Raw genomic sequence first — 144,179 nt, 5'->3', positions numbered from 1 at the left:
CCCCCGAACCCCACCCCTCCGACCCCACCCTCTCCTCTCATTCAGCAGCTAATCTTGTCCTCCTCCTTGTTTCTTTGCCACCGGCTGCTCGTCTCAGACGGGGAAATCCTTTGTCCTCAAACAAAGACTCACCACATGCACTAATCAGGTCTGGAGCTAGACCTGTCTGTGTGTGTGTGTGTGTGTGTGTGTGTGTGTGTGTGTGTGTGTGTGTGTGATAATGTGTGCATATGACACATAGGATTCAGGAAGTGAGTATGACTTATCATGGAATTTATTGTGTGAGAACGACAGAGAGACAGACAGAGGCAGACAATGAGAGAGTGTCTGCACACATCACTGCGTTGCAAAATCCTAAAGTTAGCACATGATGCACAGGAAGTGTGTTTGTGTTTGTGCTTGAAAGAGGATCTGGGTGTTTAGCAAGAGCAGTGAAAGACACCACGAGAAGAGACACACAAAGAAACAAAAGAAAAGAAAATATTCCAAATATCTCACCATTAAGTTATTATATTCGCCAGTCACACCTGATGTGTATGTGGATCGTCTGGATAGAGAGGAAGACGTGTCAGTGCAGGTGCGCGCCGAAAGCAATGCAATCAGAACGCTGCCAGATCAGCTAAACCACATACTTTATTTATCCCAAGCTGGGAAACTGCAGTGCAGCAGCAGCTTTACACACAGTGAAATAAGTGAAAATTTGTGAATAGGACTATAAAGAACAAACTATACATAATAAAATATCAAAAATAGCAAACAGTAGTATTGTACAAAAAAGAGTATACACAGCAAATGGCAGTGTGTAGAAAATAAAATGTACCGTGACTGTAAATTAACACCTGAGATTTTTTTTTGTGTGTGTGATCGGATCGACATGTGCAGAGTTTGACCACATTCTGACGGGGAAAAAATCTGCCAAATAGGTTAGAGGTCAGCTAACTCTGCCGTTTTCCGCTAGCTCCACCTACCCAGCAAAAAGCCACCGCGAGTCTATACTCATGCTCCCCTCGACCCTCCACTTTTCTTGAAAAGTCAGCCAGTTCTACCTAATTTGCATATTCAGATTACAGGACATGTCATTATCCAGGTAACAAGTACAGTTTAAACGATTACTGATACATTAGCATGGCAAATGCTGTTGACCATTTTAGCTTATTAAAGACAAATGTATGGGTTCCTTATGGAAAATTTTCTTATTTGTGGTCAAAAATAAAAACTGGCTGATATCCATCCATCCATTATCTATACACCGCTGAATCCTTTGCAGGGCCACGGGGGGGCTGGAGCCTATCCCAGCCGGCTCTTCGGCGAAGGCAGGGGACACCCTGGGCAGGTCGCCAGCCTACCACAGGGCTACACATATAGACAGACAACCAAGCTCACCACTCATTCACACCTACGGACAATTTAGAATCATCAATTAACCTCAGCATGTTTTTGGACTGTGGGAGGAAGCCGGAGAACCCGGTGAAAACCCACGCTGCACAGGGAGAACATGCAAACTCCACACAGAAAGATCCCAGGCGGGAAATATCAACATACGACGCTCAAAAATCCAGTGTCACTCAAACTCTAAACCAGATACAGATTGTGTGCTAATATCCGGTGTAAGCGAAGTCTAGATGCATCACAATCCACATCACGGAGAGATGAGAGGAAGTTGCATCTAGTTCTTATTCTACAATAAACAGAAGTCTGTTTTGGTAAATTTTCTGTGTGTGTGTGCTGTGTGACGGTGAACATGTGCGTCAGCACTCAAGAGCTGAACTTCTTCTGATGTTGATCTTCAGAGGCGTTCGCTGGTGTGTGACGCAACGCGATGCAAAAGCGGCACAAACACAGCAGCGCAATGCGAAAGCCGAACAACGCGCGGCGACAAAGCAGAAAGGCCGTGCATCGTGACGACGAGGAGACGCCGGCGATGAAGGAGGACTCCGTCTGAGATTAGCAGAGGCTAAACAGGAAGCGCTGCCAGGCTCCCGCTCACAGATAACAACCACATGCTTCTTTCTCTTATCACACTGATTCTATCTGTACGGGGGCAAGAACGCTCAGCAGAGCAACACCCACACAAACGCTCGCAGGTGAACAGCACGCAATGCCTTTGAGGACTCATTCTGTGCAGGCTGTTTTCTTGGAAACACTGTCTGCTGGTTTTCTGTGGGGCTGTTATGAAGGCTTTCGGTTTTGGGGGGCTGACTCCGTCACAGAAAGCTATGGATTAAAGCTGCCCAAGTGTTAATTTAAGTATTGCCTGTAAAATGGACGACTCTTGCATAAGACAAGACGAGGGCTCTTGTTGTCCTTTATAACTTACTGTTGTCAGACTATGATGTTTGACACATGGAACCAACGAATCGGGAACCAGAACTGGAGGTTCCTAGGGTCAAAATGCAGGTAAGTGTTCCTAAAGAGGTTCCCATAAAAAAAAAAAACAAAACGTGGAATGGAAAGGAGCCATAACTGTGTAGAGTATGTCTCTAATCCAGCCACAGCTGCAGGAATCATGGCGGGTGTATGACATGATGGCGCCACGCCAATGACGCCACGCTACCTGACACACAGTGTCTGTTGACCCCTGAGATGATTCGACCAAGTTCACTGCAGGTCACAATTCACCCATCCATACAGCCTCACTCCCCCCAAAGTGGTTCGGTGCAAACTGCCAGCGAGGAAGAGGAAAATAAGGAGCACTGCTGGGTAAAAGACAAGCCTTTAGCACACGAGTGAGGCGGAGATTCTGACCTTTTCGGCCCACAGCGAGATCTCGTCTCTGCTGCCCTGTCAGCTGCCGTCTCCTCCACCCGTCCACAGACTATTCATGTGTTAATCAAAGGCCCATTTACACCTACATCACCTCAGGGATGCAGAGCACATGAGGTGACACACACACACACTCACAAACACACAGACGCCGACAAGTAGGCGTACATGTTTCCTGTGTTGTGCAAACTTGTCTCGTTCTTACACACACACACAAACACACACACATTTCCTGTGCTGTGAAGGGCAGTTGCTGTGTGTCTACGTAATGTAGCAAACTGTATGTTTTAAATGAAATAATGTACTATTTTCATGTCAGAGGGTTTATCACTGACTATGCTGCAGGTTTACTACAAATGTTTTCTTGTGTTGTTAATTCTAAAGTTTTTAGTTTTAATATTATTTGTAATATGCGTAACATGCGTGTTTTGAAACTGAAAAGCACACACACACTTCGATTTCCAGGGAGGTCCCTTCCAGCTGTGTCGTGACAGCCCCCAGACACACACACACACACACACACCCTGCTCGGAGCTCTGTGAAGACAATGGCGGCTCCAGTGTTATCAGCAGCTCCATCACTCTGTCTCTGCTCTGCATCGCCTCACTGCTGTCCTGCCTCTGTATCTGTGAGTGTTACAGCAGACGTGAGGGGCAGGGGATTGTGTAGAGGGCTTGGTCAGCTTCAATGAAGTGTGTGTGTGTGTGTGTAAGACCCACAGACTGGATTTCCCCTTCACTGGGTGTCCTCTTCCCTCTGCCTTTAGCCCATTTCTGTCTGTCACTCTGCCTTCACATGTTCAGATACAAACAGGCCTCTTTCCTCTCACTCTGGAGCTTCCAGGCGTGTTTAGCTCTCATCATGTCATTTACATATCAGCTCAGTTATTTGATGAGGCTGCCTCTATGAGAAAGTGAGTCGGCCAATCACATTGTTGGGTGGCATCTGACAAATCAAATGTGTTTTGCAGAAAATGTTGCATTACAGTATTCTTTACCTTGCAAGATTGTTTTGGAAATATGCCCAGGCTGACTGGATCGAGCATCAGTGGTATTGCGTTTTCTTATCAGCTGCAGCCTTCAACCATGTTTATGACTCTTTGTGCCACAGTCAGGAATTTCTAAATTGAAATGGAAAGAAACAAAAGAGCAGAACTGGAGAGAGAAAATATAATCACATCGTCTGCATACATAATGATTTCTAATGAGAGCACCAATTGCAATTGCAATTGCAATTTCCCAGCTTGGGATAAATAAAGTATATCTATCTATCTAAACATTACCTGTTTTAGGCCAAACTTCATAAATGAGGAGCTACAGTATCATGTATACACTGAAACTAGTTCACTATACAGTGCATTGTACATTTGATGAGCATTACCTGAATTTGCTGGTGTAGTTATACAAAGAGAAGCACCTGTAGCTTGGTCTGGAGTTTTCACTGGTGTTTTCAGGTGACCTTTATACTTGACGTTAGAGAAAGGTTTCATCAGCACTTCTGTTCCCAGAAAAAAACAAGTGACTTACTGTCATAGAATGACTGATAGTGTGCATTAAAGCAGGCAACTTCCCTAAAAGAAGAAGTAAGTGATAGCGGCGATTTAACTGGTTCTGGAGGTTTTGGTTTTCAGCATACTGTTTTAAAAATTAGATGCAAATGAACTGAGCGTAGCTGTTAGCTCCACATTTCACTTTAAATTCTCTGTTCATGCAAAAATTAGATAGAAACAAACATTCCATAAATGCATTTTGAATTAATGCCTGAGTTGTGGTATTTTTGAACTGTTCAACTGTATTTATAACAGTATCAAACATATTCCAGATTAATGCCAATTTCAGCCCACTACACTGGCTGTTGTCCAAAAGCAAAAAAAAATCAACTGGTGCCCAGATGCAGCTAATTTTGGCAACTTGAGCTCATCTGCTGTTGCAGTCAGTGGGTTTTAATGAAAAACAGAGACGTGCGTATTATGTAATATCACCAGTCTGTTCGTGACCTCTGAGGAGTGAAATCAGCTTCACTTGGGCAAAAATTTAGATGGTGAATTTGTTGCCTCAGTTGGGATGGGACACTCCTTTTCATTGAGGCCAACAGTCAAGACTTACAGCAAGAAGACTTGATGCTTGCTGGATGCAACTTTCAAGAAATGTCTTTACACTGCTACCGCCACTCCGTGTGCGCTGTTGTGTTTTCCATGAGCAGGTAATGGAAAGGTCAAGGTGTTTTGCTGCTGGTTCCAGTGGACAGAAATTCCTGCTGCCCTGCACTTTCGACTTCTGTGGTTTAGTGAAAACAGGAAGCGTCCGACTGAAGGGCGTCCTTTGAGAGCTGGTCGGCAAACAAACAGACGAGAACAAGCATGAAGAAAACAGGAAACACTAATGGGGAGGGGATGGAGAGAGTTTCGCAATGTTTAGCTGTGAAAGAGTGTGCGTCCGTGTTGTGCTGTATGTGTGTGGTTGGGTGTGTGAGCTTTTGGTGGTATTTCTACTCATTTTTGTGAGTCTATTTCAAGTGGATGTGTTAATAAGAAAGGCAGACAAAAGAAGAGGGGAAAGGCCGTCAGAGAGCGACGCGAGAGAAACCTTCATATGGGGTTAGGTAACAGTTTGTCCAAAAAAGGTCATCTCTCTCTCTCTGTCTCATGGATCCACTTTTATTCTCTTAGCAAAACATCCCTGACATTCCTTGTCAGGTCACTGGAAAGAGTGGGCGTCTTTCAATTTCCAAACAGCTGTACAGACATTTATAGACGTCAGCCTTTGGACTCAATGTACAGGCAGCCGTCAAAACGAGACTGGACATGTGCACACTAGCTGTGGATGTCCAGTGTCTGGCTGATACTGGCTTTGCTTCGTACATTCAAAAACCGGATTTGGAAAATGGTCTGACTTGACTTCGGGGTCATCAAGGACTTGTGTCAGTTCTCAAGTATTTGTCTCAAAAGCAGAGATAACCAGACTCATATTAGAGACAGGCCCTTATTCCTAATTATCCCATAATTTGCATTCAATTCTATGACATCTTTGTGAGCCACTCTGTTTTGATCTGCTTCCATTTTAATTTGTGGTTAATTCAATCTGGGCACGTCTTCCTGTTGACTCGATACAGTCAAGATAATTTGCACAGCTTCATCTGCATCAGTACAACAACATGATCTCACCAGTTTGTTGCTCTGTGTTTCTGTTCTCAATTGAAATACTGTCTTCACTCGCTAATTGATTGCTGATGGTTTCACATTAAAAGCCTTCCAGCAGCTCAGTGAGTGTAATTTCTTCCTTTCCTGGGAGGCTTTAATGTGAAACGGCTCCAGGAAGTGTTCAGTTCCAGTGAGAGTAGAACAGACAGTATAACAAATTACTGTAATTTGTACTGGCCACTGTTATTTGTTGTCAACTACTATTTGTAGACCAGCTTTTCTGGTGAATTTATGAAATTTTCCAATGGTGAGAGCATTGGTCAAAAAGTGAAAAAAACAACAACATGTAGACACACACCTCATTTCTTAAAGGGTTCGTCATGTACTTTCACTATCTTGCTTCTGCTAGTGTTTATCTGACAAGGCGTCCTTGGTTTCTTCTGATAATGTCAGCTTGAAGTGAACTACTCAGCATTCTGCACATGAGTCCACTGGGTTATTTTGTCACATAATGAAGCCTTCTGCAACTAATCAACAAACGCTGGCCAGCAGCTGCCACTGAGACAACAAGTGGAACTTTGCAGATTCGGATGCATTACAGCCAGACAGCAGGGATGTGTCTACTCTTACGTGTTCACCAACACAACGGGTCATTGTGTCAATGTAATCCAAACTGCAGCATAAACAAGGTAGACGGAGCAACACTTGGCGTCTTCCATCCTCAACCACACTGTGATGCAACTGAATTTGCCTCATCGCTTCCTGCAAAACATCCAGGAAAATTAAACACAAGAAGGTTGGAGTGGCACCAGGGCGTCCTCCCTGTGTTTTTCTAATTATTGTGCATCATCTTTTAGAGATTTTATGACTTCCTGTTTATGTTTTATTGCTAAAAAAAAAAAAAAAAACTAATTGGACCTAAAACAAAATTCCAATTACACATATTGTTGTAAAATTTTTTTGTTCTTGCACATTTTTTGAGCTCGGAGAGTCCTCTTTTTACCTGTCTTTGCATGTAGCAGGAGCAGGTCAAAGCCTTATGGGAGTCACAGCTGTGTTATGCTAACAATATAATCACTCTTTTATCTTTGTCCAAATGATGAGGTGTCCAAATTTGACCCAGGAACATGTTTCAGCGTTTTTTTTTGTATGAGAAAATACATGTAGGAGTCGAAGCTTTGAGACAGTGAGGCAGGACTCTGATCATTACACAACACCTGACAACATCTGTATTTTTCAAAGCAACTCAGTAACATTTTCACTGAGCTACCGTTTAAAGCTTCGTTACAGTTTATGTCTAGCTCAAAGTGATGTCCGTAGGTAACTCTATTAGTACAAGTATGTGCCTGTATTGAGAAAAACAAAACCCAACAAACTCCACATGATAGCAAATTATGAAGTCTGAGCTTGTTGCATTCCGGCGCCGCGTGGCTTCCCTCGGCCTCCATAACATCCCAGCAATCTCCCTCAAAGAAAACAGCAACCACACGTCAGGAAATGAGTCGTGTCATACAAGTTCAGGCAAAGCCCCTCGCTCCTCGACAGCTGTTTCAGTCCCACATGCACACATAGACGCGCTGAACATCCTAGCATGGTCTGGAGCTTCCCATGCAAGTAAGGCTGAAGTATGGGAGGAATGCAGTAAACACTGGGAAAGGAAGGAGGCCCTGAAGCAGCGTGGGTAATGACCCCCCAGTGCAGGGGATGATGGGATGGCGAGCAGGATGAGGGCCATTATGTGGTTGTTTGTTGCTGATTTGCTGGTTGTTGTGTGACCCTAAGTGAGGTGGCCCCTGTAATTAGGCCGCTGTTGCAGTTATTACTATGAGCATCTGGCAAGTGGGACAAACCAGAGGAGGGAAACCTGCATAGGGACTGAGTGTAATTGGAACTGGATGTGTGTGCATGCAAGTCTACATTTCTTTCAAATGCTTGAAATACAAATCCTATTTTTAATTCTGTTTTAATTATCCAAAACATTGATGTGTAGATACGTTTGGCGAACTTGGTGTGATGAATAATCAGGCTTGTTCTAAATCAGCCTTAAAGCCCTGAAACGATGGGATGTTGAAATGACTGCACAAATACTATGATTACACTGCACACTGGCCAGCACTGGTGTGGAAAAACAGACCCATGACCTCAACCCTAAGCGTCACCTTTGGGATGAACTAGAATGCATGAACAGCAGCCAGGCCTTACCACCCAACATCAGTGGCTTGCCTCGCTAATGCTCTTATGGCTGAACAGGAGCAAATCCCTGCAGCCAGGTTTCAAAAATCAGGTGTAAGGCCTTCCCAGAAGAGTGGAGGTTGTTACGGCGACATATTACTGCCAATGGTTTTAAAGTGAGATGTTCAATGATCACAAATGGGTGTAATATTCAGGGGTCCACATACTTTTGGCCATGTAGTGTATGTAGAGAGTGGATTTGAGTAAAAAGCCGTCTTATAATGACTGACTTTGATTCCACAATGAAGTCTGTCAAAGATGGATAATGTCAGCAATGTTTGCTGCAGCGTGGCTTTAGCAGTGTTTTTAGCTATCGCGCTAGCCTTGGGATTTTTTACTGGTGAAGTCATTTATTGAATAGTAAAAAAAAGTTCCTCCTCTGACATTTCATCAGCTTATATCATTTATTGGTAGCTTGATCTGAGTTAATATAGGTCTGGTGTTTCTCTTGAGCCTTTTGGAGGAACAACCAAGCTAATAGAGCCTTTGTGAAAAGGCCTGAAGCCACAGCACAAGCTAATGAACGCTAAAAGACTGGAAGCCTGGATATGCTGATTGGCTAACTTTTTTGCTATGTTAGCCAACGGGAGCTGTGATCACATTATGATTACACTGAAAACAATTGCTATGTAGGGGCGGGAGCAGCTAGCTAGCACCCAGCAGGACTAACTTAACTACAAGCTAGCCACCTCAACATAAAAACTAGCTAGATTTTATTTATAATTATATATTATTATACACTATATATTATAATTACAGTCAGCAGTTTAATTACTGATCTAAGTAATAGCTCTTTTCTATGAAAGGTGTGTTATTTCACACAGTTTAGCAGGCACAGGCTAATCCTGGATATGCTGGTTGGGTAACATTTAGCTATTTGGCAGCTTATCTGACATGTTATCTGTTTGCCAACCAACGCATGTTCCCAACGTTATCTCTGTGAGTATTTATCTTCTTCTTTGTTAAGTGTCCATGTTCATAATAAGCTCTGATACAGGAAATTAATCTTGTGTTGTGGAAATCTTTGCATCTGTCTTGCCAATTATTGTCCTTTATCTTTACACCTTATTACTGTTGTAGCTGCATTCACTCACTGAGCGACTGTTTTAACCATGTTTAGAGTTCTAAGACTGATGATACTGCCAGTTAATGTGATTTCTGTCTTGTTTCTTATGATACAGATGAAAGCTAAGCAAACCTTTGACTACTACATCTAATATTCTTGCCCTCTTTTCCTGTTGAGTTTGAACATATTAAGTAAGATGCATCCTCATGAAGTTTGTCTTCATGTGTTCAAAGAAATTTAGCAATAGAAACATAATAGAAATCCTAATCTCAGACTTTAAATCAAAGACAAATTTAACTAAGACTGAATGAGAGTCTCTGGTATACACTGTATGTCCCATGTATATTTGATTTACATCAGGACTCCCTTCCAGTCTCAGTCAGTGAGCCCTTGACACGACTCTCCGGAGGGTTTTGGGTGCTCTGCAAATGTTAGCAAAAGGTAGGAGGTCTGTTCTATACAGCACAACAAGAACCAGCTCTGCTTGACCCGACCCCACTACTACCCGATGTAGTGTAGCTGTGGGCCACCCAGGCTGTCACTCACTCACACACAGTGGGTCGCCATTGTTCAGATGTCTGGACTGGAGTCAGTCCAGGAGAGCAGGCCTCTCTACACTCCATCCCCTTTGGAACAATTAGCACAAGGGATGACCTTTGACCGAGTGAGCGGCGGGGAAGAAATGAGCTTCAAGGAACTGCGGAGGGCACAAAGCCAGGAGTCTTACACGCCTCTGGAGATAAACAATAACTGGGGGTTTTGGAGAGAGTGGTTAATTTGCTTCAGCTAAGAGGATGTGGTCTCCGTTTAACTGCTCCAGAGTTTAGACCAAACACAAAAAGGTAATCCAACATTTGCAGTCAGAGCCGCTGAACTTTGGAACAACGTGCTTGAGGAAATCCTGCTCCAAAAGATTCTTCTGAACACTCGTTTTATAAACTTTAACCGTAACCTGCTCTTTATTAGGAGTTTACATCCAAACGTATCACGAATTCTCACAGAATTTTATGTCATCAGTTGTCATGCGATTGTTAGGAGAATCGGAAAAACCATTATGCCATTGCAGGAAAATAAAGGTAAACAAGATGAGTGATTAAAAAAGCTCCGTCAAACACGATGGAAATATGACATTTCTGTTCGTTTCATGTGGTAATGTGAGGAAGGTTACATCGGATCTGTGTGGAGCGATGAGGAGATAGTTTAATCTGCCGAAACAGCTTCTTCTTCTTCACTCGGAGCGGAAACAGCTGATCAGTCATGAGAGTTAAATGTTCACTATGTCAGATCTTATTCGAAAAAGGTGTTTCCATCTCCCATTAAGCGAGTCAGAACAGTTTTTTCTCATTTTGCTGCAGTTGTATTGTTACTTTGCTTGTTGAGCGTTTGTTAACTTTTGGCCTTTTAACTTTGTTGCCATACAGGCATTAGTAGAACCAGCAGCTACACTTATTTTCACTATACTACATCTGACTGATCTTTGCACTCCTCTGCATTCTTCTTGGAGTTAAAGTTTGAATATGAACATTAGAACGTGGATCCTTGAAAGTCCACATTACACTGGAAGTCACAAAATGTGGTCTTGGTATTAAACAGTGCCATTGAACATACTGATCATTCATCATATCAGAATCCTCATATGAAAAATAAGTGGAAACGATGCTGGTTGTTGATTGTCCTGGTGGCTCAGTCAGTTCTTGCGCACAGATGGTGTAATTGTGTGATCTAACCATACAACACAGCCCCGATGTTGGTGAAAAGCAGACAGTTTTAATTGTGTTGTTATTGTGTGTTTCAGTTTCTTTAAAGGCTTTTTTCTAAACATTCATGAAACAGATCTAAGCTGCACTAAACTGGCACAAAACCATATAAACCTGCAATCAGGCGCACTAAACAACCTAATGTCTCGTGTTGAAGTCACCTGACCACAAAATAATCCTGCTTTGTGTCACTTTAATCAATCGAGGCCTGCAGTGCACGTTGCCCTGCAAAGAGTGTTTGAATCCACCGAGAGCAGATTTCCATTCAGCGCTCCAGCAGCTGTGACAGTGACACACAGCGACAGCGAGCAGACGGGCGCTTTTACGCTGAGAGTCGACAGCCGTTAGCCAAATGCCCGAGATGCAGCGATTACCGCTGTCGCTGCTCGGCAACCTGGGCGACCAACTGTCATCACGCTGAGCCACATCACTCGCGGCACGTGGGCGCGCGCACACACAGACACACCATTGCATGTGTACAGTCAAATAAACCAGCCGCCGTTGTCGTTGCGCGCACTTAGCTCATAATGGACTCAAGCATTCATTCCACTCCGTAAACGACCCCGTTTATAGACATTCAGTCGACATAATCATCAATCCAAGGACACACGTGCATTCCCCTCCCTCCACACTCTTCAAACACACACATATTTCCATTCCCGCTGTGGCTGAGAACCCTAATCCTCGGCATTGGTGCGCCATGCCCACCCCCCACCCCTGCACCAGTTGTATTGGGGATCTGAACAAGGCCAGAGTTGGCGGTGCTGGCATACCAAGTCCTGCCTTCCTCACCTCACCCTCCCCTTCTCTTATCCCCGTCCAGCCTAGCTCCCAGCGTAGCCAGCATGCCCTGGCTCCTTCAATCCCGCCAGCCCTGCACGGGGCCAGCTGCCCACGGGTCTCGTGCGTAGCTGCTGCGTCTTAACGGCTCTTCCTGCCTCTAATGCCACTTAGGCACAAAGCGCTTCAGCCGAGGAAGGCTCAGAGCTGACGGTGCTTCCCTGAAGATCAAACGTCACCGTCGCACGACCGGCTGCTCGCCGGCTGGCGCTCCGCCCGCTCGCCACACTGCAGCAAGCTGCCGGGACAGGAGGGATGGGGGTTACTGTACCACAGCCAGAGGTGGCTGTATGGGCTATAGGAGGCTGCCAGGATGAAGGAGAGCCAAGCAACACAGAGGGCTGATGGGATGCCATTCAGAGGAGACCAGAGCCTGCCTGTGTGCGTTTTTATATACTTTTTTTGGCCTCTGTAAAATTCTTAAGGTCAAAAAGAGTTAATTGTTATTAGATCCCTGTTCCAACTTTAGAGGAAGCAGCACAACAGACATCCCTGTTTGTTTCAGAGCTGAATGAACTGATGTTTCTCTCCAGAGATGTAATCCAAAGACAAATGAATGCATTCACACATTTACTGTACCTTCACATTTGTACAGACACACATAGATACATTAAGATAACAGTCGGGCCTCTTTATATTTTTAGAATATAAAACATCTTGCCCCTGGGTTGCAGGACCAAGCCAGACGGGGACTGAACCCTGGTCTTGGTAGCGGATGAGTGTTCCCCACTTTTCTCTGGGTTGTATTTGGTGTCTTTATTTCTTTACTTAACTCCAGCACTGAGTCAATGACGTAACTTTCATGATAAAGTTTTGGGCCTGGCTGGGGGACTCATAGCGCCCGCAGCCCATCAAAACTGCTGCGTGCTCACTGCTTCATGCTTATCATCATTATTTTGCATGTCTATGTGCTTCATGTGAACAAACAGTTCTGCGTCTCGCTTGAAAGTGCTGAATATTTAGTGTTTACGTGAAAAATGGACTTCCTGCCTTCCTGGCGCCTGATCATGACTTAGCCACAACACGGGCCTCTTTCCCATTTCCCCCCTCGGTTCAGGAAGACCGGCTGCGAGGTCATGAGGTTACAGCCTGTTTAGTAAAGAGGGACAGACACCGAAGGGACCGAAGGGCCCTGATAGAAAATATGAAGCAGCTCATGAGGCTTTCATTCGATACAAGGAGGAACATACAAGGGGTCTGTGGTAAAGTTTAATCCACCATGACTGGCGACAGTGTTTCCATCCACCGTCAAGCGAATTTTAAGCACATGTGAATTAGGTGCATTTCTGGTTTGGTGGCATAAGCTACGCTACACATGAACTAATAGACAAAGAAGAAGAAGAAGGTTTAAAACCGGAAACAACACGAGCTGCTTCAGCCATCTGAGAGAAAAATGGAGAGAGGGCTGCAGGGATTTGTTTGTTGTTGTTGTTTCATGCTGTCTGGAGATGAGATGGTGAAGATGAAGAGCCGTTCAGCGACGGCAGAAACAGCTTCTTCTTCGTCTTCCTTGGGTTTTGGGAAACAGCTGATCAGTCATGTGAGCTTTGCTCGCTACGCCAGGACTTATTCGACAAAGGTGTTTCCACCTCCTATTTAGCACATTGACACTTTTTTCAAAAAAGCAAAAACCACCTCAAGCGAGTGTAAAAACTTTTCCATCAAACTTTTCAGATGCGATAATTCAAAACAAAACATGGCTCATGTCGCTTTGAGTTCTATCTTTTTGCTGCCATTACAACAAGATATCTAGAAGAGCAGAATGATCTGGAAACCTCAGAGGGCTCGGTAAAAAAAATCTCCACGTGTGACCAGTGAAAGCAGAGGAGAGGAAGAGAACTAATCAAATCAATCAATTCGCTGAAGAGGGATTCCCCCCTGTTTGGTCACGGTATTGATGGATTTCCAAACGGGTGGAATCCACTTTGTGCTACCGATCGCTGATTGATCTCTGATCCAGTGGGAGCTCTTTGATGTGAAGAACAAAGGGTTGCTATTGGGTTACACAGGTCAGGATTGATGATGCGTGAAATCAAGGCCTCAGAGGGGGAACGCAGGAGAAGACACTCTTATCTTCCCATGGGAAGATCACAGTTTCTCTAAAATCGGTAAAAGCTCTTTGGAAAACTGTTTATGCCTCTGACGGCTGGCGAGCCATCAGATGAAAGTGAACTTCAAAGCCGGACTCGAGGTTCAGGGTCTTCGGTTGTTGGCAAAGAAGGGACCAAGGTGATTGGGTCCTTTCCTGATCTCAAGTCACCTGACACGGGGCGTACACTTCCTGAGCGAATAAAAATTCCTGTTTATCATACGAGGGAGAAGAGAGGAGCCGTTTCTGACAGGGAGCGCCGTCTCACCGGCGCTCTTTGGCTGCTCCTCTCGTTTTCTGTCGTCCGTCGTCTCCTTCCTCCCTCCCCTCCCTTTCTCCAGTCTGGGGATCGGCGTGCTGACAGATGGACCCGGGACATCCGGACCCAGGAGCGAGGAGGAGGCTGGGAGGAGCGCAGAGAACGGGGAGAGGAGGGCGAGAGGGGTGAACCTGGGGGGGAGAGACGCCAGAGGAGAGGGAATAACAACAGCGGCTGCCAGATACAAAGTGTTTCTCCTCGTGGGTGAAGGAGAGATGTCTGATTCCGGGAATGGGGGGGTGATGAAGTGGTGGAGGGAGGGCGGAGGGGGGGGGGGGCAGTGTGTCGGCTTGAGTTCACCAACACCTGGTGGGGATTATAGGGGAGGAGAATGGGTGGGAGTCGGGGGGCACTGTTGTGTTGTGGAGGAAAGACTTCTTTTTTCTCTTTTGGCAAATCGCTCGATTAGAGGCTTGGAGTGAGGAAGTAGGGCTTTTCCAAAACACTCGCACACACACAAACAAACACATCAGGGTTATTACAGGCGATCTATCGCAGTGGAAGGTTATTGTTTTTCAGGGTTTGATTGTAAACAGTCATTAAAAGATGAAGCTGGCGTGATTCTGTATTTTTCTTGTCAATAAATCCCATCAAAAGCCCAAAACCAAAGATGTGTGCGCCCGTCTCGCAATACTTTCTGCGTGTGGCGCCTCCCAGCAGGACGAGAATGGCTCCCAATTATATTGTTCGGTTTTTTTTAAAGGTTCGGCAGTTTCCTGAAATGGCTGCAAACTGTTGTTTTTAGCAAACGTAACACAAACGGGAGCAAACAGTGCAGTTGTTGGGGACTGCTTTCAGTGGTTTAACACACATTCGGTGCTGTCGAGAGTATTTCTGCAACAGGATGGTGTACGTGGGATTGAATCAAAATTAACTGCAGTGTGTGTGTGTGTGTGTGTGTGTGTGTGTGTGTGTGTGTGTGTTCATGGTAATGAGGCAACATGTCACCCTGAACAACAGTGTGGCACAATGGGGCTCTGTGGCGCAGAGGAAGAAGATATCAAGCAGACGTGTATGTGTTAATAGGATCAAGTCTTTGTCGGTTTAGGTCTGTTTATGTGGTTTGCTGATAATAAGAAGAATGACAAATACTGCCAGCCTGTCACTTAAAGGGTCCGTAAAGTTTGGGGATTTTTGAGTATTTTTTTCATTTATTTAAATTTTTTTCTGTTGATTTTCTATTTTTAGATTTGCTACAGAATAAATTTACACAAGCAAATGTAATGGACTGCTATCTTTGCCTAATGGACGATGCCTGTTATCAGCACTGTGGAGCAAATGATGAATAACATCTGATGGTTCTGCTGGGATTCTGGTCATGGAGTTCCTCCATGGAATTACGGTCTTCCTGTCCGATTTAGCTTTCACCGATTCACAGATGAGCACAGCATACGACATCGCTACATATTAGCGTGGATTCGATCGTCGTTTTCAGAAAAATTGGCTTTGCAAATGTTTTATGAGAAATGCATTCAGCCTATTTGATCCCCACACGTTGTTGGTGAGCAACCACCCGTTTGTTCAAAACTTCAGGAGTGCATTTATTGAACATGCTCATTTAGCGCTGGCTGTAACGGTTGCTGCGCACTTTCGCTCAACATGTGGAGCAAATGAAGGTTCTGTGTCTAATTTTAGCGAAACCGCGGACGCTGGCAGGAGCTCGATGTTCCTCAGAGCAGATGAGGTTATTTAGGTGGAAGAGACTTTGCAGGTTACAGCAGAAGATTGGGAGTGACTCTGCTGCCCTGACATTCAGCGGAAAGGTCAACAAACCGTTCGGGAGACAGGAAGAAGCGAGCTGTGGCCCTGACACCAAAGCCTCGCTTATTAAAATCTTTCCCTTGAGCACGAAACTCTGTCATTTTGCATCAAGCTAAAGCAGAACGTGGACAGTTTCTGGTTTCAGACACACAGCTCTGGTTTCTGTGGTTGGTTTGTGTTTTTTTTTTTAATATTTTGGTGACTTGCTGCGTGATGCAAAGGGAAATAAAGGCGTAGCCTGACAATCAAGAGGACCGAGGCAGTTCTGGAGATTTACTGCGTTTCACACAGTCCACAAACAGCCTGCATGGAACAACTCAACACGGTACGCCATATTTTCCCTTCCTTTTATCACTTTCATTGGATGATTCACACCCACTTCAAAAACACATCTAATTGCACAGGAGACGTGACAGCTGTATTCTTTGTTATGGCAGTGATGCACAGTGGAGTTGTTGATGAATGTAAACCCACAAAACAAACACTTCCACTTTCACATTTAGGTTAACCCAAATTCATGCCGCTACATTCATACCTCTCGCAGCAAGTTGCAAAGTGCCGAAAATAAGACGGATGTGCTCTAACAGAGTTTCTGCAGCGGAAACACAGTGGTCTGTACCTTGTGTTTACAGAACCACATCACTACAGTGAAAGGAGGAGTGTGATAAGAGGACACGAAGCGAAATACGAGGACAGAAGAAGAAGTGAAGAGCAGGGAAGGACAGCAGCGAAAGCAGGCAGGTGTCCTGTCAATCCAATCAGTGAAGGTAAAGAGGATGGAGGGATAAGAGAGGCTGAAGGAAACGAGGGATCAGGCCAGTCTGGTGACAGGAGACTCGGCTGTCACACACCGGGAAGTGGCCTTCACCAGAGGTGCATTGTGGGAGCTGACCCAGAGGCCCAAAAACGCTGAAGAGAGGACTTTAGCTTTGTGCGTGAAGCGCAGCATCCATTCAGAAATATCAGCAGCTGCCGACTTGGTGTAAAATGCTCGTGTGTATTTTAAGTGTTCACATTCATGGTGAATGTTCATGATTTCTATAGAATTAATGCTCATTTCTAAATACGATGACTGTTTCCTGTAAAATGTGTCTATATTGAATCCAAAGGGCTCAAAGATACAATCGCTTTGACATTTTTGATTCTATTAGGAGAGGAAATCTTCATTCACAGTTAGAAGAAGCTCGTGAGATTTCACTGTTCAGTTGCAAATCTGAATATTTCTCCTTAATATTCATGTACATGTCTGAAAAGATATTCTTATGTTGGAGCATTTTCCTTGTTTCAAGCTTTTTTTTTGTCCTTAATTAATGAGAAACTTCTAACTGAGATTTTATTACTGGTTCTGAGTAACTTCAAGCTTAAAAACTTTTTTCTTTTGCAACTTATAAAGATCAACACTGACAAGTACAAAACTTCTTTGTTAATGTCAGATTTCTTTATATCCAGAGAAATGTGTGTGTTTTTAGTCTGGCTGCAGACTTTAAGATAACTGTGGGTTCTTTGAGGCTACATATTTTAGCTTGTTTAAAAAAAATCGGTGTCTGTTCTTTCCAAACTGATCTGTTGGCAGATAATTTTGCTTATTTGAACTAATATTTCCTCCGTTTTATTGCTTTATTTCTTGTTCTGCAAGCTGTTCTGATTCATCGACACGCAGGTGAAGCCGTGGGCTGTGCAGTGAAAAATGTCCTCGCCCCCAGAGGAGGGGACCGCTCAGGGACAGGCTGCGACAGCAGGCTTAGAGAAAAACCTTTAACCGGGAGAAGATCCTCGAGTCTGCAGCCAAACACATGACTGAGCAGACACATGGAGGCCTGATGAGAGAGTGAGGAAGAGGCGGTCCAAGCGACACACTTCCTCACATGAAGAGAGAGAGTATCACTCCTTCAGGATCTCTTAGACTGTCTGCCAATGACATGGGAGGGGTCTGCTGCTGACGTCCAGATATGAGCCGGTTTAGATCGTTCATCACATCATCAGCCAGGTTAGAAATGTTGTAGCGTTTATTAAATCTACGTCTCCTTTCAGACTAAAAACAAACCAGCATTCTGCTCTGCTTCTGGCGCTGGGCCCACACGTACCAGCATGCACTGTGTCTGAGATTATCAATGAAAAGCCGGTGAGCGTGTTTACCTGACGGGTTAAGCTTCTTATCACATCTGCCAACTGAAAGAAAGCATTCCTGGAAATTTGTGATTTACTCATTTAGGGCTGCAGCTACTGATTGTTTTCATTATTTTCAGCTCTACATCACTTTTTTTTATTAAATGATTGATCAATTAGTACAGGAAATATCAGAAAATAGTAAAAACTGACCATCACAGTGACCCAAAGCCCAAAGTGACACCTTCAGGTTCTTGTTTCGTCTCAACAACAGTCCCAAAGATATTCAATTTACAAAGCAGCACATCCTCATATTTAGGAATGCTGACAAATTATTTCAACTATTTAACACTTTTTACATTTTAAAAGTCAAAGTAAAACCTTACAAACTAAAGAAATTACGCAGTTTCAGAGAAAGTTCAAGATTACTCAAAGCTGCTGCTACCTGTAATAGATGCATCTGCATTTTCTCCATCTTTACCACACACACGCCACAACACAGAGGCGGAAAACGCTGCCGTGTGTGAACGCAAAGCCAGAACAAGACAGGAAAGAAAGAGGAAAATGAAACTGACCTCGGCCGAACTCTTCACTCGCTTCCTCTGTCATCCACTGACGTCAGAAGAAGACTTCATGCTGGAAGTAAACTGGCCGGGCCAGTTGGCTACAGAAAATACTGGCAGATATTAGAGACGAGCTCCCTGTGACTAATACGGAGAAACAACACTGAAGTTTGACAGTGTCCATTTAAGGTAAAATTCTCAGTCAAGACTTTGCTTCTTCTAGTTTTGCATCAGATTTTGGATCAGTCTACGTATGTGCAGTATTGGCAAGATTATTGTGCACATGAAGGTATCAAATGACAGTCTGAGCCCACGTCAGCAAACAAAATACTAAAGCAAAAAATAATAAGTTGTATAAACTAAAGAGAACATTATTAATGAAGAAAATAACATAAAGCAGCAGTGATGAGTGCTATGTTGACTGTGTGTGTGTGTGCGTGTGTGTGTGTGTGTGTGTGTGTGTGTGTGTGTGTGTGTGTGTGTGTGTGTGTGTGAAGGGCAAACAGAATATGCCAGTCAGAGCTGCCACCACAACCCAGATGGCACGTCCTGCGAATCTGTGTTCCTCAGAATCCACTGAGGCCAAAACACACACACACACACACACACACACACACACATACACTTACTTTCTGGGGCAGCTGGTTGAGGTTGAGTTGATCCAAAGTCACTGCTGAAGTTTCTGGAGCTGCAGTTCCTCTAATGGCCACTAGATGCTTTCTCCAAGAAAACCTGACATAACTGAAGCACATTCCAGCTTAACTGCAGAAATACAAAGTGAAAAACATACAAAATGATGTGTTTTTATCATTAAGTCAAATTCTTAAATTAGTGGGGCTTTAAAAAAAAAAATATTGAAGACACAGGGTAAATAAATAAATAAACTCACACAGGAGGCCGTGACAGGAGTCCCTCTCACCGAACGGCCAGGAAGGAAGGATGTGTGATCCACTAGAGTGACCTTCGACCTGCATGGCTCTGGACCAATAATACGCCAAGATGCCAGGAAGTCCAGCACTTCCTTATCTGAGGGATGGAGACTGTTCCCACGTTTGGTCGCTTATTCCAGAGAAAAAGGAACCAGATAAAACAACTGAAAGCTGAGCCACGTCGGAAGGCCGGCAGCAGTAGGGAAGGGAAGGGAGTTGGAGGGAAGTGCGATTACTTTTTTTTTTTTTTTTTTAGTTTTCTGGGAATGAGTCAAAAAGTGAGCTGAAGTGACTGAGCTGCAAGCCACATGCAAGTCCAACTGCATTTCAGGTGTCTGAATGTAGATCATTAAACTGGCATTGAAACATTTTCCTTCATCGGTGTCTTAATGCTGCCTTTACACAACCAAGACGAGTCCTTGAAATGCATATGCATGATAAATATTCAAAGTGTGCAGCTGTGCAAGTCCCAGCAGGTTCTGAGTTCCCTTTTGCAGGGTTTTACTCGGTCAAAACTTGAGGCTTGAGTGTTTTTGCTTCCAGGTATCAAAAAAGAAGTGCTTGAAATGCTCTTTTTTGGAACTAAAGTCTGATTTATGTCACAATTCTGAGTCTGGTACTTTGTTTAATGGCTCCAATCCAGTGGATGCTAATAAAAATGTAAATGTTTAATCACTCGCTATCCAGCCGCTTCCTGCAGCCTGGTTATTGTCGGTACTACAGCTTCCCCTGAAGTTTGCTGTTGTTGATTTGAAACTAACTTGTGGAATTTTATTTTGAAGGTGTACTCTCAAAGCTTCAAAGAGAGCGAGCAGTTTATGTATGCCTCTATATCCGAATCTCCACTTCTCTTCACAAAAACGAGCAAAACTGGAAATACAATCGCGATGTGAGTCCGTGTGCACGTTCATGTTCTCATTCCTCCATCATGCCCAAATCTTCATTTGAATAGCTATTATGTGCAATAAACATCCAAATCCACTACTGCAGGGAAAAGGTCACTTAAACTTTTACAGTGTGTGTTCTGAGGAGCTTCTGTATGAGTGAATTTCTCCATTGTGAGATCAATAAAGTCTAATTTTCTTCTTCTTCTGAACCCCATCACATGCCATTTCTACTCAGTAAGAGTCGTTCCAAGACCGTATCATGTCAAAAGACCTCAAGGTACAACATGGCTAAGTTTGAAAGTGAACGTTTTTGGCACAATGGCCATTTCAACCAAACGCGGCCAGCTTAAATAGAATTTGACCCGATTTTACCAAATCAGCGCTCACTGGGTCTCTTCTCCGGCTGATGCAAATCAAGCACTCAGACGTATTTAAGGTAGCTGTTTGCTCTCTGTAGTGGCACAAACTGTTTGCATACAGAAAACATCCCATGGTCACTGAACACGTTATGTAAATATCTTAAACAAATGTAGGAAAAGGCATCCAGAGCTTAACAGTGAGTTTTTCCTAGAAAATGACCAAGGATTGGCGTTAGTAAAAAGCTCTCTCTGTCGCCTTTTAGGGCTTATTGGACTGTAAGACGGTTATGAACTTTAGCGGGTTACATGTCGTGGATGTAAAACTATTTAGGGTTCAGCACACTGTGTGTCCAGGATGCAGGAAGTTTGAGAAGAGACAAATAACATTTTATTGGGCCACAAAGGAAGGGAAAAGGGTGAACCTGCTGCCAGAGGCCTTGTGTACATGCATCCCTCTGTTTCCTGTGAGTGAAAGAGAGGAACAGGAAGGCCGAAAGAGAGAGAGAGAGACAGAAAATCAACTCGGGGATCAAATGACAACAAACAGATCACGCAGGAGCGGAGGTCCCTTTGAACCTTCCCCGTGCGGAAGTCAGCTTTTTTTTTTTTCCTGTGCTCGCTCTCTCTTTCCCCTCACTTTTTTTTTTTTAATCCACCGCTCCCCCCTTTTCACCGGAGATAAGCTTTCAACACGCTAAGCCCTGTAAAAACAGGCCACGAGTGTTTAAGCTGAAACCAGTCTGCAAAGATGTCCCAGCATGCTTCGCTGCACCAGGCTGCTGCTGCTCGGTCTCGCTTTGTCTTCACTGTCATTGCAGCGATTATTATGGTGGAAACGCAGCAGATAACTAACGAAGGGGCCGGCAGCCGTTTCTGCTAGAGGCGGACTACTTTCAGCCACAATCAGTTTTTTAAATGTTCTGGCAAAAGAACAATAAGTGTCAACAAGCGGCCGTAGCCTTTAGCAAACAAAGACCGGTGTGGTGATAGTACGTCTGTCGGGGGAACACGTTCTCGTGTCAGTTCATGCAAATGTAAAGCTGGAGCTTCCTGGTTTGTTCAAGTGATTCCACTGAATTCCACTATTCAATACAAACACTGTATGAATGTAGGATGATGTAGGACGTGAGCCAAATGTGCAGACCTGTTGTCTACTCCCGACGCCAGTTAACAGGATATGAAAGCAGAAAAAAAAAAAAATTAACTCTGTATGTTTATGCCTGTTTCTTGTCTTTTCTCTTGTGCATGAATGGACCGACTGAATTCACCTGAATTTTACCCCCCTAAGCCACACCAAGACAGGTTCAAGTTTCATTATTATTAATAAATAATGTGATATTAGAGCAACAGCTCTCAAGTTCAACTGATACATCAGTGTTTTCAAAGCTAACTGTAATGCCGGTTTCTTGCATTGACGCTTCCAGTAGCTGACAATGTGGTGCATTCAATATCCTCGAGTTTGTCATCACATTTTAAAGCCAAAACAGTGTCAATGACTCAGCGGCTCCCTGGTGTGAATCTGTGCTAGTGTGACAGCGTGCCGGCCTGAGAATGGAAAAAAAACACGAGGGTTAGTTAGCTGACGGCTTCCTAAGCCTGCTGAAATAATGTAATAACCACGTGAAGTTATATTACCAAGGATACGGATGCAGCGTGGCAGCTGAATGTCTTACTGTTGCTGTCGTTTACCTTTTAAGTGTCAATCATTCCCTCAACCTGTCCTGCATAGTTCATAGATTTCCCAGGACGCTATTCCTGAAGTCCTCGACTCAGGAATTGGGCTTTAACATATGCACACCACCAAACGCACTTTAAGGTTTTGGGGTGCAGTTTTCCAGTAAATGTGATGAGATTTGTTTGCACAGTGGGTCAAATCCAGCTGCATTTTGTAAAAATGCTGCGTTTCAGCCGTTCCAACTCGCAAGACAGGCTCTCTCCTGTGCATAAAAAAAACAAAAAAAACGGATTTTATTTGACCAGATCAGCAGTGAGAGCTTTAACTGCCAGTCATGGCGAAAGGTGAAAACCTGTTTGTTTTGCTTTGTTTTCTTATGAGCGAGGCGACGGAAGCAGGTTGTTAAACCATGCTGGCAAACAGGCGCCTTTTCTCCGGCCGAGGGAAAGTCCAAACAGAGACAGAAAAAACAAGCAGAGGAGCCACGAGTCGAAGAGCGTGCAGGCCGCTCTGTTTACCTGCCCCCTTCTGCACCTGTTTGAACAGGTGTCACCGCGTGGGTGTGAATAGGTGTGCACATTAGATAAAGTCCAGTCAATTATTGCTGAGGCCATATCCTGAGTTCAGAATGACACTGACTGTAACTCAATAGGCGTGGGTGCAGGGTCTTCCTCTCCTCCTGCCTGTCTTCCTCCTCTTTTTCTTTCTCTTTCCACTCCCTCCTGCTTTGTCCTTGGCTTCTGTTTATCGCCTCGTCCCCTGAAGGGGGTTAAGTGGGAATTTCCTTGAAGATAATCCTCCTGTTTTTCAGGGGAAGGCAGGAAGCGGCGGGAAAAAGATGAGGAGGAAGATGAGGAGATGAAGACGGTCTGCTGATTTAGTTGAGAGAAAAAGATAATGTTCACCTTCTGTGTAGAGCCTGCTCTGAGCCAACCATGTGGGCTAAAATGATGGTATACACGGAGGTTGTGGCCAATTAGAGAGAAAGATTTTGCACAGAAGCAGTCAGAAGTCAGAATTTGCTTCTTGTGAGTTTGGAAAAACCTCTGAAACAGAATCCAGAACCGGGGGGCACGAACACTTTCCCCCGAAAGGCCGACTAATTCTTCTAGAATTACAAGCTCTTTAAAAGGAGGGTGACTTATCTGACCTATTACACAGCAGGGGAAATTTTAAACCTACCCTAGACATTGTTGAACAGTTAAAGGGCCGGTTCACCAAAGTCACAGCCCGGTTTTGACTGTGCACAGTTTCATTTTATTTGCTAAAAACCAGTTCAGATGTTGTTTTTAACGAAAATGCCTCTGGTAATTTGCATGAACTGGCCCTTTAAAACGAACATGTCGGAAAGAGCTGAAGATTTCTGTGCTTACTGTAAGTTTAACTTGCATTTTCAAGAACATTCACCACGTCAGCAGCAGGTATCTGACGAAAGGTCGATATCAGCTTGATAAGTGGGCGTAACGCTGAGCGATATCAGGACACTGCTTCACAAACACATCCACAAGTCGAGGACAACAGTTTCAGCAGTAAACTGTGAGCACGCGTTCGCCCGGAGGCAAGTCAACAACACCCGGCTGTTAGAGCTCCTCAGTATCAACAGGAACCTCCTCCTCCTCCAGGAAGCTATTAACAGGTTATGTGATCATGCATGTTCACAAGACACACACACACACACACACACAAGGGTTAACGTGTGCACTATAAAACAAGGCCTGCTGCACTTAATGAGATCGAAGTGGAAGTGAAGGTGGAAATTGGTCGTTAAACGTTTGCTTGTGACTTTCTCTCCTGCTTTTATACACACACACACACACACACACATGCTGACAGACAGCTGAGTTTGTTTGTGTGTTGTTGTGCTTCCACTGGTATGGAAACAGTCCGAGGCCTTCAGGACACATTTCTGCACCGTGAGGTCATTTTGGCTCATTCACATTTCTTCACGGAGTCACTTCGGGTTCAGTGAAGTGTTACGAGGACGATCCACATGCCGTCTTAGACGTGAGAAATTCATGGCGTTCAGCGCATTTAAAAAATTTAAATGCGTCTCATTCTTCTGAGCACTTTAAGGACTTTTCGCTCATGTTAAAGACGAGTTCGATGTCGGAAACAGTCGCTGACAAAACAACCTGTGATGCAGTCAAAAGCTCGAGTCAGTGAAGCTCGAGTCAAGCGCAATTCTAAAACCATCATGCAGTCATTTCTCTTTGCCAGAATACTTGCAAAAAAAACGCTATAAAGAAAATCATCTGACTCTAAACAAATGAGCTACTTCAGTTTGTTTAGTTTTGTTCTACACAAGTGAAGAGTTTAGTGTCTTATAACACGTAACAGCAAAACACGAGTACTTGAAATGGAAATCAACTCATTTTATGTGATTTCAAATAAACTCATATATATATAGCTATTTAAATTTCTATAAAATATTCTTAATATAAACCAACTGTGTAGATAGTTCTTTCTTTAGAAATGAATGTTTCTGTTTTTGTGCTTGACCCTTTTTCACCCTTCATATTTTTATTTTGTCCAACAGAACTGGTCCCATCTCTCAGCAGGACGCGTCGCTTTATGTAACTGTGAGGGAGGAAAAAAAGCAGGAGGAGGAAAGCCAGAGAGGAAGCTCAGGATGTGGCGAGGAGGGCAAACAACAGCCAGCGGAGAGCTCCCCCTTTATGTGGCTTTTTTACTGCTTCCTCCTGACCCGGCCGCATCGTTCACCACATCTCCGCCGCTGGAAAAACACAAACAGCTAAAGTCTCCGCGCTGAGCGACAGCGAGTCAAAACTCTTCACAGCCGCTGGTGGAGACGAGAGGCACCGTGACACGTATCGCACCAACGAGCTTCACCACACGACACGGCCGCATGGAAGCCAGCAAAACAAAACGACACATGGTTAGTTAGGGTCACATACTGAGTCAAACCTTTAGATAATAAACTACACTGTTACCCTGACTGAGCTGAAAATTATAAGCTTGATTTACCAAGTCAAACTACTGAGAAACTAAGGAAATCTTGACACTGAGTCATAATGTTGCCATAAGAATATTTCATGAGATAAATCCAATTACAATCTCTTAATTCTTATTGACATATAACATTCTGACATAGCATCATATTTAGAATTCCTGTTGAATCTCAAATGTTGATGTAATTTTCTGGTTCATATGCAAAAACTAGTTAAATTTTCCCTTTTTCCTGCCAGCACTGAAATTCCTTACACTGACCTGCATATGTGTGTAAGAGTGTTGGGGTGTCTGGACAGAGATACTGACAAAACTAATAACATTAGTGCAACACAATATTTTATTTATTCATATAAAATAGATTTATATTTGAGGCAATATGCACTTAGTTTTAAAGCGAGATGGCATTATTTAAGGGTGCACAAGATTACAATGAAAAATGTTACTGCGGAAGCAACTGACTGCTAAAACATGTGCTGATACACAAACGTACATATGTAAACACACACACACACACACACACACACACACACACACACAGGTCATACAGCAGACAAGTGGCGTCTGTTTTCATAGCTGCAGCTGTCTCGATTGGATATAACACACACACACGCACACGCGCACACGCACACAGACATACAGACACACACACACAGTGGAATGTCCCAGCCAGACTCTGCTTGGCTGTACAGCTGGATATCCTTAAGAGGTGAAGAAAGACATGAAGAAAATATGTTGCTATAACACACACACACACACACACACACACACACACACACAAAAACGATCCCAGCCCAAATCCTGATTAACCCACTGACCCCTGAGAGAGACCACCGGGGTGGACATTTAGAAACACACAGACACACATACATAAGCAGACACACACACACACTCGTGTCGAGCAGCCTTGGGGTTAAGCAACACAGCTCGGTGTGTGTGTGTGTGTGTGTGTGTGTGTGTGTGTGCTGCAGTCTGAGGGAGGGTGAGCTCGTCCTCAAGTGAAATGAACAGGTGATCCATCCGTCTCCTCGCTCCCCGTCCTTCGCCTCCCTCCTGAAGACTGCACCTCCTTCAGAATGTGGGACTGGTGGAGGAGGCACTCCTTCAGCTTGTCCTCAGTCAGGGTGAGGCGCTCCTCCAGCACTGAGACAGTCTGTGTGTTGGAGGAGGTGGGGCGGGAGGGGGGGTAGAATCGTTTTAACGCAGTGATAGAATAGTTACAGAAGCAGAAAAGCAGAAGAGCAGAGATCAGTGCCTGGAAATCAGCCCTGTCGCCGCTAAAGAGAGTGAAGAGGCGTCTTCTTACGACACATCACAGTGTTTTTTCATAAAGATTTGGGCCTTCATTTTTTCATTTCTCATGAATAATCATCATCTTCTCAAAGATGGGAAACCCCAAATAGTTACAGTCATCCACTTTCTCAAATACAAAATAAAACTGGTGTCATCGTTCATTTACTGGAGATCCTTTCTGGGATAAATGCAAAGCAAACTCTAACTGGCTTAATCATTTTTTGATGGCTTTTCATTTACAAGCACACATCTTGTGTTGTTGATGAATATATAAGACATGAAATGGGAAAAAATTATGACAGAGCATTTGCACTTTTTAGGTACATGTCAAACTCAATGCTACGATAGCTGATTTGCACTGCTGCTCTGTAAACAAGATACTTTGAATTGTTTACTCATTCATCATTTTTTCAACTCAGTTCATGATTTGCTGTCCGCCTCTAAAGCAAAAGAATAAAAAGAAAGAACCCAGAGTTACTAAATTATCACTAAAAATAAAATATATAAAACAGAAACCCTCCCGTCACAAGGAAGCTAGATCATTAGCCTACTGTGTCTCTCACTGTTCATCTACTACAGTCACCTGTTCAAACAGGTGCAGGGGGGGGGCAGGTAACCTACCTGGACTGGCATCTGTGTTTGTTTTTTATGTCTTTATTTGACTTGGCCTCAGCTGCTGTGGGTTTGAGGGAGGGGATTAATAACCAGCTCCAACCAGCTTTCTCATTAAGAAAAATATATTGCCGTAGAACACGTATGTCAAAGTCAAGGCCCGCGGTCCGGATGCGGCACGCAAATGATTTATATGCGGCCCCCCGGATGATATTTGATTAGTATTAGAACTGGCCACAGCCGCCCGCTGGTGTTTTGAACGCACCAATACTACATTCCCCACAATGCAACGGTAGCCCGCGAACTCACTGCAGCGCGGCAAACGGGCCTCGGCTTCATTATTGATCAGCAGCCAGAACAGATAACTAACTTTCAGTTACCCACTCCCCAAAAAGGAAAGTATTGTTTTGTCTGTGTCCTATAGATTTTTGTATTTTTATTTATTTTATTTATTTAGATTTATTTTTCAGTTGAACTCAACTTGCCTGTTGAAACGTGTTTACACTTGAAATTACTGACAGAGCCATAAAAAAATATTAGATTGTTCATTTAATCATTAAATAATATACATTGTGTTAGATCTTAGTTTAATAGGCTATGTGCAATCATTAAAATATGTTTTAATAAACATTGAACCAGTCCGGCCCTCGGCTGGTAGCAAATCTGTTTCTTTGGCCCTCGGTGTATTTTGACTTTGACATCCCTGCCGTAGATTACTGCAGTATATTGGAATCGAGACGTTTCGACTGGTAAATGCGACCTGACACTGGGAGGATTATGAACTTTCAACAGTAACCTGCCGGCCCGCCTCACACACCTTCATATCTATTTCTTTTGAAAGTGTTTCCGGAGACGTCGCACCCCGACACCGTCTGAAGCTGACGGTCTGGTTTAACTGACCTGCGTGAGAATATCCAGCTGCTGAACAATGTGCCGCAGGGTAGACTCCAGACATGATGGATGGCCGGAGAGAACTTCTAGTGGGTGCGTCTGTCCTCTCTCCTCTTCCTCTCTCCTTCCTCTTCCTCCTCTGCTGGCCTCAGTCTGGCTCCTGGCAGTCGCACCTGCCCTACCGGCACTCTCGTCTCCTATCCATCCTTCCCCTCTCGAACCGCCCGTGTGATGCGGGCGCAAACCGTTGGAGTGGTGACCGTTGTCGGCGGCCGGCGTGGGCGTCAAGTGTGTCCGACCGTTTAAGAGCTGGAGATGAAAGCAAAAGAGAAAGAAAGGCTAGTCCTCGGCTGATTGGTTTTCAGTGCGTTGTGCTCTCTATTTGCAGGTGTTTTCTTTGACATAAGTGCCGTGCTCAGGTCCGCCATGAATTCTGCCCTCATCAAATGCTTTGTATTCCAGAAGAAACCCTAAATCAAATCGCCATAAAAACAATGGGCTATCAAAATAAAAGCCCGTTAAAGGTGTTGAACCTGCTTCAACAGGACACAAACAGTGTGAGAGGACGACATTTCAAACAGCTCGAATGTAGAAAACGTTGATTCTTTGGAGCTTTTGAAATGATTGACAGCTGAAGTTGAAGGGACTGATGTGGGAACTGAAGCTGGAGCACCTAAAGGAGACGGAGAGACTCCTACAGTCAAAATGCTGAATGTGATTTAAGTTTTAGCTGAAGCACAAGTGCTGAAAGGAGCTGAAGAGTCACTCTGGGATTAAGTTCTAGGAGTCTGACATGCAAGTTGAAGTGTAAGTGCTAAAATGAGCCGAAGTATCAGCTGAAGTAACTGCTGAAAAGAAAAGAGTGTCTGAGAGGACTTGAAGTGTCTGTTAATCTAATCTCCTTAAACAGACAAATGCACATGAATGCTGAGAAGATTTTCAGTTTGTAGTATTGACCAACCAGGTTTGAGCGGGCTTTGGTTGCATGCAGGCCGTTTGGAGAGCAAAATGGTCCGACGGGCCAAAATGCAATCTGAGAACCTATCCGCTATCGTGATGACAATTTATCTGCATTCATGTGTTTGTAGAGATCAGCTCAAATGTCAAGTTGTTGTAGAGTTTGAAAGTAAAGTTGCTAATCGGACTGTAAACAATGACCGGCGCATGGAAGAGGAAGTCTTGGCCCGGATATCCGTTATCCAGATATCCGCTGGCTACAGCGGAAGCCCTGAAACATTGGCTGCTTCCCCCAAAGGCTAAATTGTGTCAGACGATAGCTGATGGGTTCAGCGATCGGTTGATGCACAGAGTTGAAGTGTCAGCTGAAAAGTAGATGTTCAAAAGAGTTAAAGTGAAGGCTGAATTGAGATTTCAGTTGAAGCGTGAGCACTGGATGGAGCTGACCTTTTGAATTGAAGTGTAAGTTCGAGACGGAGCTGAAGCGTCAGCTGAAATGAAAGCACTGGAGGGAGTTTTACTCGTTAATAATAATACTGGAAACACACCATAAAAGGAAATATGTAGCCTGCTTTATTGCCCTGTTTGTACAGAAATCAAAGCTGGAGGAAGAATAAAACATAGAAGTATAAATTAGCCTGGCTAATATGCAATAGTGATACATAATGTTAGGATTAGCCAACATCCTTCCTGTCTCATTGTTCTGTCAGTGCAGTAGGCCTTGAGCCTGTTTAAACTTGGCAGACTGAAGGTTGTGGATGACTCACGCTGCTGGATTACTGACAGAACAGCAGACTCTGTGACTGACGGAGTAACTTTAGACAAGTTCACAAGATTATTTGCACTCAGAGGCAGGGCGACCCACAGTCACAGAGAAAAACAGAATCGAAATCGACCTCATTTTTATGTGCTTTAGTCTTGGTGAGAGCGCTCATGACAAAATGATTTTCCTTTTCACGGGGAGAGAAAAACACATGGCGACGGAGACCGAGCAAAGAGAGAGAACATAATGTTCAGTTCAACCAGCGACACATTTTCCTCGTTCATCATCTATCTGGGCAGAGAACTGAGCATGACTTCACATCTAAACAGTTTCACACATGCACAACGGTAGCTTTGCAGTGCAGGCACAGTGTTCGACTGGTGGCTGCAGAGAAGCTCAAACCCAACTCTCTACTTCAAGACTTCTGCTCCTGCTTTGACTGACCTGACTGACAGTTTCCAACTAGCCAAAATCAAACCAAACACATCTAAAAGTTTCACAAACTGAATCCAAGTGTACGTTTTTATTGTTAAACTGATACAGTATGGGTAGAGGAGATCTTACCAAAGCCATGTAAGTCACCAGCATTGTTTTTTGTTCAACTTTGACTACAGACTGCAAGTAACAATCATTTATTCTGTCTCTGATCAACAATTTAATTGCTTGGACTTAGACTGGAGCCATCATAATTTCCAGAGGCCAACAGTGATTGCTCTTCAGATTGCTCGTTTTGTCCGACCAAAAACCCAAAAATATTTCATTCAGAATCATTAAAAGAGAGAAAAGCAACAAATCGTCACATTTGAGAAGCTGGACCCTGCAAATGTTTCTCATTTGGGTTTGATAAATGACTTTATTTATCAGTTACAAAATTAGCACAGAGTGATTTTGCAACCCAAGCTATCTGCATTTGCTTCAGCACTCACACACTCTCAAACAGCACAAACCATGACACTACATGACAGCTGTACTCAGATCAGTGTCTAGACTCATAAAGAGCTCCAAGTGAAGCAAAGTTGGGCTTTTGCCCAAAATAATAGCAGGGTCTTCTGTGAAAGGTGGAAGAAGAGGACAGGTGGTGTATGGAGTGCATGAAGAGGAGCAGAAGGGAAGGAATAAATGAGGGATGTGTCAGGAGGATGGAGGAGGAAGGAAGAGGAGGGTGAAGAGGAGGAGGGTGTCACACATTCCTGGCCTAATGCACGGAGCAATCGATTCCGGTTTGCTTCCTGCACACTGTCTTCACTTCAAAGAGAGCATGGAGGGAGGCGGGAGAGGAAGGAGGGATGGAGGGAGGAGAGGAGGAGTGTATGAGTGTGTGTAAAGAAAGGAGGAGGGAGGGTTAGTCTGAACTCCTGAGTGGAGGTGAACAAAGCCGTCAGTGTGTGTGGATGGCGAGTCTCTCGCTATCTATACTCATTTCTCTCTTTATTTCCTCCCCCCTTTGTCCCTCCAACCCCCTCATCCTTGGCCACATCTGGCCCACATCTGCTCAGCTCATTTACGCTCACCAGATGCAGACCTCCATCCCTCTGTGCCCCTCCTCTGCCAGGAAGTTTGGATGCAATCAAACATTTAACAGGCAGGGCACCCCGGCTGGCCTCAGCGCTAAATCAATGCACACACACAAGCATATTCGAACACATAAAAACACGCACGCTGTGGGTTATCTGAAACCAATGAGTCCTGCAGAAGCAGCAGCAGCAGCAGCAGCAGAGAAAAGGGTAAATATAGAGAATTCTGCAACAAACTGTAATGCAAAAGTGCAACAGGAGATTAATAATACTTTCATGGCCAATCTAGCTACAGCATGACATCTAAAACAAGAACATCATAATTATAAGGGTCATTTCTGAGATAAAATCATCTCTGCTGAACTCTGTAGAATGTCAGGGATAATGGCTCGCTGCAACCACGGTCAGTAGCGGCGCGAGCGTGGAGACGGCGTCCTGCAAGCCAGGGTTTTTTTGTGCGACGGGAGATGAGTGGGTGGTTAGGCCAGGGTGGCAGAGCACAGCAGAGCAGAAACGAGCCGCTGTGATAATAAGGGGACATTGGGTGACATGACAGTGCCCCTGTGATGATGGTTAGGCAGCGATGTCCACATTGTCTCTATGTGGCGTTGGGAACGAAGGGCAGTTGTATATTCTGTGGGATATAGAGGATCGGTGCAGAATGCTTGATGAAATGTCACGTCATGAGGATTCAAAATAATGGGCATGCTTTGTGTAGCAAGTCGAGTAAATGTTTCACAGTGCACACTGATTGGAAATTCTAACTGCAATAGTTTTTATCAAGTTTCTCTCTTGGTTTGAGAGTTGCTGCATGGCTCCTAATGAGATGCAGAGTGAGCGCTGCTAATTGACGACTGTCAGTGATATTGTCCATAATGTCACACGACTGCATCAGATTTACCTAACGTGGCAATGTCATCAGAGGAGCAGCCTTTTTTCTTAATGTTAAAACATTAACAGTAGCTGTGATGTTTACGATCAAAAGGACTCTCAAGAGGAAACGGATCAAAAATAGCCTCCCCTCCACTTCTGAATCAAATCACAGATGTCTGATCAAAAACATGATTAGCATGAGCACCAGAATTAGCTGCGCTCTCTCTTTTGGCAGGAACCTCGGATACTGTGACCCTTACATAAAAAAGCTGTTTGATCTTAATTGAAGGGCCTCTCTGATGTTGCGCCTCCCCTCGCTATCACCCCCCCTCCCGCCCTGTACCTCCTCCTCCCCTGCACCTCCTCCTCCCCTGCAGCCACATACTCATCTTCAACAAACTGCCCGATGTTTATCATTTTGCACTGAAAATCCACCTCATGAGCAATGAACTTCCATGCTGATAACTTAAACTACACTTCATTTTTCCACCTATAATCACACCTATAATCACTCTGTCAGATGTCGATGTAATTTAAAAAATGACTGAAAATGGAGTACATCCTAATCTCGAAATGAAACTCTGCTCCAATCTGCACTCTCAACATCCTGCATATACTCAACAGCACAGATGCAACATTTTATCAGCGGATGTGACTCTTCTGCGCCACACTCCTTGCTGCAGGTCAGGCTTTTTAAGTGACAGTAAATGGCTAAAATCTAAATTGCAAATATAAGTCAGCAGGGTGAGCACACCTCATAAGGTGGTCTGTCATGCTGGTCAGAGCGTCGTGCCCACTGGAGAGGACACAGATGGGCTTTCAAGCATCATGATGTTTAGTATTCGCACAGAGCTGCCTGCCCTCCTGATGCCAAACACTGCCTCTGTTTACATGCTGACCATAATGTGACAAACATCATAAGCGCTGCTTAAGGTGAGAGCGTGACTGCACAATTCCTATAAAGTGACACTTCTGAAGTAATCTAAGTGGCATGAGGTTAATGGATGCATTCGAATGGAAATGTTGAATAAAATAACCTTTTGAAAGAACAACTGTTCAAGGTTGAAATTGCGTAAAAGGTGACATAAAGGTAAAAGTCTAGCCAGACACATGCGGAGGCAAGCGATGACGAACGGTAACCACCGCAGAAACTTTCAGGTGTTTGTTAGTGTAACTTTAATATCATCAGCAGGAAAAACTCAGGGGGAATAGCTGTGCTGGATAACAAAATGGGAATCATGTGGTCCACAATAAATGAAGGTAAGGTTACATCACTATCCATGGGCTAATGAGAATTATTTCAATTTTAAATGTTTTTTGGTAAATCACCCATTAATGTATCAGGTGAAAGGTACAAATTATAAATATATATACAAATTGAGCATTTTTTCCATAAATCCATGGTTTAGGGCTACACTTTCCCCCATAATGACAGAACTTTTTATTTTTATTTTATTGAAAATTAAAAAGGAAAATCTCTTATTAACACATTTGCTTTCTGAGGCCTCTGTGTGCATCTGCTGGAGTTTCATCACATTAATTTCTATGAGTTCAAGCCTAGTTGGTGAGGTTCTGGCAGCTTTGGTTTTTAAATCTCTCTTTCTAGCATGTTTTTGGTACAAAATATACATGCAGTATTCTGGTCTTTACAGAGGTATGCCACGCAATTTTTACAGACTTCCTTATTGTTGACAAACCATCCCATGCTCATGTTTGCTGATGAAAAACATGAATGCACAAACTCACACAGGCAGAAATACACATGCACAACTCTTTTCATCTCTTCACAGTCCAATTAGCGATATTTGTGAGCTCTGTCAGAAGAGTAGCGTGAGTGCCTCAAACAATCAGCCAATCAAACATGTCTGCGGGTGGTTCACGCTGCCGCTCGCTGCGGTGCACACAGGAAATGGACTATTAGCAACTGTCAGGCTCCATCTGTTAAGACAGCGGTAAATAAACCGCTGCTTTACTTCCTCCTGAGCCCTTTATCCAGCATGTCGTGATGACACTGCAGCATGGCTTTATCTGAGAGGCTGCGAACAGTGAGAGAGGAATGAGAGTGAGCTAAAACAAAAGAATCCACCTCTTTAAGTCAGTGAATCTCAATTCAACTCAAAAAGAGGTCCGCGTTGGTGATTAAGCTCTGTGTGTGAGCGCTATTTTTACCAAGAATCTGATGCTGGCCACTTTTCATCATCTACGTTTGATATGCTGGATATGATTCAGTTTGATTGATCGCTTACTCATCCCGTTATGTAATGTCTTGGACTAAATAATAACAAAATCATTAACAGAAGTTGTTGTTGAGCTGAAAACGGCCTAATTAGAACAAACTGGACTCTGCCTCTGAAACTTTTTATTTGTCTAACTCTAATGTGACCCCGTGAAGTCACCTCGCCACTCCTTTCCTGCATTAGACCCTTGGTGTGGTACTGAATGTGGTCCTGTGATGGTAAGGGATCCTGGTCACAGGATGCCATGTAATGTCGTTAATAAAGCGGGCTCCATGGAGGGAGGAAATCCTCGTTAAGAATCAAAGGAGGCATTAACTGGCCCCGACCCTCCGCCTTGGTTTCACTTTTCTATTTTTTCAGACCAACACACACTCGCACACGCACGCAAGCAAATGGTTTCCCTCTGGAAACCAACACAAACAGCTAGCTAGCAAACATTAATGGTACACGCACATACTGGGCTGCCACCCCTACCAAAAGCCACACACATACACAAACAATTGTTCACTCATCAACTGCCACCACACACCCAAACACAACTCACACAGCTGGAGTCACTCTCCAGAATCCTTCCCTTGATTATTAACAGCCCTACTCTTCTCCACATGCAGTCACATAGAGGCAACCCTCTTGAACCCTGTGAAACTCTAAGCCCAGACCAAAAATGGCACTGCATTGAAAAGAGGGGCTGCGCTGGTGTGGGCGCATTGTTTCAGGTACCAGTGCAACCAAGAAATACGATGGAGGGTGGCCAGTTTGACTTACGCTTCCATGAGTGCACAAGCTTATCAGACACCAAACCCGGTTCTTTAATTACTTGATCATGTCAACAATTATTTGATCCTCTGCTGGGTCCTCAGAAGAGAGGGGTGTTCCGAACAACTAATCTGCCTGATGATTAAAGAGAAGTTTAAACTTAGAATAGACGACTAGTCTAACGACATTATGGGAAGGATCCCTTTCTATTAAAAAGTGAGGTCCTCTTTGTTTAACCAGAAACAGCTGCTATATCACACACGCCAAAGCCACCAGACTCCATTTACAGAAACAGTGATTTAATCATCGTAAACACACTCCTTTCAAACTCGAGAGAAACAAAATTAAGCTCACCAAAACTTTCTTAGTTGGCCTTTTCACTGTTCCAACAATGACCACCAACTCTGGTTTGGTAAAAATAAACCCTTAATTCACGGAATCGGGAGAGGAGTGAGAGAGAGCAGACAGACATTAGAGAAGCAGTGAGGGAAACCAGCGTGTAGAGCCGGAATATTTTAGCTTCTATCTCTGGAATAATCTTTAAATATGTCGGACTTCAACTGATTTTCCAAATAAGGAGGTAACAGTAATGACTGGATAACATAAACCCAGCGTGCATTCTGAACACATTATTCTGTAATTTTAATATGTACATGAATTAATTAACAACAATGAGATTTAATTGACTAGTGCTGACAATAGAGCGTAGCAACATGTCATCCAGACGACTAATCGTGCACATACGGACAACCTGTGTTTTCTTGCTAGAAACTTCCACAGCGTGTTTAAAAGTGACCCCAACTTTTCCTCGTAGGTACCCCTCCATCCCCCTTATTTGCTCCAGCTCCTTAACCTAAGAAGTCACATTGCATGTCCCAAAAATGAGCTGATGAGTCAGTTTGCCAAGGCCTCTGCCTTGAGGGCGGTGGGGCCCACATTGCTGTCAGAGAACACAGAAAATAAGAAATAATAACAGTACAATATACCGTCACGTCTTTCTATAACAGCCATTCAATCCAATTCATGCCTTTTAGTGTTCATTACGTGTTTATGTAATATTATTATGTTGATGTTTTAAGCACTACAAACTGCATTACAGATGTGGAACAAAAACTAAAATAATCCCTTCATCCCTTAACATTCAGTAACTTTCTAGAGTTAGAAAATCCCACCTCACATATACAAACTGCTGTACGATGAGTTTGCAGCATCTGATATGCTTCAAACTAATGGATTTATTAATCAAACCAACCTTCCTGGATCACATTTCATTGTCTCATCAGGACATTCAATGCAGTCTCTTACATTTATTGAATGCAGGACTGTTTTCGGTTTGAATGCATACTTAATCATGTTAGAACTAGCATTAGTAGTATTTGCAGTAATAGCAGCAGGAGGGACTGTAGTGTTAGTACTAGCAGTACTAATATCAGCAGCAGCAGCACTAGAACAGAAACGCACACAACATCCTCCACACCTGACTTCTAACCTTTAACAGGAAGTCAGGTGGAAGGTGGACCTGGCAAGAGATCTAAACCATCTGAAGGCTTAATTTCCTGTCGGCAAGACACCACATCAGAGGATTCGTTTTCCATTCATTACACATAACTGTCATGTACCCAGGTGGACCATCCACACCCACACCACGCCATTGTTGCTCTTCAAACAAAACACACACACACACAGTTAAGGGTGCTGTCAGTCACATATGGACAAACTGTACCGACACACCAAAACATACGCAGACGAAGAAAACGCTCACATGAGCACAGATAGAAGTCATTTAACTAGAATTTAGCTGGAGCCGCTGATCTGATCCAACAGGATCTCTGTCAGAGGTCCGGCAACGTTGATGTTTTTAAAAAGGCTGAGCTGAAAGACAAGCAGGAAGCCGAGAGGAGTTTCATGTGGCTTTGAGGAAGTGGATACATCCTCTTTATTTCTCACCCTCCCTCCCTCGTTCTCTCTCCCCTATCTGTCTGTCTCTGACATCCGCACAGCAGCCACCCACACACCAAGACGAAAATATCCTGCTCGGTGGCGAATTGCCATGAAATACACTGTGTTTTCTGACCACATCACACGCACACACACACATGAATGGGGACAGTAAACACCTCCACCACAGGCAAAAAAAACCGAAAAGAAAAACAGCACCGTCCGGCCTCGGTTCGATGGAGGTTGATCTGGGTATGTCTCTCATTGATGTACACACAATACACACTGAAACACACACTGAACTCTCTTCTCTCTCAGAATAACACAGCTGCATGCATAATAACACACACTGTAAAACTGCAACAATAAAATCATGCAAACACAGCAGCCTGAAATTGTACTCACACACACCTTTGTGGAAGCACATAAGACACACCCATGTCACTAATCAAATAAAGAATACAGTGTGTGTCTTACACGCATATTACAAGGACACACACAATAAAGCAATTCTCATGAGGACAAACAATAATTGTGCCATAAACACAAAGTCTATTGAATGAATGCAGCGTTGCAGCCATTCATTCATAACAAACTCCCTCTGAGGCTTTATGTAACAAGGCTCCTTGTTGGCTCTGCTGTCGTACCACAGCGTCAGCATTTATTTGATAAGCTATGCATAATTGCCAGTTCTGGACAGAAAGCGTGGATTCAATCCCGATGGCAGACAAGACGTATTCCTAAAAATGTGTGAACATCGGCAGATGAGAGACAGAAGAAGAGAGCGGGGAGAGGATTATATCATTATATAATGGATAAATAATTATGTATAACACGTATTCTACAGCTGAACAATAAATAATTCCAGTATTGATTAAATGAATTGTCGCCTTCAGGCTGTGAACATGCATGACTTGCACAATTCCATGGCAATCAGTTCGTTTGTATACACACTAGAGATGTCCTGAGCCAATCCTAAGTACCAGTTTTGGGCAGATTTGGGGTGTAGTTTAAAAATAAAGTAAATCAAAAAAATATTATTTTCTGTGCTTCACTGTGTTTTGTCCGTCTCAGCCTGCTGGTGCTGCAGTGCTGCTCTCCTTGATGACAGCCTGGCTCGACACAGTGAGCTCTTCACTGAAAATGAAAGTGTGTGAACGTGGAAAAATGCTCGATCGCACCGTCGATTGACTCTGTTCTGACACCTAAGTTGGCAAAATTCGCTACAGGCTCAGATGATAATGAATGTGTCATTTCTCCTTTCTCTTCCTCATTAGCAAAGAGTGTTACATTCAGGAAGCAGCTTCTCACGTTCAGCAGGCGCCGACCAGCACTTTAACTGGTTTGACGTTTTATTCTCTGAGTAACTTGATGATGGGCCAAAATGAAACCCTGGGAGATGAGATAAAAGAAGCATCAGTCCGTAACACTGCTCTTCCTCTTTCCCAAAAAGATCTATCTTTGTTGGGATCCATTCTATAATGCAGAATAACAATCTGAGCGTCAGTAGGAGAAACAAACACTCTCAGTGGACGTACACTGATTGGTGGAAAACCATGGAGGGATTACACTGCAGCCTGTTTTGTGGCTGCCGGCTGCAGCAATCTTGCTTGATACTGAATCAAATTAAAAATGTTTGCCCCCATTGATCACTTGCACACAAAAACATGGGAAAATAGGATCCAAAATCAGATAGTATGTGATCGGACTTCTAACTTCTTAAAGTATGTATGTTTTAGAAGAAATAATCATTTTGTGCCAATTTTGTGTTTTTGTAGTTCCAGCAACTCCAGTAGACTGATACAGTCTCTCAATGTCAATTTCAAGAGTCACATTCTCTCAATTAAACTTTCATCCATGTCATATTAATAACATAATCCTATTAACTTTATAGTTTTGAATCAGGACCTTCAGTATTCAAGGATCAAGTAGCGTGTGAAAATTAAGATACAGATTTCTTACTTCTGTGCGTCAGATACATACCATGCTATGATAAGGTTTTATGGTTTTGCAGTAATGTATAACGTGCCTCATAAAAGGTAAAGCAATTGTAGTGCATTGTTTTGTACTCCAAAATAATGTATCAGCTGTGGCTACAGGAAAAATACAATGGGCACGGATGTAGCGCGACACATCTGGCGCCGCATGCATGCAGCAGAGCGTATCCATTATAATCAACGGAAGCTGCTGCACTGACCAGGGAAGTCAGGTGGGCATCACGCTGCTCACCTATATTTTCATGCAGCTGGTCTATTTTTAGAACTGTATAAAAAACGAGTGGAATCTGTTAAAATACCTCATTGAGCCAGAGGCAATGCAACCGAGCATTTCACATTAAAATAAATCAACCAAATCAATGTGTGCGTGTGGAGCCAACGCTGTTAATGAATTCAGTACCAGTTAATATATCCTACGCATCCAAGCCCTGCATAGCCAACTGCGTTATTTCTTGGCAAATCTCAGTGTGCACACAGTGAAGCTGGCACACACATGCTCACCGACAAGTGCTTGCTCATGAGGGAAGTGTTGGGTCTCTGTACATTAGCTAGACCTGCGCTTTGGCTCTATATAAATAAAATTGAATAGAAAATTGAAAATGAAATGCTACAAAGATGGAGTCAGTCAGTATGGGAGGTAAAAACCCACTCCGGCCTGCCTTAGTGACGTATTTCCATGTATTTCTAGTGTTAATGGGTGCTGCTTATGAATGAAGTCCAATCTCTGTGATACCTTCGAATGCCAAGGAGATGCAGAACTGAACTGTAATCCATCTCCACTTTTTTTATTGGTAGTCCATCAAGATATAAGATAGTGGGTCCAGAAAGTGAGAAATACAGACACAGAGAGAAACAAAAATGACAGTCTGAGAGGGTGGAGAAATAACGCAACTAAAAAAGAATTAAAAAGAGCAGAAATGCTGTACATCAACGTGAAGATGAACTCAGCACTCTGACCCACTTCTGCAGGATGAATGAGTGAGCATCTGTCGCCGAATCCCACCAAGAATGAAGATGACTCATCGCCCAGCACTGCTTTGCTCAAAGAGAGAAAGAGGCAGAGAGAGGTAATGTAGAGACGGAGAGAGAGAGAGGTGAAGCATCAGCCCTCTAATCAGTCTTATACCATACCCAAGAGCAAGATGTTGGTTATTATCAGAGGAAATGATGGATGTGTGGATAGGTGGAACCCTCTATAAAAGAAATCAGCAAAGGATGCTTCTCATAGAGTAAGAAATGCATTGCATCGACACACATCTCATTCACAACTTCAGATCTTAACAGACCCATCAGGATCTTTAAAGCTGCACTGACCCACAGAGAATCAGAAACATGACACCAAATAAATGCTAATGTTGCTCTGTGTCTGCTGGATGTGTAAATAGGCAACGCCTTGCTGACATGTTCTCTATATCAGTGTTATAATATTTCAATATTGCCCTCAAGTGACAACAGAACACGTGATCACCTTCAAAGCCTCCAGAAGTAAATGACTCAAAACATCCTCAGGGATGCTATTAATATATTCTAATGCCTATCAATACCTTTATAGATCCTGAAAAGAGCCTACAAGGACTCTAATCAATATTTTAAACAAGGTAGCATTAAAAAAAAAAAAAATTTGTGGGCGAGAGGAGACCTGAAGGCCCATATTTTACAACTGACTAACACACTATCTTCAAAAACAAGTCTTTTCTTGTGCACAATCCTTTCACAATGCGTTTCTAATCACTAGTTCAGTGTAACAGATGGTGGCCGAAAGCCTCCAGAGAGACATGCCTGTACAAACATTTACAATTCACAAATATTAAATATTGCATAAACGTCATTTGGAAGATATGGCATCAGCAGTTTCAGATAATGTATAAAGGTTTTCAGTCCTTTGTGGCTTAATGGATAGAACACAGCACTTACACTGATAAGGTTACAGGTACCCACTCATGCTAAAAATGGATGCAGTGCTGACAATAGAGGGCTGTGTTTGAAAGCATCCTTGAAAAAAGATTGCTCAGTGTTCATTAATATGGTCAAGCACTTGCAGTGTTGGTGTGGCAACTTTGTGGAAGGCTTTGTGGGCCGTGAAGTGGATTGTTTTGGGACCACGAGACGGCTATTCAACAATCTCTTCATTTCTCGCTGCTGGTCTGAAGACGGCTTAAATCTATCCCCTCTGTGAGGAATGAGTCACACTGGAGCACAAGTCGTGATCTGGACCGCTGCCTGCTGAAAAGCCCTCATTATCACAAACAACAACAAACTAATGTTGGCCATGAATGGACTGTAAACCCTTGATTAGTTCAATTCAAGACATGATCTAAAGGAAAAGGTTTGGTGGAGAGTTTCACAACGGCTCGCTTCGGTGGCAGTGGTTAGATGCAGCCATTTGGTAAAATAATGTTTAAATCATAAACACATGGGAGTTAAAGTAATGATTTTAAAAAGAACAACCACTGATAAAACAATTGCGATTGCACACAGCGCAGCTCGCAACTGAAATAAGATCAGAACTGACAGACCATATGTGCAAGTGAATCTGTAATCAGATCTCAGTTACGGTCAGCCAGGTGTTAATGCAAGTAGTCCAGCTCGCCTGGCTTCATGAAAAAGTGTCTGTCTATGATCTGGTGTCCCTGTGCCCAGTTTTAAGAGGACACTCTCCTCCATCCGCTTACATAATAACATCATGCCAAAGATGAGTCATCGTCATGGGACTCAGAGGTTAAGCTTCCTGCAGCACCCATGGAAAGCAGCAATGCTTTCATTTAGGGATGCACCAAAAAACATATGCGGATACAAGGACTCAGAAACACATACACCGACACCAACACATATTTCACTGCTCTGCTCCTTTACACTATGTGTGTAAGGAAAATTACCTTTCATAGCCAGGGTCTTATTTGCATAGATCTGACTTTAGGTTATAATAGTTCATTAACTCACTACCATGCAGAGCCACTGGTAGCATTATAGAGCAATGCAATGCAACAAAACAATTCCTGCTACATACATCAAATCCCCTGATATTAGACTGGTACTGAGCATGTTTATCAGTAAAGAAAGACTATATGACATGTCTTGGCACAGTATCACACTATTAGAGTGGGCTTTCTGGCACGCGGAAAACACGGAACAACAAAATGGGATGCCTTCAACGGGTTTAAAACAACAATTAAAACAATTCACAGTTCAACCATATTATCCAGACCACTTTTTTTGGAAGTGACAACAAAGGTGAAGATGAAGATAAGGGTTGGGCGGTGTGACGGCATATACGTGCAAAGGTGCAGTTAACAAGTTTCCATTTTGAAAGAAAGTTAGTGTTTTTGTTTGTATGAAAGTTCCAAATTAAAGAAGAAGATAATCAAACGTGATGAACTATGGTACAGTTTGGATGAATGAATTTACAGCGGTGTACAGTTACTTCACCATGATATATAATTACATATACTGTGATAAAAGACTTTGGCCACAACACCAACTCCTAACGTCCACTATAATTATTCTTTGCACCACAAAACTGCAAGCACACAACTACAGAAAGAACGTCAAAGAACTACAAAGCAGATCTGCAAAATGAAGTTTGGTTGTACAGTCAACCAAACGGTGCACAGCTGTAATCTTCACCGCAAATCTTGTCAATGGTTTGAGCTGAATCACATGAATGGTGTGTCTGTATGCATGTGTGTTTCAGTGCTCAGAACAGGTCATTCATGTAACAGTGAGGTTAGGCAGGCAGGCGGGCTGTGGCTGAAACAAACAAGCATGTGTGGCAGTGTGCTCTTTGCTATAATGCATGACAGCAGGAAGCTATTAACATGGCATTACCAGACCAACAAGGGGCAGGAAATTAAATTTGGCTGCCTCTGAGAAGGTTATGTCCCAGCCCTCCCTCATGGTGGGTAATTGATTATTATGGCTTTCCACAGCTTCTGTGCACCTATATATTTCCCCTCAAAGAGTCCATGCTTTCTACATTTTAGACTCGTCCCCCAGCCTTGAGAGGCGTTTGTTTTTCTCTCTTACAGGAAATAAAATAATTTTAAAGTTTCAGCATGCTTGACTAACCTGGACAAACATTTGGAAAATGGGTCAAATAGTGTGACAAGTGAAATAAACTTGGGAGTTATGTTGTTTGCTCTGGATATGCCAAAGAAGACTGAAGAGACAGTTACAGCAGTCAAACTTACGAACCCTTACTTATACGACCTTACTGCCTATACGACCTTCCCGTGCCACAAGATGACATCACATGTTTTGAAACATGATGACTGAAACCATTAGCAACAAATTGAATCTAAGTTGGAGCGTTGGCCATGTGTGGCTTTCACTGTGCTTCTCCAACATAATGGGGGAAAAAAAAAAAAGAGTGTTTCCTGTTTCAACTAAGTGCACTGAACGTGAGTTTTCAGGCTGGGCTTAACTTTAAAATACAGGTATATCAATGATATTGTAAACTCTTGTATCACTTAGTTTAGTTTGTGAAAATTGAAATGTTGAACATGTAATATGCATTTCAAGAGCAACAAAATAACTCTCAAATATCATTTTACCACAATCATGTGGCTCCAACGAAGGGCAGACATATTTTACAGCAGCTCTCTCTAACTGACAATGACTACATTATCACTATAGTACCTGAGCTTGTTGATCATTACGCCAAATACCACCCAGGTCCTGCCACGATTGCCTTTACACCAAGATAACAGGACAAAGCAAACATAGCCTACACTCACCGGGATTATCACCATGACAACAATTATTTCTTTATCTTATTTTATCTTATCTTACTTAAGATTGAGTGCACAGAGTCAAGGTTACAGCAAGAAAAATCCAGCAGATCAGCAGTGGCAGTTTTAACATATCTGACATTCAGGTGATAACTGTACCTTCACTATGATTATTTATGGCCTCGCTATCATCAAAGAGAGATGGATGAAGAGACTGAGACAAAAAGCAAAGGGAAGGGGGGGGGGCAGGGGAAAGTAAGCCTGGCATTTAACGAGAGTATGGTTGAGGTGGACGAACCGTGTTTTCCTGACTAGGCTGTATTTCACTCTGCAAACACCCACAGAGCAAATACACTCAATGTGTGCACACGCTCACACACACCTGGAACATCAGCGCACACACAAACACACCCACACACAATACCAGCCCTTGTCCTGAGCCACTGTTTAATGTGTTTAACCTCAGCCAGGATTTTTTTATTTGCACACTTCCCATCACCTGTTACACTCGACTGTTGCCATGGCCAAGAGGAACTGCCTCCGCCTTCAATATGTCATTACCTCAGAGTCTGGAGTCCTGTTTAGACTCTGGCAGTGTGGATGCTCTGTGAAACAGGCTCATTTAATGTCAGTTTGTTAGCTGGGAATTTGGCGTAGCCCCCTCTACCCCAAATTATAACCAACACTCTCTTGTTTTAGGCCCTAACATGCCAAACCTTGAAGAAGCAGCCCTGCAAAGGCGTACCAGACGATTTTGTCACATCTTCATTTAAAAGTCACACATGTGCTGCAAAGACTACCCAGCTGATGAGCACATACTGACTACATCTTTCCTGAGCCATCAGAAGTACGACCCCCAGAGCAGAGACCTTTTGGGGAACAATTACACCCTCAGTCCTAGTAGAAATACAGGTCAGGTTCTGGACATCCTGTAAGGTGTTAGGCTGGGCTCAGACTACAGCAGTTTAGGGATGATTTATCCCCAATTCACCTCTTCCAACAATCGGAGGAGAAATCCAGTCAGTTCTGATAGTTCGCCCAGATTATTTGGGAAAATGAGGGGGCTACAAATCCAGCCTTAAACCTCCCGAGCTGCTTGCAGACTCATCGGGGCCTATAATTTCAACCATGTTTGATATTGAGGAGATAAATCAGAATTATTACATCAGTGTTTTCTGAGCAGGACTACAATCACCAATGAGAGAGACAGCGTTGCAAAGCTTACATTAGTCCCAGAGCAGCTGATGGTGTTTCGAAACAACGGGAAACAATGTAGCTGTTGAGGCTAACGTTAGCTACCATGCTACTGTTGACAGGTATTAAAACTGACAGTTAAAAATCTCACCTCCAGTTCTTGCAGAAGTACAGACAACTATCTATTTACACTTCCTTCTCCGTAAAAATCACTTGAGGGGGGGGCGTTCCAGTCTCTGGCACTATAATCTTAATGATATTCAACGTTGGAGATCGGAGAGAAGAACATCTGTGAATTCTTCTTATGTGCATGATGCAACCCCATTTTAAAATCGGTAAGGACTTTAATACTCCTTTAGGCTGAGCCTGGAGAAGAGAAATGTCTGTGCAGTGGAAATGTGGTCGGGGAAATCTCTGAATTGCTTGACAGAACAGCATTCAGGCAACTACAACCGGTTAACATGCTCAATTGATCATCTATCAATGGCTTTGGTTTGTTTGTGTCGCTCTTCGGCCTCCTACAAAAGGTCACTAAGTAATAAAGATTCTGACTTCTCTTTAGCTCAATTTAGTTGTACTGTGAAGTATTGTACTAACCTACGTAATGATTTTGAAAGAGGAAATCTGCTTGTAACTGCTCCTCAGGGAGGTCAGGGGTCAGGGTAAGCAGCAGGACAGCACCCCCTGAAAATAATCAGTGTTTTGCTCAAGGACACTTCTGCAGGATGTCATGGGGACCTGAACGTGAAACATGGCAACCCGAGTTCACTTCCTGGTGGAACGATTTAATCAACGTTGCACATGTGGATAAGATTTAGGATTGACCTTCTTGCCAAAAAGTGAAGTCACAACCCTACAGAGAACAAAGCATGACTTCAGGCACACACATTTAACAGAAGTAAATGAGAACCAACAATTTCGGTCATCAAACCAGACAGCGGAGAACAGGGTTATTTTTTCCGCTTTTCCCTGTAACTTTCGGTTCCCCTCTGTCTTTGGCTGCTCTTTTTTCTTTGTCCATTCTATGAGTCAGTCAGCAACTCTGGTTCCTCTTGTTTCATCACTCCTTCATTTTTCTCCCTCTTTCTTCTACTATACTTCCTCTTTTTACTTCCACTTTTATCTCCATTTCGTGCCGAGCGGCAGTGGCTCTCTTCCCTATATATGCAGGGACGTCTTATATTAACTGCTAATCGTCCACATAGGACGCCTCGGAGAAAAGAGCCTAGACACAAAAATGGGAAGACAGCGTCTGTGATTAATGTCTGTGTTTGGTCATTGTCATCGCAACAAAGCTAAACCATATTTAAAAAGTTGCAAAATCGCTGTGAGCTATGATTCACTGCATCACACTCTAACTTAAGTTTGAGGTTTCACAGAAGCTTCTTGGCATCCTAATGATACTAAAGACTTTATATTCCTCCAGGCACCAGTAACCTTTAGTATCTTTCAGGACCGGTTCATGAAAAAGGAAAACAAAGTCTGAGTTGTCTAACTGTCTTGTGGAAGGAACCAGTATCACTCTAATTCTACATGAGGCATTAGCTAAAGGTAAAGGGCAAACAGGGCAAAAACACTTGTTTTTAATCAACCTGAACAGTGTCAGTGTTGATGGTTTGAGCCTATAGATTTAGTATAGCATTCTTTTAAATGAGCTTTGATTGGATTGACATCAAAAAGTAGAGGCTCCTGAGAAAAGACTCTTGTTCAAGAGGAAATGAGGCTTTTGCTGGGAAGTTCAGTTACTCATATACCAACCAGAGGTTTTTCTTCAGCTTCTTTCCCACCAAAGTCTCAAGTGGAGGCGAATCCTTTCACAGCGAGGAAGTGAATGAGCGTCATTGTGGCTTTGCATGGGATTAGCCCATTTTAAAGCCCCTTAGTAAGATTTACCCACATTATTCACATTTTAATGGACATTCCCACCCACACATACACATGCTGGCTAAAAACAAAATCCATGGCAATGAAATAATGCAGCAGGAGGCTTAATGCAAGGCAAGAAATTTCAAGGTTCGTTGACCTCACTCAAGTGTGAATATTGTGCAGATACAATGAGAGAACTGAAACTACTGAAATGGCAAAAGCACATATAGGTGTTGTACCAGTTAGATTGAGGGAGCATGAGCACATTAAAAAAAACGATTTATCAAGAAAAAAAGCAGATACATAGAACAAATCAGCCAAAATATAGAGGTGAGAGTGAGCCAGGTGCACCAGCAGGGCTCTTCATGGTCATAATGACAGCTTTCAAGAATAACAGACAGCCTTTCCACGGACATATTTCCCATTAAGGTGGGGCAACCTGTTCATGGACAACGGCTTTCCGAAGGGTTTTAAGGTTTTTTAATCGACCCCACCTGCTGCTACAGCATTCCTCTAATGTAGTTATCTGTTCATCAAGCCTCTTTTTTCTGTTATTCTGCACAATATTATTTTATCAGCCGCGCTTGCCAAAGATGTTTGCCTCATTTTTTTTTTTTTTTTTTAGGAAAATTAAAAGCTCATCTTTTCGTCCACACCGAATGGCAGAGATTTCAGGTCACAGTGCGAGCGGCCAAGACTTCCATCTTACTTAAAACAAGATGTTTACGTTTACTAATAGTATGGTGAACGGAAAATATTGAGTCAACGACCACAAGCTGCTTCCCTAAAGCAGAAGCAGCACTAGATGAGCGTGCAATAGTTAATGTTACGGCAATTAAACCTGCAGTGCAGAACTTTTGTCTCCCCCTTTTACCAGTGAGAGTAATTTTACAAACACTGTCTATGCGCTTATGACGGCATAGGCTCCACCACACCTCCACCTACTCTGTTGCTGACGACAGCTCTGGTAAATCAACTACTGCTGGTTGACGAACGTTAAAGAGGTTAAAGTCTGAACAAGACACCTCTCCTCTGCTCTGCTTTCCCCGCCCCATCTTCTCGCTCTGCCAATAGGAAGAGAACCAGGAAGTTTAGATAAGGTAGGGGTGTGGCCAGCTAGAGTCTCTCTTTGGGACCATGCGGCCTGTTCAGGTGAGTTTGCGTGGTAAGACACAGAGTCGGCTTGTTTTTTGATCTTTTTGGTTGTTTTCCTGTTTTGTTTGCTTCTTGAAGGAAATGTTAGGGTTTGTTTTCCTGCTCTGTTTGCTTTTTGAAGGAAATGGTAGGGTTTGCTGCTTCTTGAAGGAAATGTTAGAAGAGGCTGTTAAATCTAGTCTGTGGTTTAGGCCTCCACCTTCAGCACCTTCTAAATTTTCCACCCCCTACCCGAACAAGGGTCTGTATCCAATCCCTACTTTCATCTTTTGACTCTACCTCTTTATTTTCTATCCCCTACCCGAACCATGGTTTGTATTCCCACCCCACTTTTTCTTGGTGCAGTTGGTGAGAGGCAGGGGTAGATGATGGTAGTGTGGCAATCGGCAGTTACATGTGGCATCTAGGCCTGTGGTAGCATTGTAGCAGCTAACAATAGCTAAAGCGGTGAGAGTATGATAGTATCTTAGCAGTTAGTATTGGTAGCTAGCAATTAACATTAACAGTATAGGTGAATCTAGCTTTATTGTCTTCTTCTGTTCCTCTTAGCAGGTAGCGGTTAGCACGTAACATTAGCTAAATGGTAGCATCGGAACTGCATTGTCTTCTTCTGTTCTTCCTAGCGGTTAGCATTAGCATTAGCAATAGTTAAATGGTAGCATCGGTACTGGCCACTACCTGGAGCATCTCTGGGTCAGTTGAACGTGGCGGTGCTGTTTGGATTGTGTAGGAGCAGTGTGAACTGGCACTAGGGGGGGTGACTCTGGGACGCCGGAGTTCACTGCCTAACCTCCTGGAGGTGTAGTGGGACTAAGTAGGCGAAACACTGTTGAAGGGAGGTTTCCACCTGATGACCCCCAGAGACGTGTTAGGAATCACTGCTCTTTGGCAGGTATAGAGGCAGATTAGAGCTCCAAGGTTCTTCACTGAGAATGAATCCTCTTTTTGAGCACAAGTATCTTGTGTTTAAATTAACAAACACTGTCTATGCGCTTATGACGGCATAGGCTCCACCACACCTCCACCTACTCTGTTGCTGACGACAGCTCTGGTAAATCAACTACTGCTGGTTGACGAACGTCCATTTAAATGTAAAAGTCCCTCACTCGAGCTCAGAGTGAAAGCTTTCTTCATCCGTTGTGGCTGAAAATGACATTATTGGGCTTGCTAACTGAAATGTCAACAACGATCCACAGACTCTAACACTCTCCAGCCCCTTCCAAAATGCCAACCTGCAGGAAACACTGTTAGCAGGTGGCTAAATGAATGAAAAGAAAGGCCAGCTGATTGAGCTAGAGAGGCCCTCAAAGAGGAAGCAGCTAGCGCTGCCAACACTGAGTAGCATCACCAGGAGGGAATACTGGAAGTGAGGTGGGGGTTTACTGGGCTGCTTGACTGGCAGCTGGAGCTGTGGGGGGTTAGAGATCATGCTGTGCCTTTGCCCTTCACCGTACAGGCAGGAGGGAGCAGAGAGCTACCCCAGGCCCTGGCAGCCACAGGTGGGCTTTGTGGCCGGTCTTCATGGGTCCTGTAGCACCGAGCTGCCTCTCAGCTCTCTATGAGAGACACAAACAACGAAAAGACTGATGTGTCCGTGTGCATATTTTCATATGTATGTATTCATTTTAGAAATAACTTTGTGCGAATGCTCAAAATGGTCATCATGCCTCAGAGTGGTGGCATGTTAACATTCTGTAACACACGTTCTGCACAACGCACCTGAAGTCGTATTCCCCTGCACAAGAAAAACTACTTTTTATAGTGGAGTTTTTTTGGCTTTCACAAACGTTACACGCTCTATGTTGTCTCCCACTGCGGATGGAGCCCCCATGCTCATATGATTTTTGACATTTGACATGTGAGCTTTGGCAACACGGGAACTTGTTTACTGCGACATGCCACTTAGCCATCTTGTCACCTCATCCTTGGTGTGGAGGGAGAGCAGTTCTCTAATTTCAGCATCGTCTAAGATTAAAAACGTCAAAATGCAGCAAATAAGGTGTCATTTCCTCATCTGTCATTACTGGTTCACACTGGTGACACAAAAAATAAGTGTTTTGCTCGTGTTCTTGCCTTTTCTGATGCTTTGAGAGGAGACATATAGAACATGTGACAGTAACATTATCATGTTGCGGGCAGGCTGTCAGATAGACTCTGGAAATACAACCTGGGAGTCCTTTTTCAAACACAGTGTCATCTTAAAAAAGAGGTGGCACATGTACCATTATATCGTCGGCTGGAGGAGCTAAATTAGGCTGACGTCCGCTGCTGAAACCTCACAGATCAAACAATGGGATGCATCAGGACCATGACAGATTTCCTGAGAACAGGAAGTACCATGCAGAGTGGTGCGGTGTGTGTGTTTGTGAAACTTGACCACAGGCAACGAAAATACAAATATGATGCTGTTGTTTTTCAGAGTTATGCTAATACGTTAATGGAATGGGTACTACATTTGTGACAAATCGGACATAACGTGACCTAAAATCATTTTCGTAGAACGTCTGAGATGACTAACAACATTTCAGGATTTGTCTGTAAGTCCTGTCTGTGAACGTGTAAGCCTGCATACTACGAGCTTTACAACATTGCCAAAAACAAAGAGATTATCAATTTAGTGTTGTGACCAAAGCTGATTAATCCATTTGGCAAAAGCCATGTCCGTCCCATTTCTCTAAGCAGAACATTGTCACCATCCAGACCGGGACTCGGGCACTGGCAAAACAAAAAACTTACCATGAAGCAAAAGTTATGCAGTAATCTGTCAAAAGTAGAGGCAGTGTAAAAGTTATGTAGATGATTGTTCAGGTGAGCGCAGAGCCGAGCAGAGCTGGAAGTGGGTGGTGGGGGAGGCTGCTTCTGAGGAAGAAGAATCTACTTTTTGAATTTCTGGAGACATGATCAGATTAGCGGGCAGAGGAGGTGTTTTTATTGGTAACCCCTGTGACATTCCTGCGCTCATCCACCTTCTCTAACATCAAAGCCAGGTTTCTATGTAGGCGCTGCGTCTAAATAGCGCTAAGGGGTGGTTACATCAGACTCTGCGCGTATTGCTAAAATATCTCATTCATTTCTGCCTGCAAGCCCTGGACAAGACGGCGCCTGGTTTTCTGCAAATCTCATCTTTGGCAAAATGACATTATTTGTAGGCAAAATTGCTAATAGAACTAGAGAGTCAAAAAATACCTGTAGAGTAGGAACAATGTGTTTCAAACACATTAAAGTTAAAAAGAAAATAATTAAAAATGTGTATACAGCACGATACCTGACTTTGAATTTTACCAAAATGTGCACAGCTGACACTTTAGGACTACATCTGGCCCAAACGCATCAATCAGACTAGAGAGCCCATTTACATTCACACATTTTTTTAACTTTAATGAATAATATTGATTAAATAGGCTACACAATCATCAGGTCCTTGGCTGGACATGTTTGATTGGCCCACTCGACACACAGGGATGCAAACTATCAGTGGGTGTAGGGATGTTTAACTACATACGCGTACATACACTCACATGCTGAAGTTTTACCTCGGTTCTGCATCTAGTCCCTAAAGAAGGTAAAACAAGGTCAGCCTGGGAAACATCAAGAAGTGAGAAGATATGTGAAAATAATGTGCCTGAAAAAAGAAAAAAAATCCAGCCTTATTCAGGCACGTTGGTGTTTTTCTGTTGATATATTGAATTCATTTGTTATTTTAAGAAATGCATACTACAGCTTTAAAGAAGACTTTGCAGAGGAGGGGAAAGGCTCCAGAGACAGGGGAGGTCCTACTGGCCCAACCAGAGGAAAAATTTGAGATACAAGGAAAACATTTCAAACAGTGAAGGCCTTCTTGTCATTTTCAATGTACCACCTCCACAAAGGCCAGGCGTAGATGTCAAACAAGCCGAACCTTCGAGCCCACTCTGTCCTGAAACAGGTGGATCAACAGACTGTCGAGGGTTTCCTCCTGGGCACTTCAAAACACCAAGGCTATTGTACTTTACAGTAAGTGGTAGGAACAGAGGAAATGTGGTTTCTCATCAAGGCAGCAAAGTTCTACTGCTTCGGACCACAGACAGTAATTTTGGAAGGAGAGCGGTGTCAAGAGAGCAACAAGGACGAAGAGAGGAAACAAAGAATAAATGAACTGTGCACTGTGGGAGCGGCAACAGTACAGATTACTGGTTTGGGAAACCATACTGTAGCCGGAAGGTCACTTGCTTGAGCATTCAGTATTCCTACCAGCTAATTTCACTTGAATACAGGCCTACAACTGGAATGCGCGAGAAATGTTTGTGAAAAACGTGCAGGTATCAAATGCAATGTGCTTTACTGTGGCCGAGGGCCAAGCACGTACTCTTAGTACTATTGATACACCCACTTACTACTATTTTCCTCCCTATAACACCAACGTCTGTACGAGCAACATATGCTAATTTCTCAGTCGTTGCCTACAAGAACAAAAGACTTCATATACTCTTACCATCCGAGAAAGCGAAGTAACTTAAAAGAAACGTCCCCACAACAACTTTGGAAACTCTTAGGGTAACAGCTCTAATGTTATGTGTACACTAATTATTTTACTTCGGGGAACCTTGAGGGCCAATACAAAACAGGATTCACTTAAAAGCTGAAGCTCAAGGATGGATCGATAACTATTTCAAACCTATAACCTGTAAGTTTTGACATGTTTATGTCACGTTAGCACATCCCGCCATTAATGTGGCTAGTAGCATCGATGAAATTTTGAGATGAACACACATGTAATCTGGACGCCAGCTTTTTGTTATTATATGGAGGACGTTTGTTTGTTTGTTTGTTTGTTTGTTTGTTTTGGTTGCCAAATTGGTTTTGGAGCAGTGACAGCACAGACCACAGCTTGTTTTTTTAATGAGCAGTTGTACTTAACATTTTTTGCCTGGCTGTTTAAAAAATACAATTTTTAAAAATTAAAATGTAGCTGAGCTAAACATTCCTCTGGGGAGGAGCTTTGGTGCAGTGAAGTTTCATTTAACTGGTATCGTAGCTCACTAAACCTCCCAAGCAGCTTTCCCAACACTGGTGTCTGTTGGTGTATGTATATGTACTTGCTGCCTCGTCATACACTGACTATTGTACTTGCACAATATACTTTTGGGTTTTCCACCAAATAAATGCTGTTGCCTAATTCCACCATTTGTCAAACTCTGGGAATGAATCACATTACATTTAATAACTAACCTACATTATGGGACTAGTTACTCCTTCCAAAGCACATGTAGGCCTTAACCTCATTTTCATTCTTATTTGGAGCCAGTAAACACATCTGTTTTTTTTTCTGTCCTATGATGTGCTGCCTTACATTGTTAATGGGGTGAAAAGAGGTAGAATCATTTTGTGTGGAGTATCCTTTTTATTTCTGTGAGACAGTGATATAATACCACCATTGTAAAAAAAAAAAAAAACAGAAAAAATACTGTGATATAAATTTTTAGGTCATATCGCCCACCCCTATTTTAGATAAGATAATTATTGATACCACGCCGGGGAAATTTAGTTGCTACAGACAGCAAGAATAAGTAGCAAAAAATATGCAATATTGCAAAAGATAGCTGCATAGATGTAATGGATATTAGCAAATGTTAACATTACTAATGGAGTAGTGCAAAAAAAGTTGCTCTGCCTAGAGCACCTGGAGCAATTGCACTACCCCTAAAATAGGACGTCAATGTCTGTCACATGCTGCTCTTCACAGACAATCTGGTGAAGTAGTCAACACACTTTGACATACATTAAATACAATATGACACCTTATGAATTAAAGGGGAAAATTCACAGTTACTGGATTCCTGACACCTAATCTAATAGGTACATACCAAATTCAGGGATATCAATGTGTCACTTGTTGCCCAGACCTGTTGTCAGTTGGCCTCACATGAGCCAGTCCAAACACAGCTCCTGTTGTGTGAAACAAGATTACTGGATGTTTCTTGACAAGGCTCACGGCTGTCAGTTCAGACCGAGGCCTTTGAAGTGGCGCAACTGATTCATGAGAGCAGCAAAGGGACTTTCTAAGAATAACTAACTGAAGAGAGGGAAATAAATGGGTGACTTCCTTTCATTAGGCTCTCTTAAGTGTTCAAATATAGCCGGTCACAAGGGGACTTGCAGCACAAAGGTGGCATGTGGACGTACTCACAAAGAGAACTGCAGTGGGTCAGAGTGAGCCCATTTTTGCTGAGCTTGCTCCATTTCTAAAGTTTATTTCTATAACAGGATGATGTCACAGCTTATTCGTAGAGCACTTTAATGTCAATGATGTATGATGTGAGAAATCATTTAATGATATCAGATACACATCGACGAGCACTGCTTTATTAATCTCTTAAGTTTTATATTATTTCTATAAAGATGCATAAAAAGTGATTTTTTTGGTCAGAATAGAGAACCCACCATGTGTTCAAATCAAAAAACACCTTTATTTCAAGCAGATTCAAACAGCCACGAACAATATTTTGTCACAAATTAAAAGGGAATTTGAGCTTTTGGTTATATGAACATTAATATTCTCCATCTTGACTGGCTCAAGATGAATGGTGGGTGTTTTATACTTGTTTTCACATAAGCTGGACGTGCTAACATAACTTGACTCTGTCCAAAAAAAAAAACATTTCTTAATAAGTACTGGTTCTTATAAAATTTTAACCATTATTAATTCAGATCAAGCATCTCAACAGCCAACCCTTGTAATGATGCCCTTCTATTTCTAGTGAATTAAATATCACCCAAATGGGTGCAATCATTCCTCAAAGTGAAAACTGCAAACTGAGAACTGTCAATTAAAAGCATATTTCATTAATGTTTAACATTTTCACCAGCAATATCACATCCATGCCTGAACTGTAGTAACTTAAGTAACAAGCAGCCAGCCACAATACAGACCATTCACAAGTTGTACTGCTCTTTAGAATGGCAGTTACATAACGCTGTGCAGCAAGACAGAGAGTTAATACTCAAATAACTGTCAGGACCAGGAGCAATAAACATGAGTAGAAGAATGGATGCAGGATACAGAGAAACACCAGAGAAAAAAGTAAAGTAAAAGCATAACATTAAGAAGCACATGATCTTAAAAACATTTGACAATTTCATCACAACTTCTATTCAAGGATGAAATATGTTGCCATATGGAGGGTTTAGGTGTATGTAGGACAGCAGGAGGTTAATCTTTTCATGTAATCTTGACACATATCCAACATTAAGCATGACTCATATCCTTTTATCTCTGAGAAAGCCAACCTGGAGATTAGTGGACAGGTAAACAACTCAGAGGGAGTGAAAGGGTGACAGAGAAGATGGACAAACAGCAGACGTGGTGATTGAAAGTGTCATGGAAAATCCTGCAGTTTAAACTGCATCTGCTGCAGATAATCACATGAAAGGTAGAGCATTAAAGCACAAAAAAAGAGAGCAGAAAAACATCAGACGTGCCCGCAATAAGCACAGGCAATAAAGAATGAGAACAAAATGCAATAACGCCAGTCACATCTTCACACAAGTATTAAACATACCATTTCAAAGCCAGTGGCTCTCATAGGAAATTGCCAAAACAGGAGGGTGTCCATAAGGGAGATTAGATTTAGCTGCATTGCCGCACAAATGCCTACAAATCAGCTTTAGCACTTACGCTAATACCAAAAGGACTGCAAAGTACCTGTGGGAAACTCATTTGCCATTCAGAATAACCCCACTGCTAATTGCTAATTGTCCCCTGTAAGACAATGCAAGCTCAAGGCTAGCCCTGATCCCCCTCTCAGACTATGCTAGAGACCTAACCTTTCCCATGTTCCCACACATACCGGGCCCACGGCCACCACAAACCACTTAAGCGTCTTTCAACAAGAACACTACATCTGAACCTTGACAAACAATCAAACGAAAAATAATAATAATGCAACACAAAGCAATTAGTCCTCTGAATCTAACAATATGAAATTTTGTATGGAGACCATGATCACAGATTTTGGCATAAAATCTGCATTTCTTTTGTTGACCAAGTCTGATTACAAAAAGACCTTCTCAAAAGATCAAAAAGGTATCAGGAAAGTCCAAAACAAAGAGCCAAACAGTCCTAAGCTGTGTGCACAGTGGCTCCTGTATTAAAATCCTCAACAATTTCATTTAAGAACAATGATACATAAGCTGACCTATATGCTATATATTCAAGGGTTTAAATAAGAGGGTCAATTAGATGAGCATGGGTAGCTGGTTAATGTAAGGCTGCGGCCATGACCAACTGTAAAGTCTACCCAGGAAAGTGTGCTTGCATGTATCTGACTGGCCAACGCTGTGTGCAGCCAGATGTTGAAGTCAAGTTGGGATAATCTTCACTGCTGGATAATCGTGCCAATGCAGTGGTCTCACTGAACTGAATGAGGATTTAGCAGGTTTGTAACGAGGTTCCAGATTCTGGAAGGCCTTTCTGGAGTCCTGGAGGTTTTACTGCAATGAAACCCTGTTCCTTTAAATAGCACCATAAAATCAAACCATCCCACTAAATCACAACCCTTGTCCTCTCCAGACTCTGATTCCTCTCAGAGAATTACACTCTAGTTCAGTCATTGTCATTTTCTTCCCAACATTGGTTCATTCTGTAGTCTCTAGACTATTTTCAGAGCACGCCTGAGTGCAGCACTTCTTTATGAGGTGACTTTTTATTGTGGCTGCTCTCAGAATACCTACCCTTTGACTTTTTGTGATTAGGTAGCAGTAAGAAAAATGGAAATACATGCATGGAGAGGACTTAAGACTGTAGGAGAGGTTGATGATTAGCCGATGTCAGAGATCGTCCCTGAGCTACATCCGATTTATTGCTGCACTAGAAGCATGTCCCATTGTAAGGCGGCATACGTGAAGCGGAAATGGAAGATAAACACAAAAGAGAAAACGAAGTTAAAAGGTAAGTCATGAGGAGATAGAGTAAAGAGATATGAAGAGAGTGGATTAGATTTGGAAAAGAAAGAGGAAGAGAGTGGATACAAAAAAAAATAAAAGACCATTAAAGCCATCCATCAGTGCAGCTGTGGTCAGAGGTGGGGGATCCAGTTATCCCTCTCTGGGGAACAGAGAGATGAATGACTTCCTAACAGGTGGACTATGAGCTTAACAGGAGGGGGGTAGCAGCGAGAGGAGGTGGGTTTTAACCTGGAACTGAGGCAGTGTTGGGTTACAAGTGCACCTCCGGAGAGAAACCGTGACCCGTGGCTTTCTCAACTCATAGGAAATGGATTTGTTTTCCTAGCCCTTTCCAAGTAATCCTCCCTTCACAGACACACGTATGGCTGAATGAGGATTTACACAGACAGACTGACACATGTGTGCAACGAAGGCAAATGTGCAGATACTGTTAGTCTGACTGAAATATGGATTTAAGGGTTTCATATACCTAGCCCTGACAATTTAATCTACAGAAGAGCATGGATTAAGAGAAAAAGGAGCCAGTGCTACTACCTACAGCAAACAGATGGCACAGAAACAATTGTTGTCAACCCAACAGTCAGAAAAAAATGACATTAAAATCCTACATGTACTGAAAGTCCACTGAAAGTATAGTTCTGTTTTGGCTAACCTTCAGCCAATCACTCAAGGTCTGCGGGTAGATGCCTCTCAATGGGTGGACAAACAAAACAAACAGAAAATAAACTGAAAATCAATAACTTGTTTTTCAGCGAGCCTGGATGAGCTGTACAGAAATAAGCCTGGCCGCCAACAGAGCCATGAGGCGTCTGATCTGCCTACGCGGTTCACCGGGCCACATCCTCTCTGCCTCCACTCAGGGAGAAAATAGCATCAGCAGCAACACTGCCAGATATTAAGGTAGCCTGTTATTTCCACACACATACACACTAGAGGTTACTTCACATCGCTGTAGCTGCTGTTGTCCACCACAGTTTGACAAACCTAAACACAGTTAATACAATAACGTGACCTTGATGTCCACTCTGAAATATATTCTCCAACAAACATACAGTGGAAAACAGCCATAAATGGCAGCTTGGACTGTGATGCTGGGGTGCGAACACAGCAATCAGAGATGCAAATCAAGTGTTCTGCTAACAGGAGAGAACAGCAGGAATGCAAAGCATCTTTTAGTTTCATGCTGCCCTAATGGCAAACACAGAAATCCCAGAACATGACGCAAGATGCCTACTTTTTTGGCACACTTGAAGGGGTGGTAGTCAGCAAAGCCAAAGTCAACATTAGAAGGGTGATTTTTAACAGAAGAGGGCACCTCGATTCAAATCATCAGTGTTTCCCAAACCAGACGATGGTGGGTGGACATGCTCCTCCAGGTGAAATGTTTTGTCCATTTTAAAGTTAAATGCATCAAAATTAAGAGACGACATCTATAAAGAACTTTGTGCTCTTGTAAGTAATTTAATTATGAACACATTGGTTGTATAGATATGAAAGGTTAGCCTGGGAACCAGATGAATCTAGCAGAGGTGCAACCGTGTCCATATTGTGCAAAACACGTCCATTTATCTAATACGAAGGTTGATACGAAACACCCGAGATAGCTGTGGTAGGAAGTTTGGGCAATAGACAGCCGGGAGAAACGGTGTGTACAACCAGAAGATTTTCTCTTTTAAACCTGTGACTCAAGGGTTTATCTCGGCCAAACGAGAGTTTGTGATTGTTGGAACAGTGGGAAGCCTAACCAAGACGGTTTTGGTGATTTTATTTTGTTTCATTTGAGTTAGAATGAGATGTTTTTTCTGATGAGCTGCAAGGTAAAATTACTATTTCTGTCAATGGAGTCTGGTGGCTTTGAGAAGAGCAATATGACAGCTGTTCTTCTGGTTAAACAAAACAGATCTTACTCATTGACAACAAGGTCTATTTCTGCAGGGATCCTTTCCACCACAATGTCAGACACTGGGAATAATCTGAGCCTGTCAGTGGAAAAAACAAGCACTTTCAGAGGATGTAGTTTGACGGGCGCAGTCACACTGATGACGGATGGTCATTTTAGTTTGCTTATAAAGCAGCATATTAATCTTACAAGACAATAAAAACATATAACAATACTTTGTGCTCTTTTTGCCATGGTCTTACAGGCAAGATGACAACAACATAATCAAATCTTGTGTCTGTTCTTTATTTTTATCGAATCAAAGTTTTATTTTCATCTCTCATTCCAGCCTCCACCCATTCCTCCAGGCAGGAATAACAGCAAGCAGGGAAGAAAACACAACACATCATTATTTGCCTTTCAGGTGTCCCTGCTACCTGTAATAGACCCACGCGGCTATTTTTAGCCTCCTACCCGGCCGACTGTCAGCATGTTCCCAGTTGAGGCCCCTGAGGATACAAGCTGTACCCTTGAGAGAGCACATTCAGAGGGTTGGTCGGATGTGGAAGGATGGTGGAGGTGACATGGAAGGAGGGAAGCCCTTAGAGTAACGGGCACGGAGGCACACAGCTCAGAAATAATCACTATGCGTCAGTGAGGAAAAAAACTGTGGTAAACTAAACAACTTTATGACAGAAGGAATGAATTTTGCGCCAAATCACCCCTGAAGTATTTTAGTAGGACTGGATATAAATCAGTAATTTATTGATGCTGACATTTGGAGTCAAAGCCTTATTTTGTTCATGTTGGTATTTCACTTTAAAAAGCTTTCCCCTTAAAACAGATCCAGATCCCAATACCAGACCGTCATCCAGTCACATGCCTCCACGTGTCCTTACTTTGTTCTAAATATTCTACACATTCAGAACAAAGGACAAGGTCTTCAGGGATGTCCTTGAACACTGTAAAATACAGTACTTATTTTAGTCTTTAGGTTTGTTTCAGAGTAGGGACAATTACTAATTTCACTACTGATTCATTTCTAAATTACTTACTTACAAATAATTCAGTCTTTAATATATCAGAAAAAAAAAGTTTTTTTCTTAATTCCTGAGTCCAAGATGAAATTTGACCACCATTAAAAAAATCCAACAGTATATTTACAATTATATAAAACAGAAAAGAAGCAAAAATGCATGTTTGAGAAGCTGGAACCAGAAAATGTTTCGCACTTTCGCATAACAAATGACTTGAACTGTTAATAGAATGATGATTAATTAGTCAATTGACTAATCAACCAATCATTTTGGCTCTCCTAATGAGCAGAGAAACAGCGTGGCATTCAGGTAACTGCTTTCTATAAGTGAGTGATGTAAAAGGTTGAGATGAAAGACAAGAGTTACAAGAGGAGAGACAGGAAAGGTGAGAGAGGTGAGGAGGGGAAGGACGGATGGGAATCCGAAGAGAGAATCCTCTTGAATTAGTAATAAGGCTTGCCCTCTTCTTGTATTTTTGATGAGGAAGATCAAGTTTTTGAACACTTGCATGCCAGCACCAAGAGACTGGAGGCGCCACAGGGAGTCTCGCCGCAAAACAGAGCGATATGGGATGAGCGTGGTTTCCCGGAACGGGTTTCCGCTTTGACTCCGCTGTCACTGAGGCGATCGACTGGTCAGGAGGCGTTGTGTAATATTCCGGTTACACAAGGTGTTATCAAATCCTTACAGCTGCATTACACTGGCCCCACACATAGAATAATTGGGCAGATTTTGTGTTGGATTTCCCCCTCCCGACAATCGCAGGGGTGTTCCCAATTCGAGGCTGGTCTGAACAGATTATCTGCAAAGTGATCATGTAGTGAGAGGGGCTTACAGACATGATCTTAGTGTTACCAACTGGATTAGAGTCTCCCTGATTTTGCATCTTGAATCCTGTAGTGTGAAAGAAACAGCACTGGAATATTGAGCTGCCTGCAGTAGCCAATGAGAGCGAGCTGGCCTGGAAGTGTCACCAACCCGATGTTGTTGTTACTCACCTACAGTTCGCACTGCAAAATGTTGGAGCAATGTTGGAGCAATGTTGATTCAGTATTCTAAGCCATGACATTTTTTTTGTCTGAAGTCACGATTGATCGTGCAAACTTGAGACAAACTGTGAGATCCCAAGGCCGTGGAATTGCCACTTTGAAATAGTTCATTACAAACACCAAGTGTGCTGTCCTGCCTCAGTTGCAATGTCCGTGGTCTCTCACATTTTTAAAATCAGTTAAGAAATGAAAATCCTCTACTGTGCACCAGGCACTAAGCGTTTTCTGCCCATTAGAAGGAGAAAGCTACACGCTAGATACACTGTACTTTATGCGAAAAACAATCAACGCATCCAGCAGAGATAGAGCAACATGAGCATCCAACTGGATGCTCAACTCACTGCAACTTAAAAAAATCCTCGACAATTCAACACATGGGCTGCAAATACACACGATGCAACCAAACAGACAGACACGCTGCAAATACACACAATGCAACCAAATACAGACTCCTGCTGCAAGTATCACAGGCAACAACAGATCTGTTTCCAAGGGCCACAAAAAAGTGATGAACCAGCTGAGAAACACTTGTTGTCAGTATGTTTTTTTCATTTATTAGCTATTCAACATAACGTTAGACCAATGTTTCATAATGGACTGTGCGTAATTCGCCAGATTACTTAAATTGGCAGGCTAATAATAAACAAAAGCCTGACGCTAAGTTAACAGCAGATATCTGCAATATCTGAATCGTGTCATCACGATGTTCAGATAAACGAAACAAATCAATAACTCCAAAAGTCACAAATCATGGGTTCACCACTTTTTCTGTGTCCTTTGGAAACGGAGGCGTTGGCGTCTGTGCGTTTCTCTATTCGCACGTTTCTTGAAGTTGCAGTGCATTGACCTCGCTCTCGGCCACCGTAGTGTCCAGCACTGCGACTGATCCTTTCACATTACATGATGTAATTAAATTCAGTGTTGTTATCCAAATAATCACTCAAGCAAGTCCAGTCCCATTACATTTGCCTTTCACATGTTCTGCACGTGAGTAACAGCCAGTTTGATTCTAACAGTGTATGACAGGACACAGTATGAATGAATGTGTTTGAATGGCTTTCACTCAGCGTGCACAAGCGTGTTCGCCAGAGTTTAGCAGTGTATGTTTGCGTGTGGGCATGTGTGTGTGAGTGTGAGGGTGTTATGCAGCCTCTGGGAGCCTTGTCCTGATGGAAAGTGAACCCCCCCTCCCCCTCTGAGCTGTTACTATCTTTAGCTCGTTTCCGTCGTGTCTTGTCACTCGTGTTCTCCTCTACAGCACTTAAATCTGGTATCCAAACCTCCGGGCCATCCAATATCCTGTACTTCCCCTGCACAGGAAGCCAGAGAGGAGTGGGGGGGTCATCTGTGTAAATGTAGACAAGTACACACTGCAATTACACAAACATGCGTGGCCTTTTGCATTCATGGATGCATCTGAATAGAGTCAATAAAAAAGACAGCATAATGCTCCACACACTTACACATGATAAAGATTATACATTCATTCACACAAACACACACACACACGCACGCACGCACGCACGCACGCACGCACACACGCACACACGCACACACGCACACACGCACACACGCACACACGCACACACACACACACACACACACACACACACAAAGGTCTGTGACAGGAGGACTGTCGGTAGAGGACACCTTGTCTGGTCAAACTGGCGTCACAGCTAACGTCTGCAGGGACACGAGAGATGGCGCAAGTAACCAAATCTAACCTTCTGCTATCTAATCACCTCTTAAAAGCACACATGCATGCACACACACGCATTTGCACCGATAAAGCTTTGAGGACTGTTTATCAGAAGCATTATTAAAAACCTTCCTCAACACCATACAGCTAACCTTAATTATCTACAAACCCCATTCCAAAAAAGGTGTGTTCCTGAGTCCATGCAGGAATATCCTTTACAAAATCAGGTGTTTTTGGAGCGTTCCACAACTTTCCCAGTCTTTAGTCCCAGCTTCTTTAACATGTGTTGCGGCATCACATTCAGAATAAGCAGATATTTACAAAAATCAATGAAGCTGATGAGGCCAAACATTAAATATATTGTCTTTGTACTGTTTTCAATTGAGCACATGTCAAACAGGTTTAGCAGGCTATCGCAGTCTGTTTTATTTATGTTTAAGACAGCATCACAACTTTTTTGGATACATAACTTTAATCTGATTTCTAACTTTTCTATTCATGTGTTTCAAACTGAACTAACTCAAACAGCCTCTCTTCCAAGTGTCACTTCAAACCTGCTCAATGTAAAAGTTACAACTAGCAACCTGCTCTCCTTTGGTGGATTCTTATGTTCATTGTGGACGTTTCAGTCCTTATAACACACTCACACACACATACACAGTGTTGCAACGCTGTGCTGTTTTTCCTCACCTCATTTCACGCTTGCCATTCTTCATGTGTTTTACAGCTGACTTGATATCTGTTCAGTGCAATGGGTTTGACACTCTCCATGTCGATGCTACTCTCTGCTGCCTCTCAACTAGAGAAGAGACAGCCGAGAGACTGGACTACATATTCAGAGACGCCCGGTAGCACAATTCAAGAAAGGTGCACTTGCTCAGACTACCACCAAAAAATATATTTCAGTCTGTTTTTCACAGTTCAACTAATTTCTGAAATTGTTTTTCAGACAAATTTGAGTTTATGAAAGCACAACAATGACTTCCACAAATAAACATCAGTTAAATTACATTTGATGCTATTCAGTCTCAGACTTTCTGCTCCCCACACTCCGTAAATTAAGTGAGATTTAGATAATTAAGTATTAGCTCTGTGAGGCCTTTCATTAAAACAAACCTCATTTTGTTTAGATGCAATCTGGAGGCCCCTCAATGAACTCCAGGGCTCCATGAAACCAAATTTGGGACCAGTGTCACAGAGGCTTGAATGAAACATAACTTGTGTCTGGAAAAAACTAAATAGTGTCACGTTACTACCATAAAAAATATAAAATGTGATGTTTATGCTTGTGGAGTGAGCTGTTATTCAGGAGAGATTCCAAGGAGCGGTTGTGAAAAGATTCAGTGTTCAAGGACACGCAGAGAGTAGCTATGGCTGTTGGCACGGATGAGATACGTCACTTTATGGCGACTGGTGTGTCTATCAAAGCCCTGTAATGTCAGTGGAGAGTGAGGTCAGCACCTTAGGCCTCTGTCAGCTCTGTAATGATGTAGTGTTTGCTGCTAACAGTCCATTCAGAAGCACTGAGCCCTGCAAGTGCCGCTAGCTCACTGCAGAGCTTAATGGCTAATGCACGGCGAGAGAGAAAGGGAGGAAGGGGACAAAGGCACAGCTGATGCCACATCAGTGTCATTATGTCATTATTGACATCACTGTCCTGTCTGTGCAAGCTTCCTGAAGTCAAAAACCATGCAGAATTGTAATATGTGCGCACTTTGACATGACTACAGACACCAGATTCTTCATATTATTGGCTGGTTTGTTTCAGGATGCTGCTTGGAAAACCAATGTCTCAACTGAATGAGGATATTTAAACACATAAAAACACATGCGCAACAGTGCAACTTTAAGTTCAGTGCCACTGAGCTCAAAATAAAATGCAAAAGGAAAAGATTGCATGAGTGATGAGAGGAGATGGCCCTAAATTAAGGACAAGAAGGTCACCAATGGAAGCAGGAACTTTGAGTGCAGGAACCTCCCCATCCAGCCACCCACGCACCCACCTCAGGCCATTTGCATCTCCCATCCCATCCCTCTCTCTGTTTCCGCCTACGCTTGAACCAATTAGGGTGATGGGGGGGAAACACGGACGCAGGGCGGAAGGGAAAACACTCTGAGGACATCAACAACAGTGGAAGGAGGAGGAAAGGACTCGGGAATGACCAGAGGGGAAGAGGTGAGGAGAGGAGAGGAGAGGAGAGGAGAGGAGAGTTCCTCAGTGATGGAAATCAGAGCTGACAGGACGAGTAGCACTGGGGGCTCCCTGCTTTGAACCGTCCTAAACAGGAATGACTCTCTCTCTCTCTCTCTCACACACACACACACACACACACACACACACACACACACACACACACACACACACACACACACCAATACTCAGTGACTCATGTGCACACACAAACAGACCAAAGTAGACACACACACTCGTGCAACTTGCCAAATTCGCACATCCGCTGACACGTGTGCACGCTACACGGGCGCACACGCAGTTTCATTCATTCACATGCACACCGACATACCTGTTCTCACATACCTGTACGCACAGAGGCTACAACGAGCTGCAGGAGGTGCGAAGAAGGATGGATTGTGCGTTTAATACATTTAGCTGGTGCGCTGACCATGAAAGAGCATGTAAGGGTCGAGCATTCATTTTGCTATTTGTGGCGAGGGTAGAACTGATGCATGTGTATTAAATGTGTGTGACACCAGGGTGCAGTTAGTTAGTCAGTGAGTTAAACAGGCAGGCAGAACTCCAGTTAGTCTATTATTAGAGCTGCGGCTGCTGCTGCTGCTGCGGCTGCTGCTCCCTGGCTGGGGCCCCCGGGGGCCAGGGCACAGGCACGTGGATTCCTGCTCCCTCCCCATCGCTCTGATCTCTATTCCTCCTCATCTTTCTCTCTCTCTGATCTCTCATGGGCCTCTCCATTCAGGCACGCTTGGGCAACTCATGCAGGGAGTAAAGACGAGCTCCTTCAGGAGCACAGAGACTGAAGAGGAGAAAAGGAGGAGGAGGAATACACAGGGAGGACAAGGGACTGAGAGGGACCCTGCTGTTGACTACACAGCAGTTTTAGGTCAAACACACACACAAAAAGGTGCTACATGAAGAGATTTTTCATGCACATGACAATCTGTTTTTAGATCTCAGATTTCTTCTTGTAATTTCTTTATTTGGGGGTTCCTTATCCGAATGAAGGGTCTAAAGACAGAGGGTGTTGTTTGCTGTACAGACTGTAAAACCCCTTCAGGCAAATTGTGATTTGTGATTCCAGGCTATATAAACAAGACTGACTTGACTTATCTTCCTTTACCTCAGTTGAGAATGTAAAGTTTGTCACTTCCTTTATGCTTTTGCACATGTACAAGAAAACTCAAGAGAAACAGGAGAGAAATATGCATTAAAATACACATTTTGTGGACATTTACTTCAAACTGTCCCTTTTTAATGACTTTTCTACATTTGACAATTTACCAGAAATGATCCGTAATGGCAAACCAATCCATCTGATAGCAGGTCAGAACTGGTCCTCTGCCCATTCATCCGCACAGTTCCATTTTAACATCAGAACATTTCCGGGCAGGAATGGCTCTTCTGCACTTGTGTGTTTACTGGAGTCTTGAACCAAAACCACTTATCTGACTTGGCCATCCTGACTCTAAATGACTTCCACTTGGCTTGGTCCATTCATGTCTTTCCTCCCACACAGCAGCCAACGGCAGGGAAGGAGACACTAAGACAAGTAGGGCAGCACACTAAAGAAAAAATTTGACTGCTGCAATAGAAGCTGCAATTCATGCAGTCTCAGTTTTTAAACGTGTTTCTTCTTCAGGGATTGACAAGGGGAATGTGCAATCATGAAAACAAGTACTTTTGGTTGCTCAGTAGAAGTATAAAGTTACTTTTTTTTGAACGTCCATGCAATGAAAATAGTCAACAGAAACAACATCTTTCTGTATCAGTCTCTCAACTGTGCAAAGAACTCAATAGACCTTCACGCTGCTTGAGTGTTAGTCTGGAGTTTTAAAGAGGTCACAGCCCTAAATGAAAATCATGTGCACCATTTCACTTCAGAAATTATACCCATATCCAAAAAGGAAACTCACATTCACCTGCTTATGAATATACACAAACAAGCACAAGCAGATTTTCATGTGCTGACGGTCTGGACAGAAAATATAAATATTACTATGAATCATTAAACGCTATTTTCAGTATTTAATCTGTAATAATACAGTAAAGCTACCTGTCATTACCTATTGATTATGCATAAATATTTACAAGCAGTTCACAATACTAAATCATGATGGATGGGTAGAGGCATGTTTTTAATCCCCAGTCTTATCAGTATCAATGCCTGGGATTCTTTTTTACAACAGCAGGGGGCAGCAGTGATTACCTGTAGCCTCTCTGGGATGCTTTGTAAAGACAGACTTGCTCTTGACCATTCTCAATTACTCAGGGACCACACTAGCTACCTGTGACATGTTAACTGGGATGTGATGAATGCATTCTTAAAATCTAAGCAATGGATTCAGAAGATTCAGGCATTTTCTTGATACAGCCTACAAACAAAATGTCATTCCAGTGAACCATTCTAGTAGAAATACACAGGCAACTTAATGATGAGCAAATTAACGATGTAGTACTCTATGGTCTTTAACATAGCAGTGGCAAAATATTTTGCCACGCAACCTTACATCTAAACGAGTCATCCTCACACGTTGTTTTCCTAATACTCATTAAACCTATACATTAAGACCCACCTACATCAATCTCATGCTTTTACCCATTTATCCAGGATCAGTGTTTGTGGACTAAGCGGATACTACTAATTCACACAGGATTTCACCTTGCAACATAATGAGAACTTGCTCCTCAAGTTCAAGGCCAGGTCACTGCCCTGCCAACCCAGATGGGCCCTCAGAAACAATAAAACAACTACAGAAAGAAATGATCTGGGAAAACACAATGTGGCGTTCACAAGGCCGTCGGGTCAAAAAAAAAAAATACAGCAGCTCAAAGAGTTGAAGAAATAGACATGTAATGGGAACGTTACATTGCTCTGAGAGCCACTCAGTGGTCAGCTGTGGTTGCATTTGGCAATATTGACAAAATCAAAACTCACATAGGTCAAGAAAAAGTCAGCTGTTTCATTTCAAAGTCTAACAAATCATACTTTTATACAGTTCCATCAGAAAACAAATGCTAGATAGATAGATAGATAAATAGATCCGTGAGGCTTGATGCAGCTTTCAAGATAGGGAAAACCTTTATTTAAGATAACTAAACCAATATTTTATCAATGTAATCACTCAACTGTAGCTGTGCTCTGTAGCGCTGATGCGTGGATGTGCAGAACTGGAAGATCAGATAGGCAGTTTGTTTCTGAATTATGTTGAATTAATCATTCTAAAGAATAAATGCAAATTAAAGAGCAAAGACAGACAGCAGAGTGTTGCTTTCTGCTGTCATCACTGCACCTCTCTGACAAGTGAATGAGATGTCAGTGCTGCAGCAGGACAGCCAAACTACAGACTGGTCTGCACTGCCACCTGGTGGTCATGGGAACAACCCCCAGGTGCAAACTTGTCATTTCAGCCAGCAGTGCAATTCTTATGACGCAGCGAGTGGCAGCTGGATATTCTGTATTTAATTGAAATTAGTTTCTTTAATGTTAAGTGCTTTCAGTGGTGTGCATTTGTCATGTTGTGTGTGATGTCTAAAGGGAAACGTTGACAGCCAGAATCTCCACAGACTGCTGTAGAAACCCCCAATCTCACACTGTTTTTATGGTACAAGCTTGCTGACCATACTGATGGATAAAGACCCCCAGTTTCACTCTGATCTCCCTACTTTCACTGTAGGCACACAGAGCTGTAAATAGCTAAAAACTAAGCTGTTTTCTCCCTGCGTACTCAACATGGAGTCTACTTGACTGTTCACGGCCCTCTCAGCCCCTCAGTGATACGTTGGAGTAAAAGCAGATTGAACAGACTGGATGCATCCATAGTGCTTACGCTTATATCTGACTTTTGATGTGGATTCCCAGTAAACATTCCTATAGAGCTCTGTGCTGCTATGCCGGCTTACCGTGGTGCTGTGAAGAGCTTGGCCCAACTCTATGACATGCGGATCAGTGGACTGAGTATCTGCCACTGTTGGACTGATCTGCGAAGACAAAGAAAAGTCACATGGAGCTGCTCTCCTTTAAACTTCCACAACATACAGTATCTCTTGATTTCTCACCTGCTGAAAACCCAGATGTTATGTGTGGGATATAAACTGTGGACCAGGTAGTTTTATAGTGGAATACAATATTTTCTGTCATGATTTTATTCCTGGTCTGGTGAGGTTACTGATATATTGATGATGACATGGTTTGCAAAAATATACCACTAAAACTTTATGCTTAGGTTTAACCAGCACCTAATCGTTCCAAACAGAACTCAGCACAGTATTGCCTAACTTAATACTTTGCATGTGAAGTCAGATGAAACTGAACTAACCTGAATTGCTGTGGGCTGCGGGTGGTGAAGGTGGGGTCCTCTGGGATGGATGTCAGTCACGTGGGGCGGGGGATCGGGGGAGGACCTCCGGCTGTGTTGTTGCAGGATGTCCTGGTAAGATTTGGTGTCAAAGTTTGTCCTCCACATCAGCACCTAAGGGATCGAGGGACCAGCACAACTTCTATGACAAAGTTTCTCAGACTTTCTACCACAGAAAAGAAAAGTTTAACCTAAAAGTTGGAAGCTATTGAGAGTATTGGGGTCGTTATGCACCCATTAAACACTAACCTGACTATCAGCTCCCCCTGAGGCAAAGAGGTCTCCAGTCCTGGAAAAGGCTACTGTGATTACAGCACCCTGAAAAACATAGTAAACCATTTAACTGAGTAAAAAAAAAACCTCCCATGACAAACACCATCAAGGACAAATACAGGCAACTGGAATAAGGCCACTCTGCATCTGGTGTCTGTTGTCTGTGGGTGAACTGAGCTGTGCTGTAGCATCACCTTGTGTCCATGGAGGGTGTAGATGAGGCGTCCCTCCAGCAGGTCCAGGATCTTCACAGTGCTGTCACTGGAGCCACTGATCAGGTAGTTGTTGGATGGGTGGAAGGAAAAGCTGTTGATTCCTGCGCTGTGGACTGGTAGAGAAGGTACAAAAATAAGCTTTAAGTAGCTTTAGTACCCTGCAGGATAGCGGGCAAGCTAATTTGTCAGCTGACAAACTGGGAATACAATTACAGTCTTATATATTTTAGAGACTTTAGCAAGGATATTTTAGGTTATTACCTAATACTCCAAACAAGACATATAGAGTCATTGTAGCTGTGACATTTTGATATTACCTTGATAATGCTGAATCAGCTTGTTGGTCCGTAGATCCCAGATTTTCAGTGAGCCGTCAGTTCCAGAGGATGCAATGCAGGTGCCACTTGAGTTAAAATCGACAAATGTTGCTGATCTGGAATAACAAAAACGCTCAGTGGGGTCAGTGACCTGCAGCAGTTTAACACTGGGTTCAGACAGGAGGCAGCAGCACCACAAAGTGCTGCCCACTGACTTTGCCCATGTTAACCAACTGAGCTCTTCAGACAGGACTTGCAGGCTGCCATTCAGCAGCCATTGTTCCAGCATCTGGTCTATTTTCTCCAAACAACACAAGCAAATCTGGCAAGGAAACACTCTGATAATCTACTATAAACACGGCCTATTACATATGATACAAATGATCTGATTCTGATAAATGGTGAAATATCCAACGCGTGCTCGCAAACCCTTTCGATTTTCCTGCCCCTCTCCCTGTTGTTCTCCTGGAGTTTCAATTGCCCTGATTTCTTTACCCCCCCCTCGAGCAGACATATGAACACATGCGCTCCTGGTGTGAACAGCCAGACTATTTTTTTTGTGCAAGAACTCACATGTAGCAGCACTTCTGCCTCCTCCTTACTGTATCCTACCCAGTTTGGTGCAAGTAATACACATCAATGCCTTCTATGGGAGAGACAAAGCACTGACTAAAGTGATTAGTTTTTACATCAATTTTGTAAAGCCTTTTTTAAACAGTGATGTTTTGGTCTTACATCTGAAACCAGAAACCACATTCTCGACCTCCTCAAATCTCCCTGTTTAGACATGCATTGGTTCTTGCGTTACAAAAGGGGAAAAATGTAATAACACTGAGGCAGGTTGTTTTAGGACCTACCCTCCATAGTCGGTGAAACAGTTGATGCAGTGTTTGGTGGACGTGTCCCACAGTCGGACAGTGCGATCATCTCCGCAGGAAGCTATAAGACGTCCATCTGGAGAAAACCTGCCACAAAGCCAGTTATACAAAGCGAGAACAAATGAACTTTTTCAGTGATTCCCTGCTCCACAGTCATAGTGTACACACACTTACAGCACACAGTGCAGACAATCTTGACCACTTATCTACTTGTCTTTCACATAGTGCCTAAAATAAAAAATGTGCATACTAATAATTATCTTGGTTTACAAAAAGTAATCCTGATGTGTAATTTCTTTGTTGTTGTCCACAAATCCTTAGCCTAGCCTATAAGATACACACACAAGCACGCTACAGCATGAGAAGTTACTGAGGATGTGCTGCTGCTGGGTACCTGGCACAGCGAACCCAGTTGGTGTGCTGGCTGAGAGAGCAGATGAAGCACTGCCGGTGAACACTCCACACTTTGACAGACTTGTCATCAGACGCTGTCACCAGTCTCTGGCCATCATGGGAAAAGGCAACATTGCGTACAGCGGCCGTGTGCGCTTTGAACACAGTGGACTCTCCTTTCCTATGGTATACAGACACAAAATAACAAATACAGCTGATTAAAAACCAAGCCTCTCCCACTCACACATGCCACGCAGCCTCAGCTTGCACAGTATATGTGAACCTCTTACAGTGTTTTAGTTTCCAGTATTATAATGCACCAAACTGTTCACAAGCCCATTTGTTTTACATGTCATATTATGGTCCACTTCTCTTACTCAGTAAACAAAAAGTTCCTGTTTAAAATGGAAAATGATTTGAGCATACATGGAAGGTGTCCACAGTCGGACAGTTCTGTCCTTGGAGGAAGTGGCCACCAGGCTACCAGAAGGGGAGAACTGCACCCCGGTGATGACGTCTTGGTGGCCTACAAAGCGGAAAGCCCTCGCCTTTGGAGCCAGATTCCAGATCATCAGGCTCTTATCCACTGACCCTGAGGCTACAGGCAGACAACAGAAAGATGAATGGAGAAAATTCAGTCAAGACTTCCGCACTAAACATTACAGATTTCCTGCTTGGGACCAGCTGTAGATTTAATGGCTGGTGTCTAATGAGGTTATCACAGTTAATAGAGTGAGCTCAGTTTGTATTGCTAACCTTTATTTGTGTCTCATATGAGATTAGAGCCTAATCCAACCACAAGTGTTCTGGTTGTCTGCTTTGTCATTACAGAGGCTTTCCTACGGCAGTCCCCTACTATGTTTAAGAACCTTAAATATACTGTATAAGTTATCTTGTCTTAACTTACTGATTAAACTTTTGCAAAGGTCAATGCGTTCATCGAAACCAATGTGCACAACCAAAATGCCAACAGAATAGATCACTGTGACAGAAACCAAAATGACCATCAAAGAAAAAAGGTATATTATAACTAATACATCAATTGAAGGTAACATGTCAGAAATATAAATTCATCATGCTAATCCTGCTGTGTATGTTGATGAATGTTTTGCATGATGACGACACAACCTGTAAGAGTCACTTAGATATAACTTGGGTATAAATTCGCACAGTATTACTCTATTGCATAATTACACATCAATTTCACTGTTTCATGTTACAGCAAGTGAGAAAATAGATGTTTCAATGTTGTTGTTAAACCAATATTTTATCTTTTTTGTGAGCCAAAAGCATGACTTACAGTTACAGGCAACTATGTGCAGCTAGAAGACCTGAATAGCCTATGTGAGTCAGTAAAGCTTGTAGCAGCAGCAGGAATTACCCAGTTGTTTGCAATTTGGGTTGAAATCTGTACAGGTGACGGCATCTTTATGTCCCTTGAAGTGTCTGTCTAGGGTTGGATCCTCCTGCAATGAAAATGCACAGTCTATCAGGTTTTCAGGTCAGCACCGTCCTAAAAACAGCTCTTAAAACTATTTAGATTAGACATGTGTGTATTTGGTGGAAATCCATCCACTATGTTTAACTCAGTTCACCTGTTCTGTCAGAAGGGAGCTGAGCAATGAGTGAACACTGACAAAAACAACTGTGATAGAGCTCTACAGAAATTTAAGTCTAGGCTGGGTAAAATTGCTGCTTTTTGTTGTGGAGGGCTGGGCAGGAGCTCCCTCTGGGACACTGCCCGAGCAGACCAAACATGGTTGTGTTTAGGGAAAGCATTAACAGTTTTTGCTAGGTGCAACATTACACTGAGCAAAAACTTAAAGAGCTTAAGACCTTTATGTACCAACTAGCAAGTCTACTATGTTCTAAGGCTTTAATAGAGAGGACCCAAGGTGTGTTTGACAGCCCCACTCAGACAATCCTCTTAAGAGATGCAGCTAGCAAACTCGCCGACTCAGCTACCATTAGCACCAGTGCAACTTATAAGGGTAAACCCACTTTTGCTCGTTAGCCTTAACAAAAGTTTGACAAATATACTTACCAAAACAGACGCCATTGTGGGCATTTGCTAAAAGAGCTAGTGTAGTCAGTGAGAAAGCTGAACCGTCCCGCTGCTGTATATCGTTACTTCCATGACTGTCAAACAGTGCGCCTTCAGCAACTGTCGCAGACCTGACCTATCGAACTCAGATAATATGGCGCTCTGTTCAACAGTCTTTTAGCAAACTCAGTTGCGTTTGAATTTTCTGAACTATAATTGTAAACTGAGTTTTGTGTTGACATTAGAAGCCGAATACCACTCGCTATTTCTACAGCTAGCTAAATAACAAGCCACTTGTGGCTTGTTTGTGTGGCAACGAAGAGTGGTGCTGCGTTCAACAACACATATGAAAACAGGTAATTACGAAAATCACACATGAAAAATCTTCACAACTTTAAAATACAATTCGCGACAACATTAGAGCGTTAAAAAGGGAATGGTAGCGTACTGAGGAATCCTGAATTTGAAGGTGCATCCTATTAATGAAGGCTGTGTATACTGACTGGAAAGGAGAGGTCCACAGTCAAGTATAGTAAATATCAAATAAACACAAATTGAACAGAACAAAACATGAATATTAGGCGTTTGGTGACTGATAGCAATAAGGAGTATAATGTGTGCCCCTTGACTACCTGTAAGGCGCAGGCAACGAGCAAAGAACTTTGTTTCGTGAACTTAACATCGTTATTATGCAAAAATGTTTAGGTTGTTTCTATGTGACATGAATGCAGCAAGTCATTAAGGTGGAGCGTCTTCCGCTGCTAAGCAACTAGCTAGCCGTATCGTATGAATCTACTCAGATGGCGTCGCAGTATCAACTTCTCTGATTGGTCCATGAAACAGCACTGACGAATCAGCACCGAAATTGTTAAACTTGGAAATTGATGTTTGGCATTTCGGTTTGAAAAGATGTCGCTCAATCGAGGCATCGGTAGTATGGAGGTAACATTAACGTTTCTTAAATGACAACTTTACGTATTATATTTACCCCTTAACTGGCAATATTGCACTATCGGTAACAGGATGTGCTGTGAATACAGTGTCGGCAACAAAAACAAATGTAGCTATCCTTGCAAGCTAGCTAGTTAGCTATGATCAGTGTGAAAATATATCAACGAGTGTGGACCTTTTAAAGAATCATAACGTTGACCGCTATCTTTTTCTATAAGCTCCTATGCTTGCAGGCTAACTTTTCTCTATAGCATTTGCTACCCAGTCTTTATTTCTGGTCATACAGCTAACCAAAACCCATGGTTGTATTTTCCTTCTAGTACATGAAAAAAAGAATACCGAAAAACGCAAAGTATCAACATGTCAAAACGAGGCTGGACACAGGTATCTTATCCATGTACAGATGTACTGCATTGCTATAAACTAGTGCAATTTGTTATGCCTAAAAGAGTCTATTAATGGTCTTATGCCTCTTCATTATGAACGTTGACTGTCATTTTTATATAACAGGTTGCAGCCTTACAAAGTATATGGAAAAACTGGAGGAGATTAAAAAAAGTGAGTAACTCATTCGAAGAGGAAATAGAGCTGGAAAGTAATTGTGCATATGTTTAAAAGTATCCTGTCACATCTTCCTGCTCTACTATATTCACTTTGTTTGATGTACTTGTACATCTCACATGTTTTATGTTATATCTGACGTTCCTAAATCCCATTTCCAAATCTTCAAAATTTTCACTTCTGCCTCTCAGATTCACAGTTTGTAATGGGTTCCTAATAGATGGACACAGTTTCTGTGTCTTCCTAAAGTGCTCTTCATAAGGACATATATAGTAGCTTGGATCACAGTTTGACCCACTAAGCACAGAATAGTGTCTCTTTCCACCGGGCTACTGGATTTCTGCCATAGACTGTTGGACCCTTTTCATTAGCTCAGATTCTATAAAACTCACACATGATCCAATTACAGCTAAATAGACCCTCCTAAAGGTCTTTTTCTCAGAGTGTGGATGATAACTATTTACTGTACACTTAAGGTAGGATTTGCCAACTTGGCACTTAATTTTCCCAAGGATCTGTGTGTGTCTATTCACTGTCTACTGTGTATAAGAGGTAAACCAGAGAAGTTTTAACCCACTTATATTTCCCAGTTAAATAAGTCCTTTGAGAACAGTGGTCATTTGTTGACCTGTGCTCTGATTTCTCAGGGATAAGTGACACTGATTCCTTCACTCTCCAATGGAGGATTGTACTGCTGTCCACAATAATTCCTGTGTGACTGGACACAGACTAATAGGCCATGCTGGTCAGGTGCCAGCGGGGGTCTTTGAGAAAGTGTGAGCTAGTGAGGTCACACTGTGGATAATACCAGTATCAGTAGCACAGATAAAACTGTCTGAGCAGCCCGATTTGGGTGTCGTAGTGGCAGGTTTGGCTGGAAGGTAGCATGGGAACAGACAGGGCAGAGCTGAGAGCATTAGAGGGGGATGAGGAGAAGGAGGACCTGCAAGACCCTGGTGAGTTGAGTATAGTACGGCCCCATGCAGTGGCCAAAGTAATTGTCACAGATCTTTTACTTGATTTTGCATTAATCAATCACAGTGATTAGACCAGGGGTTAGACTTTTTGACTGATGGTGTCATCGGGGCTTTGAGGCTCCTTCTTCCTTCAATCTTTCTGAGATTGAAGTATATGTTTTTTGGTGAATATTTTCAGATTACAGGTATCGAAAAGATGAAATCTTCAAGCGGTTAAAGGTGACAACGTTTGCACAATTGGTAAGCGTTCATGTTTATTTCCTTGCAATACTGTAATGTCCTGCAAGATTTGTGTCATACTCAAGGGAAAATCCAGCCAATGGTTACGTTTGTGGCGGCCTTTCTTTTTGAGAGGACTGAATGAATGCATTGAGAATACCTGATCCATTTACAGACCTCAATAATTCATAGACTACTTGTGTGAATAGTTTTAGACTGATGGCTCTGAATTCATTTAGCTCGGTTTGTTACCTTCATTTACAGACTCCAGGATACCGTTCTCTTTCTCTTCCCTTTACTTCCAGTTTCTTTGCAGTTTTTCTTCCTAGTACAAGCATGTTTGTTTTTCACACCAGATACTTCAGGTAGCCTCCATATCAGACCTGAATGAAAGTGATGACGGCGAATCACACGGCGCAGAAGGTAACTGGCAAAAATACTTATTCACTTAACATCATGGTTAGTTCATCTCCCGCTTTATTAGGGAGCTTCATTAGCATTTTAAAACAAATTTAATTTGGCCCACTAACATTGCTTGTGCTGAATATCCAGTTATGCACTGAATGTTAAATGGATTTAAGTCTCTCGCAGTGCTGTAAGGTGACGTTCGGTTGATTTCCCACTCCTTGCAGACGGTCTGTCAGTGGTGTCTGATGCAGACCTCGAGTGTCTATCTGAACACACCAACGGCTCCCCGCAGGCATCACTTCTTTCAGATCACCAAGATGCAGGAGATGCTAAGGAAACCTGCTACACTGCCAGGTCAACACTGCTGAGGTACTGCACAGCACCCTGTAAAGCCTTAATCCTTCATACTGTACACAACTCACCATATTTTTTGTAGTTTGACAGGCAGCTATATGCAAAATACCTTGAATAATTATGAAGGCAAATACTTCAAGTGTGTGTTCGCACTAGAGAGAGCAGTGCCTCTGTCCCTGCTGCCTTCTGAGCTGTGCTAAAAACCCTCTGCCCTGCATGTGCAGCTGAAACCCCCCCAGTTGACATTTGTGCCCTGGGGTTACAGTAGTAGATGGGCTGTGAAATTCACTTGTCACTTTTAGAATTATACAGACCACATTGATAATTAGAACAAAATAGGAACTCCAGATGGTAGAGGAAGGGCGACTGTCACTCCCATTAACACACACAGGTCCTCAGTTCTGCCAGGCAGCAGCTGAGGTGGCTTCCTGTCACTGTCAGAAAGCACCTTTATTCTCAATCTTAATCTTCCCCATGATTCTGTACACACACACACACACACACACACACGCACACACACAGGCTCACACTATCACCTCACCTCACCTCATTAACAGCCAGCATCCAACAATCACAGCTCCTAACCATAAGCACACCTGTGTCCTACCACCCACCATGTCTTTAAACATACTGTACATCCACTTTCTGTCCCTTCAGACATCTGCCCGTCCCACACCTCCACCCTCCTGTGTACCACACAATAGCGTCCCTCTGTGTGTTCGTAGCGTTCCCTCCTCTCACCTGCGTCCTCCAGCTTGAGCACAGACCCCAGGAGTGTAACTCTATCTGTGCTCTCTCTGGAGGCCACAAACTGGGCCTCTGTAATGGCAGAGCTTTAAGGTCACCTTCACCTTGTGGGGAGGACAGATGGAGACAGAAAGTAGGGCAGTGCTGGGGTAAACTTACACAAGGGGAAAGTGGTGTGCTTCTACAGTGTTGTTTGGCTCACCTCCATACTAACGTTTGCTGCAGTGAGTCGTTTTCCTGTCAGCTCTGATTTCACATTGACTGGTTTACAACTTGCCAGATCAAAGAAACCAGTACTGTCCTGGACTGAATCAGCACCAGGGGATGTTTAAGTGGTGTGTTGTGAACTGGCAGCTGTCTGTATACTGTAAATCATATTGAGGTTGAGTTCAATTAACATTTGAAATCAGTGCACGTTTGTTTAAATAAACCAGTCAAATTAGCCAAAATCATTTTAATAAATGGATAACTCTTTTCATTTTTTTCTTTTTGTTTTCTTTGCTAAGTTGCCTCTGCATAACTCCGGTAAGGTACCTCACATCATAAACAATAATCTCTCTTCTGATTTTTTTTATATTGCAGACCTAATTGTGCATCGTGGCTTACTGACTGACACGAGGAGTGCTGCACCAAAAGACATTTTTATAAACCCGAGTCCCCCCAGAGAGACTAGCAAAAAGAAATACTTAGATCGCATTATATTTTTAAAACAACATTTACATGCAATACATTTGTGTCATGTCATGTCATTGCACAAACACCCATTTTGTTACTTTTCAGAATGTGTTCAAGTTGGTGTATTCTGACATAATATGTGCTCTCATCACTATACTTTTATTCTTAAGAGAGTATAAATCACGCAGTACATTCACATATAATCCTGTGTGTCTGCGACAGGTAATGCAGCCTCTAACCTTTCATCACTTACAGTGTTATTAGTGGTGTGGGAGAGCTGAACCTCGGCAGGGACGGTCAGAAGACGAACGAGTTCTTGTTAAGCCCCGAGCCAGCTGACAGGCCTTACCCCGACTGCCCCTACCTGCTGCTGGACGTACGGGACCGGGACCAGTACGACCGCTGCCACATCATCAGCGGTAGGTGGCATCAACACGAATCAAGCTTCTCATGCCAGAAATGTCTACTGTTGGTTTAAACTCGTCTCCGTCCTGCAGCACACAGTTTCCCCATCGCCACGCTCTCTCGAACGATGAACCCCTACACCAAAGAAGTGCTGGAATATGTATCCTTCAGCAAACTGCACAAAGCAATTATCTGTCCTGTTCTGTCAGACATTTCTTCCATGTCACAAAGTCAGTGTCAGAGCTTTTTTGAACACAGTCACAACTAACCATTGACTGAACTTAACTGTGACTGAACTGTGTAGAAAAATGCGGCCGGGAAGATCATCATCGTGTATGATGAGGACGAGAGGATAGCCAGCCAGGCAGCCACCACCATGTGTGAACGGGGATTTGAGAACCTCTTTATGCTGTCTGGAGGTAAGGTGTCACTCAGGCTGTCTAGTCTAATTCCTCTAAAAGTACTTTAATCCATAGTGAAGATGATACAGCTCATGCATCCTACAAGTAGCTGTGAGTGGGGCTAGAGCTTACATTTGTGCATCTGACTGATGGAGGGAAGGATTTTAAAGGAAACTCTTAAACTTGTTGACAGTTTTAATTTCAGACAGAAGTTAACATGAGTCAAGTTATGCAACATGTATTTGACTGATCTATAATATCAAACTAATCTAAAGGTCCCAATCTGCCGCCTGCTAACAGGTCTCAAGGTAGTCACTCAGAAGTTTCCAGAAGGGATGGCGACGGGCTCCGTCCCAGCCTCGTGCCTGTCCTCTCCCACTTCATCTAAGGGGAGGAGGAGCTCTGTGCCGCCGCAGCAGTCATCACAGGCAGCGGAGAAGAGGTGGCGGTTTACATCAGATGAGCTGGCCAAGATCCAGGAGCAGCTGGAGGAGATCCTCATTCCCAGCTCCAACAGTAAGAGCACGCTGTCAGAAATTCAGTTTTTCACTTCAGATTCAGAGCATTGCTTTAGGCGTTCACGATTTTCTAATAAAGAAGTCCCTGGGAAGAAATATGTAGTTTGGTACTAAGTGTTTGGAAACTTTGGAAACTGGAAGCAAAGTTCAACAAGTTAAACAATTATTTCAGTTTAGGCAGTTGTATTGAGTTTATAAGCAGTTGTTGACTTCCAGAGGAATTTCCATGAAAAACATGCTCCATTTAAACCAAAGTAACTTGCGATGGATTGCATGCTCGAGCTGACCTGCTGCACACAATGCATATATATTTTTATTTTTGCAACATGAAATTCATTCACCTGGAGAAAGTTCGACTATGCTTAGTCTCCTTCTGACTGTGTGTTTTTTTAAAATTCTTTTTACTTACTTTAATTTATTTAATTTATTTGTTGATTTCTTCTTTGTTGAGCGCCTTGTGCTCCTTTTGGATGTTGGAAGGTCCAATAGAAATAAAGTTTGATTGACTGATTGATTGACCCATTTTTGCCCTGTCATCACTTCCCGCCCTTCAGTATTGTTTGCACGTGTGTTCCCTGCAGGCCGCATGTCCAGCCGCATGTCAGCCAGCAGCTCACAGTCCACAGCATCCAGCGCTCGGAGTCGACAGAGTGCCTCAGCAGCTGGGAGGGACAGCGCCAGGGTTCAGAGCAGCAGACCCTGGAAATAAAACCCCTTGTTTTTTTTTTAAATATATATATGTATATTTAATAAATTGTGTGTATTTGAAGGTTTGCACAGTGCCTCATCTGTCAATCTAAAAACTAATGGATCTTTTTGCACTCAAATCATTTTTTTCATGTAACACAATTCTTATCCATTGTGATTTCCACCATCTGATGGACGTGTGCAGATAATCACTTAACTCTGTCGATAATCTGTTTAATATTTGTCTTTTTTAACGTTGTTGTGCCCAGAAAGGTCATGTTTAGCTCCATCAGTGTGACGGCCACCAAATAAATTGCATTCGTTTCTTTTTGCAGGCGACAGAATAACTGAATGTTGATGTGACGTGAAGGATGTGCTGGGAATCTGTATTGCATGAGATGTAATTTATGATAATGATGTTCCAGAGCTTGATCCATGTCGTAAAATGAAGACAAGCTGTGCTGTATTTTTGTAATATTTTCTATCTTATTGTCATTTCTATACTTACGATGCACCAACAGCCTTTATGTGCAACTTTTTCGTCTACTTAAGCTGTTACTTCACTGTGATTTTCTTTCTGTCTGAGTGTGTGTGTGTGTGTGTGGCTGCGGGGGGGGGGGGGGGTTCAGAGTACTGTAAGTTGTGATCACACTAACTAATTAATTGAAGGCTGCAGACAGACAGACTGTCTGACATGGGCATTTTGTTATAGATGTAACAAGACTACAAACAGCGCTTCACTACTCACAGATGCATTGAAAAAACAGTATTGCTAATTTGTGGAGTTTCGTTTTCTTGGCATGTTACTGACTTGTTGCTGATTCTTGGCCAACGTTCCCCGGATACACTCACACAGTCTCGTATGAAGTGCATTTAATGAAAATATTAACTGTTTGTTTTCACCATCAGTCTTAACTCACATTAATGATCTGATCACATGATTTTGCGTGAATGAATGTCAAATAAAGGGTAGAGTTGTTTGCTGTATCGGAATTGTTTCTGTTCCTCAACGAGTCAGTGGTTAAATCTACTTAAACTAAAGGACTGATCTGAATTATTAGTTAACTGGATGAAAACTGCTGCTCACATTAGAGCAAAATTGCAAACATTTAAATATCCTCAGAACAGTGAGCGAAAACTTTGAGAATGTAGCTAAGATCAGAAAATTAAGTGACAGGCTGAGATAGGAAGAAATAAATAAGGATCAAACAAGGCAGGATTGAAGTTAAACTCTGACATACCAACATTTATACTATGTATGTATTAATAGTTCCAATTATCTCTAAAAAGTCAGGTAATGATTTATTGATTATGGTCTTTCTAATGAAGGGTTTAAAGGATGTGGAAATAAGGAAGACAGGAAATGGAAAAGAGCAAAATACGCCCAAATTAAAAGTCTCTTAAACAATAAAGAAATAGAAACTGCAGTTCTCCATTGTTTCATTTATTAGTCGACGTGTAGTTTCTACTATGTCTAAAGGTCTAAAGATTCAGGAAGTATGATGATGATTTTAATTTGCCAACAATGTCCTGTCTACAGGGATTTCCACTCCACACACACATTAGTAGGGGTTCTTGAAGGTGTGATCCATGATAGCCATCAGAGCCGGCCAAGTCTCCTCTGCTGTGGGGATGATCTGATTGGCTGGCAGGATGAAGCCGTAATCGCCGGTGTCCCTCAGCTCGAAGGTGTAGGAGTACTTGATGCCCTGTTCGTAGGTCCAGTCAATGGTGGTTCCGCTAGCTTGGTCTGCAATTGAAACAGGTGTTGCTCAGGATGTTTTGATATATGATACAGGCTTTCAGGTGGCAGCCATAATGGAGGTCATAGCATTCATTCTGAGCATCAATTTATTACACAGTTAAAACTGTGTTTAGAATTGAAATGTTTTTGACTTGAGCACCCCCCAGTGGTCATATGAAAGAAGACACATTGAACACTACAAATCTATTGTAATCTATAAGTGATTAGTGAGTTTATGATCAATTCCTTAATCCTGAATCTTTGTTTAGATTTTTCCCAAGTTACACAAACCAAGTTCTCAAGGGACTAAAAATAAGATGAGAGAAAACTCACACCAAATGTTACTGTTGGCATATATAACATAAAAACGTCTGTTCTTGTTAGTTGATTAAAACTTACAGATAGTGTTGAACATGCTGCCGTATCTGTAGCGAGTACCGTACAGGGAGGCCAGGTCAGTGATAGCCTTCCTAGCAAGTTCATGCTGTGGGAAGACGTTATCGTGATCACATGTGGACTTCTGTTCATCATGTTATTCGTATTATTTCTGTATATTCTTACAAGCAACAGGCAAACATTCACCGGAAAACTGTTGAGTGCGGAGAAGAGATCACGAAAAACAGAAAAGTTATGGGTAAAGGCAAAGAGTGGGATTTTACCAGCTCGGCCTCGTCCTTGGCTGGAGTCCTGGTGTAGCCGTAGGGGTACAGGAGCATCTGGGAGTAGGAATGGATGGAGAGAAAGGCCTTGATGTTACCGTGGGACTTCACAAAGTCCACGATGGACTTGACCTCAGACTCAGAGTTAGCGCTGGGTCCACTATAGGTTTCTGAGCAGGGGCTGCTGCTCGCACCAGTTCCTACACAGGGGCGACAGCAGGCAAAAAATGGATGCCACAATCAGTCTATAAATACCCTCTGAGTGTTTGGTTCCTTCGATACTAATACTCAAGTGTCTTTATAGTGCAAAAAGACAAAACACGTCATGTAATGACTGTAGTATTACTCAGCCACCAGAATATGTGTGCTATTTATTTGATGTCATTTCTTTTCTCTTTGTTTTCTTCTTCTGCATGTTGAAGAGGAATTTGTTGCTGTCTGTTGAAAAAGTCCATCCTGTATGAAGTTGCAGCATGTAGAGATACAAAATATGGAACTTTGGCGTCATCTGGTGGTGGTATTTAGTATGACACTGGCAGACAGCAGTAAATGAATCACTGAAATTTACAGTAAATTTAAATACAGGTCAAACTGAGAAAAAACATACTTATTCATAAAAATATAAATACTGCAGCAAAACCAAAATCTCACTCACAATGAATTGAAGACAGTAGGTGTGTATGTGGTGCTCTGGTACTCCTCAGCTAAAGACATTACCTCCAAACCCAACTTCCCAGTTCCTGTTGGGATCCACTCCAGCACAGCTAGAGCCAGCGTTGGGCTTCCTGGTCTTACGCCACATGCGGTTCTGGAAACATCAGAGTAACTCATCACAGTTTGTCACTTTTTTATGTTTGCAGCATCTGTTCCACTTTACCAGTCTACCGAGTTACATTTGACCTGGAAGGTTCTAGTATCATCTATACAGCTCATGAACTTCTCAATGTCTTAAAAATATCATTGCAAATAGTAGTTTCACAAAAGAAGACAGGATTTCCCAATCTCTCCAATACCCATGCTCAAATTCACATGACAATTAGCCCACTCTGTAATAGTCAGTCATGACCACATTGAACCTAAACAGGACTGAGAAACCCTGTGGACACCTTTAAAAAGTACCATGAGTTAATACTGTCAATCAAATCCCTGAATTTGTGAGAACATAATTCTAATTATCTAAAATCAGTTGATAAAAGATTGCATCCATGAGAGACTCACAGTGTTGTGGGTGTAGTAGAAGCCATCGGGGTTGGTCACAATCTCCAGGAAGATGTCCATGTTGTCGAGGATGGCAGTGAGAGCTGGGTCACGTCCATAATCAGTCACAATCTACTCAGAAATGTAAAGAACACAACATTCAGTGCAGAAGCTGCAGGAACAGTGCAGCAATACCGAATACAATGTGAAACTCATCACAGCACCTTCTTGGCGAACCAGGTGCCACTAGCCTGAGTGATCCACTCTCTGGAATGGATTCCAGTGTCGATCCAGATGGCGGGACGGTTGGTTCCACCGGTGCTGAACTAAGACACAGGAAATGATACGAGTCCAACAAAATCCCATGCAATGAATAAATGAATAAAAATACTTCAAATTATGTTTCCTTACTGTTTTTTATGACTATACAGCCTTAATTTGCCTGTTTGTTGTTTTTACCTTGAGCACATTCAGGGGACGACCCTCGTAGCTCTGACCGATCGCTATCTTGCTGACCATGTTGGGATTCTCAGCCACCAGCATGTCCTGGAAACTGTAGATCTGAACCAAAGACAAAATCCTGGTTGTTAATTGTTCTGTACAACACTGTCTGGTTCTGAGTGAGTTTCCATCTGTTGCTATCATTTTTGGTTTCAACACAGTCATCTAGTCAGAAGCCAAATGCTCCACTGTTCTACATCCTGAAGGCTAAATTCTGAAGATGAAGATGAAGGACGCTTGTTGACATTGGTTGGCCGAGGGGTCTCCTGAAGCAGCAGACAGTTTTACAGGAAGGGTTATGGCCTCTGCGGTCCCAAAGCAAGAAGCTGTGTGTTCCAATACCCACACTACCATACTGTTTACTATGCTCAAATCAGATGTAGTATTTCCCGATACATAGCATGTTAAATGCAGTATGCTAAAACAAAACCCACAATGTCCTGCTGCATCTCATCACATTTTGCAGTTCACAATCACAATCAGACAAAGCAGATACATCACATCAGATGAGCCACAGAAAGCAATGGTCAAGAGTCTTAGGTAGTGATGGTGGATACAAGCAGTGTGAATGAGGTTTCTACACAGGGTGGGTGGACTCTCTGTTAGAGATAGGGAAGGACCTGGGACACAGGAGGCAGCTCTGGGTTGAGCCATACATCCATCACATGAAAGAGCCATTTGATCAGGATCCTCATGGGTGCCTTTCCTTTGAAATTTTTCTGGGCTCATCCAACTGGTAGGAGGTCCTGGGGTAGACCCAGAACATACGGGAGAGATTCTACATATCATCTAGCATGGGAACACCTTGATGGGGAGCAGAACATCTGGACTACCTTTGCTTAGCCTGCTGCCACAGCGACCCAGCCCCAGATAAACATCAGAAAATGGATGGATGGACTTTATTGTATTCAATATGTATTCGTTCAGAAGAATGTACTGGATATAAGCGACTTTAAAGACAAAATCATGTAATCATATAATTTTGAGTCCCTCTTGTGAGGCATTCAAAAATCAACATAATCAAAACAGGCATGAGGTACAACCACTGCACTGCTTATATCAGACACTGTGGCAAATTACTAACATCTAATCTGTGAATGCTGCAGCTAACGCCCTGATTCCTTTTAATCCTTTAAACAAAGAGTTCATTTGAATATATTTCCTAAAAGTTGTTTGTGGCAGTGATGCTTTCACTGGCTAACAGCAGCCAGAGTGAGTGTGAGTACGAACCTCGCTGAGGGTGTGGTAGATGGAGTAGTCGTAGCTGTCAGTGTTTCTGGGCTCGCCGAAGCGAGCAGCGGACGCCATCTCCTTCTGCTCTTCATCCAGGATCGCCTGCAGGACGATAACATTGTTCATGTTTGAGTTAGAGGTGTTAAATCCATGATTCAGTCAGAGTGAGCTTGGCCCCAAATCAGCTCAAACGTCTGAAAAACTCAAAAGCGAGTGCAGCAGATTCAGCTTTGTTCAAGCCTCGACTTGAGGATCCAGGATGTTTGCAGGATGTTTGCAGGTCTCGTACCTGCAGGTCTTTGATCATGATGGAGTACTCAATGTCCCGAGTCTCCAGGTAGATTTTGACGGACTGCAGGCTGTGGAAAGGAACTCTGACATCCACGGGACTGGCCACATCAGTCACTCCCCTCCAGAAGTCCAGCTGAAAGAAAACAGACAACGTAGAAGAAAATGAGTCAAATTTCAACGTGCTTAGAACAAAGAGGTTTGTTTTAAAAAAGAGATCAAGATAAACAAGAAAAGGTGTCACTTATTTGAAGCTTTGTTCCTTCATTTTTCACATTTCGATTTCATAATTCATTTAAACTTATTGTGAGTGGGTGATAAATTACCTCCAAGCCGATCAAGTCCTCCAGGTCCTTGATAAGAGACAGCTGGACTTCATCCTTTGCAGTGATGCGAAGCACCTGATGCCTGCAGAAACAGAACAGGAACATCTGACGTCCTTTTACTCAAGATCCCAGACCAAGAGGAAAGTTGGCACACACACAGGGTGAAGTAAGTCTGGCTGCTTCTGCTTGTTCAGACGTTGTACAGTGAGAACAGAGTGATGAATCCTGGTGTTGTTAGTTTTAAAAACTGCATTCCCTTCACCTCCTTGTTGTATTGAAGCGGAGTCACTCAAAGACATCACATCAACCCAAAACTACCTGCATGGTTGGATGCCACGAAGGAGAGCGAGGAAATGTATTTTCTTGTGATTTGGGCGATCCTTAACATGCACATGTTACCTGTGATGGCTTTGCAAACATCCTTATCACTGCAGGTGTCTGAGCAGCTTATATCGACAGGCATCAACAACCTCTAGATACATTCATTTAAAAACAGGGACAATAAACCCAGAAGTGTCGTTATGGACTCTACATATCTGTTCATCATTATTGCCCACTTACCCCTCGAATGTCTCCTTGCCGAGAACGGCCACGAACAGCGCGGCGAGTGCGATCAGCCCCCTCATCGTGGTCAACAGTGTCAACCTGGCGGGGCCGAACACAGGCTTTTATGGTTGAGTGTGCCAGGTCATGTGTCCAAACCACAACCTTGGTTAAGGTGATGGAGGTGTGTCAGCAGCTGGTTCCCTTCCCATGCCGGCCTGGAGATACCACACCAACAGTTGCACCATGTTTGTTTATGTTTGTGGAGTTGTGTTCAGGTTCAAAGAAAAGGGAAGATTATTCAAGGTCTGCTGGGTTTGTGTTCGGTTCTGTCTGCAGAATCCAGTCTGGAGTCTTAACAAGTTTAATCACACAAACGGATAATTAGAGCACAATAAAGAATCTTTACGAGGGGGGGCTGAATTCTTTCCTGTATCAATTTGTCCTTCAGCTATTTTAATCGTTTCGACTGTGAAGTGTCGGAGGAAGTGAAACAGTCCCTTCACAGGTCTACAGACCAAAAAGCTTTGTCCAAAACTCAAAGAGTGGTCAGTTTCCAATGATGTAAAACACAAAATCTAACTAGCACAGGTCAAATCCATTTCATCATGTTAGATTTTAGTTTAGATTCTGCTCTTTTTATGTACCTAATAGAATCACCTTTGTGATCCACATTGCAGCCGAATCGTGCATGCATTCCTCTAATGGCGTTTTGTGCATATTCAACACACACCTCGGAACCTTTTGCAAGCACTGGTTTCTCGTCAGACCGGTCAAAGTGAAAACTACATCCGTTGTTACAATGTAATGGTTGTGAGCCAATTTTGTGGCTGTTTTGATGAAATAAATGAATTTTGAATACACAAAAAGATGTTTTTACTGCATTTAAGCATTGAAAAAAGTGGACATATACTGTTTGTTTGAACCCTATTCTAGTTGGTGAACCTACCTTAATTTATATCTATTGTATGTGCTGCAGAAAAATTAACAAACTTCTCTTAATTTAGGATCAATTTGAAACTAAAACACAAAGAATTAGTTTTTAATATAATTCTATATAAATTCAGGCGTCAAGGGGTTAAACATTTTTTATAGAAATGTCTTCATCAGTAAAATGTGGATCATATTTTTTATATTTCACATATTGTTTTGTTTTTTCCAGGGAAAATTTGAAAAAGAAAAACAGGAAACAATAGAATGAAAGTACACATGCAGTGCTGGTCTAAATTCAGTTTCCAGCTCGACAGGAAACCACAGGCATCAGCTGTCAGTTTCAGCTTCCTCTGTTTCACTAATGGGGTAAGACTGCACTGCAATCGGCTTCAAAGGGCGACATTTCAACCAGCTGTTGGGATACGTGTGCTGTGAACTCAGCTTGTTACCGGGGAAACGCTTCCAGGCATGAGACAATTTGAGATGTCAGAGTGCAGAAATGATCATCTTCAAAATGAGACATCCTCCAGAAAAAAAAAAAAAAAAAAAACAGAAACTGACATCAAAGCAACAACTTTGACTCTCCCTCATCTTCTGCCTTCTGCTTGTAATCATCTTTGAATATTCCCAGATAGCAACGTTTGGTTCAGGAAACATTCTGGGAACGGTATTTTTTGGTTGTGGGAACGTCTATTGAACGTTCCTACACAATGTAGATGTAGATGTTAAAACGATGTAAAACTAATGCTATTGTTGAGTTCCCACGATGCTCCAGGAAGGTTACTTGAATGTTTCCCGTTTGGTAACTTCATATTGGTAACTTGTTGTGGCAAAGTTAGCAAATAGAAACCTGTCAGGAACTCTCCGGCAATGTTACTGGAACGCTTTGTGTTGGCTGGGTTGAGCAATGGACGTCAGATAACATTTTCAGCGTTATTGAATGACTCTAAAATCCAGTTCTTTCCTCATCTGGATGAATATGTTGTTAGCACAAAACATTTCCCTCACATTTGAGCGTGTAATCATTGATCAGTCAGTTCACATGAGAAAAGTAAAGAGACAGAAGCCGGGAGAGGGTCAGGTGTGTTAAACACCTGCTGGAGGGCTTCTCATTCACAGACTTACAGTAAAGCAGACGCCGCGTTCGTTCACATCTGTGTGTCCTGCTGGCGTTTGAAAATCACTTCTATATATCCAGTAAAATACAGGAAGTAAAAATGTTTTTGGCTTATTTTTGTTTCCATACAACAACGACGGAATGAATGATGCTCCAGAGCTTGATCCATTTTGTGAAATTAAGACAAGCTGTGCTGTATTTGCATCATTTTCTCCACATTTTCACAATTTCTTATTGTGATGATGCCCCAACAGCCGTTGAGTGCAGCTTCTTAAATTTGCCGTGTCACAAAGGAATGAAATGGGCATGTAACAAAATTACAAACAGCGCTTCAGTACCCACAGATGCATTTGAGGAATGCAGTGCTGCCATTTGTGGCCTGTTGCCGTGGTAGTTCGTGACTTTTTGCTTGAACTATTTGTTTGTTTGTGAGCTGATCTCATGACGTTGCATGTGTATGAATGTTAATTAAAGTGTATAATTGCTGCTGAAAAATACAAACATTTAGATAGAAGGAGAAAAATTGTAGAATATCCAAATTACACTTTCTGTGTCTCACAAGCAAAGGCTGAGATTGGCACAAAAAGTGAGATAGAAGGAAATAAAAGGGGATCAAACAAGAGAAGAAAACAGAACATGACATTTATAATATGTATGTATCTATTAATGGTTCATAACATCTAAAAAAGCAGGTAAAGATTGATTGATGATGGTCATTGGTCATAGTAATGAGAGGTTTAAGAGCTGAGGAAACAATAAAATAAAGACAGAGGTGTGAAATACAGCAAAGCAAACATTAGAAGTTTAAAACACTTTAAAATCATGAAGAAATGGAAACTGCAGTTTTCCAGTGATTTATTTATTGCTCTGTTCGCGGTTTTGATGACGGTGATATTAGTCTTAAAGATGAATTTCTCTTGGGTATCATTTACCGACAACATCCTGTCTACAGGGATTTCCTCTCCACACACACATTAGTAGGGGTTCTTGAAGGTGTGATCCATGATAGCCATCAGAGCCAGCCAAGTCTCCTCAGCGGTGGGGATGATCTGATTGGCTGGCAGGATGAAGCCATAACGGCCGGTGTCCCTCAGCTCGAAGGTGTAGGAGTACTTGATGCCCTGTTCGTAGGTCCAGTCAATGGTGCCACCGCTAGCTTGGTCTGCAATTGAAACAGGTGTTGCTCAGGATGTTTAGATATATGATACAGGCTTTCAGGTGGCAGCCATAATGGAGGTCATCAGCTCTGGGGCAACATTAATTCTGAGCATCTGGTTTGTAAATGTAAAACGTGGCTGTGTCTACAGAACTGCCATTTATTTCCATTGACTTTGGTTTATCACCCAGTTTAAAGTGTGAATCTTCTTGTATGTTTTTTTTTATTGATCTTTTAGTTTCTGTTGAATCAGGAATTAAAATGCGACCTCTACTTCTGCAATAACAGTCATAATGAAATTAACATTATCAAGAGAAATAAAGTAAAATGAATTGATGTTATAAGCAGTCTTCATGAAACTTACAGATGGTGGTGATGATGCTGCCGTATCTGTAGCGAGTACCGTACAGGGAGGCCAGGTCAGTGATAGCCTTCCTAGCCAGTTCATGCTGTGGGAAGAGATTACCATGATCACTGTTCATAGTTTCTCATATTATTTATGTACATTCTTACATTTCTAATATTACAGGAAAATGTTCACAGGCACTGCACAACTGCTGAGTCCAGAGATCTACCATCAGTTTTTCCCGGTTTGAGTTAAAAAAAACCAGAAAAGTTATGGGTAAAGGCAAAGAGTGGGATTTTACCAGCTCGGCCTCGTCCTTGGCTGGAGTCCTGGTGTAGCCGTAGGGGTACAGGAGCATCTGGGAGTAGGAATGGATGGAGACAAAGGCCTTGATGTTACCGTGGGACTTCACAAAGTCCACGATGGACTTGACCTCAGACTCAGAGTTAGCTCTGGGTCCACGATAGGTTTCTGAGCAGGGGCTGCTGCTCGCACCAGCTTCTACACAGGGGCGACAGCAGATGGCAGATAACAGTCAAAATAAAGTTCAAAGGGACCAAACATGTAATTTAGTGACCATAGTATAACTCAGCCACCAGAATATGTGTTATTATTTGATGGAATTTGTTTTGTGTCATCTGCATGTTGAAGAGCAATCTTATGGCAAATCTGTGTAATTGTGTTGCGAGCCAGTCCTCTCTCGAAAACCACCTGTTTAAAGCCACTACTGGTGGAACTCAGGTGGTACTATCAAGCACAACACTGCCATGCAAGTTACTGAAATTCTACATGTAATAAATTTAAATTCAGTTAAATAGCAAAAAAACGTTCTAAACAGTAAAAGTCTATAATCTGTAACACAACCTTTGATGATTTTAAACAACAAAACACAAACTTCACTGATAGTTATTTCAGACAGTCGGCCTGGAGTTTTAAAAATAAGTCTTAAGTTAAGATGTTACCTCCAAAACCAGCATCCCAGTTCCTGTTGGGATCAACTCCCACACACATAGAGCCAGAGTTGGGCTTCCTGGTCTTACGCCACATACGGTTCTGAAACCATCAAAGTAACTCATCACAGTTTGTCAAGATTACATTTTGGGTTCATACTGTCCTGTCTTTTGATGTAACTCTTGATTTATTTATTTATTTTTGGCTTCTTCTGTTAAGACGAATACTCACACACGTTAACAGTTACACAATCTTTAGATGAGGTACAGCATCCTGTCTGCTGATATCGTGACTGAGCAGATGTTATACCTGAGCCTGGAAGATTCTGGCATCATCTACACAACTCGTCAATCAAAAATTTTAAATGTGGCGGGACATAATTCTAAAACCAGAGACTCACAGTGTTGTGGGTGTAGTAGAAGCCGTCGGGGTTGGTCACAATCTCCAAGAAGATGTCCATGTTGTCGAGGATGGCAGTGAGAGCTGGGTCACGTCCATAATCAGTCACGATCTACTCAGAAATGTAAAGAACACAATATTCAGTGCAGAAGCTGCAGGAACTGTGTAGAAATACAAAAAAACAATGTGAAACTCTTCAAGGCACCTTCTTGGCGAACCAGGTTCCACTGGCCTGAGTGACCCACTCTCTGGAATGGATTCCAGTGTCGATCCAGATGGCGGGACGGTTGGTTCCACCGGTGCTGAACTAAGACAGGAAATGATATGAGTCCAACAAAATCCCATGCAATGAATAAATGAATAAAAATACTTCAAATGATGTTTCCTTACTGTTTTTATGACTATACAGCCTTAATTTGCCTGTTTGTTGTTTTTACCTTGAGCACATTCAGGGGACGACCCTCGTAGCTCTGACCGATCACTATCTTGCTGACCATGTTGGGATTCTCAGCCACCAGCATGTCCTGGAAACTGTAGATCTGAACCAAAGACACAAACCTGGTTGTTAATCGTTCTGTACAACAGTGTATGGTCCTGAGTGAGTTTCCATCTGTTGCTATCGTTTTTGGTTTAACATTGTGATCTGTTTTGAAGTGTTCTCCAGTTCTAGATCATCAGGGCCAAGGTCTGAAGCTGAAGATGATTATCTTCCTCATCTGGGTTGAGAATGCCTTGGGATCTGCCAGGAGGAGCTGGAAATCATTGTTGGGGAGACAGATATCTGGACTACCTTGCTTAGCCTGCTGCCACAGCGACCCAGCCCCAGATAAACATCAGAAAATGGACGGATGGATGGATTGATAGATGGATGGTTTCATTTTTATATGAATTTGTTGGTGACCGCTGGTACACACCTGAACGATGCCAGCTCAAGGCTTTAGGTCGGTGCCCAGAGAGGCTCTGCACCAAGACTGGGATTGCTGTTCATAAACAAACGTATTGTGGTCGTACACTCTCAATAGCTAAAACCTCACAAGACACAGATATAATCAGTACTTTTGAAAGGAATATGAGACCTGTCACCTGGATCCAACCCCCACAACCTGAGTTCTAGCATGCCTCACACTATTATATCCATGATAACCTCCATTATCAAGTCCTGTCTGTCCACTGGTACAGTTCCCCCTTCACTAAACGTTACCAAAATCAGACCAACATAGAAAACCCCTGCTTTAGACTTGAGTGACCTAAACGAGTAGCGTTCTATTTCCAATGGAAGAGGTTGTTGAATCAGAACTCCAGATGTAGATCTGGAGCCATTCCTGTTTATTATTTACCTTCACCTGATTGGCAACATCTTCCAGCACTATGGTATTAATTTTCACTTTTATGCTGATGATACATAGCTTTATGTGTCCACTGAGCATATTTCTATTCTGTCCTCCAGCACCATGCCTCCCTCCATGATATTCAGATATGGATGACAAACCACTGCCTAAAATTCAGGTGACATAGTATAAAGACAAAGAAAGTCCATATTTGGAGCAAGGTGGGGTGGATGGGTGGAACAAATAATCACAGGACTTTCACTTGGGACACCACTGTTCATGTCCTGTTTGAAGCTGAAAGTCAGCGTTGACTCATTCGAAGTTATATAACGTCACATCCCAAACATAAAAGTATCTGAAATGATGTAAGGTGACCTTGAGTGCCATGAAAAGCACTAAATAAATGGATTTTTTTCATGATTACTAACCTCGCTGAGGGTGTGGTAGCTGGCGTAGTCGAAGCTGTCAGTGTTTCTGGGCTGACCGAAGCGAGGAACAGACACCATCTCTTTCTGCTCCTCATCAAGGATCGCCTGCAGGACGATAACATTGTTCATATTTGAGGTAGAGGTTTTAAATCCATGATTCAGTCAGAGTGAGCTTGGCCATAAATCAGCTCAAACGTCTGAAAAACTCAAAAGCGAGTGCAGTAGATTCAGCTTTGTTCAAGCCTCGACTTGAGGATCCAGGATGTTTGCAGGATGTTTGCAGGTCTCGTACCTGCAGGTCTTTGATCATGATGGAGTACTCAATGTCCTGAGTCTCCAGGTAGATTTTGACGGACTGCAGGCTGTGGAAAGGAACTCTGACATCCACGGGACTGGCCACATCAGTCACTCCCCTCCAGAAGTCCAGCTGAAAGAAAACAGACACAGTAGAAGAAAATGAGTCAAATTTCAATGAGCTTAGAACAAAGAGGTTTGTTTTAAAAAAGAGATCAAGATAAACCAGAAAAGGTGTCACTTATTTGGAGCTTTGTTCCTTCATTTTTCACATTTTGATTTCATAATTTATTTAAACTTATTGTGAGTGGGTGATAAATGACCTCCAAGCCGATCAAGTCCTCCAGGTCCTTGATAAGAGACAGCTGGACATCATCCTTTGCAGTGATGCGAAGCACCTGATGCCTGCAGAAACAGAACAGCAACATCTGACGTCCTTTTACTCAAGATCCCAGACCAAGAGGAAAGTTGGCACACACACGGGGTGAAGTAAGTCTGGCTGCTTCTGCTTGTTCAGACATTGTACAGTGAGAACAGAGTGATGAATCCTGGTGTTGTTAGATTGGTAGTTTCTACTGTTTGATTGGCAGAGCAAAGCACTTCTCAGGGTTTGAGGCTTGATTCCCAGTGCAGCCCAGGTCTGAAGGACTGTATAGTAATGAAGCAATTATACATGCAAAATCACTTATTATTCAGATAAATTATATCCAAATGAAAGAAATTTCCTACTATCTGATTGGGTTGTCAGTGCCATTTTTTTAATTGAAAGGAATTCTTCTGAAAGTTTTGAATGTATTTTCAAACCTGAGAGAACCACGGACAAAGTTGCATTCACCTCCTCGCCATCATATTGAGGCTCAAAAACAAATTAGACCAAAACTGCCTGCATGGAAACAATGTGTATCAGGTATGAACACTGTTTCCTGTGCTGGCTTTGTCAGCATCACCTGAAGTGTCTGAACCAGTTCACTTTGCTACTTCTGGACGCATTGGTTTAAAAAGGGCCAATAAACACAGTGTGTTTACACAGAAGTGTTGTTCTCGGCACTACACATTGGTTCATTATTATTTCACACTCATGCACACACGTATACACACATCACTTACACGCCACACTCTCTGGCAGGCCCACTTACCCCTCAAATGTCTCCTTGCCGAGAACGGCCACGAACAGCGCGGCGAGTGCGAACAGCCCCCTCATCCTGACCAACAGTGTGAACCTGGCGTGGCCGAACACGGGCTTTTATCACGGAGCGTGCAGGGTCACGTGTTCAAACCACAACCTTGCTTAAGGTGATGTAGGTGTGTCAGCAGCCGTCCTCTTTCCCACGCCAGCCTGGAGATAGCAGAGGTACCAGCAGCTGCATCATGCATGCATGTGTTTGTGACACATCTGAGGTTGTGTTCAGTGTAAGAGAAGTTACACATACACGTCATGGCTGAGTTGTTTTCTCTATCATTTGTCTGTTATTTTGCTGTATTCAATCATTTAGTCTGTGAAATGTCAGAAAGCAGCGAAAGATTCCCGTCACAAACAGCCTGCTTTGTCCAAAACTCAAAATATATTCAGTTCATGATGATATAATTTCATATATTTTGAGATATGATAATCTGTATAATTGTTTAATATAATAACAGTTGATAATTAAATTTTATTTTACAACCCATCCTTTAATTGACTAACAACCGCAGCACAAGCAAAAACCAGGCAGCTGTCATCTTTGATTTTGTTCTATAAAAAGTTTGTTCATATCACCAAAAATGATTTTTCTCATTTATGTGACATACACAGTTTTGGGAAACACTGGCGATCAACCCATTCTGTCATTTAGATATGAGGACATGTTGGTGCATATCTATATCTATGAGATCCAGATCCAAATTTCTATTTCTGTACTCTTACTCTTATTCTCATTACTGTCGCTGCTATGATGCCTGAATTTCCCTTTATCTTATCTTAAGTGCTGGTAAATTCAGTTTTCAGCTAAAGATGAAATCTCTCTGCTGAAGAGGAAGCCACGGCCGTCCGCTCTCTGTTTCAGCTTCCTCTTTGTTACCGTTGGGGTTAGACTGCGCTCAGCGAGCAGCTTAAACGGGCTAAATCTAAAGCAGCTGCTGGGATACATGCGCTGTGAACTCTGCATGTTAGCAGAGAAACACTTCCAGACGTGAGACAACTTCAGATGTCAGAGTGCAAAATGTTCCGATCTGGTGCTCTCAGTTTCATTTCAAGATGAGATATCCACCAAAAAATGTGACACAAGAAAACAGACAGCTGACATCAAAGTAACACTCACCATCAACTCTGATAGCCAGCTTTTGCCTTCTGCTTGAATAAAAGCCTTATTTTGGTGGGTGTAGTCACTCAGAATGTTTAAATATTGAGCAATCAATCAGATAACATTTTCAGCGTTATTGAATGACTCTAAAATCCAGTTCTTTCCACATCTGGATGCCTTCTCACGTCGTTAGCGCAAAATATTTCCCTCATGTCTGAGCATTTAATCGTTTAAAGTCAGTTCACATGAGAGCAAAGTAAAGATCCTTAACATTACTCACTTATTCAACTTCTCTCCACTGTACATGTCCCAAAGCCTGCAAGTCTGTGTTATGCAAGCCAGCTGATAAGGGCATTGCAGGGGAAAAGTAAAGAGACAGAAGCGACAGAGAGGGTTAGGTGTGTTAAACAGCTGCTGGAGGGCTTCTCATTCACAGACTTACAGTAAACCAGACGTCGTGTTCGTCCACATCCATGACGAAGACTCTGAGCTTCTACTTGCCGGGTTCGAGCATCACTGATACAGATGTGTCCAAACTCTGTTTACGTCACAGTGAAACAGCATTTTGAGACTATCTGACTTCCTTATTGTGATGTTTCCTTTTCTGGTGAACAATTTAGTCAAGAAATATTTGTTGCATGGGAGGGATAGTACTATTGATACTGAAAATCAGTTCTATTTATCCTTTTTATATATCAGCAGGAAGTCCACTACAAAAAGTGAGTTAGATGTAAGATGAAATATTTTAAATCAAGGTTTTGTTTATCTGACACATCTTACCAGTCAGTTTTCATGCTGCAGCATTTCACTTGTTTCTTTATTTTCTGTCTTTAATTATCTTTGTAAGATATTATAACTTCTTACAAAGAGTTAATTCTTATTCGACTCTGAGCAACTTAACACAACTGGAAACTTGAATTTCCAGAATTATACAGCTGTTTCATAAAAAACTGACAAGTATAAAACTGCTTTGTCAAAGTATCCAGACAAATGTTCTAGTTTTTGGTCTGTCTGCACTACTTCTAAGATTACTTTTAAGATAAAACATTTTCACATGTTCTGAAATTACTGGTCTGTTTCCTTTCCTGTTTGCAGATTTCTTTAAAGTAATATGTCCCCCATCTTATTGCTTTTTTTGATTTTGCAATGTAGAAATTGTATGATTTTTACAAAAATGCAAGAAAACATACATTCCATCATGGATTTAGCAGCTAAAACATGCAAATAAAGAGCATGAGGTGTATTTTTGTTCGGGACAACAACAATGGAAGGAATAATGTGGATGCAGTTTATTAGAGAAGTAGTTGGATGAACAATGGTGGTAAAAATCATCCAGCTTGAAAAGTAACCACAGTTCTGCTTTAAAGCCGGAATCCATAAATTTTACTACATCGTCACTGGTGGAGAATCTAACGACTGTTTGGGAAAGTTTTTGATTGTGTTGTTGCTATGCTGTGTGAGAGAAACTAGAACAAACTGTGTGAGTGATTGAATCCTCACAACGTGCCTCGAAATAGATGGTCAGCGAGCTCCAAAATGACCCATAGGAGTGTTTTGTTAATGTGTTGCCTCCACCTGGAGCACAGAAAGCACCAGGACTACATTTTTAAGTTCAATAGCAGGGAGAGATAATGGACATGGTAAAGGAAAGGCGATGTGATGTGAACTCCAGCAGCTGATGATGGTGCCACCTGCAGTCTGGAGCTACACTGACACTGTCAGCTGACCAGAAAGAAACCTGATCACGTTTTCAAATCAGCACACAGAGACCACGGCTTGTTTTTCATCTCCTGTATCACACAGATCGATAAATGTGTAGGTTTATTTATTCTAAAAGATGTCACCTTTAAATTTTTCATTCATGGAAAAGACTCCCAGACAGCACGGACCGAAGGTCAAATGCTGGAAATCCCCGCCGTCTGCAGTCAGCACACTCATACTGCTGCAGCCACACTTTGTGGCTCAGGCTGATACTGTGGGTTTATTTTTAGGCACCATATCAAGTCTAGCTTTCAAATGTCTTTTAATTCATTTGTCCATTTTCTAAACCCACATATCCTTGTTCAGGTTCACGTCAGGTGACAATAACGCCCATCTTTTGAGTGTTTCTACACAGGAAAGGCTGCAGGTCACAGCATCGTACAGCAACAGAACACATGACGAGGCTGTATTAAGTTTTGGATTCTGCAGGGGAAATGACCACATCTCTGGAAATGGGGGAGACAGCTGTGTTTTAGTGTTATAGACACTAAAACACAATTTTGAATTACAGATGTTCATACCAGACAGCCTAGATCAGACAGCACAGCAAAGCTGAGTGTTGCTGAAAAACAGCATCCACGCTCGATCGACCCAGATCCTTGACAGACGACACAATGCACAATCTGACCTGTCAGGGTGTGACAGTGCTGTTTCCTGTGAAGAGGCCAGCGGCAGTTCACAGAGGAAGTTGGAAACCACATTGTTTCCTGTCACTGTGGCAACACTGCAGCTGTTTGACAGGCAGCTCAGTACGAACCACGAAACATCGGATCACAAAACAAACCAGCTGTGGTGTGTGGTTTGTGTCTGTGTGTGTGTGTCCGAGGCCTGTTCCAGTGTGTAGGCGGCTAAAAAACATGAATGTTTTGGTATGTATGAACATGTCTCTCTCTTTTTACTTTTTTTACAACACCCTTAAAAAACTCACAACATAATTATAAATAAAAATAAACTCACTGGAGGAAAAAAATAGCCAGAGCTACTGCACGTTGAATCTGTCAAAATACTATCATATCCTTTGTTATAAAAAGAACACGCCCCTGCTGCTCTCTGATTCGTCGTCCTGGGCTCAAAGAGCTCGCTTTCTCTATTTCTATTGGTCAATATGAAGAGCTATCACAGCGCAAGCGCCGCCTTGAACATCAATGAAAAGTGAACGGGACCTCCAGAGCGAAAGCGGCGTCAAGTTCGAGGAAGGGCGTAAATATCTTCCTGGAAGTAAGGAAAATTTATCTTCAAAATAAATTTTTAAAAGGCTGTAACAACTGCATTTCTGCCTCATTATACATGCAGTGACATGTAAAAAATATGGTCTTGAAGCGGTATTCATATGAAATTCACATTTAGAAAAGCACATTTTGTCAATTTCATTTTTATTAATTTTATAGTTTATTTTTTAAATTACTCCAGATGTTCAGACCAGCACTTTACATGGTAGCTTGCTTCCATCGGTGCGTGTGTGAACGGTTTAAAGAGAGGCAAACCTAAAGTATTTTGGATAAAAAGCTTTTTTAGCTGCTGACTGTTCTGTAGCAGTGTGATTTGTATTATGTTACAACAGATGTAGAATTTGTTTTAACTAATTGAGTTGGCTTTTGTAGGTTTAATAAAGCTACTTTTATTCCTTGGCTAGTTTATCTGTCAATCAAACTTTGCCACTCATTTATTTCAAAAAGTGTGTTTAACTTTCTATATAAGTCTGCATACACCATCATTCTGTTTCGATTTTTAATACGTCGCGAACAAAGGTTTTATTTTGAAAGCCCTGACCGGAAAACATTTGGTTGATTCTGTTTAACTTGACGGCAGTGCGCAGCAGGACCTCCGAGGAGACCGCGGAGAGTGAGACGGGTTGTTGGAGTATTTCTTTGGTCCGTTTTAAGCCGGTTTTGGCTTTGACAGTTGTTTTAGTTGCGGCTCCTCTGTTCGCTTCATCTGGACCGAGTAAAGTCCTCGCTGACAGACACAAACATGGAGATAGAGAAGGAAGTAAAGAAGGTAAGCTTTGGCCCCCGTGTGCTCGCTGCCTCACACTGACCGGGGAACGCCCTGAAAAGGTGTGCCGAGCACGGGCAGGTGGCGAGAAGACGTTCAGTATCATCTGCGGACTTTGCTGTTTGCCTTTCGGCTTTCATTACGAGCGTGTTTCCTCCTTCCGTTTTTTGTGTTTTCGCTGATAAAATTAGAATTAAATGATATAAATAAGTAGCAAACGTAACAAAACTAGCTAGCTGATATACGTTAACAAGCACTTGTGTGTTGATTGCTAAACAGAGCTAGCTTCGTAGCCTTCTTCCTCGGCAATGTTACTTTGAGAAAATGTTCCCACCTGGAAAAGCTCCACGCCAAACTGCGTTTGAAATTTTGACAACTCAGCGTCACCCTGCTACTCAACAAAACTCACAAGCTCTATAGCGTTTTAACCATTATTTAGCAGAACAATAGAAGACGCTGTAAAGTTCGGGTGTTGTGTGATTGCGGATATTGTGCGCGAAAGAGTTAAAGTTTATTCAATATTAATGTTTGAGTGATAGTGCGCACTGCTCTGCACCGACAGCGGCTCTGTTGTCCAGGGCTAAAATCGTCGTGACGGGAAAATGCAAACCAGTTGCAAAAGTTGATTTACCAACGAGTAAATGCTGCTGTTTGAACACACAGCTGCCGAACTGTAGAGCTACTCTCAGTGGTGTTTATGAGAAATGAAGTTCTGTATTCCACCTTATGTATTTCAGCATTTAAGCAAGAAGACATACAATTAAGGAAGTTCTTAATCGTATTTGGTCGTACAAGGCAGAATTAAAGTGATTCACTCTGCTCTATGATTTCAAATGTTAAGCTGGGTCTCTGAAAGTGTGGGTTTTACTGTGCCAGACAGGGATTACATTCAGATTTAGAGCTGCAGAGTTATCCCAGTGGATGTTCATTCTTTTAAGATAGAGAGTTTGTTTTAAATGCACATCGTTGCTGTTGCATTCATTGGATTCCTTCTTAGTCTACTTCTGAGCCATGGATCCATTGTTGGAATTGTTCAGTGTGCACTTTATTCTAAAATAATGTACAGCTCAATCGAAAGCCTATAATCAGTAGCTGAAATGTATATAAATTGGAGTGACACTGCAAATTAGAAGTTCGAAATAAGTTTAAAACGTCTCTTTTTGGGCCGACGCAGATTGCTGCAGGGGTAAAACGTGCTTTGTGTGATGTGTGTAGGAGTGAAGCTGCAGCATCAATCACTCAGTGCTTTATCATCACCGTAGCTTCAGTCAACCTCAGATGTAACTTTAAAACAGAGTTTGAGTCTTGTCTGCATTGCTGTCCCAAACACCAGTATGTTTCCAGCCTGATTCACATAATCCTTGCTTCACACGTGGAGGCAAACTGCCAATTAAAATTAGGTGAAGCACGTGATGATGCCCGTACTGCCTGTGTGGCATGAAACTAAGGGGTAGTTTGCTACCCACAGTGTGTACTATTCCAGGATTCACCAGCCTTTGTTCCTTTCCACAAGGCCTCATTTAATTCTTTTTCTGGTGTTTACCAGCCTGTAATAGAGCCAAAATGCACGCATGTGCCTGCAGATCTTTTTGCTAGCTGCTCATCAGTGAGACATAACAAAGTCAACCCCATTAAAGCACACGAAACTCGTCTGCGCAGTGTGTACAGTAAGCCGCTGCTGGAAAGTGGGTCTGAGCAGCTGGATGACCCAGACAGACCCAGTCTGACATCTGCTTTTAATCCCTGGAGGAGATAAGTCTGCAGAGGCTGCAGGTCGCTGGGAGCGCCCCAGTCAGCGAGAGGCTGCTGTAATTACTGTCAAACTGCAACTGCCCTTTTCAAGAAAAGCAACCTGTGTGTTTGGGTAACATCATGCTCAATTAAGCTCATGTGGACTCCCAGAAAGACGCACTGTGTGCTGGCTGGCGAATCATCGTCACTGCCATTCTGTGAGATTAAAGTTGCTTCTGGTGATGTTTCTCTGAGCTCATCTTGAGTCATGTTCTTCTCTGAACATCTGAGTGGTCGATGAAGTTGCCACAAGTGAAGATTTTTTGGAAAAGCTTGAACAGAGAAGATTGTTCTGATCCTGCGCTTGCTCAAATACACACGTAAACAAATCCAAACAGAAGACAAACAAAACCACAGCGAGGAGGCTGAACTGAATCAACAGATGAAGATTGATGACAGATTAATTTTTCATCATCTTCACTCCACCCAGACACCCCGAGGACGGGAGCTTTGCTGAGAGGAGTGTGTTGTTGCATGATCTGCAGTGTTGTGAAATGAATCTTAAACAGCTGCTACAGTGTGAAGTGTTGCAGTGCCGCTTGCACATAGAAAAGTTTGTGAATTGTGGGACCAGCTGGATTGAACTGAACTCTGCTTTCTGGGATTCGTCACATCAGCTGCAGCATTTAGAAATAAAACACTGTATTCACGCCATAGATGGAGACTCAGATAACAGAGAGTTTTGAATGTGGGCTTTGGCTTCTTATTGATGCAGCAGAAACAAGATGTCGTGGTCTGACAGCAGGTGGCCCGCTGACTTTTAAAATGGCTCCACAGCCAGCGGACGACCGTCATCACAGCTGCCACCGGCCTGCTGCAGCAAAATGACTCATGAACATGACTCATCGGAGCTGAACGCTATGCTTTATGTCTGAACTACATCCTCGCAGAGTGTGGTCACTGGAATTAATCACCCTGCAGGCTTAGTCACAAAGTCAATGATCAACATCAACCACTAATGCGGTTTGTGAAACTGTGTTCCAAAGAAAAGTGACACACACCGAGCGAGCTCAGCCAAAAATGGCCGGCCGTCCTCACTATGCCCGAGACAAATATTTAGACTTCCACAAGTAGCGAACACTTAGCTCGGTTCGCGTTAAATCCCAACACTTAGTTTTGTGTTTGAGGTGTTTGGCTGATGCTGTCATCCAGAGCGGCTTAAAACGAACACGGTGGATTCTCTGAAAGTGACAAATCGCAAACTTTACAAGTAAGATGGAGCAAGTATGAAGTTCACAGCACTCTGAGAAGAGTCAGGGATCTAACTCCAGACTCTGAGTGTTGCCATCGGATGTCTGCTCTCCTGTTTGTTTATTCTTTGATCACAGATTCGCTGGTTTTAGCCAAACTGTATACTATTACTATTAAGGCAAAGTTCTTGTATGCAGTCTTGAGTTTCGACGTTTAACGTTCGAGAACTTCAGCCTCTTTTGTCAGAAAAGGAATAAAACTTTTCAGAACATATTTATATTTTTCACAGTGTTGTATCATCGCCGATCAGATCGACTCTGTTAGCAAAACCTTTCAAACAACAGCCAGCTGTTCCCAGAACGACAGCTCGAGTGCATGATGGAGACGTGATGTTTCCACTGACCGGCTGCTTCACTTCTATTATAAACCCAAATAAATTCCATTCAGAAAGGAATGTGTTTGATAGTTTTCAATGTGTTTCCACATTTAGCAACAGGCCAAGGTCAATTCATTTATACAGCACATTGTGTATATTAGTGCTTTACACAATCCATGTAAACAGATGCAAATACAAAATAAAGCATGAGTGATTAAAACATATATATATATATATATATATATACACATTAATAGAAATTAAGTAGATAATAACTAAGAAGTAAATTGCTCATTATGAATAATGATGTTTTCTTACAGTCAAGCTCAGAGTCAGGAAAGTAAAAAGGTTGTTAACCTGGATTTTAATCGGATTGAATCTTTTAAAGTAAATGATTTTCTGACTTTTTCTTTTCCAGGCCAGTTTGACAATCTTCCTCTTTACGACAAATAAACTGAGCTACAACATTTACTCCTAAAATTCAACTTATGCTGCCTGTAAAAGTGAGAGCATGAGAATCATAATCTCAAAAGCACCAACTTCTCTATTATCTATCTATTATCCTAACAAACCTCGGCCGGAGCAGCGTCTCCGGCCTGGAAGGTGAAAATATCACGCATCGCGACGCCGCCGTTAAAAAACGGGGGTCACGGCCTGCATTCCTCAGGAGTGAGTGTCTTTTGGGTCAAAAACATCTCTCTGACAAAAGGGGTGCCTGCTGGGATCCCACGAGGCTTTCAACAACATTGAATAGTTGACCATATATGGTCATAAACAGCGGTAATGGCTTAAGGTGGACGTGAGCATCGTGTGACACTGAAGCCAGGGAGGAGGATGCAGACGCTGAGGACAGAAGAGCAGCGCAGAGTCTCCAGATTCCTGAATGCAGTTACGGGAATTTAAGAGAAATATGCTGAAATATTTCTAAAGACAAAAATTAAACTATTTTGCTTTGATCACAAATCACCTGAACACTGATAAAAAGGCTCACAGTGACTTTTTCCTGCAAACTAAGGTCATATATTGTCATCATTTAATCTATTCATCCTGTGACTCGTCTTTTTCGAGTCAGAGCAAAGAGCAGCCTGCCAAGTGGACGTTCTGCATCTGTTGTCAGTCATAACAAAACAGCGATAGCACCTCTCATCTCCCTCGTGTGCTCTGTTCACAGATGACCCTCGGGCACGAGTTCGGCGCCGGAGCGGCCTGTTTGAAATGCAAGGATAAGTGCGAAGGCTTCGAGCTGCATTTCTGGAGGTTTGTACAGCTTCTGTTAAGCAGCGTCACAGAAACATCTCTCAATCCGTGGTCTTCCTGTGTTGAGACCAGAGCGAAGCCCCGAACCCTCAGCTGGAGCTGCTCAGTGGCCCACAGTAGAATTTTTTCTGGTTTCTGGTTTTACTGGGCAGCTGCCAGCTTATGTTAGAATCCTTATGTTTATGAAGCAGGACATTAAAGAAAAAACATCCTTATTCAGCACTTTGTTCATGGAATAATACAAGAAGAGCAACTAAAACTTCCATCCATGGGCCAGACTGGTCAGTAACATCACTTTCCTCTGTGCTTAATTAAAAATATCTGATAGCAGCAGGAGTCGTGGCCTAAGAGGAACATGCTGTTCCCGAGTACAGCCGCTCCTCATGTTTGTCTTTGAACACAGAATCCCACGTCCGATCCGCTTATTGTTAACAGGGAGGATGGAGAGAGTGGAAATATCAGGCCTGTGTTAGTCTGCAGCAGATGACTTCAGAGCTGATTAGTGCTGAGATTGGGAAGGTGGAGCCTTCATGGGTGCTTCTGGTCCTGGTCCAACAAAATAAACATGATTGGAGGCTGAGAGCTTCCATCCAAGCCACGCCTCTGCAGTACCCGGGGTCCTCCGTCCTGCTTCCCCTGTCTGTCACAGTATGTGCATTTATTTGGACCAGTGGCTCATGAAATGCTGCTCTGTCTGGACAATCAGCCACACTTGGCTAGTTTCCCTGGAGACAGCACCAGGTGCCCTGATGCCCACTGCAGCAGCAGCAGCACAAAGGCCCACCACGGGGCAGTGGTCAGCCAGGAATGTTGCACAGTTACAGTCAGACTGTGGCCTTATTTACCAAGACACCTTGAATCTGTAGGGACCTACAGTATTTGACTGTTGAATGCTGTATGCATGTAAAAGTTTTTCACCTAGTTTGCAGATTTTCTCAACTCCAAAACTCCAAAAAGATAGGAAATCTCTGCTGCGTATTCATATACTGAATGTATTCCATTAACATTAAAGGGTCCCTGGAGAGTTTTTTACCTCTGTTACTGCTATAGAACTTTGTTTTTTTTAATCTCATGCACCCACAAGCATGCACATGGGTGACCTAGTGCAGAGTCTTCAATGGTGTCACACTAATTCACTCGTTATTAGGTGGCGGTAACATGCCAGTATAAGCTGCAATGTGCCGGCAAAGACAGGAAAGAAGACTGCAGGCCAGTCAACATGGATGGAAATAATTCTGCATTAAAAAAAATGGCTTTCCAAATGTTAAATGAGAAGGGAAATGTACTTGAGAAGTTTGTTGGACCTCAACGATACACACAAGGAGTTTGTGGTCAGCAACACTGAATGTACAACCCAGAAAGTTGTGATTCTGTGCAAAATGTAAATGATAAAAGAATGCAGTGATTTGCAAATCCTTTTTGAACTACAGTATATTCAATTGAATACAGCACAAAGACAAGGTATGGCTGCAACATGTTGTCAGAGAGTTGGGACAGGAGCATGTTGACACCTGTGTTACATCACCTTTTCTTTAAACAACATTCACTGACAGTTTGAGAACTGACGACACTAATTGTTGATGTTTTGAGTCACTTTTTTTTTTTATGCTCGATGTATGACTTCAGTTGCTCAGCAGTCCTGTTGTCATATTTTGCCCTTCATAATTCACCACGCATTTTCAATGGGAGACAGGTGTGGACTGCAGGCAGGTCAGTCCAGTACTTGTACTCTTTTACTGCAAAGCCACGCTGTTGAAACATGTGCAGACTGTCCCTGAAAGAAAACGTCATCTGGACGGCAGCATACGTCGCCCCAAAACCTGTCCTGTACCCTTCAGCATTAGTGGTGCCTTCACAGATGTGCAAGTTACCCATGGGCACAAACACACCCCCATACAGCACAGATGCTGGCCTGTGAACTTTGCACTGTTTAAAATCTGGATGGTCCTTGTCCTCTTTAGCCCAGGGGACACAAATGTTTTTGGAGCGTTCCACATCTTTCCCAGTCTTTTGTTGCTCCTGTTGCAACTTGTTTGGAACGTGTTGCTGCAACAAATTCAGAATAAGCAGATATTTTCAATGAAGCTGATGAGCTCGAACATTAAATATGTTGTATTTGTACTATTTTCAGTGAAATATATATCTTGAAATGGGTTTGCAGCAAAACTCAGCGTCCCATCTTTTTGAAATCAGGGTTGTATAAATTATGCAGTTATGCACCTTTTGTTTGTTTACAAGAAAACTCCACAGGGCCCCCTCTAACATCACTGGCATGAAAGGTAAAGATGTTAGTTTAAGAATTAGTGTTCATGAGTTTATTGTTAATCCTTAGTTTAAAAATATCTGTCATGGAGAATGTTTGCTCTTCAAAAGTATCACACAGACACTTTATGCAGCCAAGTGCTTTTTCCTGAGCTTTTACCAAACAGGGACACGCACCATTTCAAAGTGAGCGTATTACACAGTTTACAAGCGTTTTCCTCAATATAAACACTTTGATTATTACTGTTTGTTTCACCCATAAGAATCAAACTCAGTTCAAACAGCCTGACGCTGCTGAGAGAAATCTGTGGGCCGTCATGCTGGAGCATGCCCAGCACTCATAAATTATATCATAGCTTCTCTGCAAATATGAGGCAAGTTGTGTTGAGGCATGTGAAGCGTGCAGCTGTTCGAACACTCAGCTGGCTGTATTGGTGCAATGTTGTAGCAGACTGTGATTGTTAAGGTGAGAATTCCAAAAGAAAAGCGTGTTTGTTTAGTAAAAGACAATACAGTGCAGTCAAGAGAGTGAAAGAGATTAGAGGCTTATTCGAGACATTTCCACAGCAGCATAATAGACAGTAATATACAAAAATAAAGGCATTGTTCCACACTGAATCAAGCGTCTATAAATCAATTTTTAGGAATTCACATATCAAAGGTCCAGTGTGAAGGCTTGAAGGGGATCTGTTGGCAGATAATCTTCATAAATCTGATTCATTAGTGTAAATTAGTGAAAATAAGAATCCTGTTATCGTGACCGTAGAATGAGCTCTGTATATCTACAGAGGGAGCAGGTCCTCTTCCATGCAGTCCGCCATGTTTCTCCTGTAGCCCACAACAGACAAACCAGACACTGGCTCTAGAGAGAACCTTTCATGTTTTTAGGGAGTTTCATGGCCACAGTAGGTCCTCCTACATGCTTGGAAAGGGAGGGGTAAGGCGAGGGGTCTTCAGTTGGTTGCAGTCTGCAGTCTCACCACTAGATGCTACTAAATCCTGCACACTGGTCCTTTAAAGCATGAGACAGTACATCTACAACACATATATGCACAATCTTTCCCTCACACTAAAAAACTTTTTGAAAATTATTTGTAAAAATACTTTTCCTCTTGTTCTCCTCTGCAGAAAAATCTGTCGAAACTGTAAATGTGGCCTCACGGAGCACAACGTGCAGATGATCTCAGAGGAGAACAAGAAGGTAGGCAAGCTGTTCGAGGACACTAAGTACACCGGCCTCATCGCCAAGCTGAAGACGGACGGCATTCCCAGCTACAAGGGCAACATGATGACCATCACTCTGCCCAGCGCCGCCACGGCTTACATTGTACCACCGAGTTCTTCCTCCACCGTGGTGCCCCCCTCTGCCGCAGCTGCTTCTGTGCAGCCTGCTGGAGCCGCTGCAGGCACAGCACCCAGCAAGGCTCAGGCTCAGGCTCAGGCTCAGGCTCAGGCCCAGGCCCAGGCCCAAGCTCAGGCCCAGGCTCAGGTTCAGGTTCAGCCTGTACCAGCCAGCGTCACACCAATCAAGGCGAACAAAGTGCCGGTTACTGTCAGCGCCACATCAGCCAATGCGGTACCAGTCCCCAAAGATGTGCCAATGAAGTCCGTCACCTATGAGTGGGCACCACCAATAGCCAACAAGTATCTGGTAAGATTTCAAACTAGTGCTAAATTGAAAGTAAGTTTTGATAATGGATTCATTATTGAAATCATTTATCAAGCAACAACGTCACATTGTCTGGTTCCAGCTTCTCAAATGTGATGCTTTGCAGCTCTTTTCTATTTTATATCATTGTAAACTGAACATCTTTGGGTGTTAGAGTCTCAGTCAGACAGTTTTAATTTTGAAGACGTCAACCCCAGGCTCTGGGAACTTGTCTAGTTCAGCCATAAGGAGGGTTTGTAGGGGTTGCATTATTCATTCTATATTAAGTGACAACTAGGATTTGGTTATAGGACAAATACATCACCTATAGGTTGAATCTATGGCCAGGTGTTTTTGGAGCATGCAGTTTTAACCACCTCTCTGTGCAATTTTCTTATCTCTATCCGTCACAGTCTTTTCTTCATCCTATCTGAGCTAATCAGTTTCTCCTAATTCCTGCTCTGACTTCCAGGCGGCGCGTTACATTGAGCTGCTCCCACCAGAGAAGCGTCCGGTGGCCGGTACAGAGGGCGCTGCTTACCGTCGGCAGCAGATGGCCCGCCAGCTGCCCGAGCACGACCAGGACCCGTCCAAGTGCCACGAGCTGAGCCCCGCCGAGGTCAAGCAAATGCAGCAGTACGTCCGCAAGTACAAGGATGAGGCCCTGGGGATGGGAGATGTTATGCTGCCTGAGGAGATGGCTCTGGTTCAGGCAGGAGGGCAGGGTGGAGCTGGTGGCAGGGCTGGAGGTGCCCCTGGTGCTGGACAGGCAGGGACTGGACCTGGGATTGGCGGACCTGGAGCTGTCGCTGGGGCTGGTGGTGGAGCTGGAGGGGCTGGTTTTAGACCGGCAGTTGGCGGTGCTGGGATTGGAGCTGGAGCTGGAGCTGGAGCTGGAGCTGGAGCTGGTTCTGGGTTTGGATCTGCAGCAGGGGGTAGTGCAGCTGGACTTAGACCTGGTGGTGCTGGACCACTTTTTGGTCCAGGGGGTGGACCATCTGCAGGTTTTGGACCAACTGGAGGAGCCATGGGAACTACTGCCACTGCTGGAGCCATGGGCGTCCCTGGAGCTCAGCAAGCTGGACTACCACAGCAGACCTTTGTAAGTACTTCATCTGTGTGAATTTCAACAACTTCAAAACATTTGTTTGTTAGTTTTAAATTACATTAATAAGCACTGATTTGTTAAATGAGTTAATAATGTGAGGTAATCCGTAGTTTAGGTTGGATTCATATGTATGTGGTGTGTGTAAATTCTGATGTCTTAGTTACAGTAATTAAGTAAATTCATTCTTTCCACAGTGCATTACTGTCAGGGGTAGTGAGTACACAGTGTCACTCCAAGACAGGACACTAGGTGGAGCCATAAGACCAGCTCTGACTGAGCTTCCCCTTTCAGGATGATGGATGATGATTTCATTAGAATTCACAGTGGGTCATGAGTCACAACTGGAGTTTTTTAAAATCTCATCATCACCATGTGCAGTCGGTTAATTCTTGCTGTGTGGAGTCTTATGATTTATTCCTGCTTTTAATTCCGCTGTGACTCATGTATTAAGAAGGGTTTTGATATTGAAACAAGAAGCAGCAGTGAGTTATGGAAGAGTAACAGTGTTGAAGTGAGGGTATAAGTCACCATCTTTTCCTTTTTGTCTGTCTTTTGCTGTATTTTCTTGTTTTTCTTCTCTTACAGACTCCCTGTCTTCTTCTTTCTATGATGTTCATATGTTCTTCTTCTCACCCTCATAGCTGTTTTCCTCCCTCTTCATTCCTCACAGTGTACATGACTGCACGGTGTCAAGAACACACTCTTCTCAAGGCCGCGAGTGTGTTAACGACTTTGTATTTACTTATCTCTACCTTCACCTTCCCTCCACCAGCAGTCATCTTCATCGACAGGTCACAGGGCCCATGCCTCTGTTGTATAAAGGGCCGATTCTCTGCAGTAAAGTGTGTCATTCATGGAATTCTGTGATCTGAGACAAGAAACTTGAATGTTTCTTTTGTCAGATCAAAGGAGCCGTACTTCACTTTGAAATTGCCTCAAAGAGAAGGACATTACACTTTGCGCAAACCTATTGAGAGGTATCGGAAGGACATAATGATTGTTAGGACCGAAGGGGCATTTAGAGGTCTTTTCAGTGCAGGATGTAACTGACCTTTCTAGCACAGCTTTGTTTTGTACATACAATTCCATATCTTGGTGCACAGCGTCACTCTGGGCTCTGGGAACTTGACATTTTGTAGTCTGATAATTTATTGGGAAAACAGAGGTTATCATTGGTTATTTAGTTAGGTAGCTATAGCTAGTTAACGAAGAGGAAAATCTAACGGACAGTAGACATCACCCGTTAATGTTGGTAATAAAATCCAAATCCTTCACCAACCATCTCCTCATCTTTCCCTTCAAGTCATGCCATCACTGCCAGCAGCCGATGCGTCTGGGTGAGCCCGCCGTCTACGCCGAGCGGGCCGGCTACGACAAGCTGTGGCACCCGGCCTGCTTCGTGTGTTGTACCTGCAGCGAGCTACTGGTGGACATGATCTACTTCTGGAAGAAAGGCAAGCTGTACTGCGGACGCCACTATGGAGACAGCGAGAAGCCACGCTGCGGAGGCTGTGATGAGGTGAGAGAGAATACGATTATTTCAGTTATTTAAAAAGTATTCAAGAAGTTATTAGTTTTGTTTAGTTTTGAGGTTGGTGGCACTATTCAGTCTACAGTTTGATGTGTGTCTGTCCACAGCTGATCTTCAGTAATGAGTACACTCAGGCTGAGGGCCAGAACTGGCATCTGAAGCACTTCTGCTGTTTTGAGTGTGATTGCATCCTTGCTGGAGAGACATACGTCATGGAGAACGACAAGCCTGTCTGCAAGCCCTGCTACATGAAGAACTACGCTGTGGTAAGACTGACGTTCTTTCTTTGGGCTTCTGTTTGCTTAAGTAGTTGAAATTTCAATGTTTGTGCGTTGGAAGCTCTTTTCCAAACCAAAATTCAAAGCTTGAATGGCCCTAATGAGAGTCACACCCTTAGTCCTAGATATGCAAGTCCTGTTCTAACCTACAAGGTAAGGCACATTTATTTGTATTGCTCCCTTCAACAACAAGGCAATTCATTTAAAGCTGCAGTGGTTACAGTGCAGTGCAAGATAAAAATAACTAATCCCTAATTTAATACAATAAAAGGCAGCAGCAAACAGAAGCCCTGTCATAAGGCTGAAGTCCTAAAGAGCTGAGAGTCGGAGCGAATCTCATGTTTTCTGGGGTGATGCTTCAAATATGTGGAGCATAAACGGTTGCTGAACATAGCAGCAGATCAGAGATTTACTTTGGCTCTATACCATTTTGTGCTTTATGAACAAACACTGGTATTTTAAAGTCAAAGTCAATTAACTGAGAAACAGGAAGCCAGTGTAAAGATCTGAGAACTGGAGTGATGTGATCCACTTTTCTGGTCTTACTGAGGACTCTAGCAGCAGTGTTCTGAACCAGCTGCAACTGTCTGATTGACTTTTTCAGAGACCTCTAAAGACAGCATTACAGAGGTGGAGCCTACTGAACATAAAAACATGGAGTTGAAACAAGTTTTCTGAATCCTGCTGAGACAAAAGTATAATTCTTGATATATGAATAAGATGATATTAGGCTGATTTTTTAATTATCTTAATGTGTTTGTTAAAATTTAGGTCTGTGACTCCAAGAGTTCTGGCCTGGTTTGTGGTCTTTAATTTTAGCGATTAAAGCTGAGCGCTGACTTTTAGTTGCTGGCTCCGAAAACAGTTGTTTCATGTTTCTTTGTTTAATCAAATAAAATGTTGGTACTTCCAATCATCATTGTTGTCAGTGCTTGTATCGGACTGTAGTTAAGATAAGATATTTTGTTGTTTTCAATAATTCCAGCTAATGGGAGCATGTAGATGTTGACCAAAAGAGGCCCGAGGATAGAGCCTTGGGGAACTCCACATTTCATTTTATGTGCTCAGAAGTGTGATACAAAGCAAGCAGTCTCTGTCCCTCAGATAAGATTTAAACCTGTTAAGAGTCCCACCCAGATTTTCAGGTAGGAGATATAATAATACTAAAACTGAAATTTTTCCACTGTCTGGAGTGGATGTCATTCAAAACTTTAAAAAGAGCGGTCTCTACGATGTTGTGGGATTTCAATTATTTATTTTAGATAAATGTATTTAAAAATGTGATGTCTGTGTGAAATAGCCTGAGGTTAGAGTAGAACTGACTATTTACAGAAGCTCTGATGCCACGAAGTTAAAAACACTTGAAAAAGCCTGTGGGTAGCATTCCTAGTGGTTATTCATGGTGAACTGCTTTTAAATGGAGACCACATAGAAACTGTGCCTCATATGGAGATACTGACAGCTTGTCTAATTTTCTGTATTTTGTCAGTGAAGAAGAAGGCAATGAATTGGCCTCCTTCAGTTTGTGTGTGTAGTATACTCTAGGCTGCCATTCGAGTGTTTATCTTGAAATCGAAAGATGATGAAAGCGAGGCAGACATTGAAAATAACCACCACTGTGTGTGTATGTGACAAAGCACCTCCCCCTCCTCTTGTGCCTGCATTGTGTCGTAAGGAGTTTGACGCAGGGCATCGCAGGTCATGAGGTTTGGTGTAAAAGGGTCTCATGCAGGTTGAGCTTCAGACCTCTGGGTGACACTGATAAAAGAGAAGGATTGTAAATGAACGCTTGCCACCCAAAGTCAAGAATGTGAAGCACTCTGCCTATGTTTACATGATTTATCCTACATAATCCCCCACGAAGCCACTGTTTTCATCTAACCTCACACTCCCCTTCACTTCTGACTGCGTCTGTAGAAATGTTAAGAACTGCCGGCTTCCTTCAAGTTTTTAAAGCTAGACTTTCCACTTGGTTACAAAGCAACTATTATGCTTAAAATTTAGCAAACATTAACTCTTTTTTTCTGTTGTAGTCATTGAAAGATGAGAAAATTGCTTTTCTTTTCTTTTTTTTTTTTTGATAAAAAAAAGGTGTCTAAAATGGATTTTAGACCCAGCCCTGAAACTCATTTACCAACTCATTTCAGCTTTAAAGGAAAATTACGCTTGACGCTTTTCTCTGTGAACAGTTCCGACCAATATTTCAGAGCACATTGTGGTGTTTTACTGTGTGTGTGTGTGTGTGTTATATGTGTATGCTTGTTGCAGTAGAGCTACAGAGGATTACATTTTTTTTCAGCAGTGCGCTGAGAAAAGGCAAAATGACCTAAAACCTAAATGGAAAGTTTGAAAAACAATATGAAAAGTGAAAAATGTCAAATATCGAGGTAAAACTGACATCATTATATGCTCCCTCATCCCAGAAATGCTCAGCCTGCCAGAATGCGGTCGAGCCCGAGGCCCAGAGGGTTTCCTACGGCGAGCACCACTGGCACGCCGAGCCGCAGTGCTTCAAGTGCTCCGGCTGCTCCAAGTGCCTCATCGGCCAGCGCTTCATGGCGACGCAGGGCTTCCTCTTCTGCTCTGTGGAGTGCAAGAAGAAAACCATCGCTTAGAGGGCAAAAACAAGGCCCTCCATCTTCTCCACAACCACGTGTGAAACCAGGACAGCTTGAGCTTAGACTAGAACCAGCGCAGCGAAAGCAAACACTGGTGCAGCTGGATGAGGGCAGAGATGCTGGACTGTGGTTAGAGTGCCTGATCCCTCTGATATAGAGATGTACAATAATAGTGAGTCCACGTGCAGGAAGGTGCTCTTTTCTCTCTGTCCATGAAGACCACAGTTTTGATAAATCCGCCTAAACATCTGCCTTCCAGTTTGTCCTCTGCCTTAAAATCTTTCTTCTTCTTCTTTTTTTTACTGATGAGATTCATTTTGTATTGGTTGGTGGTTGCAGTCCAGTTTTTTAACCTTAAACCTGTGTCTGTTTAACAGTGTTGGTGCTGTTGTACCCATAAGAACTGTTGCTGTTGGCTGAATGTGCCACCTTGCACTGCTTCCTTTGTAGAAAAAACTACTGATACTCAGTCTCCTCTACGCAGCAAGCAGTATTAGCCAGGTTTGGGGTTGATCTGCCTCCAGCGAGCTGTATTCCAGATCAAACTGAAATCAGTGATATTATTCTCAATCAAATCATTATGCAGCTGTCTTTTTTTCTGTGATGTAAGAATTTCAACTTCCTGAATTTAGCTGAGAGGTTTGCGAATTGGCCCAAATATGATGACAGTGTATTTGGCTACAAGCTGCCACCTGCTGTGGTTGTTTTGCTGCTCATCCACTGAGGCCATAGACAATATGAAAACAATGTGGAAACCTTCCAGTATACACCAGTTAAGAGGTACACTTGCACAAACTATTGTCATCCAAACAGCCCTGCAGTGGTGTGGTGGTATTTCAAGCGTATGACAGATATTTCCAATATGTTCCCCTTTGTGTGTGTTAATGCCGATGAAGTGGACAAAGAATATGGATTATTACAAGGATTGCATTAGTTTTTATCTAATGAATTGGTAACACTGTGTAATGCAGTTCAATAACACCTCAAACTATGTGCTCAGAAAATGCTGTAGGATTTTAAGGCCAGTGTGGCCTTAAGGGGATCTTCACAAACATTTGGCAAACAGGCTTGTGTCTTTGATTATTTATTCTTTGCAAAAGGGAAAAAAATATTACTCAATGTAAATAAAAAGGAAAAAAGCTAAAGAATCCAATAATGGAGTGCAGAAAATGTGGATTCTCCCTCTGTAATTACTTAGGAATTGGCAGACAAGTTAACACATGGAGGTAAGTTTTCATCCAAGTCTACTTAGATCATGCACTGGGCTCCAGATGGATATGCACACTGTAAAGTTGCTGTATAGGAATAATGGCAGGTTTGCCAGAGTACCCAAAGACTTGATGAACTGAGGAAAAACACTGGAATTTGCTTCACATGAAACCGTTTTTTGTCACTCTGTTTTGTCCCTTTTGTGCCTTCTACTTTCCCTTTCAAGCAATAAACTGCACTTTAAATGAATTGATTTTTTCCCCAATAATTGACTAACAGCTAAACAGCATCAGCTAAGTCTTTGATCTATAATGCAGCGAAGTTTTCACAGCTAATGAAAGCCCTTTATGGTCTGCTCGCACGGACGTGTCACTTCTGCTTGATTAGTCTTCTCTGGACTCAGCGTGATTGACATCGCTCTCGCTCCCCTGTTAAGTTTTGCACATTTGCAGCAGCAGAACCTCCTCACTGGTCCAGTGGACTCTGCCAGGGCCCTCAGGGGTGACGTAGCCGGTGAAGGTTTGCAGCTACGGTGATGTGACAGCTCGGCTGATCACGTGCTCCACAACATCCAGCCATGCAGAAAGTCATGGAAAAAAGTGACATTTTTCAGACATTCTGACTTGCCATAGCAGGAAAAGCACAGGTGAAACTAATAACATTAATGATGCCTCCATTAGTTCCATTAAATGTGCCAGTGCGCCATTACAGTGAGCCAGAAAGCAAAATTCCAGGACACTGGAACAGGCTTATTTGACCTGAATGCAGCCATCGTTAATGGTATTAATTACACCTGTGTTTTTACTACTCGTCCTGTCTCTCGGTGCGTTTAGTGTGGTGACCTCATTTAATTCCCATCATGGCTTCCTGAGCAGAGATCATAGTCAGAATAACTGAAAACACCTGCGTGGATGTGCTTTGATCCTGCCAGTTGAGAAATTAGCTGAATAACAAAACCATGCTACAAACACACTGTACTGTATGCTAATTGCCATATTATCCAGATTATGGCAAAATGTATATTATCGTTTTGTAAAGTAACAGGAGATGATGTAAGACTCTACCAAAATACCACTGCTAATTAAACTTCACACAGAGAGCAACATGTTTTTCCACGTACTTTTCTGTTTTGCTCAGGAGTTTTGAAACTGCACATCATCCATGGTTAGATTTTAATGTCTGCACCTGTGAGCCGCTCCTCTGTTGTCTTTTTTGTGTTGAAATGAGGGGTCATATGAACATCAAACTCAAAAATCAGCTCGATTTAGTATGCATACTGAGTTGTTTTCAAGTTTCCAGTTCACCTTAAATTTTGCTTAAGCTTAAGCAAAGTTTAAAAGTGGACTTTGTTCTAGCACCCATCCTGTAGGTGCTTTACCTTTAACCATCAGTGCAGCTCAGTGTGAGCTCTCTCTGACCTATCAGCTGTCACACTGTGATGGGAGCTCTGCAGCAGGCTGGCCATGATGGAAAAACCACCTCTGAGGGGCTTGTGTTTTCATTCACCATGTGGAAACAAGTGCACAATTCAAGGAAGCTCCATCTCTGAGAAGCCCCATTGTCTTAAATGGCAGTAAGCCCAAAGCTGCGCTGCTATTTCCCCTCTTTCAGCCACGACTCTGCCAGACCTGATGTGACCGAATTGCCTGGACAGCTCCAGCATCACCCAGTTGGGGTTATGACTCCTGTCTTTTCCTTAATCATCTTGTGGCAGAAATTCCTTGTGTTCTACTTCTTCCGCTACAGGAAGTCCAGTCTTTTTTGGCATTAAACTCTCAGAGCTGATCTAAGAACTAGAGCTTTACTTTTGTGAATACATTTATGTAAATAGAGTTTGAAAAGCATTGCAGAGAGGGGTGGAGTCTTCTTCCTGTAATATTGTGTGCTTGTTAGAATTTGCATGTGATTTGTTTCATCCTTGAATTTGCATTGTGATTCATTCCTCACAGGAATTTGCATCGTGCCTTGACTCTGTACCACCTCCCGTGCTGTTCTCCTCAGTGGAGAGGAACTCGTTTCCCCTCGGCTCCATCCTGCCTCATGAAGAAATGGAGCCGAGTTGCTGAAGTGTTGATTGGCTTGTGGTTTACCTCAGCGACACCATATGATGATTAGTGTTTCTGGTTCTCCTGTGGGAGCTGGATGGCAGACAAGAGCAGCATTCTCTTCCTTCCATGTATCCTCCTCAGAGTTAAGAGTCACTACTTCAGTTGCATTAGAGATGGGTAACTCACGTCAGTGAGGCCTATAAACCCCAGTGTGCTTACCGTCTTAGCACTGATGGGGTTCTTGGCAAAACAAATGCCAGGAATGACGGATGATCTCTGCCAGTTTTCAGTTCCATTTGTCTTTTTGTCTGTTATTTAAAGATTTGAGTGAAATTTGCAAAGTTAAGCCACGTACCAAAGACGAGCTGATTAGTTCTTGGTGCAGAGAGTGACGCCATGTGGCTGTTTTTCAAGCACTTTGAGCTCATATCGCTCAAAACGGTAAATGCAGTTGTAAAAATGTTCTCTGTTCAAGATATTTGACCAAATCTTCACCAGATAATACATGACAGAATTCAAGAGGTGTGGCCTAAGTGACAAAAACATCCTTAAATATCAACTTTTCTACATGTGCCACTGCAGCAGCGATATAAATTTAAATGACTTGATCATCAGCAGAACTTGTGCACAAATCATGGTATTACAAAACTCCAATGTTCCCAGATTGAATTTATCATATTTGATGCAAATCCAGATGTGGATTAAAATGAGTAAACTAGAAAATTCCCCCTGGGAAATTTTGAAAGGGACACGGGGTGCGTTCGAGCCGACAAAATTATCTACGTTTTAAAGTTTGAATGAAGTCTCTAGGAGAAACTATGGCGAAGCAGCGGACAATTGAAAAAGGCTGCAATGTGAGAAAACTGCAGATATCAGAGGTAGTCAGTCCCTGATTAATGAATTGCTCTCAGCTGTGTTTCTGTGGCTTTCTCCTTGTCTGTCTCTGTTGATCACCTCAGCTGTCTGTGTCTGCTTCTCTCCTCTGCTTCATGTCTCTGTTAACATGAATTAATGAACTGAATCAATAAACATGAATGGAGCTAATGCTAACGGAGCTAACAGAGCTAACACTAACGGAGCTAACAGCTAGCTGTGCTAATAGAGCTAACAGCGCTAACGCTAACAGAGCTAACTGTGCTAACAGAGCTAGCGGTGCTAACAGAGCTAACAGAGCTAACGGCGTTAACAAGGGGGCGGGGGGATGGGGTTTTCATTATGCATTTGTCTGTGTGTGTGTGTTTATGTATCTGTCATTGTGTGTGACTGCGTATGTGTGTGTCTTCGTCTGGTTGTGTGTGTGTGTCTGCTTGAACTACACAAGCAGCCCAACCAGCTCCTACATGGAGATGTGTCTGGTATATGTGTGTCTGAATGTGTGTGTGTGTGTGTGTGTGTGTGTGTGCGTGTGTAGCTTCTGCCCCACCTGCTGATAATTACCTCTGCACCTCTCCCACTGTTTACCTGTTCCTGTTCAGTTTTGACGTGCTGTTTTTAATCACTTTTTAGCTGTTGGTTAGCCCTTTTTGTGTGTGCATTTGTGTGACTACTGTCTGAACCTCTTTGGCAAAGTGCTTTCTGAAGCTGAGTTTAACTGCTTGTTGGACAGAGATTGTTTTCAAACAATGCCCTTGTTTTGACTGAGCTCGTTAAGATAATCATTCTCAGGCTGGTTGTCCTGCAGATGTGTGTGCGTGGGTTATTGACCGGTGTGTGTGTAAATGACAGTTAATGACACACCTGTTAACTGAAAAGCGGCTTTTTCGCTGTCGGTTTCTTCCGAACAACTTGCGATTGTGTCAAAACCGTAGCTGCTATCAAAAAACCGATTACACTGTGAGATGCGGACAAGTCTGGGCCAGATGTACGTGTGTTTTATGTCCAGATATTCTTTAGAAAAATGACAAAATGGTCGACTTAAAAAGACTCTGCGACTCAGAGAACAGGAGTTTGTATTGTATGCAGTGAGATTTGGGTTCGGCGAACCTCCTGAACTAAATCCTCTGGTGAGAGAACCGTACCTCGTATCAGAGTGTACTATAGATCATCGGACTCCCGAGAACTTCCTGAGTCCGAATATCATCACGTTTTATTCCTGAGACAACAACTTTTCGTTTTATGGCGATGTAAAGACAGGAGGCATTTATGCTTTTCTCACAAAACAGCTCTGAATTTTTACATTGGAGTCAATGGGAGAGCTAGAGGGAGGTGGCTACACAAAAAGCCTCACTATTTAAATTCAGTAAGTCTCTCGGCTTTTTCGAGGACATCACATGAAAGAGGACAAGTTTGTCTACAAAAGATCCCAAAATTATGTGTCTCCTATTCACCGTTTGGATTTTACAGCAATTTTAGAAACACATTTCAGGCGATTTTTCACCGGCTGTCTCACTCTAACTTATGACATCACCCACTGTAGAGGGAGAGATTCTGAGCATTTTTGTGAGAAACTTGATGGTCTTCAGATGGTCATAGCTCGAAAACCGTAAGAGATATCAAAAAATGTGCCGGTATTAATTTTGAGCTGACAAATTTATCTACGTTTTAAACTTTGAATGAAGTCTCTAGGACAAAGTATGGCCGAGCTGCGGACAATTGAAAAAGGCTGAAATTTGAGGAAATTTCCCCATTCATTTCTTATGGGAAAGTCTTCGCAGTTGTTCGCGTCTTACGTCGGCCTTCGATGGTCATAGTTCGAAAACCGTAAGAGATATCAAAATGTGCCGAGGGTCATTTGGAGCCGACAAAATTATCTACGTTTTAAAGTTCAAATGAAGTCTCTCGGTGAATGTATGCCTGAGCTACAGACGTTTGAAAAACTCCAATTTCCATCTTTTTTTTTTCGCCCGTCCCATTCATTCTTATGGGAAATTTATCGCAGTTTTTCGCGTCTTACGACGCGAAAAACTGCGATAAATTTGAGAAAAGTAATAGCACACCGATCCTGATCAAACCGCACGTTTTGATATATAATTTGCAAGGGTTTTCTCAAAGCTGCGGGGCGAGTTCAGGGACAAAAATTTGGAGGATGATGAAAAATAATAACTAGAAAATTCCCCCTGGGAAATTTTGAAAGGGACACGGGGTGTGTTCGAGCCGACAAAATTGTCTACGTTTTAAAGTTTGAATGAAGTCTCTAGGACAAAGTATGGCCGAGCAGCGGACAATTGAAAAAGGCTGAAATTTGAGGAAATTTCCCCATTCATTTCTTATGGGAAATTTATCGCAGTTGTTCGCGTCTTACGTCGGCCTTCGATGGTCATAGCTCGAAAACCGTAAGAGATATCAAAATGTGCCGAGGGTCATTTGGAGCCGACAAAATTATCTACGTTTTAAAGTTTGAATGAAGTCTCTAGGAGAAACTATGGCGAAGCAGCGGACAATTGAAAAAGGCTGCAATGTGAGAAAACTGCAGATATCAGAGGCAGTCAGTCCCTGATTAATGAATTGCTCTCAGCTGTGTTTCTGTGGCTTTCTCCTTGTCTGTCTCTGTTGATCACCTCAGCTGTCTGTGTCTGCTTCTCTCCTCTGCTTCATGTCTCTGTTAACATGAATTAATGAACTGAATCAATAAACATGAATGGAGCTAATGCTGACGGAGCAAACAGAGCTAACACTAACGGAGCTAACAGCTAGCGGTGCGAATAGAGCTAACGGCGCTAACGCTAACAGAGCTAACTGTGCCAACAGAGCTAATAACGGCGTTAACAAGGGGGCGGGGGGATGGGGTTTTCATTATGCATTTGTCTGTGTGTGTGTGTTTATGTATCTGTCGTTGTGTGTGACTGCGTATGTGTGTGTCTTCGTCTGTTTGTGTGTGTGTGTCTGCTTGAACTACACAAGCAGCCCAACCTGCTCCTACATGGAGATGTGTCTGGTATATGTGTGTCTGAATGTGTGTGTGTGTGTGTGTTTGTTTGTGTGCGTGTGTAACTTCTGCCCCACCTGCTGATAATTACCTCTCTACCTCTCCCACTTTTTACCTGTTCCTGTTCAGTTTTGACGTGCTTGTTTTTAATCACTTTTTAGCTGTTGGTTAGCCCTTTTTGTGTGTGTGTTTGTGTGACTACTGTCTCAACCTTTTGCGAAACTGCTTTCTGAAGCTGAGTTTAACTGTTTGTTGGACGGAGATTGTTTTCAAACAATGCCCTTGTTTTGACTGAGCTCGTTAAGATAATCACTCTCAGGCTGGTTGTCCTGCAGATGTGTGTGCGTGGGTTATTGACCGGTGTGTGTGTAAATGACAGTTGCACCTGTTAAACTCTTCCCTTGAAAAGCGGCTTTTTCGCTGTCGGTTTCTTCCGAACAACTTGCGATTGTGTCAAAACCGTAGCTGCTATCAAAAAACCGATTACACTGTGAGATGCGGACAAGTCTGGGCCAGATGTACGTGTGTTTTATGTCCAGATATTCTTTAGAAAAATGACAAAATGGTCGACTTAAAAAGACTCTGCGACTCAGAGAACAGGAGTTTGTATTGTATGCAGTGAGATTTGGGTTCGGCGAACCTCCTGAACTAAATCCTCTGGTGAGAGAACCGTACCTCGTATCAGAGTGTACTATAGATCATCGGACTCCCGAGAACTTCCTGAGTCCGGCCATCTCCTCGTTTTATTCCTGACACAACAACTTTTCGTTTTATGGCGATCTAAAGACAGGAGGCATTTCTGCTTTGCTCACAAAACAGCTCTGAATTTTAACATGGGACTTAATGGGAGAACAGGAGGGCGCTGGCTGCACAAAACGTCTCACTATTTAAATTCAGTAAGTCTCTCAGCTTTTTCGAGGACATCACACGAAAGAGGACAAGTTTGTCTACAAAATGAGCCCAAAATTATGCGTGTAGAGTGTAATTTGTGGCCGTAGCGACGAGAAAAAGAGAAGATTTTCAGATCGTTTTTAGACTCTGTGCCACTCTAGCACGCACTCTAGCACGAACATTCCGCGCAATACACACCCATTATAATCTCAAAATTTCCCGCCAAACGATCACTGTCATTGAACAGTGACTGATCAAAAACTATAGGACCAATCAAAATGTGGATGAACACACCAATAGACCAGACTTGGGTCTACATTTTAAAGTTGAAATGAAGTCTCTCGGTGAATGTATGCCTGAGCTACAGATGTTTGAAAAACTCCAATTTCAATCTTGTTTTTTTCGCCCGTCCCATTCATTTCTTATGGGAAATTTATCGCAGTTTTTCGCGTCTTACGACGCGAAAAACCGCGATAAATTTGAGAAAAGTAATAGCACACCGATCCCGAACAATACGCACGTTTTGATATATAATTTGCGAGGGTTTTCTCAAAGCTGTGGGACGAGTTTGAGGACGAAAACTTGGAGGAAGATGAAAAATAATAAGAAGAAGAAGAAGAAGAAGAAGAAGAAACGCGCGGGATAGTAATAAGTGACTCGGGGCTACGCCCCGAGTCACTGGCTCCTGCAGCTATTTCATAGCTGTAGGAGCCAGTGACTCGGGACGTTGCCCCGTGTCCCTAACTAGAAAATTCCCCCTGGGAAATTTTGAAAGGGACACGGGGTGCGTTTGAGCCGACAAAATTATCTACGTTTTAAAGTTTGAATGAAGTCTCTAGGAGAAACTATGGCGAAGCAGCGGACAATTGAAAAAGGCTGCAATGTGAGAAAACGGCAGATATCAGAGGTAGTCAGTCCCTGATTAATGAATTGCTCTCAGCTGTGTTTCTGTGGCTTTCTCCTTGTCTGTCTCTGTTGATCACCTCAGCTGTCTGTGTCTGCTTCTCTCCTCTGCTTCATGTCTCTGTTAACATGAATTAATGAACTGAATCAATAAACATGAATGGAGCTAATGCTAACGGAGCTAACAGAGCTAACACTAACGGAGCGAACAGCTAACGGTGCGAATAGAGCTAACAGCTCTAACGCTAACAGAGCTAACTGTGCTAACAGAGCTAATAGAGCTAACGGCGTTAACAAGGGGGCGGGGGGATGGGGTTTTCATTATGCATTTGTCTGTGTGTGTGTGTTTATGTATCTGTCGTTGTGTGTGACTGCGTATGTGTGTGTCTTCGTCTGTTTCTGTGGCTTTCTCCTTGTCTGTCTCTGTTGATCACCTCAGCTGTCTGTGTCTGCTTCTCTCCTCTGCTTCATGTCTCTGTTAACATGAATTAATGAACTGAATCAATAAGCATGAATGGAGTTAATGCTAACAGAGCTAACAGAGCTAACACTAACAGAGCTAACACTAACGGAGCTAACAGCTAACGGTGCGAATAGAGCTAACGGCGCTAACGCTAACAGAGCTAACTGTGCTAACAGAGCTAACAGAGCTAACGGCGTTAACAAGGGGGCGGGGGGATGGGGTTTTCATTATGCATTTGTCTGTGTGTGTGTGTTTATGTATCTGTCATTGTGTGTGACTGCGTATGTGTGTGTCTTCGTCTGTTTGTGTGTGTGTGTCTGCTTGAACTACACAAGCAGCCCAACCAGCTCCAACATGGAGATGTGTATAGTATATATGTGTCTGAATGTGTGTGTGTGCGTGTGTGCCTGTGTAACTTCTGCCCCACCTGCTGATAATTACCTCTGCACCTCTCCCACTGTTTACCTGTTCCTGTTCAGTTTTGACGTGCTGTTTTTAATCACTTTTTAGCTGTTGGTTAGCCCTTTTTGTGTGTGCATTTGTGTGACTACTGTCTCAACCTCTTTGGCAAAGAGCTTTCTGAAGCTGAGTTTAACTGCTTGTTGGACAGAAATTGTTTTCAAACAATGCCCTTGTTTTGACTGAGCTCGTTAAGATAATCATTCTCAGGCTGGTTGTCCTGCAGATGTGTGTGCGTGGGTTATTGACCGGTGTGTGTGTAAATGACAGTTGCACCTGTTAAACTCCTCCCTTGAAAAGCGGCTTTTTCGCTGTCGGTTTCTTCCGAACAACTTGCGATTGTGTCAAAACCGTAGCTGCTATCAAAAAACCGACTACACTGTGAGATGCGGACAAGTCTGGGCCAGATGTACGTGTGTTTTATGTCCAGATATTCTTTAGAAAAATGACAAAATGGTCGACTTAAAAAGACTCTGCGACTCAGAGAACAGGAGTTTGTATTGTATGCAGTGAGATTTGGGTTCGGCGAACCTCCTGAACTAAATCCTCTGGTGAGAGAACCGTACCTCGTATCAGAGTGTACTATAGATCATCGGACTCCCGAGAACTTCCTGAGTCCGGCCATCTCCTCGTTTTATTCCTGACACAACAACTTTTCGTTTTATGGCGATCTAAAGACAGGAGGCATTTCTGCTTTGCTCACAAAACAGCTCTGAATTTTAACATGGGACTTAATGGGAGAACAGGAGGGCGCTGGCTGCACAAAACGTCTCACTATTTAAATTCAGTAAGTCTCTCGGCTTTTTCGAGGACATCACACGAAAGAGGACAAGTTTGTCTACAAAATGAGCCCAAAATTATGCGTGTAGAGTGTAATTTGTGGCCGTAGCGACGAGAAAAAGAGAAGATTTTCAGATCGTTTTTAGACTCTGTGCCACTCTAGCACGCACTCTAGCACGAACATTCCGCGCAATACACACCCATTATAATCTCAAAATTTCCCGCCAAACGATCACTGTCATTGAACAGTGACTGATCAAAAACTATAGGACCAATCAAAATGTGGATGAACACACCAATAGACCAGACTTGGGTCTACATTTTAAAGTTGAAATGAAGTCTCTCGGTGAATGTATGCCTGAGCTACAGATGTTTGAAAAACTCCAATTTCAATCTTGTTTTTTTCGCCCGTCCCATTCATTTCTTATGGGAAATTTATCGCAGTTTTTCGCGTCTTACGACGCGAAAAACTGCGATAAATTTGAGAAAAGTAATAGCACACCGATCCCGAACAATACGCACATTTTGATATATAATTTGCGAGGGTTTTCTCAAAGCTGCGGGGCGAGTTAAGGGATGAAAACTTGGAGGAAGATGAAAAATAATAATAAGAAGAAGAAGAAGAAGAAACGCGCGGGATAGTAATAAGTGACTCGGGGCTACGCCCCGAGTCACTGGCTCCTGCAGCTATTTCATAGCTGTAGGAGCCAGTGACTCGGGACGTTGCCCCGTGTCCCTAATAACTAGAAAATTCCCCCTGGGAAATTTTGAAAGGGACACGGGGTGCGTTCGAGCCGACAAAATTATCTACGTTTTAAAGTTTGAATGAAGTCTCTAGGACAAAGTATGGCCGAGCAGCGGACAATTGAAAAAGGCTGAAATTTGAGGAAATTTCCCCATTCATTTCTTATGGGAAATTTATCGCAGTTGTTTGCGTCTTACGTCGGCCTTCGATGGTCATAGCTCGAAAACCGTAAGAGATATCAAAATGTGCCGAGGGTCATTTGGAGCCGACAAAATTATCTACGTTTTAAAGTTTGAATGAAGTCTCTAGGAGAAACTATGGCGAAGCAGCGGACAATTGAAAAAGGCTGCAATGTGAGAAAACGGCAGATATCAGAGGTAGTCAGTCCCTGATTAATGAATTGCTCTCAGCTGTGTTTCTGTGGCTTTCTCCTTGTCTGTCTCTGTTGATCACCTCAGCTGTCTGTGTCTGCTTCTCTCCTCTGCTTCATGTCTCTGTTAACATGAATTAATGAACTGAATCAATAAACATGAATGGAGCTAATGCTAACGGAGCTAACACTAACGGAGCGAACAGCTAACCGCGCTAATAGAGCTAACGGCGCAAACGCTAACAGAGCTAACTGTGCTAACAGAGCTAACGGTGCTAACAGAGCTAACAGAGCTAACGGCGTTAACAAGGGGGCGGGGGGATGGGGTTTTCATTATGCATTTGTCTGTGTGTGTGTGTTTATGTATCTGTCATTGTGTGTGACTGCGTATGTGTGTGTCTTCGTCTGTTTGTGTGTGTGTGTCTGCTTGAACTACACAAGCAGCCCAACCTGCTCCTACATGGAGATGTGTCTGGTATATGTGTGTCTGAATGTGTGTGTGTGTTTGTTTGTGTGCGTGTGTAACTTCTGCCCCACCTGCTGATAATTACCTCTCTACCTCTCCCACTTTTTACCTGTTCCTGTTCAGTTTTGACGTGCTTGTTTTTAATCACTTTTTAGCTGTTGGTTAGCCCTGCTTGTGTGTGCGTTTGTGTGACTACTTTCTCAACCTTTTTGGCAAAGCGCTTGGTGAAGCTGAGTTTAACTGTTTGTTGGACGGAGATTGTTTTCAAACAATGCCCTTGTTTTGACTGAGCTCGTTAAGATAATCATTCTCAGGCTTGTTGTCCTGCAGATGTGTGTGCGTGGGTTATTGACCGGTGTGTGTGTAAATGACAGTTGCACCTGTTAAACTCCTCCCTTGAAAAGCGGCTTTTTCGCTGTCGGTTTCTTCCGAACAACTTGCGATTGTGTCAAAACCGTAGCTGCTATCAAAAAACCGATTACACTGTGAGATGCGGACAAGTCTGGGCCAGATGTACGTGTGTTTTATGTCCAGATATTCTTTAGAAAAATGACAAAATGGTCGACTTAAAAAGACTCTGCGACTCAGAGAACAGGAGTTTGTATTGTATGCAGTGAGATTTGGGTTCGGCGAACCTCCTGAACTAAATCCTCTGGTGAGAGAACCGTACCTCGTATCAGAGTGTACTATAGATCATCGGACTCCCGAGAACTTCCTGAGTCCGGCCATCTCCTCGTTTTATTCCTGACACAACAACTTTTCGTTTTATGGCGATCTAAAGACAGGAGGCATTTCTGCTTTGCTCACAAAACAGCTCTGAATTTTAACATGGGACTTAATGGGAGAACAGGAGGGCGCTGGCTGCACAAAACGTCTCACTATTTAAATTCAGTAAGTCTCTCGGCTTTTTCGAGGACATCACACGAAAGAGGACAAGTTTGTCTACAAAATGAGCCCAAAATTATGCGTGTAGAGTGTAATTTGTGGCCGTAGCGACGAGAAAAAGAGAAGATTTTCAGATCGTTTTTAGACTCCGTGCCACTCTAGCACGCACTCTAGCACGAACATTCCGCGCAATACACACCCATTATAATCTCAAAATTTCCCTCCAAACGATCACTGTCATTGAACAGTGACTGATCAAAAACTATAGGACCAATCAAAATGTGGATGAACACACCAATAGACCAGACTTGGGTCTACATTTTAAAGTTGAAATGAAGTCTCTCGGTGAATGTATGCCTGAGCTACAGATGTTTGAAAAACTCCAATTTCAATCTTGTTTTTTTCGCCCGTCCCATTCATTTCTTATGGGAAATTTATCGCAGTTTTTCGCGTCTTACGACGCGAAAAACTGCGATAAATTTGAGAAAAGTAATAGCACACCGATCCCGAACAATACGCACGTTTTGATATATAATTTGCGAGGGTTTTCTCAAAGCTGTGGGACGAGTTTGAGGACGAAAACTTGGAGGAAGATGAAAAATAATAATAAGAAGAAGAAGAAGAAACGCGCGGGATAGTAATAAGTGACTCGGGGCTACGCCCCGAGTCACTGGCTCCTGCAGCTATTTCATAGCTGTAGGAGCCAGTGACTCGGGACGTTGCCCCGTGTCCCTAACTATTTCATAGCTGTAGGAGCCAGTGACTCGGGACGTTGCCCCGTGTCCCTAATAAGAAGAAACACGCGGGATAGTAATAAGTGACTCGGGGCTACGCCCCGAGTCCCTAATTAGTCATAATTTCTGTTAATAGAATTTAGAAGGCTGTGCATCCGTCTCTGCCATGCCTCTCTGCAGACAGCAGAGCAGCATCACTGCAGCAGCATGGTGGCAGTTCTTCATGTTGTACGTTGCCTGATGTGTTTAAACTTTCTTCAACTCAGAGCAGGTGCTGAATAAGTCCATTTGAAATCTCTTGTGGAGAGACTGTCTGAGTCAAGTCTGCAGAAGGCCGGGTCTTCATAATTCCTACTCAGAACATGCACTCAGAGAATCCATGTCATAAATCGCAGTCATAAATACATGAACGTTTATGCAAACTGTGTCCAGTGTATACGCAGTGAGTCAGAGTCACATGAAGAGAGCGAAGAGATTAAATCAAGATGAGATTTTGCAAGTTATTTGGAGTCTGAGTTTTCTGTTTCCACAGCCTTCAGCTACAGTAGGACAGTGTGGAGACATCAAACAGAGAGAAGCCTGTTTCATGCTTTGATACTTGGACTACAGCACAGTGTGCTGCTGATCACATTTTGGAACAGAAACAGCTTTTTAAAACTTTAAAGTATGTATACGCCAGTCTTTACAATAGAAGATATTGTGTTAGTCCTGCAACAAAGACCACCGATAGAGTACTTTTTTATGTGTAAATTCTACCACAACGCTACAACATTTACACCTCACACTGCAAAAGGAAAGCCCAGCACAGCATTTCAGATATGAGCCACCACGTTCATGTTCTGTTCTCGCTCCTTTCATCTGAAAAACGTGACCAGAGCACAAGAACTTCGCTGCATTTCTAATACACATGACAGCAAAGGTGAACTGAACTTGGGGTTTGAATACTGCAGGAATACATTCTTACAGTAAAGGTTACAGGTCAAAGATCACACAGAATCATATCTGAACCTAATCGCAGTCGTCTTCTGCTGGCATCAGAGTGGAGATTCTACAGATGTGGGCTGAGTGTTTTTCTCGAAAGGCTCCTCAGCTGTAATTCATTAAAGGAGACAAAACATTTGCTTCAGATTGTTCTGATCGGTTTGGCTCGGGGTAAAACTTGTGATTTTAGGAAAATCTTGATCACGAGCCCTTTTTGTCAAAATGTCAGACCACTGTTGCCCTGACAACCGACCTTTAAATGAAATCTCTGGCCTTGGAAACTACCAACTAGGTGAATAAGGGTTAGGACAAAATACTCCCAAGAAGTTTGACCAAAAACTAGAATCCACTGACTTTTAGTCCATGAAGACCCTCCTCAATGGTCCCGCACAGAGAATATAAGCACAGTCATTTTCTTGCAGCCTGCATGGCAACATATTGGGTTTATATTAGTACAAGCATGGTGTGCATTATTGCCCTCCATTGTATTGATTCTGATATAATTGTACCACTGGGGGCACCAAAGACAAACATTTTCTACACATAAGCACTTCAGAGCTGTGATTATATGACATCTTTAGCTCAACGGATGAAAAAACTTGAACTGAGTATTTTAGCATCTTTCAGCTCATTGTTTTGGTTTTGCGGCCCTCTATTTTACCTGCTTGGTTTGGTTTGTTTCAGCAAAGAAGCTGTGATAAACACACTTTACACTGGCCAGAATCAAACAGCTGAAAGACATAGTGGAGCATTTAGCTTTATCTTCCTCAGGAGCTGGTGGAGACTAACACAGAGTCTAAAGAAGAGTGCTCTCATTGGGTTCAAACATGACTCCACGTTCATATTAAAGCTGGTCTGAGTCTGCTTGATGTGTAAAAAAAGCCCTTTTCTTGCCAATTTGTTCGGCATGTTAATTCTATGTTGTGGCAGTGCTGTGTTCACAGCTTTTTGAACTGCCCCCCAGTGTAAAAACATCCATTCATGCAGCTTTAAAGACAAGTTAGGAAGTTTGTTCAACAGTAAAGATCAGGGTTTAAACTATCCTTGTTTGTTTGGAAGACGGTCCCAGATGGTTGCCATAGAAAAGCTGAGGGATGTGTCTATGCCCTGCTCTTTGTATTTTGAAACTGGGTTTTTCGGTAAGCTTCTCTGTGCTGAGACTGTCTCCCACACATTGGATAAGACAGTCCAAAACAAGGCTATAGGTGCAAACGCCTGAAGATAATCTCGGCTCGGGTTGTTCAGTTCCTGTCCCGGCTACAAAATCAAAACCAGCTATTACACGTAACAATATGCTTCAGGAACAAACAGTACAAAGAGTCAGAGCACCTTGATAATACTAGAAACATAATGGAAGAGAGCAGTTCAGGCATGCAAAGAGAATTTTTTTTTTTTTTTTTAAATTGCTGTGATGAAACCAGATCAGAGAGGGAAGATACAGAAGGATGCAGGAAGCAGAGACTGATTCTCTGCTTTCAGTAAGCCTGTGATGCCAACCTAAACGTACAGGAACGTACCTTCTTTTCCACCTTTTCATTAAACAAGTTATCACTTAGATTAAAACCAAAATGGCAGGTCAAGATGAGGCTTCATACTACCTAGCTAAAAAAAGCACATCCCGTTCTGGCTCAACTGGCTCCATCATCCAAGGTAAAACACATTATTTCCCTGATGAGGAGACATCATGCCAGCTCTCTAAAACTCTGATAACTCACCACCCACATTCCTGCAGAGAGGGTGGAGGAAGTGAGCAGGAGAGATTCATTTTAATGGAACGTCATTATAGAGGAGGCCTGGTATTACAGACTACGATCCAGCCAAAAGAAGCCATCATATTAAATGATACAGTCAGACAAGCCGTGTGCATGTCAGGCTCGCAAACTGAGCTTAATTACTATTCTTTTCCCGTGCAGCGAGGGACGACTGCCAGATTAAAGGGCCAGGTCACCCACAAAAACAAATTCTGCATTTAGCCATGCAGAAGGTTTTGGTTTAATTCCTCCAGGTTTTGAAAAATTTCCTAATGTCCTGGTTAATAGATGTTAGTTAAGAATTGCAGATGCTTCCATATAGGCTGTTTCTGGACCCGGAAACGACCATATTTGGCTGCAAGGCGGGAGCTGAGGAGGATACGCATTGCTACACCTCTGTCCTGATTGGGTCTGACTTAGAACCCCATACACCCGTGGTAACAGTGTGTCAGTCACATGGTAGCTGAAGTGTATCCCGCTTTGTTGTCTATTTTAGACAATAAAGCAGGCCTATAGGAAGCTGTTTACTGAGGTAATAAATCAAATGAGAAGTTGAGTCACTTTCTCATAAGCTTACATACAATCAGGCTTTACTTGCAACCAGTGGAATCATCCTCTTCTGGCTATTAAAAAGAATGCACGTTTAAGGCACCTCACTTTTCAGACAGCGAATGAGATGAGATAAAACTTTATTGATCCAACTCCGAGGAAACTGTGTTGTTACAGACAGCAGTGATAGTGAGAATAAAGAATAAAGAATAGAGATGTAGAAAAAACAAATGGACCCTTGAGATCCGTCATCACCCTCCCTCTGACACTTTTGATGATTCTCCTTCTGCTCCGTCCTCCTCATCCTTGTTTTTTTCATAACACTGTGATCCTTTGATGTGAATTATGGCTTCCCATTTATTTTTTTCACCCTTCAACAGCAACACTTGCTTTCTCATATTCCATGTGTAGTTTTCCGCCTCTCCGATCTCTTTCTCTCTCTGTCTGGCAGAGCCCAAAGGCTTGACAGATACTTTGATTGAGGCGCCAGATACCTGTTGATGAGTGGATCATATGGCATCCAGATTTCACCTTCCTCTTTGTGCTGAAATCATCCCGAGCGGAGGCCAGCAGAACATAGTGATCCTGGTTTTGGCATCAACTGCCTCTCACTGTACCTGTTTATCAGGCAAACTGTTGATAGCATGTGAAGGCAACACCACACTCAGCTACAATGATGTTTAAAACCTGAAGAGGAAGGGCTTCCATGTTGTCTCCAAATTAGAGACAAGAGGAACTTATTACTTTTATCACCTGTGGAACATATTTTCATGCTGTTTGGCCTTATGTTATTATTATATATATTTTTTATCCACCAGGTATTTCTCTCTTGTGTTTTGTAGCCAGTGTTGGCTGAGCTTTGCGCCTTCCATGAGTTTATGCATGAATAAATTAAACCTCAAATAAAAATTTAATTAAAGCATTCATATTAAAAAAGTATTAGAAGTATTCATAGTACGGTATATTATAGAGGTTTGTACTACATATGAAAACTTTGCCGACCATCATGCTTTTATATCAGCAAAGGAAGCAAAAGAGAAGAAAAACAACTGGAATGAAGTAAGGAAAGAATTAAAGACAGAAGGGCAGAAGACCGAGAAAGAAAGAACAAAGGATAGAAAAGGAGATGTAAGGAAAAAATAAAACAGGGAGGGAAACAAAGAAAGGAATGAAGGAAAAAAGGTGGGTAAAAAGGGGCGGGAGAGAGAACTGCAATATTTTACAAGACTCTCTCAAGTTCAAACAAAGTCTGGAAAGTGACCAAGAAATACAGTTGGAAAATAGTTCAGATGAAGCATAAACCTCACCTTTGTTTCGCTTGTCAACGTTTTTTGTGTGCATGTTTGTGTGTGTGGCTGAAAAATGAAGCCAACATGGAAGTGCCAAAAACTGCAGTTCCTCAAACGTCCACTTGACGCTGGCCCCTTGCAGCCATTGGAGGAAAAACACTCACTACATCTGCAAAGTAACTCCACCTTTCAAATACTGTGAATAAGTAATGCATACAGTATTTCCCTCCAGTATGGGTACTGGTAATGGTCCATCACATGAAAGAAGTTTTTGAAGTGTCCAGTAGGGGTCACTCTTCCCCGTGGACATGTGCTGTATAAATTAGAGCATGGGTGTTGGACTAAATGGGCTTTTAAAGTCTGTAGGAAGGCTTGGAGGGTTTAATAACGTCTGCCTGTCAGCGTGGAAGCACCTGTTCAGCAAATGTCTAACAGATCTCCATCTTTACAGCTCTGACTAACCTTTCCTGTTCAGCGAAAGCATTTTCCTGCCCTGACTGAGGGCCAGCAATTTCAAGAAGAAAAGATGTCACAGGTGACGTTTCAGAAATGCTGATGGCGACAACATTTACTTCACTGCAAATTAAGGAAGCTTAATTTCCAGCTCAGACAAAGAGGCAGCTTGACTGTTTTTCAGTGTTTGAAAACGCTGGTCAGTATTTGTTAGCATTCATTAATTAGTCAGCACCCTTGATTGAGGAATCCAAACTATGCTGCTTGCCAGGAAGCTAACGTTGCCACTGCAGCTCAGACAGGCCCAGACATCTTGACTGTGTTTACTTCTGGAGGGGCAGATTAGTGGTTAGAGTGCTTTCTGAAGGATCGTATGTTCCACCCCTGCAGCAGCTGATGCCAGGTCAAGTCACGTTTCTTTGTATAAAAGACAATATCAAAAACAGTCTCCACCTGGAGCTGCTTATTTCCCCCAGTGGCCGGCCACGGTATTGCGACAAAGAAGAAAAATATTCCCCATCAGCATAAAAAGCTTTTCTACATTGACTACTACTATAAATAAAGAGTCTTTAACACTGCTGAAAATACACACTGAAGTGCAAACAAGGTTGGTTAGCACTCTTTGAAAGTTTAGAGGTTTAATATTTGTCAGAAGTAAAGGAATCCTAGAAAAGGAAGTGAGTGAACTCAAGTCAATGTAAAGTCTATTGGCTGAGCAGGTGGGGCCAGGTAAAGAAACGGATGAGCACCTTCCGTTGAAGGAATGAATGGGAACCATCTTGCAGTCCAGAATCCAGTTCTACATCTGCAGGACTGGTGTGGGTGACAACACCCTCGAGCCAAAATTCACGTTGTTATTACCAACCGTGACAGTGTGGCTGACTTGTTTTCACCTTGTGAGTCCTGGAGACACCAAATGTAATGAGATCTGCCACAGAAGCAGTTTTGAGGACTCTGTCAGATGTTTAAATATCTATCTGTGGACAGATTTTGTGATTACCATAGCGTGACAGCTGTGATGAGGCTGAAGGCCGAGTTTGAAGATGTGTGTGTTCCGACCCGATGGGCTCTAGTTTTTAGTTTGTTTGTGTGTTTTGTTGACTTAAGAATAGTAAAGTTCTCTCTCCATAAACCATAAACCATCCAGCATTTTGGTTTCTGGTGTCATGGCCATTGACGAGCATTTTTCCATGTATTGTATTTCCGTATTGCAACCATGAACACAATCTTCTCATGTAGAATAATTTACACAGACTTTAATGGTGACAATAACAGATCCGTGTTGGTTTGAACAGTACTTTATTGACCTAAACTGACTCCATGTTTGCTTTGGGTCTCCTGGTTACTGTTTGCATTCCATGATAAGTTCACCAGTTGATGACTCGATCTTACTGACAGCAGTATTTGTTTCAGTTAGACATGCTGGCTGTGCTGCAGGCCTGAACTACGATTGCAGACCTCTCTACAGTATTTCGACCACTAGTACCCAGATGCAATCACTGCATGTTAAGAGTTCCCAGACTTCTCTCGACCGAACTTACATCTACTGCTGAGATAAGCTCAGCCATCCATTAAGTCAAGTGCACGTCATGTGACCTCAGCATGCTGTAAAGCAGGGTGTAAGTGATCCTGGTGAGAGCGAGTTTAACAGGTTGCTGTGGAAACCACTCAGACAGACAGGTTGAGGATGTTGACACAGCTGGGTGATGGTGCATGTCCTTAAAAAGACATGGGTGCATTATATAGTATTTTGAAGATTTTAGTTTGGAAAACGCTGTTCTATTGTGCTCTTGCTGCTTTTTCAGCAGGATCATCTACAATTAAATCTGAGAATTGCAGCCATTCTGAGCTAGACTTAATTACATTAAACTAGATTTAATGATATAATTGCATAATAATTGCAGCAACAAAGAATTGGGTATATAATCAGACACACTACTCAAAGTAAAGCTATTATCACCTGCACCACAGTACAATTCAAAAAAGCTAAATTTACATTGCACAGCATCCAAATGCTTTGTGATATCAAGTATAAATCTGCACTGTCTGTGTGCCCTGATACCCGAACTGTCCTGACCGCTAACATCGTGGCTACAGCCAAACTTCTTATTACAAGTTTCCCTTTCCTGCCATTGTCAACCACACTCTTCCTCTTTTCAATGCTACAGGCTGGAAAAAGCTGCAGCTGTATTCTCACAGAGGTAATCAGTGCTCTGCTCAAGGCTACAGCATGAAATGATGAAATGCTGCTAATCTGTCGTGTCTGGATTAGAGGACACACAACAAAATCGTGATTTTGTGAGCTTGTTTTTTTAATTGTGGTGTGACTTGGGTAATTAAAGTAGCAGAACTTGAATCTCGTCTCTCTCTGCCTCTGCTCAGACGGCCTATAACAAACATGCTGGGCACATCAGAGCTGGACGGTTCAGTGCTTCTGTGAGCGATTCAAGTGTGTTTACAGTTCTGACGGAGAAAAACGACATATCCTCCTTTCTGGATCCTCCACCTAAAGACCACGATGCCAGCAACACGAGACAAGTTATCAGAAGGTCGTTGATTTTCCATTGAGCTGAACGACCACTGAGAAATTTTGCCAACTGCACTGATGGTCAACGAGCTTGTGAGCTGAGAAGATCTGGCCATGGCTGAACATTTTCTGGTCATCCAGTCAGATTTCTGTGCTTCCTTATTTGCTCTACAATTAGATTTTCTTCAACAATCGTTCTGCTTCAGTCAAGACTCCCACGTCAAGGTTTAAACTATTTATTGCAACAATAAAGGACATGGGTTTGGCTTTGTGGTGTCGTCCAGAACAAATATGAATTAAGTTGACACAGGCTGTCCCTGAGCTCGCAAACCGTCACCCCCGCCCTTAAACCAACATTCAACACTGCATTTATACTGTAGATTCTTTTGGTTACTGGGGGCAGAACACACCTTAAACATATTATTGTCTATAATCAATATTCTTAAAATAATGTAAAATGTAGTAATAACAATATAAAAACAGTGAATTATCTCCAGCTTAGCTTTGTTGCCATGAAGATCAGTTATTGCACATTCAATAACATATTTGCAGCCTGTTTACACGTCCAGCAGATGCAGAGCAACATCAGCGATTATTTGGAGTCGTGTTTCTGTCCCGTTGACCGGCGTAAGTGCAATATTCACCATCCATCTACTGAGAAAGACATCTGTGTCTGTAGCTTTCTTCACCAGCAGCCGTGTTGTGAGGTGTGAATGCTGAGACTGATGCCTCGTACACAGGTACACATGCACACAGGTATTCTTCAAAATGTAGCTTTTCTATCTACACACAAACGCAGTTTTTGTTCACTGAAAGTTGACCTTTTAGAAATCTCCTTTCAGGGTGGAGATGTGCAGAAACTCTGTCTGCGGTGTCGACGTGTAGTCAGAGGAAACATGAGGAGATTTTGTGCAACGGTGGATGTGATCAGAATAGTGCTGGTGCCACTAACAGGACTGTGCATGTGATTACTCATGAAATTACAGTTACTCCTCCTCTACACTGAGGAACAAGGGTTCCAGAATGCAGTGCAGAGGTCACTACACCCACGGTTTTGGACCCGTTGGGACCTCCGGTCACAGGTAGCCTGCAGCTTTTCTGATTCTGGCTTTAGGGCAAGCGCCATATCGCCGCCTGTTGGTTTGAAAAGGTCTAATCAGACATTTATCGTCACTAGCAATATTTTTTGTGACTCTGTGTGCATGCATAGGTGCATTTTAGTGTGTGCGTTACATCAAACACACTGTAGGTGCATACTTGTTTCACACATAAATGCTTTCGTGTGTGTGTGTGTCGGTATAAAAGCCTGTTGGATTTGTCTTTTTTTACACATGGTTTTAATGAGGGGATTCCAGTGCTGTGCCAGGCAGAGCTGAACAGAGCAGTGGAAAATCATTCACACACACACACACACACACACACACACACACACACACACAGCACAGACTATTAACTCATGATATGGAATAGCATCGTATAGCTGAAGAGGTGTGTATAAGTGTGTACAGTAGGTGTGTGGGAGTTTATGCTGACATTCCTAAACTAAGACGGATTAACCTGCTGACCTGCGGATATGAAATCATGACCTTTTTGACATCATTAGAATAAATAAATTAAATAAATAAGGGAACTGAAACCGCTTTGATTAGGAGGTATCAGTGAGATTTTGATGACTCTTATCTGGGTGGTATCAAGATTTGTGCAATCTGAGCAACACCCAATAAATACACAAACGTATCACTAAAACTGCCCTGTAAGACCAGTTTCAACCAGTTTCAATATCAAGTCCATGTTCTGGGCAGCTGCAGACCTCTGAGACAATCTTTCTTCTATAAACCCTATATATATTCTATAAAACTTTATTATTTCCACATATACAATACTACCATCCACGCCGGCATCATGTTTCCACTCATGTCAGTTGGCCTTTGAGAGGAAACTTCTCATTCCAGACTTCCACTCCCATACATCTACTTGACCTCATTTTCTCTCCACCTTTATTTGAGCCTATTAACCTTCTACAAACACACATCCCTCCTTCCACCACTCATCATGCTCCCATTACTCCTTCCATGCAGTAAAGAAATAAATAAATGTCTCTGGTACTCAAGCTAGATAAGAATTCCTCCCCAGAGTTTTGGCAAGCACCAGGAACAAAGTTTAAGAGCCTGTAAATGTCCGAGGCAGGAATGTGAGGCTGCCTTGTATGGTCATAAGAATTGACTGCTGCTTCTTTTTTTTATACTCACTCATGCCTTATTTTTTTTTCCCCTGTGAGGATCTCGGCTGGTTTTGATACCCTTTCACAGAGCAGTACAGAAGGAGGAAGAGGCAGGAGGTGAAGATGAAGGAGCGTTCCCTGACCGCGCCCAGCTGGGTTTACACACTGGGCTGACGGACACCGGATAGGGAAGATAAAGTTGTTCTTACTTTTCTTCATTTTCAGGTGAAAGCTCTAATTCGGTGATGAACAACAGCTGTTCTCTTTTTCTGCTTTACTTTACCTTCAAGTGATGAGTTTCTTCTAAAACATGTATTTGATAAACTCAGACATCGGTCTGTCTTTGAGGCAACGGAGAGCCCGACAGCCCAAAATGGAGGAAGCTTGTATTGTGTCTTTGTAATTCTATATAATCCTGCTCTGCCGGTTGCTCCACAACACTGGGGCAACATGCAGTCACGCGTGAGACACGAGTCACTGCTACAAAGAGCTTCGCTGCTCTTGAGTGAATGTGCAAACGTTAACGTGCTACCGAGCATGATTACCAAAGCTATTTCACAAGGACACGTCGGTTTTCTGGTGTGACACTCAGTCACTGACTAAATCAGCAGAGCGCCCCTCACTGGCCACAGCAAGCAGCTCAGCCATGATATATAGAAATACCTCGTTAAGATAACACTGAGCTATTAACCTCAAAATATTGTACAAGCATGATGGCATTTTAGTGCTCATGCAGTCAGTTCTGTTGCATAAAGCATCTTTGAGTATCTTGAAAAGCGCTTGATAAATAAAATGCAAAATGCATTATTAATATTTTGCTTTTTATTTATTTATTTTACTAACTTAGAATATTTACAATGAACTAAACAAAATTTATTTAAATCAGCAAAGCACCCGAGAGGCTGAAACTGTTTGTGTGCAGTCAGAACACATTCCAACCTCCCGTAGGAATAAATATCATCATGTGTTCATGTCATGACGGCATCGTTAGCGGCGTTCTGGCATTGGCAGCAAGAAAGCTGGGGAGACGTAAAATGCTGCACAGATGTATGAGCAGAAAATAGCCTTTAACTGGACTCCACATGGTGTGTTTCCAGTGAGGGTGGTGGGAGACGGTGGCTTGTTGTTCACGTCTTTGCAGCCTGTGCAGATAGCCGCTCTTCTTTCAGTCTTACTCGCCTGTACGTTTGTTAAAACTGGGCGCCACATTCGTTTCCTTGCAACAGCGGTACCACTGTACTTTGATAATGACAAGCGCACCATGAAGGGAATCGTAGTAAATACATGTGAGAGCAGATCTGAGGGATTGCAGAGGAAGGGAGAGATAAGCAAACCTGGTGTGAATGAGCTCACGTAAATACTACATGTAGACAAATGCAGGAACGCACACACACACACACACACACACACACACACTCTTTCTCTCTTGCTCTCTGAATAAACGTCTCCACATTCCTCATCAAGCCTCCTATAGATCAGCATCTGGTCCGAGGCCAAGCTGTGTGCCCAGGTTATGTGTAGTGTATGTGTCTGTGCAGCAGGCCGGGTGGTGAGGAGGGTGTGATGTTTACAGATCTGTCCAGGATGATTACTCTGTGACTCTCCTGCTTCTCTGCTTTCTCTCTTTCTCTTTTCCGTATCTCTCTCCTGCACCACACACATGCACCTCAACTTAAACCATGAGCACTACAGACCATACTCTACTCCCATAACCATAAGCCATGTCCATCCTCCCTAAACCTTAAAGTTAAGCTACATTGTCATTGGCTGAATTCACATGCTTCACAATGTAAATAACCTCATACATCATTAGTGCTTACTTCATCATTCTGTGGGTTGTGGGGAACTGTGTAAACAAGTTAAATCTACAGTTTGGACCTATTTCTGACTTGATGAGTTGTGGATCTGGAAAGCTCTCTGGACTCTGGAGTGCATTAAAACCACTGATTCAGCCGTTCATTTCTATCTTATTCATTTCCATCCGCCTTTTATCGGCCATTAACTTCCTTCTCATTTGGACAATAATGAAGAATTTCCATGTTTAAGCTGCTTGTGTTCATCGGGACGTGTTTTACATACAGCGTCAGGGAGATTTGTTGTGAAAAGACATATTAGTGCTGTTTTCAGGTGAAACTGTAATCTTATTATGAATGAAGAAAAGCATACATATTTTACCTTGATAATGATGCATTTTTGGTATTATCCAACAGATTATGATTTTATGAGCCTGTGGCGGAGTCTGTGGAGTATGTCTGCAATTAGGAAAGACTTCAGAACGGGAATGTTATTGTGCTTTTTGTCCATAAGAAGCTTTGCATTGTAAAGTGCATGTACATGGTTTTAATGCTTACTGTGGAAACTGTCCTCCAGGCCTAAATAAATTAAACTACTGTGTGGAAGCATCCGTTACACCCTCCTTGCTTTCATTACTCACAGATCCGTCCATCCCTCGAGTTGATTAAGTCATCTTCTGACAGCAGAAGTGGAGCAAAAACCGACGAGAGACAGCTGAAGGCCGAACTTTCTTTGATCCTTCGTCGCTCTCTCACAAATTTCACGAGCGAGCGGCAAGGTTTGGCGTCAGCCCCGGCCCGTCTCTCACCCCGTGACCTCTGACCCATGACCGCACCCACCCTCCGAGCCGCCATTAGGTGCCAAAATCCACACTTCTACTGTTTGAGTGAGGGAACTTTCCACTGACAGCCCTGCATCGCTGCCGCTGATGGATAGCTGCAGGATTCAAAGAAAACAAATGCCCAGCTCATTATTTCATCAATGATTTGTTGGCACATGGAGAGAAATGTAGACACAGATAAGAAGACATAGATTAAATTCTTACTCAGCCCTTGAAGGAAACTCTTACAGCTGTAATTACCTCAAATATCCCGTGGGCCGGCTGCTTTCCTGGCAGCAGAGCAGCCTCTAAATTAACAACCGTGTGATTAATTTTTCACAATTACACGACTGCTCTTGCTGATGTAATCCCGAGACATTATCCCATCAAAATGATCAACTTGTTTCAACACTGCTTATCTTCGTGAGTTCCCGGCATCTGGGTCTGACTCGCTCTGTGTGTTTTTTGGTGCGCCGGTCGATACTTGTTGAAAGAATGCATTCAAGGGAATGTTGTTTTTGCACACTTTGGCCTTTCCCTTCATAGAAAATATCACCCGAAACAAGACGAACGAGCAGGATCCCTGAACTCAGTGAGTCGAGGTGGACGTCAGCGCTCGTCTTTTCTTGACACCAGTAAAAATGCATGTGGTTGTTGGATGGATGCTCTTATCTAATGTATGTGATGAGACTTCAGGACTGTAAACCAGTGGGAATGCAGACTAAAGCTCCATCAGCACCCAGTAATGCTAAATGTGACCCTTTGGGATGTAAATTAAAATAAGCAGAGGGACATCGTCTGGCATTAGGCTCACTCCAGACACTTTTAACTGGATTTTCTTGTCTTCCTTATTAATCTTAACATCTTAACTGATCATGCTCACATATAAAGAGGAGGATGACTGTGACCAAAACTAGCTGAACTGAATCACCTTAGAAGATGCCCAACATGTGGATGTTTGGTCACATATTTAAAAAAAAGTTTCCTCTGTAAGCTTATTAAGTAATTTTAAACATATTCAATCATGTTGCTTTAAACACCAGAGGTCATCAGTGCTCATAATAAACTACAGGCTAGTATGAAATTAACAAACTCAGTTTATGAATATAACTTGCGGTTTGCAGGTGGCGGCAGGTGTCTGCCCTGTGTGTGTGTGTTTGTGTGTGTGTGTGTGTGTGTGTGTGGACTGGGCGGTTCCCTGCGATCAAGGCTCACCTACACCTGCTCCTCGTTCCAATCAGCCACCACTGCTGCAGCCAATCCACAATCAGCAGCCACAGGATAAAAATCCAGATCACCACATCGTTGTCCTCACTGGCCTGCTAACACGTCTCGGCCACTTTGCTCTCTGCTTCGATCTGTGCTCTCGACTTTTTGTCTTGCCTGATTTCTAAGTACCCAAGTCTACTCTCCTTGTGCCTCTACATCATCTCCTCGGATCTATACGGAGCGTCTCTCAGTGATCACGATCCTTTTTCGTTGCGATAAATCTTTTTATGATTGAAATCATCAGTGTCTGTGTCCTGCATTTGGACTCCAGCTTTACTATACAGTAACAGAACAAAGATTTTATCATGAACATGTTTCAAACTCAAAATCCTTACTGAACGTCTTGCTGCATTTTTCTGCCAAAGATTTGTGGCCTTGGTTCTGTGAGATGAAAAGTCTGGAGCAGAATATTTAACTTATTTTGAAGCAAGAACTTTATTTATAAACATGAGGTGGCAGCGACTGAAAATGTGATTATCATGAACTATAAACAGAAAAAAGACACAAAAAATACAAAATCTATGTAAATGGTGTAAAATCAAGTGAAAGTGCAGCACTTGTTTTTGTCGGCCGCCATTCTGTTCGCGCCTGTCGTGTTTACGAGGAGCCCCACGTATCCATGTGATGAGCTCTGGCTGTCTGCAGATCTGGACCAACCTGCTCTGCATCACCTGTCAGTGCTGCGATGCCAAACGCTTCCTTCCTCTCGCATAGCTTTCATACTGCAGAGGTGACGGCGGTGGAGCTCTCTGGGGGGAGTGCGGGGGTTTTGTTGTGCACAGGGGAGGTGACGTCAAGTTTGACCTCTGACCTTCGCGTGACGCGGCGAGACAGAAAAGTATATTTTAGTTTCAGAACACGAGAAACAAAAAACAGTGATGTCAGGGTTCAGAAGCTCGGCCAAGAAAGCAGCATTAATCCCGGGGGCTCTGCTGAGACTTGGCCAGCTTTGATCTTTATGAAGTGTCTGCAGAGTTATTTTTCTGATAAAGGTGAGACGTATCAAAAGCCTTCTCCTGGCGGCGATTCCTAGCGTACCTCTCGTTCTTTGCGAGTTGGGTAACCGTCAGGACACATTCAGGCCTGATGGGCAGAACTGAGCGTGTCTCTTCTCTTCAGTTTTCTCTGCTGCATAACTTCCTGAAGGCATCGAGAGGACTGCACACAGACGGCTTGAACTGTTCATTTAGTGAAAATGCTGACAAGCGAAACAGATCGAACTCAAGTGTGTTTTTGTAGCGTAACCTCTCTGAAATGCCTGAGCACGGGATTTAATCAGATAATGTTGTTTGATAAGTCTGCGGTTCCCTGCATGTTACTCTTAACTGCTCCCAAAACACTTTTATTTTATGTGTATAGAAAAGGATTAAAGCTGTTTTTTACTACTTGGGCCTTGTTTTTGCATGTTATTATTCACATATATTTTAGAATCTGCACATATCAGAGATTTTGTCATCCTAATCTGTGCATACTGTGATTTTGTTGTTCTGCACATGCGACATCTATTGTGTGTCCGTCCATCCTGGGAGAGGGATCCCTCCTCTGTGGCTCTTCCTCAGGTTTCTTCCCTGTTTTCCCCCTTTAAAAGTGTTTTTGGCTTTAACTGTAAAAAACCACTGAGATAAATTGTGATTTGTGGTTTTGGCCTAAATAAACAATTAATAATCAATAATTTGACTCGACTTGACTTACCTTAAAATCACTTATGATAACATATTGCTTTCAAGGTTAATTTTGGCGATACTGTGATTCTCAGCTTTGTCTGCTCAACACAACGCTTTACAGGAAGCAACTCGAGCATCCTGGCAGGCTTTTAACAAGTCTCCCAGTTTGATTGTATAATGCACTTAAACCATCTCTTATGAGAAAGAATTTTTTTGACAACTTTATGAATAACTGTAACTGCTGTGGTCGTGCTCTCGTGCAGTTTTACAGCGCAGTGGATTATTTTAATGGAGCATTGGTGTATACTCACTTCTTAAGTGACTTTCAAGATAATTGGGTTCAACTGGAAAGTCGTTGAAGAAGGTAAGGGCTGGACGTAGAATTGCATATGAAATAACAAATACAAGAACTAGCCAGAACTAAATAAATAAGAAACCAATTGTTAAAAAAACAGAATTTCCTTTTCCTTGATAATGTGTTTGCACTGCTTCGTATTTATGTCCTTGATTGTTTCCTCTCACTCAACTTGACAGATTGCTTCACATGTTGATCTAGACTCTAGAGCAAAGTTGGGCGACTCCAGCAGACTCCAACGCTGACTGGGCCATGTGTTTCCCAACCGACAAGACGGACAGACAACCCCCCGGTGTCCCTGAAAACAGGCGTCTATTGAGCCAAGCAGCACGCTTTCCGCAATGTCATGGACCAATTCATGTCAAAGTGGGGCTCTCCCTCCGTGAGTGGACACAATTAAAGCCACTGAGGCATGAAAGCGCACCTCCAAACGCATGGAAATCACACATGTACACCTATAGTCACATGACGTGTGCATATGCTGAGCACACTTGCACGCACACACAGATAAATGCAGTCATTGTAGAATTTCCACCTTTTCTGCTGCATTCTTGGTGAATTACTGCTGAGCTTGAGCTCTGTCTCCAAGAGAAACTATAAAAATATGCTTCTCTTTTCCTGTGATTGTACAATACACACACTGATTTGGAAACTGGAGATAAAGAGTTTCTTGCTGCTGAATTACTTCAACACGTAGGTCACTGGAAAAATCCTCTGTAATCCCTCTTACATTCTACAAAAGGTAT

General features: G+C 42.7%; 5 protein-coding genes across 7 annotated transcripts; 2 read left to right on the top strand and 3 right to left on the bottom strand.

The window, feature by feature from the left end:
* Positions 1 to 25,830: 25,830 nt before the first annotated feature.
* On the bottom strand, positions 25,831 to 73,724 carry poc1b (POC1 centriolar protein B). Of its 2 annotated transcripts, XM_041938533.1 has the most exons (12): positions 73,502 to 73,724; positions 72,839 to 72,923; positions 71,884 to 72,055; positions 71,459 to 71,638; positions 71,044 to 71,151; positions 70,187 to 70,302; positions 69,849 to 69,982; positions 69,631 to 69,699; positions 69,343 to 69,495; positions 68,927 to 69,004; positions 28,258 to 28,557; positions 25,831 to 26,605 (listed from the first exon to the last, which is right to left on the bottom strand). In XM_041938533.1, the coding sequence occupies exons 1-12, from the start codon at positions 73,523 to 73,525 to the stop codon at positions 26,447 to 26,449; spliced, it is 1,578 nt and encodes a 525-aa protein (XP_041794467.1). In that variant the 5' UTR covers positions 73,526 to 73,724; the 3' UTR covers positions 25,831 to 26,446. The 2 variants fall into 2 exon arrangements, with proteins under 2 accessions (XP_041794467.1, XP_041794468.1); XM_041938534.1 differs by lacking the exon at positions 73,502 to 73,724 and having other exon boundaries at positions 72,758 to 72,894.
* Positions 73,725 to 74,361: 637 nt separating this feature from the next.
* Positions 74,362 to 81,391, top strand: cep41 (centrosomal protein 41). Of its 2 annotated transcripts, XM_041939629.1 has the most exons (11): positions 74,362 to 74,443; positions 74,773 to 74,836; positions 74,963 to 75,010; positions 76,169 to 76,230; positions 76,566 to 76,632; positions 76,842 to 76,986; positions 78,649 to 78,812; positions 78,891 to 78,958; positions 79,103 to 79,217; positions 79,500 to 79,715; positions 80,299 to 81,391. In XM_041939629.1, exons 1-11 carry the CDS (start codon positions 74,411 to 74,413, stop codon positions 80,424 to 80,426), a joined length of 1,110 nt encoding a protein of 369 aa, XP_041795563.1. In that variant the 5' UTR covers positions 74,362 to 74,410; the 3' UTR covers positions 80,427 to 81,391. The 2 variants fall into 2 exon arrangements, with proteins under 2 accessions (XP_041795563.1, XP_041795565.1); XM_041939631.1 differs by lacking the exon at positions 76,169 to 76,230.
* A 543-nt stretch (positions 81,392 to 81,934) lies between these two features.
* On the bottom strand, positions 81,935 to 86,987 carry LOC121607852 (carboxypeptidase A1-like). The gene is made up of 11 exons (XM_041938856.1): positions 86,914 to 86,987; positions 86,353 to 86,434; positions 86,028 to 86,162; positions 85,736 to 85,840; positions 84,464 to 84,565; positions 84,229 to 84,330; positions 84,026 to 84,136; positions 83,525 to 83,615; positions 82,808 to 83,007; positions 82,548 to 82,632; positions 81,935 to 82,154 (listed from the first exon to the last, which is right to left on the bottom strand). Exons 1-11 carry the CDS (start codon positions 86,976 to 86,978, stop codon positions 81,967 to 81,969), a joined length of 1,266 nt encoding a protein of 421 aa, XP_041794790.1. The 5' UTR covers positions 86,979 to 86,987; the 3' UTR covers positions 81,935 to 81,966.
* Positions 86,988 to 89,670: 2,683 nt separating this feature from the next.
* Positions 89,671 to 96,678, bottom strand: cpa5 (carboxypeptidase A5). Its single transcript, XM_041938556.1, has 12 exons — positions 96,569 to 96,678; positions 94,984 to 95,183; positions 94,171 to 94,252; positions 93,846 to 93,980; positions 93,554 to 93,658; positions 92,235 to 92,336; positions 92,003 to 92,104; positions 91,799 to 91,909; positions 91,410 to 91,500; positions 90,749 to 90,948; positions 90,466 to 90,550; positions 89,671 to 90,107 (listed from the first exon to the last, which is right to left on the bottom strand). The coding sequence occupies exons 2-12, from the start codon at positions 95,046 to 95,048 to the stop codon at positions 89,920 to 89,922; spliced, it is 1,266 nt and encodes a 421-aa protein (XP_041794490.1). The 5' UTR covers positions 95,049 to 95,183; positions 96,569 to 96,678; the 3' UTR covers positions 89,671 to 89,919.
* Positions 96,679 to 99,701: 3,023 nt separating this feature from the next.
* Positions 99,702 to 115,394, top strand: tes (testis derived transcript (3 LIM domains)). The gene is made up of 7 exons (XM_041939084.1): positions 99,702 to 99,885; positions 104,412 to 104,497; positions 107,888 to 108,410; positions 108,880 to 109,509; positions 110,819 to 111,034; positions 111,154 to 111,312; positions 113,748 to 115,394. Exons 1-7 carry the CDS (start codon positions 99,859 to 99,861, stop codon positions 113,937 to 113,939), a joined length of 1,833 nt encoding a protein of 610 aa, XP_041795018.1. The 5' UTR covers positions 99,702 to 99,858; the 3' UTR covers positions 113,940 to 115,394.
* Positions 115,395 to 144,179: the final 28,785 nt, after the last annotated feature.

The sequence above is a fragment of the Chelmon rostratus genome, chromosome 6 (assembly GCF_017976325.1).
Source record: "Chelmon rostratus isolate fCheRos1 chromosome 6, fCheRos1.pri, whole genome shotgun sequence".
Taxonomy (NCBI): domain Eukaryota; kingdom Metazoa; phylum Chordata; class Actinopteri; order Chaetodontiformes; family Chaetodontidae; genus Chelmon; species Chelmon rostratus.
Note: the sequence above shows the minus strand (reverse complement) of the source record. Positions and strands in the feature narration are given on the sequence as shown.

What these genes read in the sequence shown, in the direction of transcription:
- poc1b (XM_041938533.1), bottom strand. Translation starts at nt 73,525, where the DNA reads ATGCCCACAATGGCGTCTGTTTTG. An exon ending in CGACTGTGGACACCTTCCAT is followed by an intron (nt 71,639 to 71,883) that starts GTATGCTCAAAT and finishes TGTATACCATAG; the next exon opens with GAAAGGAGAGTCCACTGTGT. An exon ending in CGCAGCCCACAGCAATTCAG is followed by an intron (nt 69,005 to 69,342) that starts GTTAGTTCAGTT and finishes TTGTCTTCGCAG; the next exon opens with ATCAGTCCAACAGTGGCAGA.
- cep41 (XM_041939629.1), top strand. Translation starts at nt 74,411, where the DNA reads ATGTCGCTCAATCGAGGCATCGGTAGTATGGAG. An exon ending in CGAATCACACGGCGCAGAAG is followed by an intron (nt 76,633 to 76,841) that starts GTAACTGGCAAA and finishes CACTCCTTGCAG; the next exon opens with ACGGTCTGTCAGTGGTGTCT. An exon ending in CCGCTGCCACATCATCAGCG is followed by an intron (nt 78,813 to 78,890) that starts GTAGGTGGCATC and finishes TCCGTCCTGCAG; the next exon opens with CACACAGTTTCCCCATCGCC.
- LOC121607852 (XM_041938856.1), bottom strand. Translation starts at nt 86,978, where the DNA reads ATGAGGGGGCTGATCGCACTCGCCGCGCTGTTCGTGGCCGTTCTCGGC. An exon ending in GTCCCCTGAATGTGCTCAAG is followed by an intron (nt 84,331 to 84,463) that starts GTAAAAACAACA and finishes CCTGTGTCTTAG; the next exon opens with TTCAGCACCGGTGGAACCAA. An exon ending in CCAAGGACGAGGCCGAGCTG is followed by an intron (nt 82,633 to 82,807) that starts GTAAAATCCCAC and finishes GTCTTCCCACAG; the next exon opens with CATGAACTTGCTAGGAAGGC.
- cpa5 (XM_041938556.1), bottom strand. Translation starts at nt 95,048, where the DNA reads ATGAGGGGGCTGTTCGCACTCGCCGCGCTGTTCGTGGCCGTTCTCGGC. An exon ending in GGCAAGGAGACATTTGAGGG is followed by an intron (nt 94,253 to 94,983) that starts GTAAGTGGGCCT and finishes CTGTTTCTGCAG; the next exon opens with GCATCAGGTGCTTCGCATCA. An exon ending in CAGCATCATCACCACCATCT is followed by an intron (nt 90,108 to 90,465) that starts GTAAGTTTCATG and finishes TTTCAATTGCAG; the next exon opens with ACCAAGCTAGCGGTGGCACC.
- tes (XM_041939084.1), top strand. Translation starts at nt 99,859, where the DNA reads ATGGAGATAGAGAAGGAAGTAAAGAAG. An exon ending in TAGAGAAGGAAGTAAAGAAG is followed by an intron (nt 99,886 to 104,411) that starts GTAAGCTTTGGC and finishes CTCTGTTCACAG; the next exon opens with ATGACCCTCGGGCACGAGTT. An exon ending in CAATAGCCAACAAGTATCTG is followed by an intron (nt 108,411 to 108,879) that starts GTAAGATTTCAA and finishes TCTGACTTCCAG; the next exon opens with GCGGCGCGTTACATTGAGCT.